This window comes from Talpa europaea (assembly GCF_964194135.1).
Source record: "Talpa europaea genome assembly, chromosome: 3".
Classification (NCBI taxonomy): Eukaryota; Metazoa; Chordata; class Mammalia; order Eulipotyphla; family Talpidae; genus Talpa; species Talpa europaea.
The window spans coordinates 107,545,764-107,689,942 of NC_140069.1; positions in this window are offsets into that span (position 1 = coordinate 107,545,764).

Consider the following 144,179-nt stretch of genomic DNA (forward strand, 5'->3'; position numbering starts at 1 on the left):
TTGAACAAAGTACACTGCTGAGGGGAGCAGCGGGCAAATCAGGAGAGGTCTGCTGCACCATGTGGGTTGCTCCCTTGGCCAGCCAGGGGATCAAACTCCATAGGTTGCATCCCAACCCCTTGCACCACCAGGGAGGCCCCTGAATAAAGTCCTTAATTGGCAAATTTTAATTATTCCTATCTGCTATTAACTTAGTTTTGTAGGCTTGTGTTGAAATTAACAAAAAAGTGATTTGATTAACAGAAGCCTTCTTCTGTATATGTGTTACAAGAGTAAGTATAAATGTTCTTTGGTCAGTTGATTCTTCCTATATTTTAAGTGGTTTTGAAAAAATTGGTATAGTGTGTTCAAAACCTTAAGTCATATTTGTGTATGCATTATTAAAATTAGCAGAAAGTAATTTCTCTGGTCTCCTTCACAGCAAAATTCACAACTCCATCATCTCTTTTTCCCTCTACTCTTTTATAATACATTCCAACCTGATTTTTGGTCCCACCACCCCACTTAATTACTTTTGACAAGACCAACAACCACTCCAGATTTACAATTCAGAAGGACATCTTCTGTTCTCAATTATTCACTCTCCCAACAGCATTCCACACAATGATTGCTCCTTCTGAAATGCTCTCCTTTTGTTTTCCTTCAAATCACACTAGCCCACTTTATAGACCCCTCCCTATGGGCTCCCTTATTATTTTCCCTCTTCTATCTGACTTCCAAATGTTTGGTTACCTTAGGTCTTGTCCTAAGTCCTATTTCATTCCATTTCATTCCTTCAAAATGATCTGTTCTTATCCCATTGCCTTAAATATCACATATATGTGAATATCTCCCAAATTAAATCTCTGAGTCAGACATTTCTCATAATCTGCAAACTCATATAGCCACCTGCATACTTGATTCTTCCCTATTCAAACATACTATGTCTAAATCCCAATCTTTTCTAAACCCCACTCTGCACCTTCTTCCCCATCTCAGTAAATGACAACATTGTCCACCCAAAATATGTCTAATGTCAATCCATTTCCACATTCATTTTTCAAAAAAATGAAAATGAGGGAATGTCACTTCTCTGTTCAAAACCCTTGAATGGGAACTCACAGTGAATGGAATTAAATCAAAATTCCCCAATGACTGCAGGGCCAACATTATCTGGGTTTTTCTGCTCAGCTGATTTCAACTCATGCCACTCATATCCCTTGTGGTTGATTCTTACCCTTTGCTCCAGACATATTGGACTTTTTCTTTTCATGAATAGAACAAGGCTTGTGACTTCGTTGGGTTCTTTGCTTGTGCTCTACTGTCTGCTTATTTAGCTCTTGAGTGACTAACTCCTTGTTGGACTTCAGACTTGACCTTAGTCACCCCTGAACTGGGGCACTTTGGGGCATGGTAATAAGCCTAACATGACATCTAATTAAAGTAGACCTTCCCACACTCTACATATATTTTCCATTTATTTTGGTCATATAGCTGTTAAAACTAATGATTATCTTATTAGATAAGCTTGGAAGATCCATGAGAAGAGTTCCATATCATTGTTCATTAATTATTCAATACTATGTCCTGGGAGTCTGGTATAAGCCTGTCCTCAATAAATATAGGTCTGCATTTATCTCATGTGTGTGCATAGTGCTCTAAAAATGGGGTTGAATCTGAAGGAGTCCCAAGCCTTGTCCTGTTGGTTAAGCTGTATAATAATCACTGCACCATGTGCAATAGAAACTCATAGGTAAAGCAGAAGCTTAATCAAGGGGGTGATATCAGAATTCAGGTGGGTATAAATGGGGTGAGGGGTAAGATAGGGAAAGGATGCTTGTGCCAAGTGAGCAGCATGTACAAAGACCTAGCAGTATGAAAAAGCATGCCATGTTTAAATTGTTAGTGCAGACTAGTTTTCTGAAGAATGTAGAATTAATGCAGATCCATAGAACTTGGGGGAAGAAAAGTCAAGACCTTATATATATAAATAAAATGATGAAGGGAGAAGTTTTAAATTTAAGCAGAAAATTCAATTTTACAACTTTGGCTTATTTAAGCTACTGGCAATTAAAAGCAGATATAGTAACAAACACCACCTGGTTTCTGCAGGTGTAAGTAAACTTGAAAAAAAAATACATGGAGGAATATTTTGAAATGGCTGAAGACACAACTGATAAAATTTGAAGCTGTGAGTTCTATGCCTTTGACCAATAATGGAAATGAACATGATGATGATGACACGCATTTGGCAGAAAAGTCTCATTTATATCATTTCATTATGACAAACATAATTCCAGACTCCAAATAAAGCAATAAACACAGGAAAAAATAATAATCTTGGGCCTCAAAGACACTACAGTCTAACCAAAGACAAAGACACATGACTAATTGCCATTCTAGAATTTGAAAAGATGTATAACCACAGAAATTGTGCAAATAGTTGTTTAAAACAATGCAAATTGTTATTTTTTCAAAAACACCAGCTGACAGTTTGAGTTAAGTCCATTTTCTCATGGGGTATTTAATTGAATCAGCACATAAGGATGGTTCCAATAGTGAATTGCCTAAAGCAATTAGATGCCAGTCATGGGAAATGGCTGGACAATGCCAATGGATTTCTTTTTATTTATTTATGAGACATTTCTTTAAAAAAAAATAATATATGCTCATTTTAGAAAACATTGAAAATTGGAAAGAAAATAAAGGCATAAAGGCATCCCATTATGTTTTACATAGATTTTAACAGGAATTTCAAAAACTAACACCAAATCATATGATATTGGCCTTTATCATCACTGATATAAAAATTGTATATTTTGCATTTTATGTTGGTCATCTTTAAGGTTTTTTTAGAAAAACAGAAAAAAGTAGTCTTCTTACACAAAAGTCAAATGAAAAGTATTTGCAATTAAATTTTCAACTGTTACTTTAACTGAGTATTGTCTGTCATGATTGGTTTATTTTATAACACTATGAAATCTACAATTTTGAGTTATTTATTTAAATTTCACTTTTATTTAGAGGGAATCAAATTTTTAAAATGGTAAAGAGCTAACAGTATATTTTCAAAACAACTGCAAACCTGGGAATATTTTTATGCTGACTTCACAATGAAAGAAGACAAGAAGAATGAAAGAAGAATACAATAAAATTCTTATGTTGTATTTTTCTTCCTTAAAACACTAACAATATTTTATTTTTAGCATTTAGTGTCACAGAAGAAAAACTAAGACCAGTTTTATTTTATTCTTTGAACATAATATACTTTTAGACTTAAAGGCTTATTTCTTTCCTGTAGTTCTTCGAATTGAGTATAGTAAGTCCTCCATTAGTGTCTTTGAAAGGATTTTGGAAATTGCAACTTTAAGCTATAGGACATATAGGACTTAGAGCAAAAGCAGGTCATTGGATACGGTTGTTTCCATTAAACATCAGTTAGGATTGGTTTTGTTTGTTTGCTTATTTGTTTTTCTCATCAAACTTATAAAGAAATGGTATTGACAGAAATGAAGTGTTTTATCAGGATGTAGCTAAGTTTTCTAGCAATGTGGTGAAACCTATTGAATTCCCCAGTATTTTTGGTCTGGGGAAAGTATTATTATACATTCATGTCTGATTCTTGCTCTTGTTTCATTATTGTTTTTTTCCTTCTTTCCCACCTAATTACTCAGTAAACTCCCTATTTTTTGTCCTTTGACACCTTCTTATCATTTTTTATTTCTCTATTTTCTTTCTCTGTATTTCTGAAGTTTCTTCATTTTCCCTTTGTATTGCTAATTTGATTTTCTCAATTCCAGATTTTGCATTTTTCTCATAATTGTAATTTTGAGTTCTGCTACTTTAATTTAGTTTTCTTGAATACCTTCCTTACTCATTTCCATCTTAAACTCTCCTACTTGTATTTTTCTAATTATTTCCCACAAGGAATGTGTCTTTCTCTACTCTGTTGAGTTTGACAGTTTTAAACAATTTTCTTTAGTTTCTGAAATAAAGCCATTTCAGAGGCTTGTTATTCCTCTGCAGTTTCTTCATATTTGGCATTCTTTATACTTTCTTAATATTTTTTTGGTCCATGGACATATTTTGTTTCTGTTTCATTGAATAAATCATTGATTGTATATTTTTATTCAGTTCTATTAGCTTTAGCACTAGAAAGAATTCTTTGCAAACTCCAATAATAATTGGTAGAAAATCCTATTTTTTGGTGTATGTTGAGTGCCTTTCTTCCCCTGACATCTTCTGCATTTTGTTTTTGGAAGTTAGGAAGAGTCACTTGGGATCAATAACCCAGTGTCATTTTTTTCTCTTCCGTGCAAGTGCTTTCCTGCAGACCCATTTCTCCAAGGATCTGAACTTCTATTGATCGGAGCTCCTGCTATAATGCACTAGGTAGGATTTCCATCTTGTGATGAGAGGAAATCTCGCTGTTCTTAGCAGCAGTCCTAAACAATTCTTTTCCTTCACATTGTGACAAGTTAATGGTCAATAATAAGGCACAAAACTTCCTTCTCTTAAAATATTTTTCTTACTTTTAAGAGAGGACAAATCCCACAGCAAGCAATAGAAGCAGTTTGCTCACATTCAATTTGGGACCCTGTTTTAATGTTTTGGAATTTATGGGTCGCTTGATCTAATAAGTGAAGCTCCACATTGTAATGGAAGTCATCAAATTAAATGCTTGGTTTACTAATCTGATAAATTGAATTTATAAGTATCTTTTTCATTGACCATCTTTTGTTTTCTCTATTTTTAAAAAAGATTGATTGATTTATGCATGCAAGAACTGGGGTACAGGCCAGAGGTATGGGAGGGGTGAGAGGATTCACCAGAGACAGAGTGGGGAACAGAACAGGCAGACTGACTGAAATACACTGCTGAAGGGAGCAGCGGGCTCAAGAGAGGTCTGCTGCACCATGTGGGTATCTCCCCGACTGGGGATTGAACTCATACTGCAGCGGCAAATTGCTTCATAGGTTGTGTCTCAACCCTTGTCCCAGGACTCCCCTGTGTTCTGTATTTTAATGCTTTGATATCTAATGCCATGGGCCATATAGGGAATCCCCTAACCCTCCCCACCCCCAGAATTAGTCAATTCCTAGAAATACTGATAATAAACAACTGGCCATTGAACACAACTTTCAAATGTAAATCAAGCAATCCAGAGCTCTTGTCCCATTCTACCCCTTTATCTGACTTTCACAAGCTGGGCCACTATCAATTTGCTATAGTCACCCCAGAGCCAGGTATCAGACACCCAAAAACAGAGCCCTTCCTGCAAAACCCACTAAAATTATTTAAATTTACCAATCCTAAGTCTGTGTACTCTTCCTGGCTGCTTCCTTCTCACAGAAATCACAATCAAATCTCTTGCTCACAGTTTTCTGCTCTCCCTCTGCCTCTTGTCTGGCCTAGGGCATTCCCCAGAGTCACCCCACTACCCGGCATTGAGTGCCTCTTCCCCTTGGGATATGTAGGTGTAACTATTTTTTTAGTGGGGAGTTGTTTCCTGAACTTTTGGATTTGCCATACTTAAATAATAATAAAACCTATGTTTTAAAGCACCCTTAAATGACCAAATTAAAAATATCTTAGTCTACTACCTCATGCTTCCCTTTCAGACTGAGGACAAAAAAGAAGAAAGTAATTTAGGTCCTGCAATCGCAGAAGTTGAATGAAGGGAGAAAAGGGACAGATAGAGAAACTTTCAGAGCTACCTTTAACTCCATGTACACTGAAATCTCCACTCAATCTGTTAGCAGGCAATATAAGAAGCATCCCAGGACCCCCAAACCTGCTTGCTCTAAATGGCTCCTGCCATCTGCTACATAAAGGTAAAGCATATGCTTAGTGTGTAAGACCTGCAAAAGAAAGGAACTTTAATACAATTAGTGTACAATAAGAAAAGGGAAGGGAAGGGAAATAGTTAAAATAGTTTTCAATGAAATACCCTAAGTTATCAATCTCCTGGTGGATAAATGCTCAGCCAAACAGGGTTGGCCCAAAGCAGGGCCACTGAGGCCTGAAAGATTGCCACAAGTCTAAGGCACCTTCTGGCAGGGAACCACAGAAAAGGGCAGAAAGGGCCAGGCAAATTTGGAAGGAAAAGAGCAAAATCAAAATCCAAGTCAAGATGAAGGCTGCCATTTTCAGCCACCCGTCAGGTTTCCTATCTATATTTCTTTCAAGTATCTCCATCCATGACCCACAAGTCCAGGTTGAGAAGCAAATGCAGCTTCTTCTTGACATCTCTCTGTTCCACGTGTCTCCACAAGTCTTCTCTAAGTCTTTTTTGTCTTCCTTCCTACTCAGTTCCACCCTTCGTTGGTTGAAGCAGGGAAACTGGAACCTCCCGTTTCGATGGCTATCACATTCTTACAATTACTCATCATTTTATAATACCCCTTCCTAAAATGTAGGAGTTTGGTGAGCATTCTCCACTTTGTCTGGATAGAAAGTAGTAGGCAGTAGCAAACTTGCTGAGTGCAAAGCCCCATTCACAGGTGGAGGGTGCATACTCACCATGCCTCAATGTGGGCTTCCACTTCCTAATTTGTTTCAGCTCCAGTGTTTCCACACACTTCATTTTGTTCACAAATTTTTAGTCTCTAACCTTTCTTGTCTGACATTAAACACCGAATTTCTTTTGTTCCCATTTAATTCTTTATTTTTTACAAATTGAATTTTCTCAAGTGCTTTAAATTAATGCATGGCTTTAAGAATTAATTATGTCTTCTTTCTTGGAGCATCAATGATATTGACAAGGAACCCAGTTATGCTTTGGTAAATGAGCCAGCTGGTTAGCACTTGCTCATATTAGGCCAGAAGAATATGTGGGGCTGGTTCCTTGGAGGTCACGATTAACAAAGACTATTTGATTTTCTTTGCTCTGAAAATGATTTTTCCTTCTTCCAAAAAGTTTCTGCTGTTGTTTCTTGAAGCTCTTGTTGAATTTCATGATAAAATTCTAATGATATTATTTAACAATTACCAAAGAATTCTGTCTCAAAATTCTCTGCAAAAATTAAACTGTATGATCAGAAGCCAACTAATGGCTGTGGTCCTATTGATTTTTAAAAACTAACTATATACATTCAAGCGAACTTTTAGTTGCATGTTTACTTGTCTGCTCTATGCCAGGCACTCTTTTGGGTACTGAACATGTACCCAAATGATAGAATTCTTCCTATCATTAACTTAAATGCAAGATAATTTTCATCACAGTATTGGTCAAAAGGGTTCAGGAAGCAAAGTTTCCAAAAATATAAATATAGGTATAAAATACTAAATTTCCAATCTTTTCAACTTAGGTTGATCTGAAAAGGTTAGTTTACTCTAAGACAATGGCTCTCCCAAAATGGGTAAGGCAGAGGAATACTTGCCAAAGTTATGCCCTGGGGAAACTCAGGTCCTGGAGCCAGGATAGGAAAGATGTAGTTTTGATTTGGCCAAATCTGGTGTAAAGTCTACAAATATAGAACCCCTTTAATAAGATAGTGCACCTGCCATACATGTTATGGTAACAGATGGGCTGTCTGTCTAAGGGTTCATTGTTCTCGGAGTCTTGATGGATATTTCACTGGGTAGTTGGTGAGGTGAAGTCAGAAACTACTAGTTAGATGCCACATGAAACCAGCAATGGCTCATTTTGACAGATTTTCAAAAGCCTGTTTATTCCACAAACAGGTAAAATTCATTCCATTAATCTCTGAAACCCTACAATCTAAAGCTACATGATGAAATATCTAACTTTATCTCTGACCTATACCAGTACAGATTTTTTTAAAGCTGTCTGAAAATCTTTTTTTTTTAAAGGATTTATTTATTTATGCACACAAGAACAGGGGTACAAGACAGAGGTGCGGGTGGTGAGAGGATTCACCAGAGACAGAGCAGGAACAGAACAGGCAGACTGCCGAAATACACTGCTGAGGGGAGCAGCAGGCGAATCAGGAGAGGTCTGCTGCGCCATGTGGGTCAGCTCCCTGGCCGGGGATCAAACTCGTGCTGCAGTGGCTGAGGTTAGCTTCATAGGTTGCGTCTTGACCCCCTACGCAGCAATGGGGTCTGAAAATCTTAATATATGTTTGTGTGGGAATGATTAGTGAGAATCATTTCCTCCAACAAGGTGTTAAGGTGGTTTTTGTTTCTTTTCTTTTCTTTTCTTTTCTTTTTTTAATCAGCAGCTGGTCAAAGGCGACAGGAAAGGTATTCTCTTCCAGAGAGGTGAAAACAGAAGTGTTTGACCAAAAGAAAAAAGGCACAGAGTTGGTGCTAATTGAAAGAAAAAAATGATTTGTTCTTGAACATATGCAACATGTCTCCAAAAGCCTCAGAAATATTGGGATAGGAGGAACCTATGAAGAAACAGATCTTCTGTGAGCTATTGCAGTGTCTTATGTTGGTGAAATTGGAACCTTAATGCAACTCATTTTTTTGTTTGTTTGCCAAAACTGTGAGGCTAGGAAAAGTCGACATATTTCTGTATATTAAAATGGTCTTGATCCATAGGTTTAATATTTGTTTTAGCCATAAGAGCTGTTGTTTAAGCAGAAACTTCATATTTAAGACAGATGAGGTGGAGCTTCTTTGGTTGAAGGAGTAACAGAGAACCTGAACATATAGCCAAGACCCCTCCACAAGGCACCCTCCAAACAGCAAAGTTTGAAAACGCTGGCTGAGATACACATTTTGGGTTAATTATCTAGATACTGTGAACAGCCTGAAGTATATTTAATCTTTGCCTTTTTTTTTTTAAAGATTTATTTCTTTATTTATACAAGCACTGGGTACAGTCAGAAGCACGGGAGGATGAGAGAATTCACCAGAGCAGAGCGGGGAGCAGAGCAGGCAGACTGACGAAGTACACTGCTGAGGGGAGCAGCGGGCATGGCAGGAGAGGTCTGCATGCCTTGTGGGACCCTCACTGGCAGCCGGGGATCAAACTGGTGGTGCAGAGGCTGCGGGCAGCTTCGCAGCCCAGCACTCAACCGCTGCGCCACTGGGGAGGCCCATCTTTGCCTTTTTATACCTGATGTGAAATTTAAAATTTGGTCCTTTGATCTCAACCGCAAGGTTCCCTGATTTCCTAATCAAATTCCAGAAGATTACTCAACCTTCATGGAGAAAAAAAAAATTATCAATTTTAAACTCCAGAGATTGAACACTGTGACAAATGCTGTCTTCTAGCCTACCACTTAACACCCACTTCACTTTGAGGCTTCCAATTTTCAAGGAAGTATATGGAAGATCAAAATTCTGGTTTTTTCCCCTCAAAGTCCTGCTTGAGAAAATAAAATCTCATTTATATAAGGCCCAGTCATTAAAATGTCCCATCTTGGTTCATGAGACTTTGAGATTGGATTAGTGGTTGAGGTGGAATTTTATTTGATCATTTTCACTTCATTTTCATATCCTTAAGTTTATTCTAATTTCATAGAGTTTCATTTGAAAAATAGCTTGGGTTTTCTAATAGTAAGTTCATGACAGTTGCTTCTTTTCCCCTTTTCCTTCTTTCTTCTTTTGCAGCAGTTTTATTGAGATATAATTCACATACCATAAAATTCACTAATTGAAAGCCTGGGTGACAGTACCTGCAGTGGTCAAGTCCAGTTACTCCTGGTAAGTATTATGGTGTCACTAAAGAAGTTATGGCTCAGCCAGATACCAAAGTTCTTCACTCAAAGGGGGATTTCTTGAACACCTGCCCATGGTAGACAATTTCCCGCAATAGACTTCATCTTCTTCAATTGAGACACAAAGTACAAAAAGTGGAATTTAATGACATGAGTAGAGGGGTGCTGTGTGGCATTTGAAGGTGGGCAGGCAGCACCCCACCACCTTGTTCTCTTGCAGTGTTCCTGAGGTCTTCCTGATACCTTTTCCATCCCTGGCCTCCACTCCCCACCAGCCATATACTAAAAGGTAACTTTGTGATTATTAACCATTCCAGTAGGTATCAAACAGTATTTGACTGTGGTTTTAATTTCATTTCCCTGATGACTAATAACTTTAAGCATTTTTTTCATGTGTTTATTGGTCTTTTGTATATCTTCCTTGGAGAAATGTATATTGCCTTCAGATACTTGGCTCTTTCTTTTAATTGTATTTTTTTTTGTTGTCAATGTTAGTTTTCAAAAATGTATGTGATTTTGGGGTATAGGTTCATTCCTTTTCAGATGTATGCTACTATATTATGTCCACAACCAAAGTACCAATAATCCTCCACCAGAATCCATTCAGTACCCTTTCCCTCATTGCTCCTCATCTCTCAGTTATCCTCTGGTAACCTCAATTCTACAGTTATATTTCTAGGTTTGTTTTTAGTTTTGTCTGTTCCTTTGTTTCTTTATATTTCACATATGAGTGAGATCGTCCAGTATTTTTCTTTCTCCTTCTGACTGATTTCATTTACCATAATCCCCTCCAGTTCTGTTCATCTTGTTGCAAATTTATAGCTTAGTAATAGTCCATTGTGTATCCATACCACATCTTAATCCACTCATCTGTTATTGGGCACTTAGGTTGTTTCCATACTTTAGCTATAGTAAATAGTGTCACAATGAATATAGGAATGCATATATCCTTCTAATCAGTATATTCTTTTTTTGTATTCTTCAGATAGCTATCTAAGAGTAGAATTGCTGGATCATATATCTTTTTAATATTTTGAAAATCTCCATTCTGTTTTCTATAGAGGTTGGCTCAGTCTACCTTCCTACCAACAGCATATGAGGGTTCCTTTTTCTTCATAACTTCACCATCAGTTACTGTTTCTGGTTTTTTGATATGGGTCATTCTGACAGGAGTGATGTGGTATTTCATTATGTTTTTGATTTGCTTTTCCCTGATAAGTGATTGTGAGCATTTCTTCATGTATTGGTCATCCCTATGTTTTTTGTTTTTGTTTTTGGTGAAGTGTCTGTTTAGTTCTTCTGCCCATTTTTTGATTGGGTTATTTGTTTCATTGTTAAGCTGATGAGTTCCTTATATAGTTTAAATAGTACCTGCTTGTCGGATGTCTGATGTACAAATACTTTCAACTATTCAATATAGTTTCTTTTCATTTTAATAATAGTTTCTTTCATTGTGAAGAAGCATTTTAGTTTGATATGGTCCTTTTGTTTATTTTTGCTTTGGTTTCCCTTGCTGTTGTAGTTGAAACCCCAAGCCACTGAAATCAATGTTGTGGAGTGCTTTGCTTATGTTTTCTTCTGCATATTTTATGGTTTCAAGTCTTATATCCAAGTGTTTCACCTGTTTTGAGTTAATTTTGTATATGGTATGAGATAATGGTCTAGTTTCATTTTGGGGGATGTGGCTATTTGCAGAAAAAGTAAAAGTAGTTCAATTCTCTAAGTTACTGCCACAGATATTGAAAAAATAATGAAATTTGCTCATTGTTAAATTAGGCTATGTTTTTATTATTGAGTTGCAATGATTCTTTATATTATTCTAGATACAGAGCCTTATCAAATATATATGCAAATATTGTCTCCTATTCTGCAGGCTGTCTTGACAATGCTTTTCAAAAATAGTTTTCATTTTTAAGGGAAACTATTGTTTTCTTAACTTGCTTATGCTTTTGATGTCATATCTAAGTGCTCATTGACCAATCCTAGATCACAAAGATTTACCCTTATGTTTTCTTGTATGAATTTTATAGATTTACTCTTACTGTAAGTCTTTTACCTATTTGAAGTAATTTTTAGTCTTTATTTTATGGTATTTTTTCATCTTTCAGCTTCATTTTTTTAAAGATTACTTATTTATGTGTACAAGAACTGGGGTACAGGCCAGAGATGCAGGGATGGGTAGGGGGGTGAGAGGATCCACCAGAGACAGAGCAGGGAACAGAACAGGCAGACTGACTGAAATACACTGCTGAGGGGAGCAGCGGGCAAGACAGGAGAGGTCTGCTACACCATGTGGGTTGCTCCCTGGCTGGCTGGGGATCAAACTCATGCTGCAGAGGCTGAGGATTTCTTGATTTCTTCATAGTGCAGCTTAACCCCTTGCACCACCTGGGAGGCCCTCTTTCACATTTAGGCCTTCAGAAATGCGAGAAAAATTGGCTGACTAATATATAGAAATATGAATAAACTGTTAGTGTGTTGAAAAGAGGAAAATTTAGAAAATGGGGTTAGTTGATTTTGTGATATATATTATTATCTATACATTGAAAGCTTCCTGGATAAAATTGTGATCAAACAATATTCAGAATTTTATCTCTGCTTCCTCACTGCAAATGAATTCTGCTTCTCTTTTACTTATGAATATTCATACCTTGTTTCCATTCTTGCTACACTAACCATTTCAAACATTCCTGCTTACATAACCCAGCTTTTGTTCCTTAATAATTTTTTTTCTTTCTCCACAAGCATACAGTTAGTCTCTCTCTCTCTTTCACACACACACACACACACACACACACACACACTGACTGACTGCTACCACTTCTCAGTGTTCATGTGTTTGCTGGCACAGATGTCCCTGCAATTCACCTCAGCTTGTCACTTACCTTTCAAATCATATTCACATGTCAGTTTTCTCAGTTATTATTACAGGCATATTTCAGCATGGGGACAATATGGATAAGAAAAAAATCACAATGGAAAAGAAAGCAAGATAATACACTGGAGCATTAGTCATTCCTTTGTGTTTTGGTACAGAAATGTAAGATTTGGCCATGGAGTAAGCATAATGCATAATTATCACATTGGGATGCTAAACACAGACGCTGCATTCACTCTGTGCATAGAGTGAGATCTGGTTCATGGAAAAAATGCAGGTTTTGCATTTTTCCAACAAAATAAGTGAGTGTGGGAAGAAGGAGACTGGCATTCTGATGAGTATTTCAAAATACTAATGCCCACCAGAGGCAGTGGCAATGTTGGCTGGTCTCTACTACATTATGTCCACAGAAAGTGAGGATTTCCTCACCCTCTTTAGATATCTTTTATAACATTTGGCCACCCAACAGATACTTTTCCTTAGCCAGTGAGTAATTCTTTGGCATCTCCATGAATGACAACAGTGTCTCATCCAGGTGCTCATGGAGAACCCTGTCAGGAAAACTAAAGCAATATTCATGAAGTAATTGAGGACAATTGAGTTTCAGATTATATGATCTTGAATATAAGGGTTGAAGGTGTACAGAGAAGGGAGGTCAGTGAACCTTGGTGGTGGGGGTGGAGGTGAGGTTGAAAAACTTTCATGGACAATGTGGGTTGAGACTGGGTTGTAGAAAATGAAAGCAAGTTTTTATTAGATCCTTAGAAGTAAAGGGCATTAAAAAAAAGGTAGTACACCACGTTTGAGGAAGGAGAGACAGAAACTAAAATGATGAAGGTCTTGTTATGATCTCACATAGAACATCAAACAACTCTGAAATTGGGTGTAATTATTCCTTTGGGGAGTTTAATGACTTGCTCAAGATCACATAGCTTTTAAGCAACAGCATATTGTTTGAATAAAAAGTTATGAGTCTATTTCATTGCAATACACCCTACGACGCCTGCTGTGCTTCATGAATAGAAACTGGAGTTATGATCAATGTTCCCTATATCAAGTTTAATTCCTTCCTGATGTTCCCTCTCTTACCTAGGAGATCACAAAGCCTTTGGGAGTCACTGATTCAGATCAGTGGATTCCCAACTTGCTTAACCTTAGAATCATCTCGGGATTAAGGAATTTTCTTCTTTTTTCTAGACCCTACTCGAGACCCATTGAAAGAGAAAATCCAAAAGATAAGTTGATTAGATCATTCTCATTGTCCTTTATCACCTCACATTTTACACTGGATAATATAAGCATCAACAAATGTGTCAAAAATGAATTAACAATTAGTACATTAGCTAAATCCCTGTTTTATCTACTGATTTGATGACTGAATTTCTTCTTGCCTTGGTTTATTTCCTTTGGCCATCCTTTTGTAAAAATATCTGTTTCTGAGAGAGGAAAATAAGGTCTGATACACACTCTACCCATCCCAATGTCCATTGTGAACCCAAACAGCCTCTGGTCAGGACTTGCCAATAGGCAGACTCATTTTTCCTGGCACTGAGGGAAGGAAGACACAAACTAGCTTTTCTCTCCCTCCAATCCTAGTTCTCTTTCATCCTAACACCCTGTGTTTACAACAACCTTGGCTATTCATCTTTTCCTAGAGTGAAAGAACAATATTTTTAACCCTCTTTATAATTGTTGTCCAGTGGAATAGAAGGTTGGTTTATAGGCTCTTGTTGATTTCCTAAACTGACACAAATCAGCTCTTTTGGTTGAGTTGTGCATGGGGTGGAAGATGAAGATTACAAGTAAACTGACTTGAGGTTTATTCATTTCGTTTGTAAACTTACCTAATGTCAAGTTGTATATGGGTTTTGGGTTGGATTGTGTTCATCTGGATGATGACTTGGTTCCAAATTGAAGAGCTTCATAAAGCAGTCTTCTGATTTTTTCCATCACTTTCTGTATCTATTTACTTTAGAATGCCACTGAGGCTTCCACACTACATAGTATGGATCTCTTAACAGACAAGTGATTGGAGATATATGACAATATGACTAGAAAAACTGAAGTTCTCAAAGTGTAAGAGTGCTTCAATCATAGGCATAATTATTAGCATAATAAAAACAGGAAAAGACTAATTGGGATTCACCTTCCTTTGGTATTCAACAGATTTGAGATGCTATTTCAGGCTTAGTTCATTTTCCTTTTACATTTATTATTCCATTATTATAAAATGTCACTTTGCCTATAAAATATTTTGTTTTACTGTCAAGTTTTATTTGGTTTAGCTTTTAAGTCAGGAGCATTTGTGTCTGAATACTCAAATCTGTGCCAAAGGAATTTTCCAAGCTACAGTGGCTGTTAGTTTTGTAAATATACACATTATTTTTAAGGTAGTTTGGGAACAAACATTCACTTAAAAATATGTGCTTAAGCAAAAGACACATATTTGCAAACTGACTCAGGTCGATGGAAATATTCTTTATCCTATAATCTGAACTTTAAAAAATGCTTTAAGAGTTGATTTGGGCGCAAGAAAAAAGGCAAGTAGTCTATACCATTCATGGGACAGTTAGTCACCAGGGAGAATAGCAAACTTTGATGCAAAAAGAAAAGTTCCTTAAAAGCTTTAACACGCATGAGATGATTCAGTTTTGCCACATTATCCTGGTCTGCTCTACTTTCCCACCCACCATTTCAATTTTAGTGACCTTTTCCGTATCATCCATCTTTCAAAACTGTCATCTAAATTTCCAGCTGCTTCTCTAGCTTGTAAAACACCAGCCAGTGTGGTAGAAGTTCCAATTGTTGCTCTGTCCTCCTACTGCTTCTTCCTAAATAGAAACTCTTCATTAAATTAATTCTCTCCATATAGTCTGATAAGCAGCAGCCTGTTACCAGAGGCATATCCTTTCCCTGAGTCACTGAAAGAGGAACAAACTAAAATACTAACTATTGAGATAAGAAACAGTAGGAGAAATACAATAGGCACTCTGGTTAATTGATGCATTCAAAATGTTTTAGTTCATGCTTAAAAGATTTGTATGACCAGACAAATGTAGTGCTCTTTCTCTAATCCGCCAAATTCCATAAAATAAGTCTTTTATTGTTAGTGCTTGTAGTGCATCTCTTTGAGGCATGTGAAAAGACATGAACTATTTTTTAAGAAAACTAATGATTCTCATATAAATCCAATTTTCAAGTGTTTTGTCAATAGACAAGATAGCTTACAGTTACCTCCAAGGATATAAGCACTTGTGATAAGAGTGTAACAAGATAACAGACTTAATTCCAGGGAAGGGGTTTTATTTTGGTGTGCTTGTTTTTGGCAAATCCATTGTGGGTGGAATTCTTACCTTTATCACAGTTCTGGACATGCTGTTTAGTCTATCCTTTACAAAGTCTTACAATGAACATTGTCAGCTTTCAGCAAAGACGACAGATGAGAACAAATGATTTATGGCAAGTTCTACACTGGTCTGTATGGAGTTTTGCATGGTCATTATTTCAGACTTCCTGACTGTCAACCAGTTTACATGAGATTATTCTTTATGTTTGAATAATTATATTTTAAGTTACAACATTACTGTATGAACAAAGAAAAGAACCAATGAGAAGGAAAAAAAATTAGTTGTACTAACAAGAGTCTACACTTTTGGTTAATTTACAGAGAAATTGGATTCCTTTTGCTGCAACATCAGTCAATTTCTCACTGGAAAGTGAACATTTGGGCTTAGAAAGTATTACATTGGTCATTACCAATGCTCCAGAGAGAGAACTGACATATGAGAAGGAAGAAATATAGGAAGATAATGCCAAATGAAGGATGGCAGAGAAGCTGAGAAGCATTTAATGTCACAAAAATTAGGTCACCTGCAAAATAATGGGTCTAGTGTTTGATTGCTCAATGATCCTGCTATTGTATTTAATTCATTCCTTAACAGATCTTTAGAGACAAGAATGGAAGGTGAAGGAGAGGAGACAACAAGTTTTTCAGGTGATCCCAGCCAGAAGAAAATATGGTAACTTTACAGTTGAGAGCAAATGCTAGGAGGCAGACATCGCTGACTCAGTCACATAGACAGCCCTGTAATGGCAATTTGCAAAGTTGGGTTTTTGCACTAGGTCCAATTGTCTTGATAAATAGTGGAGCTGATGAAAACCTCCTGGCATGGAACTTGCAGTAATTGAATAGATCCTCAAGCTGGCTGCTGTCCGGGAATATAGTCCTGGATGCCTGCTTGGCAGGGCCACTGGACAGGTCATTAGGTCAGGGGGGCCTCCCTGCTCTCAGAGAGGGAGGCTACATCCTCACTTTAAAGAAGTCTCATTTCTCTCTTTTATGAAAACAATTGCATTCAACTTTCAGAATGTCTGGAAATCCACTGAGCTTGGCTCGCTCTAATTCTCTGAGCATAGAATAATAGACTGTGATTTAATGTGAATTTTCACTTCTGCCTCAACAAAATGGGTTTCCTGCATGAATCACCTTTATTGTGGTTTTATCCAGGGTCACTTAGCCACATTATAAATGATCTTTAGAGGCATGAGATAAATCTTTTGCCCCTTTGATTCACCAATTCTATGAACCAAAAAGCTTAAACTTAGTTAGCAATTTATTTCCAGAGATGCCAACAGGGCTTTCATAATTTGATGGCAGAAGATGAACGGTCAGTTTTGGGGTCATCTGTGAAATGTTTCATTTCATATTCGAGAGTTCCTTGTATTCCCTGCCCCGCCATTTGTCTTCCCAAATTCTGTTAGCAGATCTTCTTCCATCTCTGATTTCATGCTGAGTGTATGGCTCTACCTTTTCAAAGTGGCAAACTTTTTCTTAATCTCATGTTGAATAGGTTTCTTCTGAATATCAACGGGGACAAACCTCATTTATTTAGTACTGCATTTCTGGTCAGTATGGGCCAAAATGAGTTGCAGAAACTTCCAGGATTAGCCTCATTAACTAAGTGAAGTGATTAACGCTTTGTTTTCCTCATCTTTAGAAAAACAAAGACAAACAAAGCCACAAAGATTGCATTTCAGGCAGGTGCCTTCAGAACCAGTCATTAAAATTTTTCCTTTAAACTCTACCTGTCCTTCAAATCAGTGTCATATTTTGGGGACTATTTCTAGTTGCTCAAGGCTATTTGCAAAGAGTACATTTCCTGGATGATCACATGTGTAGTCCCCCTGATGATAAGGGACATACAAGTTCTTGGAGTCTGCTCTGGAATGGTTTTGCTCATTTGTACAAGCTTTTTTTTTTTTTTCTCTCTATTGCACATTCTTTCCTGGAACCAAGCATTCATCTGTCCTTGTCAGGATTTGTCATTGATATGTATCAGTAAATATGCAGAGGCAGCAGCCAGACAAGGAGCATGGCTAATTCCATCACTCCTACTGAAGGACTTTGTCTCAGGCTCATAATGTCACCTGGTGAGTTAATCTTATACAGGAAGATTAGTGCCACTAGAGGTAGTTGGGATTTTTTTCTCAATAAACTGATTTATTTCTAATAAAGCTTTTCAGAGGCAGCCTGGTCCTAGCTAGATTCCTGGAGGAGTGGATGTGGTGGACAACCAACGCAGGTTTATGGGCATGGTCCTTTGTTCTTTGTCTGATAATAAATTTTGCCCATCTCACACATCAGTGCTTCTTCAAAAGGATGGCCAATTCCCTGAGAGGAACCTGGGCTGGAGAAAAGCTATTAGCTGCAAAAAAATCAAATGTTCATTTCCCTGGAAAGGTGGAAATTTGACAATAGTTTAAAACTTTTTAATTTTGAAATAGTTATAGAATCATGAGAGGTGCAAAAATAGTGCAGAGGGCCTCCCCGTGGCGCAGCGGTTGAGCGCCGCACTGTGAAGCTGTCTGCAGCCTCTGCAGCACCGGTTGGATTCCCCGCCGGCCTGGGAGAATCCCACATGGCATGGCAGACCTCTCCTGCCTCTCCCACTGCTCCCCTCAGCAGTGTCTTTGGTCCATCTGCCTGTTCTGCTCCCCGCTCTGGCTCTGGTGAATTCTCTCACCCTCCCGCACTTCTGACCTGTACCCCAGTTCTTGTATAAAATAAATAAAATCTTTAAAAAAAAAATAGTGCAGAGAAATTCCATGTCCCCAATGAGCCTTCCTAAAGGCTACCAACTTATATAATAGAGTATATTAGCACAGTGAGGAAATTGGTAACATTTTCATTGCAAGGGAGAAATAAGCATCAAAAAGCCTCTGATGTACACTAAGTAATTGGAATTCTAGTTCACTGTTTACTTAAAGAATGGCTATAAATTTGTCAGATGTTGACACTCCCTAGATCATGAAAAAGAAAATCCTATTAAAAGCCACTCCAGGCCACCTTGAACTCTATTCCCACACAGAAAAGATCTATGCAAAAAGTGGTAACTTATTCAGGAAGAGAAACATTCAAAAATAAGGGACCTTCAAATAATCTTAGTTATCTAAAATAGGTATTCTTGGCTAATTGGGTCACTGCTGAAATCTTTTTGTGGGATCCAATTCCCCAGGTGCTTTGAACACTATGCTGGCTAAATAAAGCTTAGGAAGAATAGACAAAACAGACTTATTAATAGTCTGGTACCTAGGATGGGTTGAAGTGTATTTATCACAAAGAAGTCATGAGCTTGGGTCCTGAACTCAGAAAGATTAGGTTAAGTCTCAGTATTGCCTTTTTCTCTTCAGGCTGACTTTGAGCATGTTACTCAATAGCTAAATCTCAGTTTTCTTATGCATAAAATCAGGATAACAATATACCTGAGAAGTCAATGCCAATTGATTGAAAACTCTCAGGCATATAATGGTACTCAATAAATTTTATTACAGGAAATAATTTTTATTCAATTCAGTTTCTTTTTTTTTCTAAAGATTTATTTATTTATTTATACATATAAGAACTGGGGTATAGGCCAGCAGTACAGGGGGTTAGAGGATTCACCAGAGACAGACTGGGGAGCAGAACAGGTGGATCTATTGAAATACACTGCTGAGGGGAGCAGCAGGCGGGCGAGACAGGAGAGGTCTGTTGCACCATGTGGGTTAGCTTCTTGGCCAGGGATCAAACTCATGCTGCAGTGGCTGGTGATAGCTTAATAGCGCTGAGACTTAACCCCTGTGCCACTAGTGATGCCCTCAATTTAGTTTCTTATTATCAAAACTGGTCTAGAGAATATGTGAAATATCTCCTAGCCTTGTTGTATGAAAAGCAGCTAGAAGAGTGTCAGTTCACTATATTTGGAAAACCTTGTTGATTTCCATTGCAGTTATTTTAAAGTAGTAATTGTTCAACATCCCATAACGTGCCAAAAATCATCATGTAACTTCTGGATTATTAACTATTTGTTGATAAGTTACTTGCATCATAAACCAGCTTAAAATTGGATCAAAAAGAGTTGCAGCATAAAGAAAATAAAAGTTAATGTAACCTAGGTCAATATAGCTAAAGTTAAGGTTTCCAGAACCATAGTTACTGTTGCATCGGACACCACACTGACAAATGGGAGTCGTGGAGCAGGCTGCACAATGCAGGATGCTGCTGACGAGCAAGATCTTGGCCCTTTTATTTACACACGTAATTGGTGGTAAGGAGATTAAGGAGATTAAAGAAAGGGGAAGGGTGTAGAAGATTAGGGATTGTGAGTCTGCCCTCCAGGCACTTCTAATCTACTTGATGATACACCCTAATCCCCAGCCATGGTTCTAATCTTATCAACAAGACGCTCCACTGATCAGCTTCTGGGGTCCCTTGTCATACATTGGTCCTCAGCCCCCCAGGCATTCCCGGTCATACCTCGTGATGCATGAAGTTGGGAGTATGTGTTATGCATCGTTCCTCAGCTCCCTGGGCTTTCAGGACATACCTCCTGATGCACATGTTATGCATCAGTCCTCAGCCCCCTGGGCATTCTGGACATACCTTGTGATGCATAACCTTCCCAGTGTGATCCAGCTTTGTGCTCTTGTTTGATTTGAAGGGCTTAAGGGTTGGGCTCCTGTTCCTAAATGGCCGGGCCACCTTGACCTTGTTTAGGTGACAAAATGGCGGCCAAATAGGCTGCCTTGCAGACCTACAGTTACTTGGACATTTATTCAAAATGTAATGAAATTGCTTGCAACAATTAGTCAAACATTAAAGAACATTGGTTGTTTTTGAGAAACTTTTATTTGTTGTGAAAAGTATATCTATCGGTTACCATGGTTTCCTGTGTCTTATTTATAGTAGGTTTTCTTTTCCTGACAGTTAAAAACCAGTTGGGTAACCAATAACAAATCTACCCTTTTCAACATCAGAGCTTCTTTAATTGATAATTAATTAATAAATCACAGAAAATTACATGTAAATAATGTTAGGCTTAGATTTTAGAGTGGATGGAAAAGCTCTGAACTATCTTCCCAAAATATGTTTATACTTCTTTTAAAATAGAATATTACACTCCCAATTATGTTGATGCAAATTAGTAGAATGAGAAAAAGTGGTTTATCGCAAAGCTTTTGTGAGAAGAATTACCAGCAAATAGCATTGGCAAAATGAAAGGAGCCTTAATTTTGGCATCAAGAGGCTTTGTTGCCAGATTTTGCAATATTTGTAAACAGACTAGTCTATAGTGATTTAACACAGAAGGCAGATGTATTTGATTGGAAATACTTTGTTTGAGGGTTTAAATTTCAAAAGTAAGACTTCAAAAGTAATTTTTGTCTTTGAATTCTTATTCTGAGAAACAGCTAAAATTAATTACAGTGTCAAGAAGAGGGTATGTGTGTTGATGACACCAAATCAAATTTCCCAGGACCAAAACCCATGTGCATCTATGCTTTCTTTGTTCCCTCTTTTTTGGGGAAGAGTTTTCTATGATGCATGCTTTCAGAGTGCCAGAAATATTAAAAAATATGTGTTCCCACTTTGATTCTAACAACCCATTCAGACAAATAAAAGAAACTCCTTAATCTATCCTCAGGACTTTCTGGTGAAGCAGGTTGGTTGATCACAGGGAAAGGAGAGAGTTTTAAAGAACGTAAATGAGTAATAATCTAATCTATATAACTACTTTCTATGGAGGAATCACAAGTATCAGTACACTTAACTGCCTGCAAATTAAGAACTCTCATGTCCAAAAACATCGTGAATATTGTTAACTGCCAAATAAGAATATTTAACCAATTACAGACACAAAAAAGCAATTACATATGTAATTTTTTTAATTGAGGTAAATATTGGTTTATAATATTATATAACTTTCAGGTATGCTGCATATAATTTAACATCATAATCACCACCACAAGTAGTTCCTATTAACTATCATGCAGTTAACCTCTTTTTCAACTCTGTTACCATCAGTTTTTTCTCTTTATCTAAGAATTTGTTTGTGTCCTTTGCTTTGCTTTATATTCCACATATGAGTGAAATCATGTATTAGCTGTCTTTCTCCTTCTGATTTATTTAACCTAGCATAATGCCTTCACTCCCATTCATGTTGTTGCAAATGGCAATATTTCATTTTTTTTAAATAGCTAAATAGCATTATTTTGTGTATATATGGCATATCTTTATACATTCACCCTGTGATAGGCACTTAGGTTGTTTCTGTATCTTGGCTATTGTAAACGTTATACAATTAATATATGAGTACATATGTCTTTTTCAGTTAGTTGTATTCTTCAGATAAATACTCAGAAGCAGAATAGCTAGATCATACGTTATTTTTAATTTTTTGAACTGGCTACCCCAGTTTACATATCCACCGATAAATGAGGGCTGTAGTTTCTTCACATCTTCACCAATACCTATTTCTTGTCTTTTTGGTAATAGTCATTCTTACAGGTGTGAGATAAGATTTCATATGATTTCACTAATAATGAGATGATGAACATCTTTTTATGTGCTTGTTGGCCATCTGTGTGTCTTCTTTAGGGAAAAATCTATTTAGATCTTCTGCCCATTTTTTTAATTGAATTGTTTGCATGAAAGGATATTTTTAGTATTTGACAAGTTTATATTAAAAAGGTTTATATTAAAAAAGAAGAGTCACTAAGTAGTAATGATAGTAATTGATACTTCATACTGAAAGAAATTCAATTGGCAAACATCTATGTCAGGAAAGAACATTAAGTTGTTAATAATAAATAGTGTAAATTAACAACAACATTGATATGTCAAATTTTTCTTATGAAATTAGCAAAGAATTAAAATTAAAATACTGGATACACTACCTACCTTTCAATGGTGGCAAAGATATTCCTGCAATATTGTAAGGCCCAGGGCTCTGGCATTTGCTCCATGGTTCCAAAATGTGTATGAACTTGTATGATCTTGGGAAAGTTATATAACCTCATTTCTCATCTGTAAGATGTATACAATAATACCTATTTCATACTATTATGTACAAAATTAAATGAGTTAACACATATAAAGATTTTAGAATATGTCTGGAACATAAAAGGCAATAGCTACTATCAGCTACTATTGCGCTCACTTCTGGGAGAAGCTTAATCTATAAACTAGAATAAAACCAGAAGGCAATATGGCAATACTTAATCAAAAGTCTTAAAAATAGTTAAATCTATTTTTAGAAAACTGTTTTACAAAAGTAATCTGCTATGTAAAAACATTATATGTAAATATGGTCATAAAGATTAAATTATTCTAAATGATCTAAATGCTCAATAATAAGGAAATGAATTTTACTTGACTATGAGGCATCTACTCCTAGCCAGATTCCTGGAGGAGTGGATGTGGTGGACACCCAATCACAACATCGCTATTAAAATTATATTTTTTTAAAGAGGTTTTACTGACATGGCATATACTTAAGAGATAACATTTAATTTAAAAAGCAGAATATGAAATTATAGGTACAACATCACAATTATACAAGCATAGATATAAATTAAAAAATTAAATATAGAAAAATACGAAGGAAACCACAAACATTTTGGTAACTGTTATTTCTGTGCCGTGGGATTGTGGGAAATCTTTAAAACTATCTTTTGGTGTTTACTATTTTCCACCATAAGTATGTATCACTTTTCTATAATCAATATGACTCTGATACAGAAAAGATTTGAGATGACATAGTGGGACATGTCATTATTTCATGAAATTTAATTTTTTTTAAAAGATTTTTTTTTTATTTATACAAGCACTGGGTACAGTCAGAAGCACGGGAGGGTGAGAGAATTCACCAGAGCCAGAGTGGGGAACAGAACAGGCAGACCGATGAAATACACTGCTGAGGAGAGCAGTGGGCGCGGCAGGAGAGGCCTGTGCAATGTGGGACCCCCGCCGGTTGCCTGGGATCCAGCCGGCGCTGCAGAGGCTGCGGGCAGCTTTGCAGCCCAGCGCTCAACCGCTGCGCCACCAGGGGAAGCCCCTATTTCATAAAATTTAAAACATATTTTCAAAGCTCCAAGGAGGGGGGGGCCGGTAAAGGAGAGATAAACCTGCAAGAGACACAAACAAAAACACATCTATGCTTTGTCTAACTGGTCCTTGTATGTGTTAAGCTTAATCCATCCATAGCTGCATTTCTGTTTGTAGCCTGAACAATAGTTGATCGACAGTACTTGTTGTGCACCTACCATGTGCCAGTAGGGAGACCATGTTGAGCACAGAAAACTCCATTTACCCTTATGAAGCACAGAGACATGTGTTTAGTAGTTTCAAATTAAGGATTCAGCAAACTCAGACCCTACTGGGTTTAGAGATTTGTAAATTCCTGAGATATTCTTTAAGGAAAAAGTATAAAATACTATTTTTGGTCAGTGGAGGGAATGTTTTTATAAAACCAAATAGAAAAAAAGCAAGACTTCCAAAGTGCTTCAGATGCTAGCATTTTAAATGTGGCTGGAGGAAATGGCTAGCATGAGTCTGAGTGAGGGAGTTGGTGTTTGAGGGTCCAGTGTTTCTAGCTGTGCTCCAGGTCACAGAGAATGCCATTGTTTGTTCTTAGAAACTGTTGCTTTTGTTCACCAACTCCCTCACCCTGCCAGGGAGAGCACAAACAGACACAGTCCTGTATACTGTTCCTTTGTAAAGTACCCTTATTCCTACTTTTGTTAACATTTCTATCATTTAGTGACCTTAATAAAAATAATTAAGCAATGAAAATAACCCTGAGAAAGCAGATTCATATGAAATCTTTTCTCAAAGTGGAAGAATAAGCTCCTTTTTCGCTCTGCCTCATATTAAATGCACACCAGCATACATGCATTTATATGTGTATATGCACACATGTATAAATCCATATATCATAAGGCAGATGTGCTTTTTTATAAATGGAAACTCAAGCATATTTAGACATTTTTGTTAAAATTACATTATACTGTTAGCACATTAAAAATAAGAATATTTTTATAACTTGAGATCTAGAAATGTTATGATTATAAGCATAAATGAAAATAAATTTGAAAGATTTGTTTGAAATAATGGTACAATACCCATGATTCAACTATCTGCTGGTTCACCTTTTGGGAAAACAATCAAGAGTGAGAAAATAATTTTAAAGTATTAATTTCATTGCCTTCTGTAAAATAAATTTCCTCCATTCTACAAAGCTCAGAGTAGATATTGCATAGTATCTGCCACTTTATTAATTCAATATCCCCTACTCCTCTGGTCTCCCCTACTTTCTTTATTCTATACACATTTTTAACAAACTAAACATGGCTATCAATCCTCCAAGTCCTCTGCAGATTAGAAGAGTCCTCCCTACTGCTTTGGTGTTCTGATAGCACCAAATAACAACTGAAAGTAAGGGAAAAGATAAGAAAACCATAAAATGTACTGTAAAAAAAATCAAAGAGCAAAGTTGCCTGGCTTCATGTGCTATAGGGGCGAATAGCCTTCAATGGGCCCTAAAGAAACCAGTATATAGAAATGCTGCACAAGCTCACATTTTCACACTGATTGTGGTAAGTCTTAATGAAAAGGTTAAATTCTGCTCTGAATATTCAGTTGAAGTTAGAGTAGTGGGAAAACACTTGGTATGTTGTCCTTTTAAAATCAGTGAGTTTAAAGCTCAAGCTTTTTTTTTTTCTAAGTAAGCTTTTATTGCGGTAACACTGGCTTATAACATTATATAAGTCTCAGATATGCTGCATTAAATTTACCATCTCTAACACTACATCATGATTACCACTAAAAGTCTAATTTCCATCCATTACCATATAATTAATCCCTTTCACCTATTTCACCCACCCCATTACCTCTTTCCCCTCTGATAAATAATAATCTTTCTCTGTATCTAAGAGTTATTTTTGTTTTTTGTTTTTTCTTTTGCTTTGCTTCTTAAATTCCTCATATGACTGAAATCATCAGCATTTGTCTTTTTTCCTCTGATATATTTTACTTTGTGTAGACTGAATGTTCATCCATGTTGTGGCCAATGGCAAGATCTCACCCTTTTTTATAGTTTTGTATTATTCCATTATGTATATATACCACATCTTCTTTATTCATTCATCCCTCAAGAGACATTTAATTTGTTGCCATACCTTGTTTCTATATTTATATCTTGTAAGTAACATTGCAATGAACATAGGGGTGTATATGTCTTTTAAAATTAATGTTTTGTATTCTTCAAATAAATACCCAGAAGTGAAATAGCTGGGTGATAGGATTTTTCTATTCTTAATATTTTGAGGAATCAAGGAACAAACTTTTGATACACAGGTGAATTGGTGGTGGGAACTCCACAGGAACTATACCTGAGATGATAAAGCATACATTGTATAAAAATGAAGAATGATGTAAAAAAATATATAAAATAACAATTAAAAAAAGAAAAAAAATAAAACCCAGAAAGTCCTGTTAGTTGATTCTAGAGGACATACATAAACATACATACATACATAAATACATACAAACACACACATCCCAACATCCACAAACTTATCTTCACATATGATAATTAATTGTACTATACAAAAATGCTATCCTTTATTACTCAAACTACAGAGGAAATAAAAAACCTACTTTGGCTTTAAAAAAGGTTTTTGAAAGTATCCACAAGGAATAAGCAATACATTTCTTTAAACTCCAGAGATCAATGTAATAACTTCAAAAGACAGATCAATGTGGATGACTTTTGAATACCTAATGTAAAACTAACCCATTCTTCCCAGAAGAGATTCATTTTCATTGAATTCTGTAAAATACATTTCCTCCATTCTACAAAGCTCAAACTGCTTTTCACATATTCTATTACATACAAGGTTGAAACTGCACTCTGAATTTTCTTGGAGTAAAAGTAACTTAGCAAAAATTAATCTGGGGATTTTACAGTGAAACCCATAATGCTTGATCTTCAAGAAACAAGCTAGAAGAAGCTGAAAAAGTTTCTGAACATCAAGAACTTGTCAACCCACTGGGGTTTCTTACTACTAGCCAGATTTTTGCATAAAAATCAACTCAAGTTTATGTTAGGAAAACAGATTCAGATCTTTGCTTTATCCTCAACATTTAGATGCAGTATTCTGGAGTGTAGTAGTGTGGCCCAGGAATGTGTCCTAACTGGCAATCTTGGTGATGGGTGACTTATTCTGAGAGAAGCTCTGTTTAGCAGTATGCCCAGGACTATTTGAATAGACTTTTCCTTTCCTCTTTTACTGTTTCTTATTCTCCTTTCTTTATGAAACACATTTTAATTCTAAATAAAACAGTTACCTCTTTCCAGGTTTCAAATTATCCTCTGTTTTGCCTTTGGCCTTGCTCAATCAAATGTATTCATCTATTTGATAGTTTTTTAAAGATACTTCCTAGAGTGAAGAGGCTACTGCATGTGATTTTGAAAATGCAAAACGATTTGAATTCTTCTACAATTCTAGAAAAAGATTTGGCAGCCAAACTTTCTTGTCCAGTTCTTCAAAGAAATATGGTTTCCCTGTAAATTTCCTGAGGCATATTTAAATCCTAAGCACTTAGCAAAAATATATTGATTCACGTGTTTAAAATGTATTGTTGCTAGAATATCTTGTCTAGGGTAAAATTTCTTAAATATTAGGCTGCATTTCATCATTTTGTATATGAACACATTTATATTTTATGGTATACTGGGTACCTTGGTATAGTTTGTGTGTTTAAAACATGTACAATTTTGTATTCAATAGTTTTGCTCATTTTTTTGAGACTTAGGACAGAATCTTAACCTGAATTATTGCCAAAGATGGCAGTTAAGTCTGCATTTCTGACAAGACATTGGTGATAGAGAGGGTTAATACTGCACTTGGCCAGCACAATAACTCGCATATTGTTCCTTCTCCTTAGTGGCAACTTGGGTGATTGTTACAACAGGCTGCTTTTATAAGGGACCTGAGGAAATGACTACTTTAAATGCTTACTTGACAAATGCGACTAGGCAGAAAATGTAATGTTGTGTTGAATATGAAACCACAAACAAATTGATAGTGTGTTGTTTCCTGGGCTAAGATTTCATGAATAAAATAGAAGCTAAATTCTGTCCTTGTTTCACCCAAAATTGTGAATTAAGAGTTTATTTTAGTGTTATTGCCAAATTGTATCTTAATTTAAAAGATTTAATAGAATATATAAGTATAATAATATAAAAATACATATGATAGAAATAAATATGATACTATTACAAAAGGGAAACCCCCTTTATTCGTTCCTCCTTTTTGTGAGGCATCATCATCACCCATGTTGCCTTGATTAACTGCCACTCATGAGCATGACTATTGGGTGTTTTTCAAACACAGTTAGCAATCCATTTACACACACCCCTAGGAGAAAACAGCATTCATTAGATTAAAAGAACTGCTTGTGAAAACAGAGTGGAACTCTTAATAATGGAAAAGATAAGATGGCTAGGCCCCCAATAGAGTACCCTTTGGAATGTGTTTGTTGCTCCTGCTTGTCTTATAGGAAATGCATAAACTACTCCAAGAAAATTCATCCCATACCATGCCTTGACATCTAGTGTGAGCCATATGCCACCTTAACAAAAGGACTGGTCGTTATAAGTCACACAGCACTTCTCAAAACTTACGTCCATGAGAATTCTGTTTAATTTGAATGTTCATAAGTATATTTGACAAAACGGCATCATAGTCAAATAACTCCTGGAATTATGCTGGCAACACTCTTGGGTGGGTGATGTCAGGGCCTGGGAGAGGTGACGATGGGGCCAGTCTCTCTTCTTTCCTGCACAAACTGTGTAATGATTGAGAGGAATTTTAAAAAATTTGCAACATAGGAGGGAAAGAATTGAGAACTTCACCTTTAGTAACACTTTTCCCTGAGTCACTTACAGAAACATTTCTATCGACTCCAACAAGGCCTTTAGACACAACCCTTCCATCCATCCATGTCCACTATTCTCTGCTCTTCCCAACAATATCATTTTCTCCAAGTCTTTACTTTGTGACTTTCCACTGTTTGTTGACGTAATTCCACAGAAGTCCCCAGGTTCAATCTCACCCCAGACATTCCCTTCCCCCAGTGATGTATTTCTCCATTTTTCATCTGGCCTTTTACTGGATGTGCACTGATGTTCCCCTGTCAAATATTGTGGCTAGAGTTATGCTTTCATTTGTAGATCATGATTCTGTTAATATTAGTAAATGGGTAAATGCTTTCTGGGTTTTTGTCTTTGTATTCTTCAGCACAACATAAAGACATCTAAGGTAACACAGGATAGTTGGTGAAAAACCAAAATAGATCTTCATAACACTTAGCCATTGTTAAGTGTTTAGAGCTCCACTGTGACTAGTATGTAAGGTGTGCTGAATTCCATTTGATGGTTAAAGAGGTTATTGCCAACTATTTTCTATTCAAGACACTGTTGAGTACACATTCTTCCTGGACATGGGTTATTAATACTTTTAGGATTATTTAAAAGTGGAACAATTTTATCAAAAAATGTTCACCTTGAATATTTTGTTAGATTTTGGCTAATCAACCTCCATAAATTTTTCAGTTTACCTTTCTACCCTTTAATCAGTTCTTGTTATTTAAGATATTTGTTAGAGGAAAATATAAATAGTTGCTCAACTTAAATTTTGATGTCATTTATTTAGAAAAAAAACTGGCATTTATCCTCAGACGCTTATTGTTATTCATTATTTTCATCTTGATATAATGATGTGATTTAATAAAGATTTCATCTCAAGATGAGACAACTATGCAGGCTATTTATATACTCACAAGCATATATATACACATACATACGTATATATATATATATATATACACACACACACATATATACATACATAGTCTCACAGATGTGTCTGCCAAATTCTGGATTTTCCTAAACATCTATGTTTTAGAAATAATATAATTTATTTAATCAATCCACTCTTTAACAACTTAGATAACTTTTATTTTATGTATTTTTTTAATTTTATTTTTTTAATTGTTTATATTTTTTATTTTTTTACATCATTGTTCATTTTTAAACAATATTTGCTTCTCCCACCTCCTCAGGTGTAGTCTCCATAGAGTTTCCTTCACCAATGCACCTGTGTACCATCACCTCAGTCCCCTGTGCTCCTTTTTAGCATTTTCATCATATGTGTTTTTCTGTCACTTAATTTTTTAACTATTTGTTTCTTTATGTTTATTTCATTTTGTATATTATTTTAATTAAGGAAACTGGTTTACAACACTGTATGTGATTTAGAGGTATAGATTCATATCCTTCAGATGTATGTTCCCACACCATACCCTCAACCAAGACACCCATAGTCTTGGTGGGCCCCTCTCTGCTCTGCTCCAAACCCTTTCCTTCCACCTATGGGAGTCTCAATTCTAAGTCAAAATTCAATGGTTTGTTTTCATTTAGTTTTGTGTTTCTTTGCCTCCTTTTTCTATATTCCATTTTGCCTCCTTTGCCTCCTTTTTCTATATTTCTATATTCATCTGGGTTTGTATTTCTCTTTTTGACTTATTTTGCTTAGCATTATCCCGTCATTCTATTATCCTTGTTATCACAAATAGCAAATTTTTTTTCTTTTCTTTTCTTTCTTTCTTTTTTTTTTTTTTTTGCAGCCAGTGATATGCCATTGTGTATATGTACCATATCTTCTTTATCCACTCATTTGTCAATGGAGACTTAGGTTGTTGGAAGTCCAACTCTCACTTATTTGTGGTGTTAACAGTAATTGAACAAGCATTCTGAAGGGAATTTAGAAACTCATAGTCTATTTACTCAAGTTTATTTTTTAGCACAGGAACTTTCTATAAAACTGTGTCTTTTTTGATTCATTCATTCCACTGGAAATACTGTCACTATCACCATTACTTCCACCCTTTTATTACAGCTATCCTCTTCCATTTTCGTAGCATTGTACCAAGCATTTAATTTTTATCAACAAGATAATTCTTAATTCAACTCTGTAAAAATTCATCATGCGGTATTTTTGTCTATCAGTTGACTTTGGAGTTAGAAGAAACTTCTCCCAGATTCTAGCAACTCCATTTCTTTTTAAACTTTATTATGATAGTCATTACAGAAAAAAACAAAACAAAAAACTCTTCATGTATTTTATTGGAAAGAGGCTGAGTCAGGAGCTGCTAACCAATTACGATTTTTAACCAATTCTTTTGAAAATTCATAACAATTAATGAAATCCTGGAGGTATCTCTCTCCTTGGAAATGAGCAGAGCTATTTATTTAACAATTTTCACATGAAAAGTTTAATTTTTAGAAGCATATTATAAGAAAATAACTGCATAAGATAATTTATTCCAATGTTTATATTCATTTGGACCTTGTTATAATTTGAAGTTAGTTTTAATAAGTACATTGATGGATTGCTGAGCCTTTTTACCCAGGTTAAATTGTAATGTTGAGGAAACTCTTTATAAAAAGGTAGTATGTATGTTTGGGGTAGGGGAGGGGTGGCTATCTTAAGAAATCTTGATAAATTAAAAGATAAATTTTATATCTCACTGAAGATGGCCTGACAAAAAATGAACTCACTGTCAGCTTGTTTCCATGCCAGAGGCTCCAGGATAGATAAGGAGGTTGTCATTTCTAGTCCAAGCTATGAAGATAACAGGGTTAAAGAATGGAGCACAAGATGTTCTCTAACAGCATTTGCATTTTTCAAGGCTGCTGTGCTCAAGGATATCCTCAAGTAGTAGCTATTGTTTATTTCAGTAACATCTCTGGCCTGTTACTTGACTGCAGTTTTTAGAAATAAGTTTGTCTTTAAACAACATTGATACAAGCTGTAGCCACTAGAGCATTTAAGGGTGAATGTTAGCTTGACATTCCCTGTCTTTTTCTCTTAATTAAAGTAAATAAATGTCATAGCGATGGGTTTTGTTTGTTTGTTTTGAGTTTTGAGCTCATAGTGTTTTAAAATGTTTTAGTCGAACACAAAAGAGCCTTTATAAACCAAATGGTTTTTCAACCAACATAGATTTTATCCAGCTCTTTTTAAGAAAACTGCAAATTAGACATTAATATTATTATCCTCATATTAAAGGTGAAGAAACTGAGGACCTGGGATTCAGTTTTAGGTGGCAGAACACAGTAGGTGAAGCTGTTCCTGTGAGGAGACCAGAGGTCTTTGATATTAGTCCCAGGCTCTTTTCACCACTGCAGCTGTCTCGGAATCTAGAGACTGTGCTAGACTGTCTAGACTGCGCTAAAGATTTTTTCTCCAGGAATAAAAAGGCTTCTTTTGTCTCAGTTTACACAGTCACAGCTGAGAAAAACTTTTAAGTTTAAAAAAAAAACTTTATAAAATATGCCTAACACTATTACAGTAAGTTTGCTTTATAGGGAGAAAAATGTTTTAATGCTAACGGGCAACACATTTGTGTAGCCAGAATTGATAGATTACTTTTAAAATAAAGACATTTGAGAATTAATAGATTCATAAAGAAGACTTCCTTCACCACTAACAACAGATATTTCTGGCAGAGAGGTAGCCAAGAAGACACTCACCAGGGGATTTTCTGGCCATGAAGGGAAAGACTAAGACCACTGCCACTTTTATAACCATACATTGTCATATATTCTTATCTCCCATTTATTCCCCTAGAAATCCATCCATTCCTCCCACACAAGTCTTCTCCCCAGTCCTCCTACTCTTCTACATGAAGATAAGAATATCAACTGCCAATTTTAACTGTTTAGAGAGCCACTTCTTTGTACATCCCCAGATGCATATAAATAAGTTTTGTCTTTTCCCTTTAAGCTATAAACTTATGTTTAATATGTAGGACCTCATAACTGAACATACAAAGGTTGAGGAAAGTTGTTTCCTTCCTAAACCGTTACCCCAATCATATCTTATTATATTATAGTAAAAAAAATAACTTAAATTCATATCTTTTCATGCATTTTAATCCAGTCTTTTATTGACATATATTGTCGTAACTCCAATACATTGATACCTTTTCTATACTCATTCCATTAGCCACAATTGATTGAGCAATACCTGGTACTAGTAAGTAGGGTAAGTTTTTTCATATTTTAGCCCATTCAGTTTTCTTAAATCTTTAAGGCAGATGTCAGTATTTTGCAAATGAAAAATTGAAATTCAGAATGGTTAAGTAGCTTGCCAAATTTAACACAGCTAATTAGCAAAGTGAGGATTGGAGTCTTGCTCTTCTTTGAAATTACTAATTTAATGATAATACAAGATCCAATTGAGGAGCCCTTTTATTGCTGATCTAACATATTTGTTGGCCCATTAGTTTGCTTCCAGATTTTACTAAAACACATAACATAACTAGGAAGTGTTTCAAATGTACCTTTCTCCACCATTTGGGATACTTCCATAGGATAGATTTCCAGAATGCAGTTCTGAGTCAAACATTATGAATAGTTTTGAGATTCTTAATATATATGACTAAATTGCTTGCAAAGTGGTTTTTTTCCCCATTTAAAAAGCAATCACTATTGAACCTAATTTATACTTTTCTTTTTTTCCTTACCTTTCTCCAAACGCCTTTTTTTGAGAGTTATGGCTATGAAACAAATTGTAAGTCTTCATGGTGAGGTTTTAAAAACCACTTCACAGGTAGCTCCCTAATGGCATAGGACCAGGGGTATATGGGATACATGGTTGATCCTCAGGAAGGGAGCTGTGTATTTAAAGACAGATATCCTTATTACATGTCCATGTGATAAGATAGTATAATTCTCCCATTTTAGTCTTTCCCAGTCAGGATCATGCTTGGGTTTACAAACCAAAAAGGACAAAAATATGTAAAAAATAAAAATGGCTCAGAAGAGAGCTGCCATTTAAAGACTCAGTCAACATTTGGATTCTGTTGGGAAAAAGAGTTGACATGAGGACATGAGGAAGTGGTCCTCAAGTGGTCCTCACAGGTATTGTATAAGAATGATTTGGCTTTGAACCTCTGTTCCCTGTGTGATCCTGAGCAAATACTGATCTCCTTGGCTCTCAGTTTCCTCATCTGTAATATGTGGATAATATCTTTTTCAAAGAGTTGTTGGAAGGGCCAAATGAGATAATGTGGAACTTAATCTGCATGAAATGAAACTTGCTAGATTCAGGGTGGCTGCTTTGCTGCCCTGGGAGGGAGGGGGGACAGGGTTCAAAAAAGAATAAAGGGAGCTTTCTTTGTAATTGGGATCCTTTGCACTTTTTCTACATATTCCAAAAAGACCTGAACCAAGTAGAAGAAATTGGCATTTGGTGATCTGGAGACTACTTGTTAAATTATTTTCTGTACCTCTTTTGTTTTTTTAATTAAAGTAGTGTCTTGCATATAGGGAACACCCATATTGGTTCAGATCTTTTTTTCCACATCCCTGTCAGAAAGCTCTTTTGTGGTGAATTTAGGTGGGACCCAGGGAAAGAAAACCTGGCCATGAGCCTGAGCACAAGTAGAATGTGCCTTTGTGGTGCTGACTACTGGTTTCCTATAATGGAGTTCAATGCACAGGCTCATTCTTCAGGTGGGAGAACCACTGCATCCCTACACCATCTCGTTGAACTTCACTCCTCAGGCCAGATACCTGGTGTTCCATGGGATCTCTATTCTACAGATGGATTTCATTTTCCATATGTGATTTTCTATCAAGAAAGGCTGTTTACATTTTATTTTGCCATTGCAAATAACTCCTGCCAATATATTTGTCCCCTTGATTTCCATATTGGATCCCTACCTTCCCACAATGATGTTTATTTTCTACAGTTTGCTTAGGTTCTTCTAATGGAAATTCTAAATTTGGGGTTATGAAAACTCTTAGAGAGGTCTGAAATGTGGTGAACTCCACATGAAAGTTGGCTTTCCTAAAGTTTATTATAAACAGATCACTATGCACAGAGGGCAACTAAGTTTAGAGATGACATCGCCCTATCTTTATATGGCAACAAATAGTTACATAATACATAACACATGGCTCAACCACTCAGAGCATTTTCAGTTTCTGAAACAACACAGTGTGGTTCAGTGGGTTTGTTGTTCTTTTTTGATCTACTAGTCTCTATTGTCTGTTGCCTCCCCCTACCCCCTTACCTTGTCTCTGTGCAGGAAAAGGGAGCATTCTGGAGACAGTAATTAAATGATAAGTCCATTCCAGTGTGCATTGTGATCAGCTGTCCCATTATTTCTATTCTATAGAGAAAGGTCCATTGTTCACATTTGCTGGGCTTTGAGAACAGTATTCTTCCTCTACCAAAGAAAGAAAAAAATAGTTCATTTTACCCCCTTTCTTTTCTTTTTTCTTTTGGAAGAATGGATGCAGAGGACACATGGTTGTCAACTTACCCAGGGTATGCACAGAGGAATCTCAGAATGTTTTCAATGTTATAAAATTGCAAGTTAACAGCCAACAGAGGTATTTGCAGAAATTAGACCGTCTTTCAAATCATTTATCAGAGAGCTTACAATTCCCATTCCAAGGCAGGTGAAAATAATAACAGATATTTGGGATTTGAATCACACTCAATCCATGAGCAAGAAAGGCAATCTGCATCCAAATTATTTGAATAAATGGGAGAACCAGAATTGACTGGGCACATACTGCTGCCACCACCGTTTTCAACCTGAAGCCGAGCTCAGCCAAGGGAGAAGGAAAAGACAGCTAATGTTCATTGCCATTAAGCAAAACCTTTCCCTCAACCCATCTGCCATCCATGGGACTCCCATGCTGTTTGAACCCAGCAGTCGAAAAAGCAGCCCACAACCTCAAATGAGCCATCAGAGGGTTTGACTTCCTTCAAGAAAGAAGAGAGAAAACCCCTGTCATAAAATGCTACTTTTCTTTTTGATAATGATTCCCTTGGTGTTTTAAAATAATAAAATGGCAATATCCTTTTAAACCAAAAAGCAGTCTCCTCAAAATAATTATAGTGCATCAAGGGTAACTGGAAAATATGTTCTAGGAAATCAAGGGGAGGAGAAAATGAAAGGAAGGAAAGCTATTTCATCAAAGTTAATGTGAATGGCAGCTCTTTTTATGGCATTTAGCTATAGCAAAGTAGCTCAGCTGGGAGGAAGGATGCACCTAAAAACCTGATTCCCATTAAGTTTGCAACAGTATTTTAAGAGTGTGTCCACAGGGACTTAGCGTGGTTCCTAGTTTCCTTTTATAGGAATGTCAATACATTTATTTGTAGCATAGTTTGCAAAATAATCTGGGTAAATTATATGTAATCAACATAAAATAAAGACGATTAGTAAAGACAAACCCTCTTAATACCTGAAAACCCAGTTGCAATGACCAATTACTTTCTTGCGATAATTTAAATAAGGTAATAATTTATACTCAGCAGGAGTCATTTATCCACTGTTTTCTAATGTAGTGGTCTTGGAAAAACTTTCACTTTTAAGGACAGCATTTAATTAAAACAGCAAAAAGAAGGAACACAATCAAAATGCCACCGTGACTCTCTTCTGCCCTCTTCTGGGTATTGAACATATTCTTTGTCTAGGAGAAAAAAAAAGGTGTTTTTCCCGTATGTTCTTCTTAGAAGGCAGGATTAAAGTGGGTTTAGACTTGACAGATACCTTATTCTGGTGAATTTTGTGGGTAAATATAGTGAGAATGAGTCAGGTGTTTATTTCTTTCCTTTTATTTTTAATATTATGGTGAATATATATAAAACATAAATTTTTACCATTTTAACTATATTTAAGTGTACAGTTCAAGTGGCAATAAACCCATTTGCATTGTTTTGCAGCCATCATCACCACGTTACCAGACATTTTTTCATGTTGCAAAACTGTAATTTTCTATCCATTAAACAACTTTATGCCCCCTTCCCAGAATCCCTGGCAGCCACCATTCTACCCTTGGTTCCTCATAGAGTAATCATCAATTATTTGTCTTTTTGTGATGAGATATTAATTTTTAAACTCATAATGAAATACTAAAATATATACATAGCAAGTATACATAATGGTATTTGGCAGGCATATAAAGGAAGCAGGAAATCACATGAATAAAATGTCAAATAGACAGGAATAAATGGATAGCAGCTCCTGACAAGTGTTTTGCTGTTACAACTCTGGTTCCAAATGGCAAAAATGAAGTAAATTGTGCAAAGGCACGCAAGTACTGAAAGAGCTTGGTTTAAATCTAGTGTTTTTCTGACTCCAAAGTTTCACTGTATTGGTATTGTTTTATTAACCAAGTGTGTCTAGTACAGTTACTTATCTTTTATAGCACTCACAAATTCTCCAGAGGTAAAGAATATGTCTCATGGGCCTCCCCCGTGGCGCAGGCGGTTGAGCGCAGGGCTATGAAGCTGTCCGCAGCCTCTGCAGTGCGGGTTCAATTCCCAACCTGCCACATGGTGCAGCAGGCCTCTCCTCTCTCACCCGCTGCTCCCCTTAGCAGTGTATTTCGGTCCATCTGTCTGTTCTGCTCCCTGCTCTGTCTCTGGTGAACGCTCTCACCCTCCTGTGCCTCTAGTCTATACCCCAGCTCTTGTATAAAAATAAATAAATCTTTAAAAAAAAATCATATGCCTCTTTCTCACTGTTCTCTCATCCATACAGTGGTCACTTATCAGTTAATTTTAGTGTTTGACCTTGAACCCCAATTTCTCCCACTGTCTCACATTCTGAAACACTGGAACTAAAGAGCGACTGCTACCTATGACTTGAGCCCACTTGAGGCTCCAGGATCATGATAGTCCTTGTCACATGGGTCTATCCTATTTGGGTAACATTTTTAAAAAGTGCTTGAGGGTCTTGTAAACTGGATTTATAGAATCAAAAAGGATTAGTTGAGACAGACTGAAATTACAATAGCTTTTCTTAGGTGCTGAGTTAACCAATGACTAAGCAACAAAGAAAGCAAATATATTTTGGTGTGCTTCCAGGGTTGATGAGCAGCATACATTCTTGCCAGCAAACTGGAGCAGTAGAAATATCTCCTGGATTACGCTGCCTCCACCACTGCCTCTCTCAGCAACAATGTTTTCAACATGGAACTAGATCATGTGTTTGGGTTCCCTTGCTGCAAGAACTCTGATTTCCCACCTCACCATGCTGAGTCTTTGTTGTCTGCTGGATTGCAGCACTCCACTGTCCATGTTCCTGTTTGTTCTTCAGTTTGCAGCAGTTGCTGGAGAACAGATAACTCCCCCCTGTTCACCTGTTTAAAAGCAACAAGTGTGTGGACTGCCCTTCTCCTTGATGGTGCTGGCAGTACTGAGAGGATTTCACAGAAATTTAGAGGAAAAAGTTATGGTTTGGAAGAGTAACTTCCTCAACCCCACTCTTGGAGGGCCCTTAGGCTGCCATGGCTTCTCCAGAACTGTCAAAGTCATTCTCCCACATCGCAGCTACATTCGAACCTGTCCTTTGCTGCTCCTGCTGGATATTTTGGCGTTTATTTAAGAATGTTATTCCCATTTACTATTATGTTATCTTACCATGACATAAACTCTTGCATTATAGTTTATGTAGTAAGTGCTTAGTGCCTGAATGAACCGTTAGAGACAAGGACTATAGTTAAAGTAGTTAAGGCAATTTCTCTCAGAATACGATCAAGTCTCCTATTGCATAATAATTACATGGCTCATAGGAATCCAAGACAAATATATTTTTATATTTTATAGAAACTATTTTTATTTAAAATTATATTTGTAGAATAAAATTTTTCTTTCCACTCTACTTTAGTAAAGCCAGAGGCATTATAATTCATACATAATAGTAAGCTACTACCTCTTTATATAAACTGAGAAGTGTTTTTATTGATTTTCATAAGATTCCTGGAGTGGTCTTTCTGGGATGGAGATAAATTTGCAGTGGTTCTTACAGAGCTGGCCAAATGACCCTCGTCTATCTCTGCTCTGCTAAAGGAGCAGCCCATCTTGGGCACAGAGCCTGTATCTTCAACTGCTCAGTATGGCCCTTATTAATCAGAAGCCACCAACTTTTTGTCTTATATTTCTGAAATGCATAGTAAGTGTTTCTGAGATCCATTTCTGGCCTCCCACACAAAAAATGTTCAGATTTTAGCTTGCCCTCTCATTGGTTAAAAGACCTCTGGCAAATGACTTCCCTTTCAGAGCTATTGGGAGCATCCAGAGTCATGATTCTCTAAAACCCTTGCTCAGTTCCACCAAGAAATCACTTCATACATGTCTCCTTACACAGTTCAAAGGGGATCTGGACTTCTAGGTTGGGGTTATGGCTTTTGCTTCCATCACTACTTCTTGCTTTCACTTTTCTATTTAAAACCATGCTCACATTGTGCCTCCCCTGGTGGCGCAGGCAATTGAGTGCCATGCTGTGAAGCTGCCCGCAGCCTCTGCAGCGCTGATTTGATCCCGGCCTGCCGGCTGGAGAGGATCCCACATGACACAGCAGATCTCTCCTGTCTCACCAGCTGCTCCCCTCAGCAGAGTATTTTGTCAGTCTGCCTGTTTTGTTCCCCTCTCTGTCTCTGGTGAATCCTCTCACCCTTCCGCGCATCTGACCTGTGCCCCAGATTTTGTGTAAATGAATAAATAAATCTTAAAAAAAAAACAAAAAACCATGCTCACTGTGAGGGGGGACCTGTCACATTTTTCCCTTGGCAATTTGGTTCTAGTCTGAACAGCAACTAGATTTACTAGAGACGTATTTGCCTACTACCAAATTTTTAGCCATCATCTTAGATGCTTGGGATTTTCCAGAATAAAATGATCTTTTAACATAGCTGAAACAATCTCTACAGTCATAGCTTTAGATAGCCCACATTCCCATGCCAACTCTGCCTTTCAATGTCTGGGTGAACTGAAGTGAGTTCCTCCTCTCTCGTGAATTTTGTGTTCTTATTTGTAAAATGGGGTAATAGTAGCACTTCATAAGCACCTGTTAGGACTTAACAACTAACTAAATATATACAAATCCTAAACCAGTCATTTACAATAGTGTCCGCCTCCATTGGACATTACTACTATTAATATTTTATTTTTTACCTAAAACTACCATTATATTGGAAAATCATAGTATTTCAGGATTTACAGATCAGGATGATAAAACTTGTATTTGTTTTGTTTTTATATATTTTTTACATCATTTTTCATTTTTGCATAACGTTTGCATTTTCATCTTGGTTATATTCCCCATACAATTCCCATCCTCCTTATATTGACCCTAATCCCTTCTCTCCTTTTCTCCCCACCCCACAGTGTGTCCCTGGGTTTATAGTTGCTTGTTGATTTTGATTTTCACTTTATTATAACTGAAAAAGACTAATTAAAACTTGTATTTGATTAACAAAGTTACTGAGTTTAATCATTCTCTATAAAACCTTTACAGATAAAAATTATATTCTTGTCACAGTTCTATGGATTACTTACCAAAAATTATCAAGAACTTGGATGCAGATAAAACATTTAAAAATTTAGAGATAGAAGTAGTGCCATATTCTCTAGCCATGGGGTAATAAAACAAAGCTTTAAACTGTTAGGGATTCAATTGTGAATACTACTATTATTGTTAATGCCTTTTCTTAAGAGAAAGTTACAATATGGGATTTGGGGAGCTGTGTAGAAAGTACCTAGGGGAGTAGGGTAACAGAAAGAACTGAAGTATCTCAGGCCTGAAGGTGGGGCCTCACAGAGTATGACGTACCAGGGCAGGACACGCAATGTTTTTTACCTTGGTGGTCCCCAGCCTGGGTCTGTTATATTCATAAACCACAGCCTAGTTTTCTTCCTCCCAGAAGCTGAATAGGGTGTAAATGGTCTTTTCAGAGCAATCTGTTTAGGACCCTTCTGTGTCCATGATGATGAGGGGACAAGGTCTTAGGATATTTCTGTGACTTTTTTTAGTATTTTATGTATTTATTTATTTTTGTAGAGAAGAACTTGAGTGTAGGCCAGAGGTGGGGGAGTGGTGACAGGATTTACCAGAGACAGAATGTGGAGCAGATGAGGCCGATCTACTGAAATATACACTGTTAAGGGGAACAGAAGGGGAGATGGAAGAGGTCTGCTGTGCCACATGGGTTAACTCCCTGACTGGGGATCAAACTCAGGCCCTTTCTTTGGGGTTGGGCCTTGCAACTGGTAGTGCTGAGACTTAACTCCGAGGCCACCAGGGAGGGCCTGTTTCTGTGATTTAAGAGTTTAGGGACTTGGTTAAGGGACCTCTGGTAAACATTTAGCTTTCCAAAGAGCACTTCTCCATACTCTCTTTCTTCTAACTCCTTGAGGGACATAATTTTACCAAGAAAGTTATTTGACATAGCATTCCAAATACTGGATTCTAGTAAGCAATATGCCTAATTCAATTTAGATGTCTTATTTATGTACTAAATTCCTAACATCCTCTTCTGTAAAATGGAGATAATAATAACTATCCCACAGGGTTGTTAAAAGATTATATAGAATTATATAATAAGCATAGAGATTTGATATAACATAAAATTTCAACAAATATTTCATGCTGCTGCTGCTGGTGATGATAATGGTTATAACTGGGAGTCACACCCAGTGAGGACATGGAAGCAGGAGTGTGGACAGATTTATCTGGGCCTTGATACAATATGTGCTGATGATAGTGCTTTGCTAGAAGCTTAGAGTTCACATAGCAATTTTACATACATTATCTTACTGGAGTCTCATAACAGCAAGACAAGGGAGAAATGGGACAAGATAATATTCCACCAGCCACCGAGATGGATGGAGAGGTTGGTAAGGAGATGTAGAATCTGGGAATTATGTTGCACCTGTGCCTGGAGTCTTCTGACAGCTTAATAAATCACCAAGTCATCATTTTTTAAATTTCTTTAGTGTTTCGTGCCATTTGCAGCAACATGGGTAGAGATGGAAGGGACAATGCTCAGTGAAATAAGTCAGAAGCAAAAAGAAAAAAATATAGGATAGTTTCACTTATAGGAGGAATATAGGGAAACCAAAGAAAGATTCAAGGGGGAAAAAAAGACGAGAGTAGCTGGCAAATTGTAGGTCTGAGACATACAGCTGGGGAGGGGTAGTGGGAGGGAGAAGGGCCTGAACAGGGGAGGGAAGAGTGTAAGGGGCTATGGCGATGATTTATGGGTGATGTGGTGTTGGGATATTTATGGGGGTTATACCTGAGGGGAGAAATCAAATATTGTACAAAAATGGCAATGATGTAAGAAAATAAAAGTTTAAAAAAAAGTTCCTTAGAGTTTAGCCACAGGGTTTGTGGGGTTTGTCTTTTTTTTTTTTTTTTTGGATATCCCTGTCCTCCCACCTGCCCTGCACTTCATGCCCTCTTCAGGAACTGTGCTTTCAACATAGGCTCTCAGTGCATGCTGGTGCCAGAGCTGCCTTGACTTTGCAATGGTCAAGCTCAGTCAAGGGGCCTTCCCAGGACACAGAGAAATTTATTCCTCTCTGAGAATTAGGGAAAAGCCAAAGCTTTTTTTCTTTCAGAGGCAATTGGATATCAATTCAGAGGGGCTCAGCTCTTCCCTTTTTCAGTTACATGGTTTTGAGCAACCTCCTCACCTGTATAGGACTAGAGATGATGGCTTGCCTATATGAGGATTGTAATAAAATGGCAGCTGTTTTAATTACAATTGCATCTCCAAGGTGGAAGGTGTAGGGTTAGAGAGGGAAAGAAAAAGAATTTTGTTACAATGTTATCAACTACTGCAGATTATTTATGCTTATTTAGGGTCTATCTATTCTCTGAAAACAGTTTCCTATTTTACAACCTAATCTAGGTCACAGAGGAAAGATAAAACAAAATAAAATATGTTGCTTCCATCCAAAAATCCCCAAGGGGGGAGGGGAACAAAAATAAAACACCCTAGGAAATATACACCTTCCCCAGGCCCACTGTTAAAGTGATGTGAGTATTTATTGCTACACAAGTTGAACCCCTCTCTTGAATACACCTCTCAATTTCTGTTTTCTAAGGACACCTCCCTACCTCTGTAGTGTAGATCATTCCCTAGGAAACCCAGCAGAGCTCTGCGGGCTTCGCCGTTGCTCCTGTCCCCTCCATTTATAGCTGACCTAATTTTTTCTTTAGATGAAAGAAGCACACACACCATGCCCCTCTGTATGAAAGTGGGTCCAGATGCCTGGAAGCTGTTGTTCCTCCCATACTGAGGTGAAGTCCTTGGTTCCTGCACTGGTAGCACACACCTGTCCAGGCAGGAGTAACAAGCTGGAAAGCATTTCATTCTCTTAGTCGTTTTAGAATTTCTCTTAGGAAGATCTACCTTTGTGGAGAAATGCTGTTAAGACTTCCACTAAGTGTAAAAATCATTTTCAGGGCTGGAGAAAGGAAGAGCACAGGCATGCATAATAGAGGGAGGATTGTCTTGGTTGGGGGAAAGAGAATGAGGGGGTGATGGTGCAAGGGAGAGAGCAGAATGGTTGGGCTGGGTGAAGTCACCTTTCCCTCATGTACCTGCAACTTGACGTATATAATAACCACAAACTTCTTTTTGTGGTTAGTCTCTTGCAGAAAACTGTGATAGATTAATTCTTGGTCATTGCCAGGTGAAAACATAGCAAAGAAGGACAAAGGAGCTGGTATAGCAGGATGTGGTGTTACCTTGAGAGGAATTTGTTGTATGTGGGGGAGAGCTTTACATTTTTCCAGGCTTGGATGGTTTTGGTCTCGAGAAGATGTTTTCATTTAAGGGGTGAATAACTTATCTCTCACAGCTCTTTTCTTGCATACTACACTCCCCAACCCTAACCTGCTACTACTCGTGAACATTGCACAGAGCCTTTGCACATGCTTCTCCCTTCCAGAAATGTATTTCCTCTCATTTGTTTGCTCAGATCTCTGAATGAAGCCTTTTCCATTGCCTACTTAAGATTGTACCAGCTTTTATTAATTATCAATGGACCCACATTCAAATGATTTTATACCTCATCACTCTGAGGTACCTATAATGTATCATTTTATTTGTTTATCATCAGTCCCCTCAATAGTAGATTGCCTTTCTGTTCACTTCCCTATCCAGCTCAAGAGTACTCCATAAAAATTGGTTGACAGGTGACATCTGGGGACACAGTATTGAAACCAGATCCTTACCCAGGACAGCTCATATTCATCCTGGTTAGATTGACACCAAGCACATTTCTCAAAGGCTGCCTGCTGGCCTTGAAGATTGTGTGTGTGTGTGTGTGTGTATGTGTTTTAATCTCTTTTCTCACTCTCAATCCCCTGAAAATATTTTTGCTCTTAGAGCTTTCAGAACCCTATTAACTCTTTTTTTAAAAAAAAAAAAAGATTTATTTATTTATTCATATAAGAACTGGGGTGTAGGCCAATACACAGGAGGGTGAGAGGATTCACCAGAGACAGAGCGGGGAACAGAACAGGCAGACTGACAAAATACACTGCTGAGGGGAGCAGCAGGCGAGACAGGAGAGGTCTGCCACGCCATGTGGGATTCTCACCAGCCAGCCGGGATCAAACTGGCGCTGCAGAGGCTGTGGACAGCTTCACAGTGCTGAGCTCAACTGCCTGCACCACCAGGGGAGGCCCTAACCCTTTTCTTTCCTGTTCTTATACCTATCCCTGCTCTACACAAAGATGGTTTCATTTCTCCTTTTCACATCATAGAGCCCAGGTCACCCAGAATATACTTGCCTGGGCATGTACACATATCAAGGTAAGCTTGCTTCCTACTTAGGGGATTAGGGCTAAGGGGTATGGATTTGAATCCTGGCTCTTAGCTGGTTGGTGGTGAGACTATGGAATCACATATTATTTTGAATAAATTTCCAAGTCTGTGAAAATGGAGAGGATTTTATTTCCCTTGAGGAAAGGATGAGTGGAAATCTGCCCAGTGTTTCTCCCTGCTTCGGACACAAGGTGAGGGCTCAGTAAGCCATAATCCTTGTTTTCATTCAATCCCTGGAGCCCCCTGGAGTGTTCCTGTACAGGAAATTGGAGCAACAGTAACCTGTAAGTCTATCTTCTCTGAATACATTTCATGATAAAGTATGTTGATCTTAGCTAGGCAATGTGAAGCTGATCAGTCAGTGTCCTCAGCTCTCAGGCTGTTATCCTCTGACACTCATTGTGACTCATGCCTTCCAGGAAGCACACCCTCAGCTCTTCCCCTAAGAAGATGATTTTTCAGCACAGTTAAGAAAGAGAAAGAAAAGTAAGAACATCTTCCTTTCATTTAGATCACCCCGATACAGACTTTGAGGCAAAAATTTGAATGTTGGTGGTTTACTAGGAGGTGATTCCAGGAAGCAAAAGCAGTGAGTGGAGAAGTGAGACAGAGAAGGAGATAATCAGCAAAGGGTATATGAATGAGTGGGGTTGCAAGGCACAGCTGAGATTCAGTCCATCTAGGGACTCTGACAAATGGTTCAATAAGCCTCAGAACCATTGCAGCAGGAGGAAGCTAAACACTTACTGAGGGTCCCCCCCCAGGATGTGAATTCCCTTACTCCTTGGTTATACCTAAGTGCATCCTGCACTATTGAGAACATCCCAGACAGAGGTGCCTGAGAAAAGAGGGCACTTTTGATTGAAAGCTGACAGTGTGCCAGAGCTACTACCACAGCTATAAGTGGGATGAGAGAATACAGGTGGGGCTTGTCACAGGCTGGGTTCCAGGAAGCAGACTCTGGGATGGAGATGAGTATGCAGGAGGTATTCTTAGGATCAATGACTATGGGGGAGGGGAATAAGGAAAAAAGCAAGTGTACATAGAGGGAGAAGTTCTTTTGTCTGCAATGCAGTTTTAAGGAAGAACTCAGACTACACTTCAGAGAGCATTGAAGCAAGAATATCCTTCTTGTTAGAAAGATACAAGGATCTTTGTATCCCCATGTGGACCAGTCTTTGGATTAAGGCTGCCCTGGTGAGGGAGCACCCTTCAATCAAGGAAACTCCTCAAATGGGTTGATTGCTGAGGGACACTGGCCAGTAGCCCACTGAGCAGGGAGAGAAAGGACCCTTCCTTCTCAGCAGAACTGGAAAGTATATCATGGTACTTAACACAACATTAACAGAGTCTGTGTCTAACAGTTTACAGAGAAGAATGGAGGTAGAAGGGGTGCAAGGCCACAAAGCCCTGGTCTTTGACCAGGAATCTGGGCTGGAGCCCAGCAATTGAGAGTTTGGTCTTACTTATGATAAAAGAATAAGAACCCTATTATCATCCTGACTCGCAAATATGAATACTCATTCTTATAGAACTCTCAAAATGATTTGATTTCACTATTTGGTGAGGCAGTAACAGATCTGGTTTTTCTTAATCCATTGTAAATGGTGGTAGCAGTGATAATGACAATAAAAATTCATAAAAGGGATAGCCACACTGGACTGAAGCCAGGATCCCGAAATCCACTCCAAACTTCCTAGTGTTGAGGTGGCTTGCAATAAATGGATTCTCTAGTGGCCTTCGGGGAAGGCACAGGAGTGAAGCTCTGAAGTTGATGAGTGAGGATGGATGTATATGATGTCTTCCTGGCTGGATTGAAAACACCAGGCCAGACAGGCACACTCTGGAAAGGCTATTTAAGAGAACTGTGCATTTATTAAATTGCTTAAAGGTAGTAAAAATCTATCTTTCTCTGGAATTCTTTCCCAAATCCCCTACACTTTGGAGTAGATTAATAGAATTTGGAGATAATATCTAAGCACTTTTTTGTTGTTCAATATCAAATTTATTCTGAAGATACAAATACTTGTAATGACAATAAAAGTATTTCTGGCTTCTGGGTATCTTTAGAGCATCTGGAAATACCTGTGAATCATTCTATCAGCATTGCATACTTGACTGTCAGCTCAGGACACACAAACAATGTGGCATTAATGGTTTCTTGGCTAATTTCTCTTGAGCTTTATGCTATTCTGCAAAGGTTGCCATGATTTCTGAGACAGAAAAAGCAGTTGACAAATCCACTAAGGTAAGGTACCACCCACACTGAAAACTATTTGTGAAGTGGAAACTCTCACACCATTTGTGATTCATTCAATGACGCTTTGTCCAAAATCCTGTTGCAGGTTAGAGAAGGATACAGTGGGAAAAGGAGGGCAGAGAACATGATTTTTTGCACACTCCTGAGTTTGGGCAGGTGGAATGTAGGTATCCAAAGGGAGCAATGCTATGTGCTAACTTAAGCACCTCAGGGTGACCTTTGTAAAATGATGGCAATTTGTGCCTTTGGGGATGGCCTTGAGACACCAAGATTAAAGTTCTTAGTCCTAGATAGAGGGAAAAGGTCATTAAAACACCCTGGAATTGAGAAGGTAGAAGAGAAAGAGAGCCAACAATTCATTTTTCTGTGATCTTAGTTTTGGGAAAAGCACAGTAGGGTATCTAGTCACAGTTTGGGCCGTGACTGTGGTGTACTCAGAGGTATTCAAGCCAGTTTTATAATTTATTGTTGATTTTAGCAGTAACACAAATCCATTCTGGAAGTGAAAACTTGAGGTTGGCCAAGACATAGTGTTTAGAACATAAAAGTGTGAAGATACAGATACTCTCTTGCTCATCCTTGGGTCCTCAACCCTAGTCCCTGAGATGGGTGCTTCAAAGAAACCCCATATCCCAGAATCCTTAAGAGAATGTAACTTTACTCTCCTCAGGCAGCACAAGCAATTTTGGAAATCATGGATCAGTATTGGAAATGGCAGATACATGAGGCATTTTCTCTATATCTTCTTGATCTTTTATTGCCTTGACTGTTCTTTTAGAGCATGTCATCCACATTCAAATATTTCATACCATGGGCATGACAGGAGGTAGTATTCCCTACCACAGAGAAGGAAATGAACCTGGAAACAGTTCCAGTTACTTCTTGGGTGAAAAAGTTGCATTAGAGCAGGACATAGAACCAAGTTTTAGACCCTATGACTGCCAGGCAGTGATGACTTTATCATTCTGGTGTGTTTCAACCTTGCCTTCCACACAGAGGTCTTTGTTTTCTCAGATTACAGACCAGTGCTCCCAACAGATATATTCTGCTCATCACTCTGAGACTCCTTCCAGCTTGTGATGCTAGGAACTCAGAGACAACATTGTCAATATATCCCCAGGGTCACTATGGAAAGTGAGGAAAGGAAGGAGTCAATATGAGCTTCTGTGGGGCCAGGCTCTCCCCTTGCTCCATCCATCCATCCATTTATTTATCTATCTGTCCATCTTTCTCTCCCTTCTTCCCTCTCTCCTTCCCTCCCTCCTTCTCTTCTTCTATAAATCCATTTATGTAAGAAAGGACCCACCATGCAAGTTAATCTTTTAAACTAGGGATGAAATTGACTGTTGGACAATAACCAAATAGTTTTTGATAGTGAACCAGTGCTATATAATTCAAGGTTTGTTAATAATTCAACCAAAGCATAATATAAGCTATCTGTAAAGAGGAAATTATTAGTGAGAATTCAATAAAAGAAGACAGTTTTAATTTATTTTAAAAACCTAAATCATTTAAGAACTTCAGGCATTAATGAATTCATGCAACTCATGTTTCTTGCTGTACATAAGCAATTAATATACTAAAAGTTATTTTCATTAAAGCCAGTTTAACAGGGTCTCAATTTGGAAACATTTTGTTGATTATTCATTTGAGTAACTCTATATACCAGAGTAGAATATGCTGCTATTAAGTGAAAATGAACTTGAGAAGATTAGTTATTGGTAGAAATTGTTATTCTATTGTAGAATTAAACCAAACTCAAGCTTTTATTATATAAGTGGGGGGGGGGGGAGAGAGGAGAGAGAGAGAGAATTGTAGGATGTCAGAAAATAACATCACGTGGCATAAGACACCTCTGTATTAACCCACCCATCCCAGATCAGAGGGATTCTAATGTGTATGCCTCTGAGTACAAGGATATTTGATGACTTGGAGGTGGAGAACTCTGAGAAACAAGGAAAGAGGTTTTGATTCCAGGTCAGAATGGAAAATTTTCCTTTTTCCTCTTCACGCTCTGCAAATTTCCTTTGTAGGACTCCTTCTCCAATGGGGTAAGGAGCTGCCCTCTCTTATAAGCTGCTTTCACTTCTCCCTTCTATCTTCAGAGACCTGAATCTGTTTGTCAGATTCAGATTCTTTTTCTTGGTATTTTTCCCCTTTGGCATGGCCTTACCTGGTCACTTAAATGACAATAATCAGAGGGTTAGATTATGAGTCTGGACCTAAGACACATAGAGAGAAATTCATTCTGCCAGCTTGGCCTCTAAGCCTCACAGCCTCCATTAAAGGCTCCTTACTGAGTCTTAGCCCAAAGTTCCTCTCAGTGATAAAGTGAGAATTTAGCTAGATAAATGCTGTATGTCTTTACATATGCTGTATTAATTACCTATTGGTACATAACAAATTGTCCCCAAATTTAGTGATCTAAGACAGTAAACATTATCTCAGTTTTCATGGGTCAGAGTCAAGAGCAACTTGGCTGGGTATTTCTGTCTTAGTTCTCTCATGGAGTTGCCATGGTGATGCTGCCTGGGGCTATACTCATCTGAAGGCTGCACCAGTGCTAGAGGATGCATTCCAAGATGGTCTTTCAATTGGTTGTGAGGAGGTAGTCTGTCACAGTTTGCTGCTGGCTAGTGACAGGGGTTCTCAAATTCCATATCATCCTAACCTCTCCTAAGGGCTATTTGTGTGTCTTTATAACTTAGCAGATGGTCCCTCAATGTAAGTGATTCAAAGGAGAAGAAGGAGCCTGTCTAGAAGAAGCTGCAACACTTTCTATGGCCTAGTTATAGAAGTTGTGCACCATCCTATTTATTTTTCAGTACTGAGTCATATTAGAACTTTAGCTTATGGTCAAGGACAGGCAATTAGACTTCCTTTTGAAGGAATGAGCATCAATGAATTGTGGGCATATTTAAAAATTATCATACATCCCAGAGACTACAGTTGTTTATCCATCTTTGTGCATTTCCTGTTATTTTGAGCACAGAGATAAATTTTATATCCTCAGCTCTTTTCAATTAGGTGGGACCCAATGACTGAAATTGAGTCAATGGAATGTGAGCAGAAGTGATGCACAACTCTCTAGGACTGGCCCCACAGAAGCTCATGTCAGCACCATCCTTTCTTCTCTTTCTGTAGTGACCCTGGGGGTATGTTGACAATGTTGTATCTGAGTTCCTAGCATCACAAGCTGGAAGGAGTCACGGAGTGATGAGTAGAATATCTCTGTTGGCAGCAGTGGTCTGTAATCTGAGAAAGTGAAACATTTTATCATTGAAGATGAAGATTTCTGGGTTTATATCAGAAATCTAGATTCATTTAGTAGAATATCTTCAGCAAGGACTTAAAGAAAGGATGTAGTGTTTGTGTATGAGTATGTGATAAGTATATTGTTTTTACCTGTTAGTACAGGAAATTTGGGGGGAAATATAAATGACAATGTTAGTGGTAATTTGGGAATCGTGTTTGCTTCTTTTAAATACTTTTTTATGGATATTTTATGATGCTTGTCATACAAGTATAACTTATCTATTTAAAAGCAAAAGACATATATTATAAAGGTGATGGATGCTTGCATCTATTCTTATTATTACTATTTTATCATTTTTCTTTTTTATTATTTATTATAATTTTTATCAGATATTATATTTCTGATTTATATTTCTATTACTTCTCTCATTTTGATGACTTATTTTCTTCAGTTTTTTGATATCAAGACCCAACAGATTACCTACCCATGTAGACTAATTACATATCCTTCTTGTGACCCACCACCTCAGCTGAGATTTATTCAGGAAGTGTAGATTGATACATTACCTGGAACAAGGGGTAGGTAAGCCAGTACATCTATTGGGAATTCCATAGCATAGACTGGGCTGGAGGAAGAAGCCAGGACCTGGTGGGTCAGGTAGGGGAAAGTAGATGAGCTATGATAGAATTTTATCTCACCCTAATTTAGTCTTGATTTTACATTTGCATTTTGTAATTCCTTATTTTTCTGGTTTTTTTTTTTCCTTTCAATTCCAAACAAACTCCCATTACAACTCCTCTTTCCTCTTAATGTCTTCTGTACTTGTGGTTCCCTGAAACTGCTTCCTCAAGGTCATGCTGTCCATATTGTTGTGAAGTTACCAAGGCAGTATCTTCTAAAGTATTCTTCCTTTCTCCCCCTTCCTCCCTTCTTCTTTCATTGAAATCCATTTTAAAATATATGATCCTCTAAGTTTTCAGGAAACATTGCCTTTTACATTTGCTTCAGAATATTTAATGAATCAGGTCATGTTTTTTATTTGTTTGTTTGTTTGTTTCTATATATTTTAAATGAAAAAGATCTATCCAGGTGAACAGATGATATGTTTAGCATAAAGGGTATCAAAGAGATTAAAGAGCGATAGGAAAGGTACTTGCATCTTGCGTCTACCAGCTCAACAAGCATGAAGACATTATAACAAATAGTTACAACAATGAATACTAGCCTATCAGAAGGAAGCATGTATTCTGGGAGTATTCTGGGGTGTAGAGGAGGGAGTGAGTAATGCTGCCTAGACATACCAGGGAAACCTGAAAAGAGGGGCAAATTTATCCCACATTTGAAAGACAAGATCATGATTCATTCAGTAGACAAGTAAAACTGCAAATTCACAGAGATGAGAAAGTTCAAGAGTGAGTAATTTGGAATAGCAAGAGCATGGAGTGATGTGTGTTGGCAAGAAATGACAGCAGAGCAATAAGCAGGAGGCCATCATGAAGGGACTCATGGATCACACTGTGCTTTAAGGCAAAAAAGTAGATACTGTCAGGTTTTAAGTAAGGGAAGAATATGGAGTTCTGCATTTTAAAACGTGATGGCATGGTGACAGTGTAGAAAATGGATCCATGAGACGGCCACAGAGACAGGGTGATCTTTCATATTCCCTTAGGGATTCCTGGGGACTCAAATATCCATGGGCAAGATTCTACCCATTATTTTGAAAGTATGCTATAACTGTCTTTTAATTGAAAGGATACAGTTAACCATTTATCTTCCTTCTTTTTTAATGTAAACATTGCCATTGTGTAAAAGTTCTGGATTGCTCTTTGCAGTTAAAAGCATACTTTATGTGTTTTCCCTCTTTAATAGGTTGGTTTTGAATAATCTGATTATCTCCTCTGTGGCTGAAGTGGTGAGAAATGTTTCACTTTAAAATGCTCTCATTCCAATTCTCCTCTTCTGTCTGTCATGTTCTGTTGTCTGCACTTTGGAGACATTAACATGCAGCTCAGTTTGTGTCTGTCTCCTTTTCTATGCCTGCTGGGACCTGGGTCGGTGTGTAAGCCTGCCAGTCCACTTTCCAGGATCTCATATTGTCAGTTCCATTCTGGCACCTGCTGGACTGTGCTTTTCACTGAAGCTTTTGGCATCTCCAGTTGCTTGTGAAAATAACATGATTTGTGCAAGACAAACAAGTATGCTAATATGTTTGGGTGTTGTGTCAGGTGGCTATGGCACTCTGCAAGGCCAGCAGCAGCCACCAGAAACTTATGAACAATTGTTATGGAGATTCTGTTAGGTGAGGTAAATCATTTTTCAATCAACTATTCTTTGCATAGGAAGAGAGAGGCCAAGAGAATGAAATTCTCTGCCTGCAATACTGGATTCCTTGGAGAGTCTTTCTGTGGGTGAGATTAGGTGATGCCTTTCTTGTTGATGATCTTTAATCTATAGAATACTCAAAGTCAGCAGGAAGAGAAGCTTCTTTATGAAATATGGAAGTCAGTGAGTGAGGAATAATCAGTGGGGCAAAAGTATTTCAGAAATGTGACTTAAATTCAGAAATAACTTTTTATCACTGTTGCAGAGATATAAATTCAAGATCAAAATGCTTTTGGGGTTGGTTTGTGGTGATCCCTCTTTTATTCACTTCCAAATGATCACTTTCTTGCTGTGTCCTTACATGGCTTTTCCACTTTGCATGTACGAAGAAAGAGGGATCTTGCTGATGTCCGTCTCTTCCTCTCCCACTTATACCAGTTCTATAGGATGAATGACACCATTAAACGTTAATGTCCTACCCTCAGTCCCATAAAGGCCCTCTTTCTAAATACAATCATAAAAGGAATTACAGTCAGAATATTTGAAGTTTTTCTGGAGGGGTATACAATTCAGTCCTAAAATGACCTGACAGTAAATGAATACAGAGCCTAGAGTCTATGAAAGCCAGGACTGGGAATTTGAGTTAGTGACTCAGGGAATTCTGCTGCAGCAAACCAATGGATAGTCTGTCACCTCTTCAAAAGAATTTGCCAAGGAGAGGTTTCCCCAGTGGTCTTTGGGAGGGCCAAAAGGAAGTGTTGCTTAGGATAGAGGAGCGTCCTGGAAGATCTGGGTAAAAAGGCCACATTTAAAAAATTAGGAATTTTGAAAACAGGACACCCTGGATAAAACCCATCACTCTATTACATCTCAAGAGCCCGTGCTTCATATTGCTTTCTGCCCTTTTTCAGATCTCTGGTGTTCTCAATGAACTATCAGCGATCCTCTGGGAACTCCATGGCTTACTCAATCTTGTCTCCATCTTCCCTTGCCTTATAGGATGAAAAGACTTCACATTTTGTTAACCAATGTAATTTCCAAAGAAAATATTGAACCATTCCCATTACAAGAGATCATAGTTGATAAGGGTCTTCATTTGCCTTTCTTTTTTTTGGGGGGGGGGGCAAACATGTTCCATCCATCCCCTGCATCACTGGCACAGGCAGAATCAGAACTTCAACCCAGAGAGTCTAGTTTCAGTGCACATGCTCCTGACCTATAATTATAGGTTCCAGACAGAGTCAGTGGATCCCAGCTGAGCTCACTGTAACTGTCCTTCCTTCTCCATCCTCACTTATCTTACTAACCCAGGGAAAATAACAGCTCAGGTGAAATCACTACTTTATAGATATCAAGGGATATTTTGTAGATCAAAATAAGTCACAGAAGTACCGTCAAGGGGTTGTACTGACAAAGCATCTGTGCGTGCACGTGTGTGTGTGTGTGCATGTGTGTTTGTATCTATGATTCAATGATTTTCCATTGCAATAGGACTGACGGGGTTTAAATACATAAAAGTGTTTCTGGCTTTTTTTTTTTTTTTACCACATTGTTGTTTTTATTAGCCTCCTCCCTATGTTACTGCCCAATGTGTCAGTATAGTCTCTGGGGTGGAGAGGGGCAATTTTCTTCCCTCATCTTACACTGGGAATTGTCAACCCAAGGCTGGTTCGGAAGCGAGCAAATCACAATTATGTGAGTGGAGTGTGGGGTGGAGAAGATGTCAGTCAGGCCTCAGCCTGGACTGAGTATACATGTCTGGGAAATGAGGCCAGGGCTTAGCTTGGCTTGGGAAATGCAGAATCTAAAAAAATGCTTCAACTACAATGCATCCATAAATCACCTGGGAATCTTGAAAATATGCAGGTGAGGGCCTCCCCTGGTGGCGCAGCGGCGGCGAAGCTGCCCGCAGCCTCTGCAGCGCCGCTGGTTCGATCCCTGGCCACCAGTGAGTGTCCCACATGGCACGCAGACCTCTCCTGCCGCACGTGCTGCTCCCTTAGGCTGTGTATTTCTTCATCAGTCTGCCTGTTCTGTTCCCCGCTCTGGCTCTGGTGAATTCTCTCACCCTCCCGTACTTCTGACTGCACCCAGTGCTTGTATAAATTAATTAATCAATCAATCAATCAATCTTAAAAGAAAATATGCAGGTGATGCCTATTCCACTGCTCTGGAATCCACATCTAGAGAAGAAAGGGTATTTTTTTTAACTGAAGAAATATTGTTTTACAGCACTGTGTGTGATTCAGAGGTGTAGAATCATATCTCCTCAGATGCTTCTCACCACACCACACCTACCAACCACCAAGGCACTCATACTTCCACCACAGTCCATCAGGCTTCCTCCACCCTTTGCTCTCCCCCCTCTCACTCTCCCTATGGTAACCTTAAATATACAGATTTCTAAGGTTTGTAATTACACTGGTTATGATTGACACTTTGCTTTATTTCTTTTATTATTTTTTATTTTACTTTATTTTATTTTTAAGAATTTATTTATTTATGTATACAAGAACCGGGGTACAGGCTAATGTGCGGGAGGGTGAGTGGATTCACCAGAGACAGAGCAGGGAACAGAACAGGCAGACTGACGAAATACACTACTGAGAGGAGCAGCAGGCGAGGCAGGAGAGGTCTGCCATGCCACGGGGGACCCTCGCCGGCAGGCCGGGATCGAGCCTGCGCAGCAGGTGTGGACAGCTTCACAGCACTGCGCTCAACCGCCTGCGCCACCAGGGGAGCCCCTGCTTTATTTCTTTGCATATAAACCATATCATATAATATGTCTTTCCCTTTCTGACTTGTTTTGCTTAGCATAACACCCTCCAGTTCTATCCATGTTATCATTAATGGCAAGAGTTCATTGTTTTTTAATCACTGAATAGTTTCCTCTCTCTGTGTGTGTGTGTGTGTGTGCGTGTACATCTTCTTAATCCACTCCTCTGTCCTTGGACACTGAGGTTGTTTCCATAATGTGGCTATTGAGAACAGTGCTGCAGTGAACACAGGCATGCATATTTCACTTCAATTTAGTGTTTTTGTATTCTTCGGGGAGTTACTTTGGGAATTGCTGCATCATATAGTAGATCCATTTTCAATCTTTTGAAAAAACCTCCAAATTGAATTTCATTGAGGCTGTGTCTGTTTCCATTCCCACTAAAGGTATACAAGAGGACTCTTTTACCCACATCCTCACCTACATGTTGCTTCTGGTCATTTTGAGATGGGCCATTCTCACATGTGTAAGGTGTTATCTCATGTGGTTTTGATTTGAATTTCCTGAGATAAGTGATATTGGACATTTTTTCATGTGCCTGTTGGTCATCAGTATATCTTCTTCAGAGAAGTGTCTATTTAGCTCTTGTGTCCTTTGATAGGGGGTATTTGTTTTCTTTTGTGTTGAGTTGTATGAGTTTTTTGTAGACCTTGGCTATCAGCCCCTTGTTGGATATATATATATATATTGCATGCAAATACTTTCTCCCATTCATTAGTAGTCCCATTTGTTTAAAGTCTCTTTTGAGAGACAGTATGTTAAAATAGGTAAGGTGATAGGCACTAATGACAAACAGGTTTGCAGATGAGAAAGAAAACGATGAAAGAGAGAAGATGGAGAAAGGAAGAGCAGGTGATGGAGGATTTAGTTAAAGTCAAGTCTCCTGCCCATTTCTCTAACTCATGGCAATCCCCAGAGCTATTGAATAGCATGGGATAAAAATTGATGTTCTTGATAAGGTTGGCTTCTTTTGAAAATGGTGTCATTTTTTTCTTGATTTTTATATTGAATAAATTTAGAAGGTGTAAACTATATGGTAAAAATATTTCCACCAAGAATTATTAACTTAAAAACAAAATTGGAAGTTGCAGATAGTGAACATCTGTCAGAAAGGGAAGAAAAATTCTACAGATTTCCCAGAGGATTAGATAAATAAAGCATTGTCTAAACTCATAAAGCCATTTCCTAAGTTCTTGTAGTGCCATGGGTACTGGTGTGGTAAGATAAAATTCTAAGAAAACAGCAGACGTTTCTCTTATCCACATTTTGCTTGATGTCCTCAGCTCTCTTCCCAGAGTCATCTTTTGCTCTGGTTGATGGGGGATTCAGTCATTTGAGTTCCTGAATGGAGACAGCTCTTTTGAAAACCTCGGGTAAATGAGGCAGAGCCAAGATTTTTGAGAGGGAAAAATATTTTAGAAAATGAGGAAAGATTAAAGATGACAGAGAACTTATTTTTCTATTTGGGGGGTATATAACCAAGCATGATTTCATGGTAGAGAAGGATGCTCAGGGCAGACGTGAAGTTTAGATCTTAGTAGGTACTTGGTCCAAGTATCCTGAAAGAAACATGCAGGCTGAGCCTGAGGTGGAAAAGGAAAATGCCTGATGATTTGGAGACATTCAGATCAGCTTCCTTCTGTGAACAATATGAAGCTTGAGTAGGCAGCAGATGTTTTACAAGAATTTGGTTTCTGGTTACTCACCACTCATGAGCCAAAACTCAGGAGACAAGAATTGGTGGAAGGAAACCAGGTTTAATCAGAAGCCAGCATCCTGAGGAAATGGTAGACTACTGTCTCAAAAGCAATCTCCCCAAGTTGGGGAGAATTAGGGAATTGTATGGGAGAATATTAAGGAGGAAAAGCTAAAGATTGAACCTCAGCAGGATATCAGAGAAATAGGCAGAGGTTTCCAGGAATTGTATTCATGCCCTTTTTTCTTCCAAGTTTTGTCTTGACCTAGCTCTGGTGCTGCTGGGTGTCATTTTTACCATATGAGGCTGTGGCTTAACACTTGTCTTCTAACTCTGTCCTGGGTTTCTGTAGTTTTGCCTGCAAGAAAGGATAAACAGGAGCAGAGCAAGGATAAACAGGACAAGCATGAGGAACTTATGGTTATCAGGCCAGTGACAGATTCATAGATCAGCATAGAGGAGGTACAATACAAATGAAATTTGTGTGAGGTATTGTGTCCGGAGATAATCTTTGCATCATTCCCTTTCCTGAATCCCTGGCAATTCTAGGTACAGGAAATCATCTGAAAATTCCCTAAAGCCCCACCACAGGTGGTGAATTTGCTTTGCAGAAAGAAGAAAAATAATTGGTGATGTGGGTGACTTCAGTGAGCAGAGGGTGGAGGGGGAACTCGAGTGTTGCAGCAGTTACTGCTATGGGGACAGAAAAACTGTGAAAAAAGATTCGACAGACAAGTAACATTATCACAGACATCAATATGCAATAGGGTTATAAGGAGGAAGAGATAGGACCCCATCTACAACACTGTACATAACCCATTCCCCAGGGAAACTCAACCCTTCTCCAAGGAGAGGGGAGAAATGGGCGAAGTGGTGAATGGGATAAAATGTTATATTGACCCAACAGAGAACCTGATAAAAAAAAAAATCAGAAAAGCTTTGTTTCTTTTTTTGAAGTGGATATTTGCAGATATTCTCAAGCGCTGAGTAAAAGTTGGAGTTAGAGAACAAAATAAAATGTAATTATAGCAAAATAAAGCTTTACTAACTCAAGTTGGTGACTTCAAATGTGGTACCTACACTAGAATTCAGTGGATTGGGATAAAGCAAGTGCTAAATAAATGCCCATTGGGTCCAGGAGATTTCTACTGAACTTCTAGTATGTGCCAGCCACTGTTTCAAATGCTGGAGAGATCAGTAGTGAACAAAACAATTTCCTGTCTTCTTGGGTAGGAGGGCCACACAACAACAAAAATAAATCTACATGTGAGGTGTTGGATTCTATGAAGAAAAATGCAATAAAGTGAGTAAAGGTTATGTGTATGGCATGTATCTCTGTGTGGTGTCTGCACATGAATGTTTATTTGGATCTGGGGGTATGTGTATATGTGCATGTATGTATCATGCATGTTCTCCTATATGATCTCAGCTGGCCTAGGAAGATTTCACAGAAAACATAGTGTTTGAATTGAGACCTAATTGTAGTAAAGGAGAAGTCAAAACCTACCCTCTGGGCAAACAGTATTCCAGGCAGGAAAAAAGAAAATACAGCAAGACTTGAATGAGTGACTGACTCCATTTTCCCTTAAAATTACAACTAATTCTCTCCAGCTTCGATCTAGTGCTTATTTTTGCCTTTTTTTTTTCTGTGATTATGTTCTCCCTTAATATAAACCTTTTTATAGTTTCTGATGTTGACATGATGTTACAGTTCATTGATTTCCTCTGCTGTATCCTATCTCATTGAGAGCACAACACTATTTATCCATTCTATTGTCAATGGACTTTTTAGGTGATTTCCTGTTTGTTTCACTACTATGTATAATGCAGCTGTAAATGGGCATATGTTTCAAGCAAAAGTCTCTTTTAAGGCCATGGTTCCAGATCTATCATGGCATATATAGAAAAAGATGATATTTGTTCAGCACATGGAGGGAAGCTGGAGGAAATTTAGGGCACCTTTGCAAATATTGGTAAAAGGAATTATTTTTTATATCTAATTATATTAAAAAAATGTGTACAGGGCCTCCCTGGTGGCGCAGCGGTTGAGCGCTGGGTTGCGAAGCTGCCCGCAGCCTCTGCAGCCTCGGTTCGATCCCCTGCTGCTCCCCGGCCACCAGAGGAGGGTCCCACATGGCGAGCAGACCTTTCCTGCTGCCCGCTGCTCCCCTCAGCAGTGTACTTCAGTCCTTCTGCCTGCTCTGCTCCCTGCTCTGGCTCTGGTGATTTCTCTCACCCTCCCGCACTTCTGTCTGTACCCAGTGCTTGTATAAATAAATAATAAATAAATAAATAAATAATTCTTTAAAAAAATACATTAAAAAAAAGAAAATGTGTACAATTTCTACACAGACTTTTTTTCCATTTTCAAAAAAGAGAAAACTTGAGACTTACTCTTTGAACAAATGTTTCTAAAAATTCAGAGTTTATGCAAGAAATGGTTGTGTCAATTTCTGGTCAAGATTTCAAAAGATGATCTCTTTGACAGAAACCATTGCTCTGAAGATCAGTGACAAAAATTTAAAACTATTTAATAATTCCAAAATGACACAAAGAATCAAACAGCTCCTCCTTTTCTTTCATTGACTCATGATGAAAATACCTTGATAGTGTAACTGGATTTAACATTCAATTGAAATTTTTTATATCAGCCATTATGAAACAATGAAGAAGCACTTATTTGCCCAATAAGCCTGCATGTCAGAGCAGTCACTGTGCAACTATATGGACATCGCAAAGAGGAATATAAGCTACAAACTGCTGAAAGCACCAATTTAAAGACTTCCGACTGAATCTACACTTCCCAGGTCCTGCCAAAACTCCCAACCACTCCTTAGTTTGCATACTTTGAACACTGCTACTCAACTAGTGGGTGGAAAGGTCATGGTAATGCTGTGGACCCATGGGCAGCTGCAGGACTTTGTAGTTTATGTGACACAAGAGCTACACATCCAAGGTAGAGACATGCATGCCCTTTCCTGCATGCAGTGACCGTGAGAGGGAAGCTTGTGTGGGTTTTGCACACCATGCCCTCAACCTGCCAAGTGTCCCATTAGATCCAGGCTTCCACAAATTTCAGCATCCTCTGAGGAGGTTCAAGTCCAAAGGCAAAGGGTGCTGCTGGCCTGCACATTGGAATCATCTGGATCCTTAAAAAATACAAATGCCAGGGACTCCCTGGTGGTGCAGCGGTTGATAGCTGGGCCGCGAGGCCTCCTTATTAATTTATTCATTCTCCCCCCCTGGTATAGAGTAATCTGTCTCTATAGTCAGGTCACAGAATATTGAATGTCAGTCTCATAACTTACATGCATGCACGTCTCAAAGCATACAAATTCAAATTTGTGCTTTAGAAAAATTTATAAGTGCCATCATTTCTGACCTATATAGCTCAGTTCTAGTCCTCACAACAATCACATGAAGAAGTATATTTCTCATGCCCTTTTGACAGATGGAGATATAGGCTCAGGGAGGTTAATTCATTTAACCAAGTTCACAAATCTAGGCACATACTGGATCCAGAGTCAGTGCTACTATCTCTCCAACTGACTACACATTCTGAATCTTTATGGTTCCTCACTACTATTATCAACCATCAATACCTGTGCTGTATTGAAAAACTACATCAAAATTTGAATATACAAATTAGGAAACATGATAGTTAGATAATACCTAAATACTGCCCTCTAAAAAAAACCACTTTATTTTTAAGCCTTCAAAAAAAAAAAAAAAATCAGAAAATCCACAGAGGTTTTCAATTCTCAGAGTCTCCTAATGACTGTAAATAGCCTGTCACTCAAGCTGGCAGGTCACAGAGTGTGCAAGTGCACTTCACTTGGCCAAGTTCACCTTGAGAGTTAGTGCTGCAGCTCTTGGTTGTTTTCAAACCAGCAAGATATCATTTCTCTGTTTTTAAAAAACAAAACAACTTAGAAGACACCTGGTTTCTCTGAAGCATTGACTGGGCCAGCAATGCTGGGGGGAGACCCAAATGCCAGAAGGGAGGTAGCACTTTGAATCAAAGACACCTATTTTTATTGAGATTATATCAAATTTCTGCTGCCTGAGTGGTTGGTTGGGAGACCACTGAAGTCAGAGTTGAGGAACATCTGCTTCTTTCTCTTTCTGAAAGCCAGCAGCTAAATAAACTTATCTAAGACAAGAGGATTTTGTTTATGATAATTGGTTTCTCCTGCAAACAAGTTTGCATGCTCTTAGATTGTTGTCAATTCTAACAACCTTTTAATTGATTCCAAAAAAATCACCAATGAATCTAAAATAACTGTGTATTCCGACCTTTTCATCACCTTCTTCTGAGCCCTGTTTTCAGGGAAAAAAAAGAAATAGAATGATATTCATATCTATGAGCCCTTTTTATTTCCTCAAAAAATTATTCACCCTCACTGCACCTTGCAAAGGAAAGACCCTACATACCTGACTTCAACTTACTATCTCTAGCATTCATATCTGCTCTGAGGGAGACTTAGTTCACAGATGTTGGATTCCCTGCTCATTTCCCACTATCTTTTGATAACAACTGCTGCCATTTCTGGTGACACAGGCAAGAGTGGAGTATATAATGCCATTCTCCCTCCACTCCCATTCTCACTAGATGAGAAGCAATCAAACATGAACAAAGCCACCCGATGTTGAAGATGAAACCAAAAGGTAAAATTCCAAACTTTTTGTGGGAATTCCAATCCCAGAAGTTGGGGTGAAAATAAAAATCCTTTTCTCTATAAATGGAATGTACTTTTACATTGACATTCCTAAAGATTGGGAAAAGATTTATTCTTTCTTTTGTTTATTTTTCTATGAGACTGAAAATTTATTTCTTCCTTTATTTAGAGTAGACAGAATTTTAGAAAGAAGATATGGGGTTGGCCCATAGAATTAGCAATAGAAAATGGTAGGGGAAGGAGAGTGAGAAGGTTCAGATTGCTCACTCTAGATAAATCAAATGTAATTTTGTTCCTTGTTGATTAAGGCAGTTGATTAGAGGCTTCACTAAATAGGACTTGATTTTTGTATTTTTCATATTATTTTATTTTAAGTTCTCAAAAGTCTCTTGTGGGACAAATCATGTTTTGGTTCAGAAAACATGGACAGTGTCCACAGAGCCCTTCTATCCAGAAACCCAAGGATGGGCCTATCCAGATCTGCCAGGCAGTCAAAATCAAGGTCAATTTAACTTACCATAAGAGCCTATTCTTCTGGTTTGGGTGAAGATTCAGACTAAAGCTGGTGAAGGGCAGGAGGGTGAGGCCATTCAAAATGAGCCCATTGGCAAACCTGGTGGGAGCAACCCAGGAGTCTCTCCTTAGAACAAGTGTTCTCAGTCCCACCTGGGGAGCCAGGAGAACCATGGATTTAGTGGGTACAAAGGAGGGGTCATGATGACAGGCCTACTTTGGTGGCTAGGGACTGGGGAATGACAGAAGAATATATAATCAAGGCAATATTTATTTTGTTGATAGCCTTTAGAAGTAGGCAGAGAGAATCAGGGAATGTGTGATTTAAAGAACAAGGAAAAGAGACATATCTAAAATCCATTTATACCTAATCTATACAAGGCTGACCTCTATAGTAAGACAGCTAGCTACCATCTAGTAGTTTTGCTTTATGATTCTTCCTACTGATGGAAGAATCCAGTGGCACTTAAGGCAAATTTGAATTTGAATTAGTGTGAATTTGAAATAGTGGGACCTGAAAATACTAACAAATTGATTGCCCAAATTTGAAAAAACAACAACAACAACAACAAAAAAAACAACACAAAAGTTCCCTAAATAACCCACCACCCCTATTTCACAGTAGGGGCATGTATTAATTGTATACTGTGTTCATACTGTTGAGAGAAGACAATGTTGTTTTTACCTGCTTGAGACATTCTCGTTAACTTACTTGTCCAAGGTCATGCAGCCAGGATTCAAAGGCAGGTTGCTTCACTTCTCAGTGAGCTGTGGATCCCCTCTGTTTCCATATACAAGATCGCTGCAAGGGCTTTTGGTCACTTTTGTGCTATTATTTTAATATTCATTGCTACTTAAAAATTTAAAACTTTTTGTATCATATAATATAGTCCAAGATGTCATTAAGTCACACTGCTTATGCGAGTGTTGAAAATTAGGTCTGGAAATCGGAAACTTTGCAGTGAAACTTACATAAAATGCCATTACATGAGCTAAACAACTTTGAAAATAGGCCGAGCAATAAATTTTTAGTGAGTCCCTAAAGAGAAATAGTAAAGAAAATGCTGAGAAAAGAAAAAAAAAAAAAGAAATATTCAAGTGTAATCATGTTACATGTCTGTGGACAGATACATTTGAGATAATAGTACCCCCACCTTGCCCTCAATTACTGCTTTTCCTTAGAAAAATTAATTTCATATTATGAATGCTTTAAATTATATGAGGGCTTAAGGAATGCATCCTTAAAAAAAAGAATATGTTGTATCTATATGTCATGTGTTAAATTGTGTTCCCTCAAAAGATGTTGGAGTGCTAGACCCCAGATCTTTCAATGTGCTTGTATCTGGAAATAGGGTCTTCGTGAAGATCAAGTGAAGAGGAGGTGATTAGGGTGCATGCTACAGCCCAAGATGACTGGTGTCCTTATAAAATGGGGAAGTTTGGAGTCACAGTCAGAAATGTACTGAGAGAAGATGACCTTTTAAATCCAGAATAAATGAATCCTGCTTGAGGCAAAAATACAAGCATCTATTTGGGGTTTTGTTAGGACAACAGTCTGGGAGACACAGAATCTAGAAGTCCTTGAATTGCATTCCCAGGTTCAGAAAACAAAGGCTAATAGAGGCCTAAACCAAGTTAGTTCTCATTCTTGTCTGCTTTGCAAATCAGGCAAAAACTTGCTCATATAATAGTAGCTAAGTTAAGTGAAAAGTGGACATGTATTATGATGGTGCAGGTAGGATGTAGTGATGTTTAAAATTCAACTCTCTGGGAAGTCTCAGATGAAGGGTCTGAGTGGTTGGTTTGCCTTTGTGTATGGATGCTGATCCAGGAAGCTGTTGGTTCCTTCCCAGAGGAGGATGTGCCTGAATTTACCTGGATGTACTGAGGGGGCCTGATTCTCAGTAGCATACTGACTCCATTTTAGTTTTCCTGATTCAAGGGACTTGATCTTGTTTCCATTTCTTGTTAATGTGAAGACACAGTGAGAGTGTCACCTACAGGTCAAGGAATGCCTGAGGTTACCTAAAGCTTGCATAGAGGCCTGGAATATGTTCTCCCACATAGTCTTCATGAGGAACCAACTCTACTAACACCTTGATTTCAGACTTCTTGCTTCTGAACTGTGAGACAATAAATTTCTATTGGTGATACTAACAAACTGATACACAGAATGACCTTTGTCAAAAGAACTCCTTTCTTAGATGGTACAAAGCTTCCCAATGTTAGGCTAGCAGAAGACCCTGAGGAATGTCCTTTGTCCTTTGGTGGGAGAGAATGACCAGCTCTTTTAGTTTACTCTTGGGGATAAAGGGTGGGGTGGTGGAGGGGGAAAACTTTGCTCATCATTAGTCATTTATGTGGCAGTGGGATGATTAGTTCATCGGATGCAAGTTTGAGAGAGTCTGGCTGACTTTATGGTGGAAGGTGAAGTCTTTAGGGCCATTGGACTTCCAAGGGGAATTTGGAGCATGTTCCAGATGTCCAGGCACATTTCATAGGATCTGCTTTCCATTTATAATATATGATAGGTCAGGGATAAATTGATGGAAATAATCAAGAGGATTGAAGTTTATTTAAGGTCAGAGGTAGTATTGAAACCCTGCTTTTTCCCCACCAACAGCCAAGTGTGTACCGGTACAGAAGAGGATGGCTAGAGAGGAGAGGGCAGAGGCAGCTGCCTGAGGAGAGGAGTCAGAGCTGAAGTGGTGAAGAGGGTACAGTGGGAGGCACCACAGTTTAAAGTGCCACGTGGAGCCAGCATCCCATAGAGGACGAGGCTGGGGCTTTCAGTGACTAAATGTCAGCCCTTTCAGAGCTCTGTGCTTGACCAAAGGAGAGCACAGTGCCATCCCAGTTAGAGGGATGCATGAGGGCAGCATGGGTTGTCTGCCTCAGGACATTTTGGAGTCACAAGTCTGGTCATTCACAAAGCAAGATGGTTTCTTGGGGTGATGCATATTTCACATGCAGTTTGGTGGTTTTGGAGATAAAACCAAGTGCTAATTAGGCTGTGATTTCTGAAGCCAAGGTGTCTAACCGGGACTCTATGTACAGGATATGAAACAGAGTTAGCCAAAGGGGTAGACAGATACATTTTTTAGTCCTACAATGACTCAGGCTCTTTTAATCCAACAGGCACCGAGTTTTTGCTTACATTTCTTCGAAGGTTTTTATTCCTTCCTCAGTTACTATGTGAGCAAAAGGTGGTGGCAAGCAGAGATAAATGGTGGAGGGAGAGGGAGAGGATTATGTATCTTTGGGAGAGGGTGGTAATAACAATTATCACAATAAAAGCAATGGGAATCCCAGGAATTAGTATTTTCTTTTTTTTAAAAATTATTTATTTATTTATTTATTTTTAAAGAGGCATGTATTATTTATTTGTTTGTTTGTTTGTTTGTTTGTTTGTTTGTTTATACATGCACTGGGTACAGTCAGAAGCGCGGGAGGGTGAGAGAATTCACCAGAGCCAGAGCGGGGAGCAGAGCAGGCAGAAGGACCGAAGTACACTGCTGAGGGGAGCAGCGGGCGGCAGGAGAGGTCTGCACGCCATGTGGGACCCTCCTCCAGTGGCCGGGGAGCAGCCGGGGATCGAACCGGCGCCGCAGAGGCCGCGGGCAGCTTCGCAACCCAGTGCTCAACCGCTGCGCCACCGGGGAGGCCCAGGAATTAGTATTTTCTGAAAACTTTTGATATGCTAGGCTCTGGGTTATTTTCATTCTCATTGTAATCACGCAAGGAAGCTAATATCATTCCATTCTCATAGATGAGAAGCTGGTGTCTTCCAGATTTTGAGCAAGTGCTTTACATCATGCAGATGGTGAATAATAAACTATAATATTATCAAGTATTATAGAGTCATATATAGTAAATGGAATCTGTGACCTGGGATTTCTTCACATCTTTTATAAAATGAGAGATTTGAGTCAGATCTGTCTTATCCTTCCAAACTGTTATGGGATGGGGAAGGAAGAGACATCCACACCGAGGCAGAACTCACAGGATAGCTTGTTCTGTTCTTCCTAGGGAGTCCTTAATGTAAATAAGTGGCAGTGGAATGAAATTAGAATTGAGGGTAAAATGTGCAATGTTCAGTGTCTCAGAAGGGCTTGCCAGATTTATGGTGAAATTCATATCTCCTCAGTATGTTCAGTGAATACACTTCATTAGCAGAAGGTAGAACAGGGATATTTTTTAAATTTTTTATTTTATTAATTTTGTTTTATTTTTTTACATCATTGTTCATTTTTAAAAAATATTTGCTTCCCCCCATCCCCTCAGGTGTAGTCCCCATAGATTTTTTCCTTCACCAATGCACCCGTGCACCATCACCTCAGTCCCCTGTGCTCCTCCCTCCCTCCCTCTGATCCCTCTCCCTCCTCCTCCCCTGCAGGATGTCTCTGATTTATAATTGTCCATTTTTGCTTTGCTGTGCTTTGTACTGTTATTATTTTTTTACACTGATGTCTTATTTGGTTTTCCTATATTCCTGTTATAAGTGAAACCATCCAATATTTTTCTTTTTCCTTCTGGCTTATTTCATTGGGCTTAATTCCTTCTAGTTCCATCCAGGTTGCTGTGAATGGCATGAGTTTATCTTTTTTGATTGCTGAATAATATTCCATTGTGTATATACACCACATCTTCTTGATCCAGTCATCTATTTTGGGGCATTTGGGTTGTTTCCAGGTTTTATCTATTGTAAATACTGCTGCAATAAACATAGCGGTATGGGTGTTCTTTTGAATCAATGTGTTTGTGTTCTTTGGGTAGATCTCCAGTTGTGGAATTTCTGGGTCATATGGTAGCTCCATTTTTAGTAGACTGAGAAACCTCCAGACAGCTTTCCATAGTGGTTGGACCAGTTTGCACTCCCACCAGCAATGCAGGAGTGTTCCTTTTTCACCACATCCTCGCCAACATTTGTTGTTGCTTGTTCTTTTTTGTTTTGTTTTGTTTTTGATATGTGCCATGCTTACTGGAGTAAGGTGGCATCTCAATGTGGTTTTGATTTGCATTTCCCTGATTAGAAGGGCTGCTGAACATTTTTTCATATGACTGTTGGCCATTTGCATTTCCTCTTTGGAGAAATGTCTTTTAAATTCTTCTGCCCATTTCTTGACTGGATTGTTTATTTTGTTTTTTGTTGAGTCGTGTGTGTTCTTTGTATATTTTTGTGATCAGTCCCTTTGCACTGGAGTGCAAAGATTTTTTCCCAATCAGTTAGGCATCTCTCTGTTTTGGTTAATGTCCTTTTGCTGTGCAAAAGCTTTTCAGTTTGATGTAATCCCAGGTGTTTATCTTTTCCTTGACTTTCTTTGCTTTGGGTGATGAGTCTTTAAAGATGTTATTGTGATGTATGCCTTTTAAATATTTTCTTTTACCTATATTTTCTTTTAAATATTCTATGGTTTCAGGTCTTATGTCCAGTTCTTTCATCCATTTTGAGTTGATTTTTATGCATGGTGAAAGGTAGTGGTCTAGTTTCATTTTTTTTTGCCTGTGGTGGTCCAGTTTTCCCAGCACCATTTATTGAACAAACTCTCCATGTTCCATTGCATAGTCTTTGCTCCTTTGTCAAAGATCAGTTGTCCATATATGTGTGGTTTTATTTCTGGGCTCTCTATTTGGTTCTATTGGTCTGTGTATCTGTTTTTGTTCCAATACCAAACTGTTTTAATTATTATGGCTTTGTAGTATAGCTTAAAGTTTGGAGGTGTGATACCTCCTTTCTTCTTTGTTTTCATCAGTCGGGCTTTGGCTATTCATGGTTTTTTGTGGTTCCATATGAATTTCATCAGTATTTGTTCTATTTCTTTGAAGAATGTCATTGAGATTTTTATTTGGAATAGCTTTGAATCTCTATATTGCTTTTGGTAGGATGGACATTTTAATGATGTTAATTCTCCCATTCCATGAGCAGGGGATGTTTTTCCATTCCTTTGTGTCTTCTTCTATTTCTTTTAACAGTGTTTTATAATTTTCTTTGTATAGGTCTTTTACCTCTTTTGTTTGGTTTATTCCCAAGTATTTGATCTTTTTGTTTCAATTATAAAAGGGATAGTTTTCTTGATTTCTTCTTCAGATTGATTGTTTGTGTATAGGAAGGCTACTGATTTTTGCATGCTGATTTTGTATCCTGCTACTTTACTGAACTGGTTGATTATTTTGAGTAGTTTTTCTGTGGAGTTTTTAGGGGTCTCTATGTATATTATCATATCATCTGCAAATAGTGATAGTTTTACTTCTTTCCCTATCTGGATTCTTCGTATGTCTTCCTCTTGTCTTATTGCTCTGGCTAGGACATCCATTATTATATTGAAAAGCAGTGGTAAGAGAGGACATCCTTGTCTTGTTCCTGATCTTGAAGGAAAGGCCTTCAGCTTTTTGCCATTGAGAATAATATTGACGGGGGTTTGTTGTATATGGCTTTTAACATGTTAAGATATGTTCCTTCTATCCCAAGAATTTCAAGGGCCTTCATCATAAATGGATATTGGACTTTGTCAAATGTTTTCTCAGCATCTATTGATATGAGTATATGGTTTTTATTTTTCTTTTTATTGATGTGTTGGATTACACTGATCAATTTTTGGAACAGGGGTATTAATATCAAGAAATTCACAGTTTGGGGCCTCCCCGGTGCTGCAGCGGTTGAGCGTTGGGTTGCGAAGCTGCCCGCAGCCTCTGCAGCGCAGGCTCGATCCCCGGCTGCTCCCCGGCCACTGGAGGAGGGTCCCACATGGCGCACAGACCTCTCCTGCCGCCCGCTGCCCCCCTCAGCAGTGTACTTCGGTCCTTCTGCCTGCTCTGCTCCCTGCTCTGGCTCTGGTGAATTCTCTCACCCTCCCGCGCTTCTGACTGTACCCAGTGCTTGTATAAATAAATACATGAATGAATGAATAAATAAATAAAAATAAAAAATCTTAAAAAAAATATATTTAAAAAAAAAAAGAAATTCACAGTTTGGTCCATTGTTCCCACTGTGAATTGTTCCTGCAGATTGAAATTCTGATGCCTTAAAGATGACCCCTTTTTCCATTACTTATCGCCAATTGGAGAGGAAAGTTCCTTGTCAGGTACTATCACAGTGATCTCACCCATTTTTGACTTCCTCTTTTGGCAGAGTTTTGGTACCTGCAGCAGTAAATTATTGTTTGGTAAATAATGGGGAGGGAGTCTATTGTCAATATGCCCAGGAGCATTCTGTGCAAATAGAACTGTGATTAAGGATTAGGCTGATAGCTGAGTTAGATCACAGAACTTGGCAGAAGTCAGAAGTGAAAGGGGGCTTCAAGGGTTACTTGGTTGAGGTCATCTGAAGGTCAAGGTGGTATAGATAAGAGGTGGGGCCCAGATGAATGCAGGCAGAGCTTCTTGCTTCTGGACTATGTACAGAAAGCCTGAATGTTAGGGTGGCAGCAGAATGGTGGGATCTGGGCTAGTGTCCTCTGCACAGACACACAGCCCTGCCACTTCCTTTGGCCAGCCAGAGTCACTCTATGGCCACCACTAATCCTGTAGGTTGCTGTGTTAATTGCTTATTGTTGCTATAAAAATGATCTCAAACTTGGTAGTTTATAGCAACTGAAATTTATTCTTTCACAATTCTGCGGGTCAGGGTGTTGTAGAGCAACCCCGATACAAAGCGGGGTGCCTGACTGTGGGTCCTCACCCGCGCGCTTAAAAAGGACTTATCAATGCTCTACTGCAGGCACACGTGAAAGGTTAATAAAAGGTTTATTGACAAGGGAAGGGGAAATGAGGAAATGTACAGCTCTGGGAGAAAAGTGGGAGACAAAGTTTTAAATGAGTCCTACCCGATTCGCCGATCAGGAATCCCAAAATGGCGCTCTCAGAGTTGGCCGCCAGCCAGGAGCAGTGAAGCCAGGAGGCGAGCGATCGCGAGCCAGAGAGCGAGCAAGGCCCACGTGTTTGGTTTTTATATCCAACCTGGCTGCCCAACTCCACCCTCAGGTCCCAGCCACCCTCCCCTTGGTGGTGATGGGATTTGTCTTTCCCAATGTCCTGATGGCTTTAGTCTGGAGTGGGGGTGGAGTCCACAAAGCCTGTATGAGATTATCTCAGGACATTCTTTCCCCCTAACAACGGGATGAGCCTTCCTTGCTTCATCCTGCTGCCGGTGGCTGTCAACACTCTTTGGCCTCCTTGACTGTGGTACTCCAATCTCTGCCTCTGAGGTCACACCCTCTCCTGTCTCATATAAGGATGCTTGCCTCTGTATGTAGTGTCCATCTGGGTAATATAAGGTGATTTCACCTTGAGATCCATAACTTAATTACTTTAGGAAGACACCTTTTTTTTTAAATGAGGTAAGATTCATTGGTTTTGGACTTTAGGAAATAGACAAATATTTGGGGGGATTGCCGTTTAACCCAATACAGATGCCAAAAGAATCAGAGAACTATGAAGGCCTATACTTTTACTGTTTAAGTTTTCTGTTTTCCTTTTAATTTTGCCTGCAAGTTTTGACACTTAAATTGTATAATTGTATGTTGTTAAACCTTCTCTTTTATGCTTAAAAAGTCCTTTGCATCCCAAGATTAAATATTCATCTCATTGATTATAAAAAAAAATTTTTTTGGTCTCTGATAACAGATTGCCTGGACTTGAATTGTGGCTAGCAGTTAGTGGTAGGTGAGTTGAACTTCAGGATGTTTTTCAGCTAAAGCCAAACTCCTGAGTGTGATTTTGAGGTGACTCTCCTTCTCCTTTCTCTTGGGTCTCCCAACCTAATTTCTCTGATTCTATGGCTCTTCCTCTCCCTGTGTCCTTCATCCTGTGATGGGTCAATTAGACTCAATGACTATTAAGAATGCAAGGGCCTTATTTCACTGAGCATGATCTCTTCCAGCTCCATCGTGTTGCTGCAAATTACATGAGTTTATCTTTTTTGATTGCTGAGTAATATTCCATTATGTATAGGTACCACATCTTCTTGATCCAGTCATCTATTTTTGGGCATTTGGGTTATTTCCATAGCTTAGCTGTTGTAAATAGTGCTGCTATAAACATAGGGGTGCAATAATCCAGAAAGAAAAAGAAAAATACCAGATGGTCTTACTCATAGCAGGAATTTAGACAACCTAAATAAGGGACCAGGAAAAAGACTAATCATAATAAAGTAAAAATCAAAAAGCAACAAGCGACTATAAACCAGAGATACTCTATGGGGGGGCTGGGGAGGGAGTAGGATCAAAACAAGGGGGTGGGAATTGTATGGGGCCTACAACCAAGACGGAAATGCATACATTGTACAAAAATGAAAAATGATGTAAAAAATAATAAATAAAAGAATGCAAGGGGCTTCAGAGACCATATAGTCACATTGTTCAGAAATGTTTAGCGCAATTAGAACTGAATATACCCTAGACTTGTGTCAGATAATATCTCTTGTGATGTCAGTCCACCCAAAGCCTAAAACTTCTGGGGGTAGTTCTCATACCAGCCACTGCCATGGCTTAGAGTAAGCATGTGAAATGAAATTTTTTTGCCATCTTTGACCACAAATTGGCTTCACTTTATGGATGAAGAACCCAAGTCCCAGAGAGGATAAGATAAAAGTAGTGCTCTATATAAGGGAGGATAAAGGTGTCTCTATCCTAGATACCAGTGAGTTATCTCAACACCTCATTTTTCATTTCAAAAGAAAAAAAATCTGATGAACAAACCCTAGATTTCCAAATTATGATTATTTTAACCTTCAAAACACCTAGGTATTGGGCTGATTTTCTTTTTAATGACTACCTACTCATCACAGACACATGGAGCATGACCCCTGATGAAAATGATTACAACATGCTGTACAACCATTCTGTTCTGAAGCTTTCAGGCCCCATCTGCTAGCCCATACAACACAAAATTTATATTAAATAGGATTTTAGGAAAATCATCATGGCCTAAATTGAACATCATTTGTATGGAAAAAAAACATGTTGATCATTTTGTTTCTGGTTTTTAACTCAAGACCATTTGAATTGCAGGGACAGCGAAGCTTGGGGCTGAAAAGTTTCACCTTTCCAGACCTCTTGTGCTCCTACTAGAGCATTGTCCTAACACTTTAGTTTCTTTTGAGCAGTTCCCATCCTGGAATTGAGTGGCCCTGACATGCTGACCTCCTTAGAAATTTGAATTATCCCTGTTTACAGCTATGCTAGAAAAGAACAGCCCTAAAATTTCACATTCAATTCAGCTTCTCCAGTAGTTTTTGAACTGCTATTATTTGGGGGAAAATTGTCAGTATCAGCTTGGGCAACAGGTAAAGAGGGTGGGATGAACATTTCAAGCTTAAAAAAAAAGAAGAAAATAGAATCAATTTTTAGGCTTAGTCATAAGGGACTTGTCCATTTGACATAATGGGGTAAAGAGGCACTGATAAAGGTTTGGAGGCTGAAAGAGATTGCAATTTTCAGTTACTGAGGGACCATGTACAATAGTCCATTTAATGTTTATAACAACCCCTGGAGATAGCTATTCTTGCTCCTACTTTACAGGGTAGGAAACCAAGGGCAAGAAAGTTATTAATTTACCCAAAATCAGCTAGTAAAGGGCACGTGAGGAAGTAGATTTTTAGGGTTGTTCTCTAATTAAGTAAGGTTTGCCAAGAAGCATGCATGATGTCAGTTGAGGCTGTTTTTCTTCTTGAATATGACATTTCCCAAGGGGAAAACTTGGTACGTAAATTAATCAGGACCAAACATGGAAGGAAGGAGTGGAGGAGACATCATTCCAGACTGAGTACTGGCGTGAAATACAAGATATGAGAGGACAGGGGCCTCCCCGGTGGCACAGTGGTTGAGCGCTGGGTTGCGAAGCTGCCTGCAGCCTCTGCAGCGCCGGTTCCATCCCTGGCCACCGGGTGAGGGCCCACATGGCGTGCAGACCTCTCCTGCCACCCGCTGCTCCCCTCAGCAGTGTACTTCGTCAATATGCCTGCTCTGCTCTCCGCTCTGACTCTGGTGAATTCTCTCACCCTCCCGCGCTTCTGACTGTACCCAGTGCTTGTATAAATAAATAAATAAATAATCTTTGGGGGGAAAAAAAAGATATGAGAGGACAAATAGTGTATAAACTGTATTTACTTCACCCCCAAATTGGAGCTCATTGAACTCTTAAAGTTCCTTTTGAATCCTTCTGAAAGTCTGAACTTTGTTAGTTTCCCTTTCACTGGGAAGGACTATGACATCAATGAGTCCCTTTCTTTCTTCCCTTAGGCCTTCGTCTCTTTAGTATACATGGCCCTGATTCATTCCATTTGGTTTGGATTTCAACAGAATGAAATCTAATCCCTGGTACTGTTAGCTAGAGAACATCAAATATTAATCCTCCAGGGAATTTTTTGTTAAAGGAGCCTCTGAAGGGCCACAGGCTCTAAGACCCAGCTGATTGTCTCTGCAACAGTGTGAACTGAAGCAGGTTGATGGGGAAAATGGTTTTGAGATCAGATCTCAGAGCTTCAGGATAGAGAAAAGGCATGTTTCATGGACCTGTAGCATCAGGGTCACTTGGGAGCTTGGCAGAAATGCAGAATGTGGGGTCTATAACTCCACAAGATCCCCTGGTGATTTGGGGGTAACTTACAGTTTGAGAACCACCATTCTAATCCATCCTCCAAACTTTTTGTCTGAAATCAGACAATGAGCAGGAATAGAAAGGTAAACATGGACTTCTTTTCCCAGGTAGTCAGGTGAGAGGGTAAAAGGGAACTTCCAGCAAGAGCAGCAGAAATCAGATCTGGGCCTACAAAACTGGAAGTTTTTTGGGAAACATAACCAAATAAATGGGCCAACCTCAAAGTGTGGTTACCGAGTTAGGAAAAATCTACCAGGTTGAATTCATTTCAAAGTGTTGTAGCTTTTAGATAAACAATATCTAGTTGCTCCCCCATGAGAGCAAATGTAAACTAGTCTAAAGCTTTTATTAGCAGTGGGAGAGTTGGCCAGATCCTTTTCCCTCTGGGAACCAGTGCATTCATTTCTCTCACAGTTCAGTTCATGAATTAACTATTTCCCCTGGATCTGAAATTGGAAGAGTTTCCCTCAGCAAAAAGCAATTTTGGTCCTCTCTGGTTTTTTTTTTTCTTAATGGAGGTTAGCTGAAACTCAGCGTTGCCCTGCTCTGCAGAAAGCTCCATGCTGACCTGTTTCTCTCCACAATGTCATCTTGCAGCTAAATCAGAGCCAAGAACCAGAGCAAAAGGCAGCAGCAGAACTTGGTGATATCCTAGTTTATTGTACTGAGTTTTTGGCACGTCTTTCAAATTTTAAGTGTTTAAAATGTTCCCTAATATAATATAATTTACCTTGCCATCTCCTCCAGGGGTGCCAAGTGAAGGTTAATGAGATGATGCAGATGTTTTCATCTCCTGAGGAGAAAAAGAAGCCTATAAATATATCAAACACAAAGAGGAAATATAGGCAAGATTTTAAAAAGCAAAAGGATAAATCATGAACACAAGCACCAATCCTCAAGAACTATGCTGCTACTGGGCTGGTGCGGTTCCAGGGTGGCGTGGATGTCTTTCTGGCACGTGAGGGCTGATGAGGCCTGTCTCTGATGCAACTGGCCTTTCATTCTCCTGCTGTACACCTCATAAAGAGTCCCCAGTGTCTTCAGAATCATAACTCCAATCTTTAATTTTTGTGTTTTGATCTTTGCTTTCCTCTCCAAGCTCAATTTTTATCCCTTCCTTGGTCTCCTTTGCTTTCAGGCCATTTTCTGTTCTCCCACACACGAAACTTTCTCTCTTTTCAGGGCATGTTGTTGTTGTTGTTGTTGTTGTTTGTCCTTTTGTTAGCAGACAGAGTGAAGGGCACCCCAGGACCCCCAACACCCCCTGCTCTTAATGGGTTCTGCCATCTGTTTCATAAACACAAACATTCTCTTAGTGTGTAAGACCTTCATTGGAAAACAACTTAAATTGATTGGAAAAGAGAAGAGAAAGGAAAGCAATAGTTAAAATAGTTTCCCTGTGAAACACCCAAAGTTACCTACCCCCTTGCAGGTAAATGCCCAGGCACACAGGATTGACACAAGGCAGGGCCACTAAGGCCTGAAAGCTTGCCACAAGTCTAAGGCACCTTCCAGTGAGGAAACACAGGAAAGGGGCAGAAGAGGCCAGACAAGTCTGGAAGGAAAAGAGTAAAATCAAAACCCAAATCAAGATAAAGGCTGCCATTTTCAGTTACTCCGTGGGGCTCTCACCGACATCTTTGTCTCTCAAGTGATACTTGAGTGATATCCCTGGTACCCTGGTACAGGATATCCCTGGTACAGGTCCCCCAAGTCTCTGGTACAAGTCCAAGACCAAGAAATGTGGCTTCTTCACACGTCTCTCTGTTCCACGTGCCTCCCCTGGTCTTATTTCTCCATCTCCTTCTTCTTCTTCTTCTTCTTCTTCTTCTTCTTCTTCCTCTTCCTCCACCTCCTCCTCCGCCTCTTCCTCTCTCTCTTCCTCTTCCTCTTCTCTCTGTTTCTTTTTCTTCCTCAATTTTTTCTCCCAGTCTTTTCTTACTTCACTTCCCTGCCCAGCTCTACCCTTCCTTAGGATGGGGCTGGGAAGTAGAACCCTACCCTTTCCCAGTGATTACCCTATTACAATTTATTCATCAAATATTTATTGTGAACTACTATTTGTAGACCTTAACATAAATAAGTGCAGCACAAGTGTTTTTATACATTTTAAGCATACTCATAGATATTTGCTTCAATTATGGTATGATAATTGTTATTTTTGTTTTTTTGTATTTTTTAATTGAAAAGCATTTCATGATACTTTCTTATGACTTATAACTGGTTTACTCTACTTTTTGCCCAGAGCACTCTTCTCCAATTTTCATGATATCATTACCTGGCCAGTCCTCATGATCTGTCATGTCTCAACAGAGGTGCACCGCCTCAGTGTCTCCTAAGCCTGGGCCAGGAAGACTTTGCATTATCCTATTGTATCATATATTTAAACCCTATCTAATAATTCAATTCATCTTCTTCTTTCTCTCCCACACACCATTGGTTCTCAGCCTGAGTTACACAGTTAGAATCACCTGGGGACATTTGAAAAGTCCAGATATTCTGATCATTCACAAAACTAATGAAAATTGCAACCTCTGAGGATGAGATCCAGGTACCAGTATATAAAGCTCTCCTGGTGATCCCAGGGTACATTTAAGAATCATTCTCTTAGACTGTAACTCCTGAGAGTTGGTTTAACCCCTGTTGTCTAACCACAGTGGCCATAATACTTGGCACATAACTGACATGCATTAGCACTTGTTGTGTACAGGAGTGTATGAGGTGCTGGGGCCTCCTCTTTGCAGATCCCAAGCTTTGATTGTCAGGCCATTAGGTAAATGAGGCTTTGAGATTTATTGTCAGCAAAAACCAATTGTTTTTACTTTTAGGAAACACAGCCAAGTTAACCAGATACTTTTATTTAACCTCCTCTTCCCCCAGTTATTAGCTCATTCTTCCCAGTAAGATTACTTAGAAAGCCAAATTCAGATTAGATAAGAAAGGGGAAGGAAGTTGACAGTCTTACAGGATGTTTTTATTTGACTTTGATGCCTGATAAACATCATTTTCCTACTTTAAAGATCCTGTGGATTGGATATTCTTGGCATTTGAGATAATTTATCTGAAAATGCTTTGAAAACCATACAGCAGTATTAAACTATTATAACTATTGTATTTCACTTATTCCCATGACAAGCTTTCAGAGGGGCTTTATGTTATTATTACAAAAATGTAATGCCCTTGATGGGAGAGAAGGCTAGAGTATCCTGAGAACAGGTCATTGACACACAAAGTGGTAAATCCAGGAATTCAGAAATAGGAGTGGCATCCAGCAGAGACTGTGAATGCCATAAGAGCAGAGGCCATCTTCCTTGTCTGCATTTCCTCAAAGCCTCACAATTTCTGGTACATAATAATGAGATCAATTATCAAGACAAATAAATTATGGGTCATCTTAAAATTCTTTGAGTTCCAGGTATTCAAAAACCAGTTTGGATCATATAAGCTTAAAAAGATTTATTGGAAGCATCAAGGTAGTTCAGAAAGTCAATACCAGGGCCTTGGGAAGGCTCTACCCAGAGTCTTTTCAGGATTTCTGACACAAGAACTTCTGCCTCGGGCCTCCCCTGGTGGCGCAGCGGTTGAGTGCTGGGTTGCGAAGCTGCCCGCAGCCTCTGCAGCGCCGGTTCGATCCCCGGCTGCTCCCAGGCCACCGGAGGAGGGTCCCACATGGCGCGCAGACCTCTCCTGCCACCCGCTGCTCCCCTCAGCAGTGTACTTCGGTCCTTCTGCCTGCTCTGCTCCCCGCTCTGGCTCTGGTGAATTCTCTCACCCACCCGTGCTTCTGACTGTACCCAGTGCATGTATAAATAAATAAATAAAATAAAAAATTAAAAAAAAAATTAAAAAAAAAAAAAAAGAACTTCTGCCTCATCCCCAACACCCCCCCACCACCACCACCTTACTTCTGTTTTGCTTGTGTTGTGCTCCTCCTCTCCACCTGCAGGTGAACTTGGGAACTTCAGTGGACTCTGACAGCTGGTGGCTCTGAACTCATTTTTTCTCTATGTTACCTCCAGAGAGGAAAGGGCCTTCTCTCTCGAGCTTAGGTTAGACAATTGCATGGTATATGGTAAATGAGGCTGATCAGGTGTTTATGCCATTTGCCTCTGGCTATCACCTGTGGCCTTGATCTTGTTAACATAGAGGTGTGGGGTACAAGCGCCTGACTATGGACACCTGAACATGGGTGTGCGTGAATGTGCAAGTGTGTATACCCGAGCCGAATAGTCAGGGCTATAAGGGAAGTGTTACTTAGAGATGGCAAGGGTTATAGAAAGAGGGACGGCTATGAGATGGTGAGACCAGAAGAGAAAGCCCAGAGAAGAGTGTATAGTGATTCAGAGGGCTCAAGTTGCTATATGCCTGCTGGCTTGCTTCCCCTGCTTACCATTGAAACATGCCAAAGGCTCAAAAATTTTCTTTCAAATCACTAAAACTGAGGTGAACCTACTTGGCCTGGCCTGTCATGGTTGCAAAACACATGGGAAGGACTCTGGCTGCCCAGGATGATGAAGTTGCCAATACTGGACCAGTGACTGGGGCAGGATACAGGGATGGACCTGTAAGGAGATGGAGAAATCTCTTAAAGAAGACAGATGTTTCCAGAGTGCTTTTTGCATTCATGTGGTCATCACAGGAGACCCCGACTCCATTTTTTGTGGGAAGCTGAGTGGATTAACAGATCAGGTTATGATTATTTATTACAGAATTTTTCACAAAAAGTACAAGAGGGTCTAAATATCCATCTGCTGAGACATACTAAGTTACAGTGAAGGAGGATATGTAACTTTTGCAAATCCTAGGCTGAAAGTTCATTTTTCCAGAAATCATGCTTTCTTGCTTTTATATTCTACTAGAATTAGGATGACATTTATTCTATAACATCCTTAGTCTGATAAGATAAAGTTATTATCATACTTTTTGGACTGAATGAACTAAGAAGGTGGAGATGGCTGCTTTCCCCAAAAGGATCATGCAGACTGTTCAGAGTGTGGACTGCTTTGAGAGTCTTTGTCCACTAATTTGGGGATCCCTGCAAGACTGCGCTGCTGCTTTTTGGTTGAAGAAGCCCTCCTTTATCCAGGTACGATTTAAATTTTACCTGATATTTCAAATGGCAGAAGTGGAAGAGTGAGACTCTTGAACAAGTTTCTATTTTTTATTGTTCTAAAGTTTCCATTCTATTGCAAGCAAAAGATTCAAGGTGGTCTAGTACAGAATGAGAAAGTCTTTGGTTGGTCTTAGATCAATAATGTTTCCAAGCTTATTTCTGAGGGTCCAAAATTCCAGAAGCAAGGCAGAGTTTGTACTGCTTCCCTCAAGTGACACCCGCATCAGGTGTTTCTGATGAGAAACACCTGGTGGTGGTTGGGAACGTGGAGGAAGAAATAACAGGGAAGATGTTATTCCTTGGGGTTTTCATGTTGTCTGTGAAAGTTGAGCTGCCAAAAATGATACGAAGGACAGAAGCCATTGAGGCCTGTTCATGTGAGGACAACTCATAGATTTTCCAGAAATAGCATAAATGCAAAATAGGTCCTGAATAACAAAGTAAAGCCCCAAAGAAGGTTGAGATTTATTTCTGTCAAAAGTAGCTAAAGGGACTGAATAGAGCTGTCAATAGTCAAAAATACGAAAGATAGTGGGCAGCTCACGAGGCCTATAAAGTGGGGTGGGGTAGATTTCTTCACCTTGCCTCCATTGCCTCTGTTGTCCTTTCCTGGGCTAGGGAACCAGGAAAATACAATGATGATAGTATTCTTATAGCTTTTTTTTTTATATTGATGTAACATTGCACTATAACATGTATAACTCATTTTAAGTAACTCATTCCACTGCAGACTTCACAGACAAAATACCCATACAAATTGCTACTGAGTGTTTATCACATTTTAAATAAGGTTCTTTAGTGAAGCCACAGTTCAGGGTAGCAAAAATTGATAAAATTGCTATTTTAAACAAACACTGAATGGGTTCTTCTGCCCTCTGCTAGTGTAATTGCTCTCAGGGGGCAAATGATTTTTCACTTAGCCAAATGAATTAATGGGTCTATGGCTTCATAGAGTGCACTTCCCCTGCTGTCACATGGGCAGGCACAGGGGTTGGAAATTGGACAGAATATAGAGAGCCAAATAGTTCTGCATATAACATTGAGTTGAATTCAGAGTTTGTGTGGAAGGAGAGCAGCAGGGGTGGAGGAATAAAGAGAAATGACTGAACAAAAATTGTAGGCTAGGTCTTGAGGAGAAGTGATGACCAGCAAAAAATGGTCAGCCACTGTCCTGTGGTTGGAATAGCCAAGTGACTTCTACAAACATCAATGGTTACCCTCACTTTAGTGAAATATTACTACAGGCAGTCTTTGACTGACAAAGACTTGACTTAAGATTTTTTGGTTTTACCATAGTTTGAAAGCAACATGCATGCAACAGAAACTGTATTTTAAAAGTTTTGATCTTTTCCCAGGCTAACGGTATGTGCTACCATACTGGGTTGTAAGGCTGGGCAGTGGCAGGAATCATAGCTCCCAGTCAGTCACGCTATAGTGTATTCTACCAGTTATTCTTGAACCTCCAGGAGAGAAATTGATGATCCTGTTGTTGCAACGCCCCCATCATTTAGCTGTTTATTTCACTTCAGTGCTTCTTCAGACTGAGTATATTTTCAGTTGTGTCCTCTAATGGCGAGAACCCAACCAGCCATTCTGCTTCTCACTTTCAGATCAGTATTCAATAAACTTCACGAGATATGCAATATTTTATTACAGAATGGTTTTGTGGTATATGAGTTGCCCAACTATCAGCTAATCAAAGTGTTCTGAGCATGTTTAAAGTGGACTTGGCTGAGCTATGATGTTCAGTGGGTTAGAGGTATTAAATGCATTTCAACTTACAATAGTCTCGATTTTGTGATAGGTTTATTAGAACATCACCCCATCCTAAGTCAAAAAATATCTGTACTAGAATATGATGTTAAAGAATATTATTCATTTTACAACTAAAAAGGCAGTGTTTGTAAATTTTAATTTGAAGATATTTTATTTTCATTTATGTCTTTTGATGCTCTGTAAACACCTCCACCTCCAACCATTGCCCCAGACTCTTTCGTCAACATGATTGCACACAGCCACCTTATAAGTGGAGTTTTTGAGAATTAAGGAAGAGGGGATTGTGTTCCATGTGTGGGTCCATGTGTGGTGGAGCAATAGCAAATGCCAGGAGAAAGTGACAAGAGCATCTGGCAGCACAGGAAATCAGAACAAGAGACAAGAGACATGAGGGGGAGATGATTTCCCACCTACTGGGAAAAGGGACTTGACACATTCTTTTCTTGCTTTTTGTTACTTAAAAAATATTCCAATCTATTATAAATGAAAAGTTTAAACATCTTGAAATGTTGACAGAATAGGACTCACTTCTTATATGCCCATTACCTAGAGTCAAGAACTACTAACATCTGACCATATTTGCTTTATTGCTCTTTCTCTTGGTATGTTTTTAATTTTGCTATTGATTGATGGTAGAACCATTGACTTATAAATTCCAGGTCATATAGTGCTTGGATGTCACCTCTTGAGGTGGCAGTTTTAGAAGCAGTGCAGGATGAGGAAAGATTACTCAAAGTCATGTGGAGCAATGAGAAGCCTAGAGGGACTACACTGGAAATAATGTGAAGCACTGATCCAGTCTCATATTCATTGAATTGGGTACAAAGGTGGCCAAGTACATAGGGAGTGTGCTTTCATGGGTGATAGGATTAGGGATATAAGCTAAGGTGGAGCAACCAGGGGCTATGACTGGGTAGCTCCATTATTCCTGCTGGCCTAAGTATATTATCTCTATTCTAATATCTGCCTGCTATTTTCTGCAGATACTGGTTTCCCAGTATGTTCCTCATACCACGACTTTTGTCCTTGCTGAGAGGCCCCCTGCATGACCCTACACCTAGCTAACAAGTAGGAACTCTTGACACCAAGACAATATCCCTGAGAATAAAGGGACCTGGGGATCCCACACTTGAAGTTCATTGCCTTATGCATATATAATATGTCCTAAATATAGGCCATTATCACTTAACTATGAAAAGGAAGCCCCTTAAATATAAAAAAGGTCATCCCTGAAAGTTGGGGAACTCAGAGATGACTGCAACCTGAGTTACAGAGGGGAGCAGGGTAACACCCCATCCCTCCTCCTGGGAAGTCTAGCCCAGGGAATGTGAACCAACCCGCTCAGGCCCTCCTTAAGCTAACTCCCATCAGGTTTTCATTTCCTGGTCTTCCTCTCCCTATGCCCTATTTTCTTCTCTCAGTGATCATTTTCCCATGTTCTTTTCTTGAGTCTATTTCTTACTCTGTTACTCTATGAAAAATCTCCTTTTCACTGCCATCCTGCACTGTGTCCCACTTGGGGACACTGAGGCTTTAGAGGGCTGATATATTTGGGGAAGGGGGACATGTTGGGGGGGAAAAGATGGGGAAACACATAGGATGAAGAAAAGCTCTTGGATGCCAGTCAGCCCCGATAACCCATGGTTGGCTTGGTAGGAGGCTATCTTGGATTTGTCTTGGTTGTTTGTCTGCCAGGCTCTGTGTATCCATTTGTACCTCAGTCTGTCTATTTATGCCTGTGATTATGTCTGTCTCTCTCTCTTTCTCTGCCTGTATTTCTGGCTCTATATGACTTTTATTACTGTCTGTCTGCTCTCCAACCTATTTCCTCTCTTTAAAATTTTTCTCATATTGTCATAGTCAAATGACACTGAACTTGGAGAAGCCTGTTGATACATGGACTGGACAGACCAGTCAGCAATATCTGACCTTTGTTTAGGGAGTGTTTATGTCCAAACATCTGGGAAGTGCTTTGGGGCCTTTTAAAAGAAGGTAATATGTGACTGTGAAGAATAATGTTGGCAATAAGGAATAAGGAAAAAGACATAAACTGCTTCATAATTTTATTGTTTCCATTTGGGTGTAACTGCTCATGGAATAAATGGGCATCATTTCAATAGCTGGGACACTTTATTTACAACACGACCTTCAGTCTCCTTGTGTCTTCTCTGGAGTATGGAATCTGTGCCAATTAAGAACTTAAGGAAGACTCAGGTGCTACATTTCTAGAGTCCTGAAGAGCTAGTGTGCTAGTCGTGAGCCTGCACACAATTAGACAGCCCCCCAGGTAGGTTGGAGCTGTGCCTTTGCCAAGAAACTGGAAATTCCTATGACATTTCAATGGTGCATCTCCCAGAGTAAACTCTGAGTCCCCTGGCATATGCCCATCCACGTCCATGACTGGCTTCCGAAAACTCAGGTGTCTGCTTATGGTGACATTGGCCACGCCAGACACACGGCACAGCTGATGAGCTAAGGTTCAGAAAACAAAATCAATGGCATTTTTTTTTGTTCAGCATCATTTCATTCTCCTGAATAATTCAAATGCAAATCTCATCGGGCAGACGATTTCTTAATACAGCACCAAGGTAACTTCTAAGAAAACCATGCTGGGATGACTTTGAATTACATGTGTTAGAAAACATGATTGTACTGTCTTCCAGGAGAAACCTCTAGGGGGAACACTGTTAGGCCAATTATTTGGATTTGTTGCAAGTAAAGGGACAGAAACAACATCTTTAAATTCAATTCAATCAATATTTACTTGAAACAGTTTATGCCCACACTCTGCTGGGTCTGTGGGGGGATGCACAGATAGTTAAAGACAACATAGGATGTGAGACAAATGACAGAAATGTGAAACATTGAGGACGACTGGGAAGTGAATTGAGAAAAAGCCTTCAGGAAGAGGGTGGGACAATTTGAGCAGGGTTGTGAAGAGCACTAAGGATTTTGAAGAGTAAAAAAAGGAGGCAAAGGGAAGTCCAGAGAGAGGCAACTGACACCCTAAAATGCTTCTCACTAGGGCTGTTTCTGGCAGTGTGTTTGTGGGGTGGGGAGTTGCAAAGTGAATTTATTTGTGAGCAATGATGCAACATGACAGAGCTGTCCAGGAAACACTGAGCATTGCTGCTAAGACCCCTGCACACTCCCACATTGCCTAACCACCACCAAACATCCCTGGGTTTTACCCTGCTGCTTGTCCCTCGTCCTCATTTGCTGTCAATACTAAAATACCTTGGAACAGGCATTCGAAATGAATCATCTATCTTCAGTGTGGGCTTCCATATTCAAGATGAAACTTCATATTTAAAATCTGAACATCTGATGTACCATGGTGTCAACAGCAGAAACAGAAGACATTCTAATTAAATTTTAAAATTCATGCCCCATCAAGTCAAGCAAGTTTTTCACATCAAGCACTTAGCAGGGAAAACATTTCCATATAACCACAGACAGGACAAGAATCCCACAGACTTTCAGCAGACCACAGTTGAAAGGTCTGGAATATATGCCACTTGATTGCCCCGTCTAAAATAAGCTGCTGTGTTCATAGCAGGAATCTAGAAAACTTAAATAAGGGACCAGGAAAATGAATATAAGAAAGTGAAAATCAAAATCAACAAAAAACTATGAACCAGAGACACTTTGTGGGGGGTGGGGGGCGGGAGGGGAAGGATTGGGGTCAGAATGGGGCGTTTGCAATTGTATGGGGGAATATAAAAATAAAATTTAATATTAAAAAAAAAGAATGCATTTTCAGAGACAATTGCTTTATGTAACTGATCACCTCACTTCAAAAGCTTAGGAAAAATAAATTAAATTAAAAAAAAAAGCTTATGAGTGAAAAAAAATAAATAAATAAAATAAGCTGCTGTGACCCTCCCTGCTCCTTGTCTCTAGGGCACCAATATCATCAGTGTGATTTCATTTATTTTCCTCTTAGACCGTGAGCTCCAAAAACTAGACTGAGTCTAGCACAATACCTGTCATACAAGAGTTATTCATCATAGAAAGGAAGAAAATGACATTTGCACCATATGTGTTTATACTGGGTGATTCGTAGACAACAAAAAAATCATTATTAAATGTAGCTTGGGAAGAACAATACTATTCATGTCACTTAGGTTTTAAATTTTAAATCAAGCACTAATTAAAGTTCCTCCTCTTTTATTGGCATTCTAAATAAAATCCCTTTATTTGCATCTTGAATTTTTTGTCCTGGTCCTACAACAACAGTCTTGCAAGTGATTAGGATTTGCATATGCAGTAAGAGAACAGGACTGTGGATTTTAATTTTTAAGACATTAATTAGAGATTTCCCTTTAAATATTTTAATTATTTGCAAATATCTATTTTCTCAACTGTACCACAGTTAAAGTTTTTATTGTTTTTTTTGTAAAAAGAAATGAAATATGAAGGTAAGCTTGACATCAGTTGAAATAATTTGAAAATCAAAGAAAAATAAATATTAGGAACAAAGGGTGTGATTGGAGAGAGAAAAAAATCTCGAAATCAGGCTGAACTAGAAATGGAATAATGACATGAATAAAGCCTTATTGACAAAATATGAGAGCTATTGAAATAGATGGAAGAGGCAGAGTATGGATTCAAATACAATTCACTTGTGCTGAAAAACAACCGTTAGTGACAATGTTTGAGACCACAGTTAATGTAAAATAAATCGCTATTTGAAAAGACAAAAAACTCACCTTATTATAACACATCAATAATACATTTTCTAGAAGCTCACCATGTATTTTTTTTCTATAAAGTGAAAAAATGCAGAAAAATCATCTTTTATGTTTGCTTCTGCCTTCCTGCCTAGGAGGATACATTTCATTATCCTGTATTGGTTCAACCTATAAAAATTCTCAAGGGTTTTCAATGCAGATGAATTCAGGCACTCTATGTAGCCATCTAAAATAAGTCAGGACAAAAGGAAAATAACCAATCTGTTATTGTTATTACAAACACTGCATATTAAGTTATATATATAAAAATATAAAAATGATTAAAAACTCAAACTAAAATAACACCAAAAGTCCCTTTACATTTAACAGCTTAGTTTATATCTCTGAATCTTCTCTGAATGTCATTCTCTATCTTGCTTTTAGTCTGTCAGTCTTTCATGTTTCCCATCCTTATGCTTCTTTTAATATATCTTCACAAATACCTAAAATTTTCCATAGACTAAAACATTAGCAGTGGGAAACATTCTGTCATAATACCCACTGGAAACTAGTTCTAATGTTTGCCGTAGTAATCATCTATGTTTGTGCCCTGCAGCACCTCAATCACTGAGTATCATCAGGTTTTTTTTTAACACTTGACAGTTTAAAGGTAAAATATGGTAACACATGTTGTCAATTTGCATTCCTTTGCTTAATATTGAAGTTAAATTTATTTCCTATATCAGTTGGTTAATTTTCTCTTTTTTTCCAAATTGTGTTAATGGCTTTTGCCATTAATTGTATTAATTATTTTCTTATCAAATCTTATATTTAGTACTTACCCATTTTAGTATATGTTGAATATTTTTTAGAATGTAACAACTCATGGCAGCTGTCTGAGACCTGACAAATGAACCAGGTTCAACTGAGAGTTGGGATTGAGAGGGGTCCCCAGCAGTGTTGTGGGGTGAGTATAAGTTAAGACAGAGGGGACAGCATGTTTAAGCACTTTGAGGTAGAGAACACGGGGACTAGCATTCAGTGATATCACTTCAAGGATTGTAAGAGGCAAGTTATAGAGTGTAGGAAAATACATTCTGACTCTAACAAGAATAACCAAGAGAGCTTGGCTATTAAGTATCCACATAGATGAAGAGATATTGTAAGCTAATGAGCAAGTGGGGTTGAAGGAGAAAAAGATATCCTAGTAAGAGAGCAGCACACATTCAGGGGAATGCCTTTTTACTCGTCTCTTTTCTCTTGAATTCCAACTGTTTACCATCTCAAGGAGAAGCCAGTTGCTTAGAGTTAACATAAACATCTAAGTAATCATTCTTCTCATAGAAGGCATGAGATGATTTTTTTAAAACTGCCAAAATACATTTTTAATCATATAATTTTTTTTTTAAGATTTATGTATTTATACAAGCACTGGGTATAGTCAGAAGCGTGGGAGGGTGAGCAAATTCACGAGAGCCGGAGTGGGGAACAGAACAGGCAGACTGACGAAATACACTGCTGAGGGGAGCAGTGGTTGCAGCAGGAGAGGTCTGCCGCGCCATGTGGGACCCTCGCCGGTGGCCGGAGATCAAACCCGCACTACAGAGGCTGCAGGCAGCTTCACAGCCCAGTGCTCAACCATTGGGCCACCAGTGGAGGCCCAATCCATATAAAAATTTTTAAAAGAATTTCAGAACTAAAACAAGCATTTGGACAAAATCAGGTTCAGATAAGGAAGTAGGGCAGAACAAAAAAATTTAGGAAAGCAGTAATTACAGGTTTAATTGTGTGTATGTGTGTGTGTGTGTGTGTGTTCATTTACTTGATAAAAATTTGTCTTCTCCACACAGCACTATGAACTAAAGAACAGTAAATTCTGTTTTCTTCACCACTGTATCATTGTGCTGTGTATACTACCTGGCAATGACAGGCATACATGTATTTGTGGAATGAATTAACTACAGGTAATGATCCATCAAAAAGAATTAGTCCCTTAAATATTCCTAAGTTGAAGCTCCACTTATGATCTTGAAATATCAACATAGAAGAGGTATTCTCTGGAAGAGTCAATAGAACCGCCAGTATCTCGGGAAAAATCAAGAATGTATTTCAGGTACATCACCACCAAGAACTCCATTTTATTTATTTATTTGTTTGTTTATTTATTTATCTATTTATTACAACACTGGGTACAGTCAGAAGCTCGGGAGGGTGAGAGAATTCACCAGAGCCAGAGGGGAGAGCAGGGCAGGCAGACTGACAAAGTACACTGCTGAGGTCTGCGCATCTGTGCGCCATGTGGGCCCCTCGCCCAGTGGCCGGGGATCGAACTGGCGCTGCAGAGGCTGCGGGCAGCTTCGCAACCCAGTGCTCAACTGGTGCGCCACCAGGAAGACCCAAGAACTCCATTTTTTAAAACCTATTTTACATGCTATTTGTGGTGGCAGCACAGGTCCACATCTTGCATTAATAGATACATACCTTTTTTTTTTTATTAAAGAGTTATTTATTTTTTCAAGAACTGGGGTACAGGTCAGAGGTAGGGGAAGGTGAGAGAATATGGACCGGAAACACTGCTGAGGAGAGCAACGGGCAAGGCAGGAGAGGTCTGCGGCGCCATGTGGGCATCTCCCTGGCGGCCAGGAATCGAAAACACAGTGCAGAGGCTGCAGCCAGGCCCACAGTGCTGCGCTCAATCCGCTGCACCAGAGGGGAAACCCGATGGTTATACCTTAAGTCTCTTTTAATCAATAGTTGCCCTGTTCTTTGTATTTTTACTTGCAATTTATCTTTTTTTAAGTGGATAATTTTCCCCTGGATTCTTCCATAGACTGGATTTAATATGACACCAGGATGTTGTACACATGTTCTTGTGTTTCCTGTACAGTTATAGTTAGAAGGTTGATAGGCTCAGTACAATGCTTGTCAAGACTATATTAGAGGGGCCTACCTAGTGGCAGAGGGGTTAAAGTCCCAGTACTATAAAGCTATCACCAGCCACTGTAGCGAGTTCTTCCATCCACATGGCGCAGCAGACCTCTCCTGTCTTGCTAGCTGCTCCCATCAGCAGTGTATTTCAGAGATCTATCTATTCTGCTTCCCACTCTGTCTGTGGTAAATCCTCTCACCCCCTGTACCGTCTAACCTATACCCCTGTTCTTGTATACATAAATAAAAAAAAAAAATCTTAAAAAAACAAACCATCAGAACTGGTATTTTATGCTCCTGTGCATCACATTAGGATATAGCATCTGATTGTCTCTCTTTTTTGTTGTATTAAAATTGATGGGTAAATTCAAGCATTTTCAAAATAAGCTGCCCATTATGGATTATTTTTTATTAGTTTTTCATCAAATGATTTCAGTAGTCTGATGCTTTTTGCATTGGTTTTTAACTACGTATTTAAAATGATTTTTGGTTAGGAGCAGTGAAATGTTGATATTTTTTCATGTTCTGCATTTCACACTTAGAATTATTTCATAAAGAATATTAAAGAATATTCTCTTATTGCAATATAAATGTGTGAATGTGCATATTCTTTATTAAGGTTTGTACACAGATTGAAAGTAAAAGCTTTCCTTTTATTTACCCGTTTTCATAATGAATTGTTCATGGATATTTTGTTGCATAGAAGTTATAGCAAAAGAAAAAGGTAACTAATTCAAAATATCAGTTAAATGTGCTATTTTGACTAACTAAACCTCATAGGAACAAAGATCATATTACTTTCCTTAGTTCTTTTGTCCTTCTTGTCCATGCTGGCCATTCAGCTTAGTGCAGGGGTAGGTCCCTTCTTTGCTCTCTGTAACAACTCATAGTCCGTATTACCCAGTGTTATGGTAATAAAAATGAGTGTTCTCTGCTAAAGCCACCCAGGAATCAGCTCTTTATGTTCTCAAAGAATATACATTTTGTGTGCAGGAGAAGGCTGAATTTTCTGTAGCTCCTGCTTTGCAAAGCACTTTGGCTTTTCCCTGAGGGCCTCATATGTATGTACAGAACAAACTCTGCTTATGAGTTTTTTCATGGATTTTTATCAGATTTTTCATATTTTTGGAAAGTCATTTAGATTACACACTGAAAAATTGACTTATTTTTTAAACCAAAATTAAACTACCATATTATCCCCCAAAGTATCTTGTATTAAAAACAACACACACATAACCCACACACAGAAAAATCCACACTGCTGACAGCCCCATCATGGTCTCATATATTACAGGAGAGGCACTATTTCTACCAAGCAGCATCCTCTTGGTCTCCTTGGAGACCACCAAGAACAGAAAAGCAACATAAAACCCTCAGAAACTTCATGAGCAGCAACATAACAAAGGGTGATTATAGCCTCTTCAGATGAGGGGCATTCCAGAGAAACAGTATGATTGAGACCTGGAACCTATAATTTTGACTTTAACACTAACTGGCTTAAGAAGACCTAACAGGTCATGAAATTCTTTGTGATCCAGTTGCCTCATGTAAAAGTTGTTTTTTATTTTTTTTTTAAAAAAAGGTGTGCCTGTTGCTTTCTGTGTATTGATTATTAAAAATTTTAAGAGTAAAGGCATCATGTTTTAAAGTGACTGTATCTGAAAGATCAGTAAAGGACCCCCAAGGATTTGGCAGTCATAAAACTAGTATTTGGCTTTCTGAGCTTCATTGGCAAAGTAATACCTAGCACTGATGAGATCATGTATTTGAAACACATAACATATAATCCAAGAATAAACAGGTTGGCATTCAGTAAACATTTCCTGTATAATTGCTAATATTATAAGACAGAGCATGATGTAATGATTTCTAAGAAGCACATGATTCAGACAGGCAAGACTAGATTAGGTTCTAATCTGCCCCATTTTACCTTGCTACAATAATAAATAGCACTTAAAAATGCTTAACCATCTTGTTCTATAGTTCTTGTAATTCTGCAAAAAAAAAAAAGAAAAGTACAATGTCTAATGCATAGAAAGTATTCAAGAAATGGTGGCTTCTATCTACCTAAATATCTATTCACCCTTCTTTTGTCTATAACTAATGTGTGGCTTAATTTGGTAGTCAAGGAAAGATACGTAGTGAGGTTTAAGTCAAAGAATGATTATCTGAATAGAAGGTGTCCTGACACTGACACACTGACAGTATAGCAACTGTCACATTTGCTTGGAGATAGATAGATAGTTATAATAGATAGTAATTATAATAGTAATATAATAGTAATTATAATATATAGTAATTAATATATATATATTACTTCATTTAAAAATATTTCCACATAGTTTCCTCTCTAGACTCACTCTTAACTTTCTTCTTTCCTTAACCTTATTAATCAACCTTCCCATGATTTTTACTTACCTAGAATTTAATTTACTCTGCTACATTATATTTTTGCAAGCCACATTAAATTTTTATTAAAATGAAAGTTATTTGTCTTGAAAGTATCAGATTTTCAGATCCTAAAATTCCTGTGAACACTTTGCAGAGCTCATCACATTTAAAGACAGTTAAGTATTTTTAAGGAGCTTCACTGAAAAGCAAAAACTAAGGAATTTATCAACACAAAGCCACACATGAAAGAAATCCCAAAAGGGTTATTGTAAAGCAACAGAACAACAAATATCAAGGCAACAGACATGTAATCACTGCACAAGAAAAAGGAAGAGAAAAGAAACAATATGCCATCAGCACCAGCCAGAAACTAGCCTTACAATGATCACACAAATAGCCTGTTCTCTGGCTATTTCTGGTGGATCACATTGTTATTTTCCTCTTCTCCTGTGAGTGAATTAGGTGTCTGTTACCCTGAATTCTCCTTCTATCTAGCTCCCCAACGCTGCTGGGTCAGGACTCCTAGCAGGTTTTGGTGGTTTTTTTTCCCCCACCCTAGCATTTATGATGTGTTTTTCTATGTTCTCATGTTAAATATTTTATGGGTTTTAATAGAGATAGATTTTCAAAAGCCTTTATACCTATTGGAGTAATTAGGGACTGCTACTGGCCAGGATAGTAGGTATGAAGAAAGACTGGGACAAAGGGTCACATCTAGTGGACTCAGAAATTTGAACTTCCTATTGAGATAAGGTTGCCAGAGCTGTGTAGTGGGGTCCAGAGTGATCCCCTCCTTCAAGTCAGGAGTTGTTCTCTTTCCCTCTCTAGCCGAGTCTTACCCTAGGGTGGTCGCTCAGCTGTTGGAAGGAGCTCAAGCACTGGTTTATTCCAGTGTATCTTTGTGGGGTGTATCAGTTGTTTCCAATAACTCAGCCTAGGGTAGAGGTTGGTAGGTGTTTGGATATCTCAGCCTGGGGAGGGGAGAGTGGCAGCCGTTTCAAATATCTCAGCCTAAGCTTCAAGAAGTAGCTTCTTCTATAGGGAAGTCCAGGTGCTCTGACCCAATCCAGGCTATAGCTGTCTCAGATTCAAACAAGTAATCAAATTAATAATTTTTAATATTAGGAAAATATTTAATATTTAAATTTTTAATATAACAAAAAATAATTAATAACCATTCTATTTCTTTGTGTCTTTTGTTTCTTTTAGAATGTCTTATGGCTTTCATCATGCAGGTCTTTGACCTCCTTTGTTATATTAATCTCTAGGTATTTAATTAATTTTCATGAAGTTATAATGGAATTGTTTTTGATTTTGAAACCTGCCACTTCACTGTATTGATTGATTGTTTCTAATTTTTTTAGAGGAGTCTTTAGGGTTTTCTATGTATATCGTCATATTAGCTACAAAAAGTTTTACTTCTTTTCCAGTTTAGATTTATGCTATTATCTTTCTCTTGCCTAATTGCTCTAACTAGGACTTCCAATACTATGTTGAACTGGAGTAATGCTGGAAGTAGACATCTTTGTCTCGTAAATGATCTTAGAGAAAAGGTTTTCCATTTTTCACCGTTTAGAATGATGTTGGCTGTATGTTTGTGGACTTATGGTGAGGTATGTTTTTGAAAGTTTCATCATAAATGGATTTTGAATTTTGTCCAATGCTTTCTCTGCATCTATTCATATATCAGATGATTTTTATATTTCTTTCTACTATATTATAACATAATTTTCAGGTGTGCCTCTTTGAAAATCAATATGTATTTACATTGCATTAAATTCACTGCTGAAAGTCCCATTCTGTCCTTCACCATACAATAGCCTCTTTTGTCCCCATTTACGTAAGCTGTGTTTGGATCCATTATTTCATTTCATACAACAATATTTTGAAAGAGTTGCTATTTTGCAAATGTATATAATGGCACAGAAAAGTTAAGAAGTAAATGCAGGGCAACAACTCAACTAGAAAATGACAAAATTTTGAGTCCAAGAAGGGCATTTAGGCTTCAGAGTCTATTTTAATTAAGCTATATTGCTATGCCTAAATATACATGATACTAGGAATGAAGAAAATAAGAAGGAAAATTAAATCAGAATCTTCATAGACCCCAACAGCTATGAGTAAAAATGAGATGGCATTAATATTCATTCTCAAATCATTTTTGCTCATTGCATTATCTCTTGGAGTATCACTTCATTTCTCTTTGAAGTCAGATTTCTGGAGCCTGCCTTAAAAGTTCATCTCATTTTTTAGATGACTGGATCAAGAAGATGTGGTACATATATACCATGGAATATTGCTCAGCATTCAAAAAAGATAAACACATGCAATTTGCAGCAACATGGATGGCACTGGAAGGGATCATGCTCAGTGAAATAAGCCAAAAAGAAAAAGAAAAATACCGGATGGTCTCACTCATAGCAGGAATCTAGAAAACTTAAATAAGGGACCAGGAAAATGAATAACTATAAGAAAGTGAAAATCAAAATCAACAAAAAACTATGAACCAGAGACACTTTTTGGGGGGTGGGGGGTGGGAGGGGAGGGATTGGGGTCAGAATGGGGGGGTTGCAATTGTATGGGGAATATAAAAATAAAATTTATTATAAAAAAAAAAGTTCATCTCATTTTTCTTGCCATAACTACAGTTGCTGCCCAGGTACTGCTGATTTGTTGACACAAGTACCTACTGAGCTTCCACTACCTCCTGCTAGATATCCTGATCTCCATAGGGGTCCTGTTGCTTCTCTCTGGCACCCTAATCAGTGTACTAATTCACAGTGCTAGAATAATGATGTGTGATGGGTTTGGAGCAGAAAAAAAGACCATGTTCAGGGCCCTTATTCTGTGTTATACTTTATCTATAAATTCTATAAAGTCAAGCAACCCTACTCAGCCCAAGTCCAGGAGTGTTCCATATAAAAAGAGATTTTTTTTTTAAATCCCTTGTAGGATTTAGATTGGGCCCATTTTAAAGTGAATGCCCCTTTTTTCTCCAAAACTGCTGCTCCTGGTGTCACATTCTCAGACTGGAGGAAAGAATTGCATGTGAGTATAGTTTCTGATTGTTACACTTCCTCTGAATTCAGTAAAGATACATTGAATGTCCATTATATCTACTGTTAAGCACCAATGAGAGAAGAGCAAATTATTATCCTTAAATGACAATTCAAAGTCTAGTTGGGGTCAAATGACTTAAAAACATAAAAATAGATAAATTGGATGTATTAGGTCAGGTGTAGTACAAAGTTTCCTACTTGTATGAAACAGAATTTATGCCTTGGTTGAATTTCTTCTATAAAATTAAAGATAATAATACTTTAAAAAGGTCATTTTTAAGCTTTGGAAAAAATATATAACTACATCTAAGGAGACACAGAGAGAGAAGGAAAGAAGAGACAGAGAACAAATGATAACTTAAACCCATATACCTTCACCATGTTTTTCTTTTTGTTAACAAGGCAATGAGGTTAAATAACCTCTTGAAACTTTTGCTTTAAGTTGAAAGATACAACAAATGCATATTTCACTTTTCTGCCCCAAGTCTTATTGACAGAGCTAAAAAATGTAGTTTAAAAGAAATAAATTCTAACAGTAATGGAAAATATGAAATTCAGCTATCAGAGGAGCAGGATTCTTGAAGCATTAAAATTATGAAAGAAACAGAGCTTTTTTTAAAAAAAGCAATCCAAAATACAGGTAAGAGAAAAATATCTCTTGGGATACTTTCCTTCTCAAAGAGATCCAGAAAAAATTTAAACTCAGAGTAACATGTGTGAGCAAGGCAACCACTGGGTTAATTAACTAAAACCTTCCTTCAAAATATCTGGACTAGTTGGAACCCTCTCCTCCCCACTTACACTGCCCACCAGGAGAGTCCTGTGGAGGTTGGGGCTGAGCAGAGGTAGAGATAAGGTACACTTTTCAGTGGCAGCCAGAAATTAAAAATGATGGTAAAAGAGCAGTAAATGGTAGCATTTATGCCTAGATTGAAACCAAGTCATGAGTTTTTCCAGAGAAAGTTCTAGCATAGAGACATCCAGAGAAGTCTTTGGGTACCAGAGAAAGAATGGAGTACTCTATTCACCTGACACCCTGCCTACCCTACTGTGCTGCTCCCTGGATCCTTCTCTCAACAAACACTGCCAGTGCATGTCTGGCCTTCTAGTCAGAGCAGAGGAATGAAAGCTCTCCTTGGACGGACAAAATTAATCCAAAATGAACTGAGACCACCAGGGGGGAGGGTGGAAGATGGGGAGCAAAGGGAGCAGGGGTCCACTGCCCACTGGTGGAGGATTATGGGTGTTTTGGTAGTGGGAATGGTGTGCTAACAATCACCTGTAAAGCTATAAACCTAAATCATATAAGCCATTGTAAACCAATATTATCTCAATAAAAAATAATGCAACAGAAAAGAAAGAATTCCCTTTGGGTAATGAAAATATACTCAAGACCAACAATGATGCAGGTCTGAATCCCTAACTCAAAATAGGAACAAAGGCTTCTAAATCTTTAAAAATTCCAAGAAAACTAATAGTGTGAAACACAGGAACCAATTTCATGAAAACAAGAAATATATAAGTTAGCAGAGTTAATGGGGAAAACATTAACAAAATAGAATTCATAACTTCTATAAATCAAGACAGAGTTCTCAGAAAATAAAAAAGAAATGGTAGATGAAGTATGTGATAAAGTTGACATGAGTAAGAAATGAAAGTGGTTCAAGAGGTAAGAAGAAGAAAGTCTAGAGTTCACTGCAAAGAGAATAGTAGGCTGAAGCAGTTTGCAGAGGTTGGTCCTAATGCTATGAAAAATGTTATTATCTGGGGCCTTGCTGCCATCAGTGAAGGTAGTGTTAGCTTTGTATTTGGGAAGCTGTAGACCAAACAAGGATTTGAAATCCTGGTTGAGGTAGGCTTTAGAATTAATATGGCTGGCTTTGTGCTTCATAGGAATTTATTTTATTTCATGTTATTTCCTTCTCTATGCTAAGATTTTATGTCTGACCAAGGGAATTTGAACAGACCATCAGCTTCTACAGTTTGCTACTCACAATACTTTTCCAAGATCTGCCAGATAGTTTATGAGTTGGAAGTGAAAGGCCTGCTGGGGTAGGTTATTTTGGTCATTTGGTGGATGACTATATCATCTATATAATCTAAGACTAAGAATAGCTTTCCTGTTTGGCACCTAGTGAGAGGAATGCACACTTAAAATCCTTGCTCTGCAGGGTCTGGTAACCAGTGGCAGGTCCTAAAAGCAGATGTTGTGTTTTATTAGGGAAGCTGTCAACTTGTGGTAGCAACTTTGGACTGTTTATAAGAGGAAAATTCATATAACAGTTTGCTACAATTTCACACCCCAGTATGATAACCATATGGATGGATGCTATGGGAAGATTCTGCATGATCCTTAAAGCAGAGCTGGGTGGGAGTTTACTTCCCCAGGAGCCACCTGTCAAAACAGCTGAGTGGGACTTGTCTGAACTTATGTCTCCAAGATAGTCTTATAGGATCTCTCACTGCTTTGCTAAATATGTGCTTTCCTAGACTTTGCCTATGTAAACAAAGGTGATCCCCCCCCACCCCCACCCCGACAAAGTTGTTTAAAACATTTGGCACAGACACTTTTTATTCACTGTTTTGGGGATCATGGAGAGTGGTCAAAACTGTAGTTGCTTTTATCTTGGGACATTTTGAGGAAAGGGATGAGAAATTGATCAAGAAATGGCTTAAAATTCTCCAAAAGTGTGAGTTTATACACACCTCTATATAAGAAAACCATTTTATTTGTAATGTTTCACTTAAGTTGGGGATTGTTGACTGGTTTAATTAGAAATTTAAAAGCTGGGCCTCCCTTGTGGCGTAGGCGGTAGAGCACAACGCTGTGAAGCTGTCTGCAGCCTCTGCAGTGCCGGTTCAATCCCCACCTCCCCTTCGGCCATGGAGCAACTCACATGGCAAGGACAGACCTCTCCTGTCTCACCCACTGCTCCCCTCAGCAGTGTATTTCGGTCGGTCTGCCTGTTCTGTTCCCTGCTCTCTCTCTGGTGAATCCTCTCACCCTCCCGCACATCTGGCCTTTACCCTGGTTCTTGTATAAAAATAAATAAATCTTTTAAAAAAAATTAAAAGCTGATAGTTTAAAACTCATTTCAGAACCAAATATCCACCAAGATTATAATAATTACAGGCACTCATACTTCAGGCAAACCACAATCAGGCCTTTTTGAGACGCCTGGGACATTCAAGGTGGGTACTTAGTTTGTTTCCATACTTTAGCTATTGAAAATAATGCTGAAATAAATATAAGAATGAATATAGCTCTTGAAATTATTGTTTTCATAATCTTTGAATAGATATCCTGAAGTTAAATAGCTGAAGTTAGATATAATATTTGCATTCTTAATTTTTTGAGAAATCTCTATACTATTTTCCATAATTGTCACACCAATTTATATTCCTAACAGTCCACAAGAATTCTTTTCTGTCTGCCCTCACCAACTCTTTTTATTTCTTGTTTTATAAATATAAGCCATTCTCACAAGTGTGAAATGGTCATTTCATTGTGATTTTGACGTACATTTCCCTAATAAGTGAAATGGACATTTTCTCATATGCCTAATGGCCATCTGTATGACTTCTTTGGAGCAGCATCTATTTAAATACTCTGCTCATGTTTTTAATTGATTGTTTCTTTTTGATCTCAAGTTGGATGAGTTCTTTATACATTTTGGATGCAAATGGTGTTTTCAAACTTTTAAAATAAATCATGTCAGGGTTTTTTCTTCATAATTTCTAGTTTTGACATTTCTGTATCATATGTATTTTTCATTTCTCCAGTGTGACTGTATTAGGGTTTGCAGATAAGAAAAAAGTTGTCTAGTGACTTAAGTTTTGTCTGTTCCAAATGATAATTCTGAGTGTATTTCCTCAAGATACCAGACAGAAAGTTTTAATAGGACATTTCAAATATACCCCAGTCTTTAGGCTACTTAGTTGTGTTCAACTATTTGACAAATGCTGACTAATTGTCCACTGTTAGGATTAGGAGCTTGATGCCCCTATATAGGAACATTCCCCTTCCTGACCACATAGTAACTCTATACCTGCTTCACCATGTTCCAGAACAGTTCTATATCTATATCTATGGCTAATTCATATAGGAATAGGTAAATGCTGATTGTCTTCATAGTTAAAAAAAATGTTAATGTCTAAATGGTTTTTTTTTTTTCTTGCTTCCTCTGGTGTGAATTTTGTTTAAAGTGCACTCTTGTGATTTTGTATCTTTCTTAAAAAGCTTACTTTTTTAAAAAACTCTGAGCATCTAACTTTTCTCCCATGCTCATATCTCTGTGATGCAGACAGTGGTGGTAGCCACATTTTCTTCAGCAGGCAGATTCACTTTTTGCTTCAGTACAATTTCTTTACTCACGTCATCACTGATGTCAAAAGTTGGAAGCTGATGGGGCTGAAACTCTGCAGGGATCTGAGAAAACTTTCTCATATCAATAGGAAACTTCTGATTTTAAGGGTTTCTTTTATCACCCAAATCTTTGATCATTGCTATCTTTGTTTCAAAATCTGGATTGGTTATGAAGCTTGGTAAAGGTTTTCCTTTAGAGCATCCAAAGCAATAGCAGAGGTTGCAAAAACTAGATCACCAGATACACTTAATGCTATGATTTTACTCTGTCTTGGAATGTTTGCAGGAGTAATTTTAGAAAGTTCAGTCTACTCATTATATAAGACATGATTTCTGCCACTTAGGTTCAGGAGGAATCATGCAAGGATTTTAGAAACAAAAGTTTGGTTTGTGGACATCTGTTGATCAATGCAGACTGTATTTATCCCCAAGGTTTTCTGAAAAAGAGCCATGACTTTTCTTCCTCCTTGTTGGAGAAAACTTCATTTTGAACAGAATAAAAGGCTGAGATTCAGGGATGAAACACCTGGTAAGATTCTTTTTTTGAGGTTTTTGTCATGGTTGACCATTCATAATCACAATGTTCACATAAATGCAAGCAAAAGCTCATTATTGAAAGTTTGGCAAGATCTTGAGTAAAGTCTATATGTGGGGACAAATGAGGCAACTGTATTTCTATAGAAGGTCTAAGCAGCTACTAGATAATTTTATGAGGTGTAAAGAGATAATTTTCTCTGAATCCTGAATAATATCACATTTCTCTATCTTCCAAGAGATTTTTATAAAATAGATTCCATTACCTACAGAAGTAGAGGACCTGTCTACTTTTATGCCAAGTGCTGTTATGGATCATCAACAACTCAGTAGTTAGAGGAAGAAAAATGTTTTAAACAATCAAATCATATTTGTTGTTGATGACTCACTGATTTTTTCACACTGAAATCACAGTGGTTATAGTGGCCCTTTCCTCTTTCTTCTTATCTTGCAAGAACAGTGGGGCTTTTGAGAATGAAGGAGTGAGTCAAAAGTACCCTAACATAACTTAATTGGGGTGGAAATGGATTTTTCATAAGTTGACAAGTTGTGTTTCAGAGTGCAGCTCCAGAAAAACAGTCACTGCCCTTACTGCCCAGAACAGAAAATGACATAGGAATAAGAACTAAGATATTTAGTTAGTGGTTTAACAGAGGTGTCCCCCAGTGCCAGCGTGCCCTCCAGTGGCAGACAAACCATTACTGGATGTCAGTCTGGAATGGTCTCCCTTTCCCATACCCAGCAAGGTACCCAATACAACACTTCTGTGACTCTACCACGGAAAGGGTAATTTTTGTTGAGGCAAGTCCCAGCAGGATTCAATGATCTGGGTCAGCATCAAGATTTTGTATATGTACATTCTCTCTTTTCTGCCTCAGGTTTATATAACTGGAAATATAGCATGCCCTCCTATTAAGATAATCCTATGAAAATGGAAAGTCTGTTCACCTCTATTTTTGCAACCCATGGCCTTAACTGGGCTAATATTCAAGCCCTTATGGCTACTCACCTTAAGCTGGAGGAATGTAGTATTGTATTAGAAAAAATCTTATCAAGACACTGAGAGTCTCTATGAATTGCAGCTTAATAACCAAATTAGGTCCAAGTCATTCCAGTGGTCAAGACTGGATGGAAATCTAATGACACTGAAGGAAGAACAGGACTGAACCATTACAATGACTATGTAATAACATGACTGCTAAAGAGACTCCCTGGATCAATAAACCTCATGAAGTTCCAGGACATATAGTAGGACCAAATGAGTACCTCTCTACTTCCCTAGAAAGAATTTTGGAAGCCTGCAAGTGACACAGACTAGATATCTGGCAATTTGGAGGACAATGCCTGCTAAGTCACTTTATCACCCCTCTTTCCATTTATAAACAAGTAAAACCTTTTAAATGTAAAAGAAGTGTACTAGCAAGCTCTCAAGATAACTTAAATTGGACTGCTATTTGAATGCTTTGCTCTCACTGTGGAGTTTATGTGAATAGAGACATGATAAGAAACCTGTCTGCCACTCTTTGTCACACTGTAGAAAAAATTAGGCAACAAGCTACTTAGCTTCAAAAAATAACTCTTCAGGATGCTCTGACAACCCTAGGATATCCAAGAGGTCAGATAAATTTTCTACAGCATTTAAATAATTGATTTCCTAGCCCTGTTTCTAGAATTTATTGATCTCCTGTCTAAGTTCTGTATGTACTGCATTTCTGGATTTTCCAAGACCACACTCCAATATCATGTGATGATGGCTAAGCAGGTTGGACCCACATGTACCTCCAAATGAATGCAAAGCCATTTTATTCCTTGCCTGCAGGCCAACATCACTATTCAGTCAGAATTTATTGATCTAGAATTTCTAGAATTTATTGATCTCCTGTCTAAGTTCTGTATGTACTGCATTTCTGGATTTTCCAAGACCACACTCCAATATCATGTGATGATGGCTAAGCAGGTTGGACCCACATGTACCTCCAAATGAATGCAAAGCCATTTTATTCCTTGCCTGCAGGCCAACATCACTATTCAGTCAGAAATGAGGAACACAGAAATTCAAGGAAGAGCTGAAATCATGGTGGTTGTAGTGGACCTTACCTTTTTCTGCTTGTCTTGAAAGAATAGCAGGGCTTTGAAAGTGAATGAGTGGGTCAAAAATGCCCTAACCTAACTTAAATGGAATGAAAAATGGGTTTTTCATAAATCTACAAATTGTATTTCAGAGTGCAGGCCCAGGAGAACAATCACTGTCCTCAGGTGAACTCTCATTGCTAAGAACAGAAAATGCCATTAAAAAAATTAATAATAATAATAAGCTATCTAGCTTATGGGTTAACAACAACATTTAGAAGTGAGGTGTGCTCAGTTTTCTTGCAGTTCTTGATCAAAAATTGATTTGTATCTTGATTCAGCAGAAAGCAACTGATCAGATTCTACCACTTGTATTTCTTATACTTTCTTTGTTCCCCAAACACACAGCTTCATCCTTAGGGAGACAGCCTTGCATTCAGTCTCCTTGCCAGGTTAATATTGCAATAAAGTATTCTTTGCTCCAAAGCTGGTGGTATGGTTATTGGCTTCTGGGCAACTGGCTTCTGGTCACTGGGCAATGTGTTCACTTCTGGCATCAATATGGTTTGTATTATTCTGTCATAGCTTTTTTATCACAAACAGTGACCTGTTCTTTTTAAAAATGACTTCACATTAACCTATTATTTTGGGAAAGTAAGCCAGTATGAATTCTTTGAGACATCAGCGTTGACTTGAGTGCTTTCCTCAGCATTTTGTGTCTAGCTTCTAAGCTTGGGTGAGTATTATCCTGGATGTATTGTTACCTGTGATGGGTGGACCCCAAACTAATCTTTCCAGGGACTAGTGGAAATAATCCACTAGTTAGTTCACCCAGGTAATTAGCTCTGAAATGGTCTCAGTCTCCTTTCTTTGCTGTTAAAATGAATGGAATCCTTTACTATTTATTAAGCAGATTAATATAAGCAATTATTCAAATTGCATACATACTTGTGGATGAATGCTGAGTTAAAGTAGGCAATGCTAGTTGTAGCACTCTTGTATTATTTAATTAAAATATCACACTTCTAATAAATCATAACAGTATAGGCATTTCTGAATTGGCAGCAAGACAAAGCATAAGAAATAGAAAACAGGAAGTGGTCAAGTTGTGCAGACCCCATCTCTAAGGTGATATTGGGAAAATTTAACATTTGGGTAAATTTACAACACAGTGAAATGAAAAATAACTTGGCACTCTGCTTCTTGGTGGTGTTCTGATATGTATGTTGGGGATTCAAAAGAAATCTCCTCTAGGGTTATAATCCTTAGGACATTGTGCTTTTTATCTTAGAGCCTCATACATCTGGGAAAACTAGCAGCCTCTGGTTTATGGCTATTTGTGGTCACAAAGATCACAAAAGAGTTCTGTGGAAGTTTCTCTTAAGTTCTTAAGTTTCAAAGTACATACATGTCATCACCACATTCAGTTTCACTCTGCCTCAGGTTCCTGTTGAACAGCACTGTTTGTGTGGTTACCCTGGATCTGCTAGCAATAGGTACTACAAAATGTAAAACAGTTTTCCATTTACCATGGATAAAAATAATAACCTGGATGTAGTTTCCTTTTCAATAGTCCCAAATGGAATTTCTGAAGATCCTCACAATTACAGCATTTTTTTTTTGTACATAGCTTACAAAGTATTTCTTGGACTTATTAACAAATATAAACAGGTTTGTAAGGGCATAATAGTGTTCTTTATTTTCAGGTAGACCTAACCTTAACCTGGAATACTGAGAATAGTGTCAATGAATAGGTGTTACAACAATTTCAGACATTACATACATTAAACTTAAAAATCACCAAAATTATTCTTAAAATAAAATTTGATGGGCCAGTCTACCCAAGGGAGGCATGTGGATATCCCATTGCTTCACCATGGAGTCAGTATCACTGGGAGGTGGAAAAGCAAATGTGTTTGGCTGTCTGTTAATTGTTTTGAAGAATGAATGTGGCCTCAGACACCAAAGCATATGCCTACATGCTGTAGGAGAGGCAGCAATATCCTATGTATATACTTGAAACTTTATGTTCAGGTCATTCTCTTTTAAATTCTTTCAAGTCTGAACATTTACTTTACAGTAAAGTCACAACTATTTTTCCTGAAGATCAAGCACCTGCTACTTAATTTTTTGTACCACCTCACAAGCTCTTCTCTCTTCACAGTGTAATATGTGAGAACCAATGTAGGAATCACATAATTATGTTTCTGAGCTCTGTTTTAAAAATAGGGAATGTTCCCTTAACCCCTAGAAATTGCAAAGCTTGTGGAAGCTTACTTTGTTTCAAAAGCAGAAAATACAAAGACATATAAAATACAGAGTGACATTTACTTTTTTGACCTCTCTATTCACATAATTCTCATTTGAAAGTCATATGATATAAGGGTATTTTCTCAAATTATCACATATCTGTTACTAAATAATGAATAATAAATGTATGTGCCCCTAAAATTATCAGTCATATATTTCCTTGTAACTGCTAAGCAAAACCTGTAGCAGAATATTCCTGCTCTCTCTCAGTTTCTTTTACATGTGCATTATATATATTTATGTAATACCAAAAATCTATTTGTTGTACAGATTAAATTTCACTCTTAATTTCCCCCAAAATTTTTACTGCTGCCAATGTTAACATCAACAATTCAGCACAAATAATTTCCATCTTGTTCTACTCCATTTTTTAATAATTCCAACTTGTTAGAAATTCCAAAGCATCTAGCTCACCAGCTTTTGGCCTATAGAAAAGGAGAGTTGTTTAAAACTTTCTTAATGGCATAGCTGTTAAAGTCTTCTCCATAAAACTCATAAATGAATCTTTGCAAATTGCATTTAATTACTTCTGTTGCTTCTGGAAGTGATGGTTAAATTCTGGATAAATTTACAAAACAAAAATCAATATTATAATTTCAAAATTGTGGAAATGTTTATTATAATTTGCCACTCTTTCAAAGTATATTCCATTCCCACTTTCAGTGAATTCAAAGTCCCTTTGTCTGGTTTTGAAGATCAGCAGGGAACTATTGAGGAGGTGGTGAGGATTGGGACCCTTAAGAGGCTGTGCTTAAGGTGCACTGTGGCTGTGTGTTGTCCTGACTCTAATGTGAGGTTTCATGGGGTAAAGGTGGTGAAGAGGTAGCCAGCAGCTATAACTTTACTGGTATAAGTTGCACATATAACATACATAGAATTTTTAAAAATTATTCCTCTCACCTTTTAATGATACAATCTGTATTGTTTGGATTTTGTTAATATTTCTGTATTTTACGAGAAAAAAAGATTTTAATAAAAAATTATTTGGAAATGCTGGCCATATTTTCTAAGTATGTAAGCTTCTATTACAATTATTATTGATTGTATTGGTCTAATGGAAGTAAAACATATATAGAAAAGTCATATATTTAAATTACTTAGTATGTTCATGCTATGCTGTAAATTCAAGATTAAACATTAAGAACTTCACTAAGGAGAGCTCATTTCTCATTTATTTTTGTAAACTAAGCATGTAGCCCAATTAAACTGTTCTTAGTAATACAACTGAAGAAGGATTAAATGAAAGATTTATTTTGTGATTATTTATGATCATTTTCCTTTAAGAGAAAGAGAAAAGCAAGATAATAACTTTGTGTATATTATAAAATCTTAAGGTTTAAGCCTAACTATATTTCTTGTACAATACATAAAATATTTCTAGCATTAAAACATTTTAAAACAAAAACTGCTTTAATAAAATATAAATTTTCAGAAATTGTACATGTTAAGCATGTAAGAATAGTTAGAGATTTGGGAGCAGTGATAATTAAATGTCAACTGATAAAGTGACAACATTCTAATAGAAGAAAAGAATGTTATGACTGTCAGAGACTTAAGTTGTAGATTATTTATCTGAAAATTTTGCAGAAAATACTTGATTGTCAGTAAGTTACCTCAGATATTTGATAATTAAAAAACTTGTTAGTAACAATTTTTAGCAAGTAACAAATTTCAGCAAGTAATTTTCTAAAGTAACAAGTAGATGGCATTATATCACTTTTCTTAACACATAATGGTAATGTTCTAGAAACAAATTTTGCTTAGTATTTTTCCATTTAATATGCCATATATTAAATGGAATTATTTATAAATGGATTTATTTATTTATTTATATTTATAAATGGAATTATTTATAAATGGATTAATTCTAATTAAGTAGGGTTTAAAATGATTGTCCTTCAAAGATATATGACCTGTGATTTCCTCAAAACAATTATTGTGTCACAGCAATAAAATAAAATACTTAGAAAGAAAAATAAATATGAAAATAAATTCCCTGAACTATTTTGCATTTAACATTATGGTAAAATCTTTTGTTGTTCAAAAACCTGAGAAAAGATAATAATTATGATAGTTATTCAGTAAGTACAATGTCATAAAAGTGATGGCAGTAAAGATAATAAATGCTCCTTAAATTTACATGCCACTTAATAATTTTTCACCCATTATGTATTATCTCATTACAAAAATGTGCTTTCATGTATTGAATGCACTGAAATCTTTTGAAAAAAGAATAAGTAAATTCTGTCTATAATAATCTCTACTTGTTGAGTAAGTTTATTACCAAAAGAGTTAAACAAGAGATAGCCATTAGTTTGTTATGTGCTTAAATGTGTCTTTCCCCCATAATTCATATGTTGAACTTCTAACTCCTAGTACCACACAACTGTATTTTGGAGATAAGGTATTTATAGGAATAATTAATTTAAAATGAGGTCATTAGGGTGGCCTTAATCCAATATGACCAACTGATGTCCTTATAAAGAGAGGAGATGACATAGAGAAGTAGAGAGAAAAGACAATGTAAAGACACTGGGAGAAGACAGCCAGACATCTACAAGCCAAGGAGAAAGGCCTCAGCAGACAATAATCATGCCAACATTTTGATTTTTGACTACTACTCTCCAATACTACCAGAAAATAAAATTCAGTTTAAGCCACCCAATTTGTGGTATTTGTTATGGTGGCCCTAGCAAACTAACACATAGTTGTATAAATATTGAAAAGGAATAGATAAAATTATATATCAGACAATGATTGTATGCCCCATGGATCCACTGAAAAATGATTGTAAGTGATGTGAGAAATCTATAAATTTAATGTATGGAGAAACAATGCAACATGAAGGTATACAACTAGGATAAACACATACACATAGGAAAGCAAGGAAAAATGAATGATTACCTAATTCTATACCTTTTCCACATTCCAGATACCAGTTTGTATTATATAAGTTTTCTTACTTGTGTTTTCCATGTTCCTTTTATATTGCACACATTTTTATATTATCTGGTAAACTAAACTTTCATTCCTATTGATCTGATTTCTTGGAGGTTTCCTGGAATCCTCTATTAATTTTAACCAGCAAACATGACAGTTTTCATGGTAGATACCTTGAAGGATTTTCTATTTTCCAGAATAATAATCTTGGTATCCATGATGTAGCAGCAAACCTATTACTCCGTCATATATGGTATCAATCATGTCAGCTAAAAAGTCATATTAATTGCTTATTTTCCCTGATTTTCAAATGCCATCAGGAGCAATAATTGGCTAAAAAGTACCCTTAACGTTTCTTTAATGGAACTATTTCCATATTGCCTGGTGGAGGCATTCCTCTCTTAGTTATTAAGACCACTGAACCAACACCATCCAAAGTTATGGTGATGGGAAACAAATTTTTGTAGTTGTACCATTACATGTTATATTAAAAAGGTAACTTCATCAACTTTCATGTCACTGCAGAACTTTAAAATTTTTGAATAAAGTCATCAAGATGTAAAAATCCAAGATTCATTTGGAGACCAGTAAATCGTCAGCTCTGGCAAGTAGGAAAGTTGTGGTCAAGGCTAAGCAGCAATTAGAGATAGACCAGACAAATCTAGAAAGTACAAGTTGATCAAGGGTCTCAGATATCAGGTAAGATGCAATAGATTTTATTTTGTAGGAAAATGTGAAGGTGCACATAAATGTAAATAACAGTCTCTATCTTTTATTTATCGTGAAGCAAGGTTTCTTTGTTGCTAAATTTACTTGACTCTCAAATATACTCAATTGGTAATCAGTACGAATAAGAGCAGAGTTTATCTGGATTGGCAATCCTAAGTGGGACACATCTAGAATATGAGTAAAGAGCTAACATTTGAGTCTATTAAGAGAGGGTGATCTTAGTATAAATTATGCCACACTGTGGTATCTTTCTATACTAATTCTAACTTTTTGTTCATGAAATATGATCTGGACAGTAATTGTCAAAGTCTTCCATGGAGTATGAACAGATCCATTTCATGTCTCACTCACAGCATTGGTGGGATCTTCCAAGGAGCAGAAATATCAACCCTGTTTCTCTTATTCTAATTTTAATGGAACTATCACAAGAATTTCATCTTTAAGTGTGATGCTGTCAGTTTATTATGTTCCTTTTTCATGATGAGGAAGTATAAGTTAGAAGTAAGACCAAACAGAAATTGGGACAACATTTGTCATGCATTGTGACCTGCCAAATACAAAGAATCACAAGCTAAGAGAAATTCCAAAATAAGGGAACTCATAACTAAGTTGAAGGTAAAATTCTGATATTAGGGAACTATAAACCAAAGAAAGAAAGCAATATTGATACCAAAAGCATATTTAAGGGAAACATTTTAAATTAAATGAGACAATTCTATTATTTCACAGTGGTAAAAGGAAGATTACATAAGAAAGATAACCTCATGCGGCCTCCCCTGATGAGCGTAGCACTGTGAAGCTGTCCGCAGCCTCTGCAGCACAGGTTCGAATCCTGGAAGGCCAGGGAGATGCCCGCTGCTCCCCTCAGCAGTGTTTTTCAGTTGGCTGCCTGTTCTACTCCCCGCTCTGTCTCTCACCCTCGCACGCCTCTGGCCTGTACCCCAGCTCTTGTATAAAAATAAATAAATCTTTAAAAAAATACTCAATTCAGGAGAGGGGCGGAGCAACATGGCGGCGAGGAGACGCTGCGAGTAAGATCTCCCATTAAAAAAAGTTAATAGGGAGGAAAAGCGGCAGGTCCCAGTGAGAACTGGGACACGGAAGATAAACGGACGACTCCAGCAAACTGCCCAAAGAAGAAAGTTGCCGTAAAAGAGGACCAGAAGGGAGGGAAGCGCAGAACCCTGCTCCCCTCCCCCGCCCACAAAGTCGGCACTCTCCGACCGGCAGAGAGGAGGGAAACAACAAATCAAAATGGCCAACAAGAAAAACGGACGCAGCAAGTGGGACTGTGAGTGGAAAGGAACTATTTCAGCCACCACACCCCGTGAACGGGAGCTGCGGAGAACCCTGCAGGATCCGCCGCGGAGGTGAGCTCCAGGGGCCATTAAAGAGAGCCCCGCCCCCCAGGAGGAGACCAGCACCAGCACACAGCCCCCGCCGCCCCGGTAAGCTTGCACGGAAAGCAGCGCGCTGATCCGGATCGGATGGCAGCTGCCCAGGTCCCCGCGCCTGCAACCTAGGCTTGCAGGGAGACCGCGGAGGCCCTCCCTGAGTGAGCAGGAACCAGGCGCCCAGGCAGGGGAGCGGGATTCAAAAGGCGCCATTCCCGTGCCACTGATCTGGGCTACAGCCCGCGTCCTGGAACTGAGGGCTTTGGAACTGAGACCCGGGGCACGAAATTAGGGGCGTGGGTTCCCCACGACGGTGGGGCACAAGGCAGACACAGCACCCCAAAGCCGTTGAGGTGTACCCTACCATCCCCGCTCTGCTCCCTGTCCCACGGGGTGGAAAATCAGCTCCCCAAGGGCTCTAGGAGAGATCTCTGGCGCCACCTAGCGACTTGAAGCCAGCAGAGGCTCCTGAAGGAGCTAGTGGCCAGCTGGGGAGTTAGCCCTTCCAAACAAGTTGTCTGAGCCCACAGGGAGAGCGAGCACCCACAGCCGGGGCAGACCAGGCGCGCAGAAGAGTGTGCCTGAGACCAGACGCGCAGGGAGTGTGTCCCACATCACCATTTTAGAACAGGGACACTTCTTCAGTAAAGACTACCTGCAGAAGGCTTCCTCAGGAGCCAGAGGTGAGCGGGGGAAGTTCGCCCACGCCAGACGCCCTCTGGCCTGCAGTCCAAGCCCAGAGGGGAGCAGGAACCCACCGCCGGGGCAGACCAGGCGCACAGGGGAGTGTGTCCCCACATTGGCATTTTAGAACAGGGACCTTTCTCCAGTAAAGACTGCTTGAAACTGACAGATGACTCCTGGAGGAACCAGAGGGGTACAGAGAAGCCCACCCAAGATGCCGGCCAGTCCCATCAACACAGTGTCCCAACGCATACGGCAAATTAGAAAACAGACAGTAGGGAGGAGAAGAACCACACGCAACCTAGCAACTCTCCAGAGAAAAAGCACACCACAAAAAGAAAACCAGCCCCCAGATTGCAACGACAATAACTTGGAAGAATTTCTGAGCCTTCCAGAAAGAGAATTTAAAATTGCCGTGATTAAAAAACTGACAGAAGTCATAAAGGAAAACAATGATAAGGGAAAAATAATCAACGATCAGAAGAATGCAACTGAGTCCCTAGAGAGGGAAAACAATGGTCAGAAGAAAGAAATTGAGTCCCTAAAGAGGGAAGTAAAAGAAATGCAGGAGATCAAAGAATTAATGGAAGAACTAAAGAATTCTGGGAAAAGCAATGAAAGCAGAATAGATGAAATGGAAGAACGAATAAGTAATCTTGAAGACACAGAAATAAAAAGAACCAAAACAGAAAAGGAAAGAGAAGTACGAAGGAAAAAGAACGAAGAAAGACTTCGGGAACTATCTGACTCCATGAGGAAAGGAAATATAAGAGTTATAGGAATACCAGAAGGAGAGGAGAGAGATGTAGGAACAGAGAAAATATTCAAAGACATAATTGAAGAGAACTTCCCAAATGTGAAGAAGGAGCTGAAAATTGATATACAAGAAGCAAGAAGAACACCAAACTTCCAGGACGAAAGGAAAAATACAGCAAGACACATAATAGTAAAGCTCCCAAGAATCCAGGACAAGGAAAAAATAATGAAGCTGGCAAGAGGGAAGAAACAGATAACATTCAAAGGAAAACCAATCAGGCTGACATCAGACTTCTCCGAAGAAACACTACGGGCAAGGAGAGAGTGGAGGGACATAGTCAACAGACTCCAAGAAAACAGATGCCAACCAAGAATACTCTATCCCGCAAAGCTCTCCTTCCTCTTTGAAGAAAGAATATGGACCTTCCCAGACAAACAGAAACTCCGGAATTTCATTGCAACTAAACCCCCACTCCAAAAAATACTACAAGGAGTCCTAAAGCCAGAACCTCAGAGGGATGAATAACAATGAAAGAAGGCCAAAAAAAAAAAAGTTATTAAAAGATTAAATAAATAAAATCAAAGGAAAGACAAACACAATGGCAAATACAGATGTTAACATATCAATATTAACTCTAAATGTAAATGGACTAAACTCTTCAATAAAAAGACACAGAGTTGCAGCCTGGATTAAGAAATAAAACCCAACCTTTTGCTGTCTCCAGGAAACACATTTAGCTACAAAAGATAAAAATAGGCTCAAAGTTAAAGGATGGAAAACAATCCTACAAGCAAATGGACCAAAAAATAAAGCAGGAACAGCTATACTTATATCAGATAAAACAGATTTCAAACTCAAAAAGATAAAAAGAGACCCCAATGGTCACTACATTATGATCAAGGGGACAATACTTCAAGAAGAAATAACACTCATTAACATATACTCACCAAACGAAGGAGCACCAAAATATATTAGACAACTGTTGTCCTCTCTGAAAACAGACATCAGAGAAAACACATACGTAGTGGGAGACTTCAACACACCACTATCAACAATGGATAGATCAACAAGACAAAAAATAAGTAAAGAAACCAAAGCTCTAAATAAGGACCTAGAGCAATTGGGCTTAACAGACATCTATAGAACACTAAACCCCAAAAAAACGGAGTACACATTTTTCTCAAGCGCACACGGATCATTCTCCAGGATCGATCACATACTGGGGCACAAGACAAACATCAACAGATACACCAAGAATGAAATCATATCAACCATCTTTTCTGACCATGAAGGCATCAAACTAGAAATAAACCATAAAAAGAAGGCAAGGAACTTTCCTACCTCATGGAGATTAAAAACCACACTACTGGAAGACCATTGGACTAATGAGGAGATCAAAGAAGAAATTAAAAAATTTTTTGAATTGAACGACAAGGAGGACACCAATATCCTAAATGTATGGGATGCAGCAAAAGCAGTAATAAGAAGAAAATATATAGCAATAGAAGCTCATATCAAGAAACAAGAAAGAACGCAAAGAAACAACCTAATCTCGAAGCTCAAAGATCTAGAAAAAGAACAACAAAAAAACCCCAAAACCAGTAGAAGAAAAGAAATAATAAAAACCAAAGCAGAAATAAATGAAATTGAAACTAAAAAAACAATCCAAAAGATCAATGAAACCAAGAGCTGGTTCTTTGAAAAAATCAATAAAATAGACAAACCCCTAGCCAGGCTCACAAAGGAAAAAAGGGAGAAAGCACAAATAAACAGGATCATCAATGAAAGAGGAGAAATCACAACGGACACAGCAGAAATCAAAAGAATAATCAGTAACTACTATGAACAGTTATATGGAAACAAGTTTAACAATCTAGAGGAGATGGACAAATTCCTACAATTCTACAATCACCCAAAGCTAGATAAAGAAGAAATAGAACACCTAAACAGACCAATTACAATTAGCGAAATTGAAATGGTAATCAAAAACCTCCCCAAAAACAAAAGCCCAGGTCCTGATGGATTTACAAATGAATTCTACCAAACATTCAGAGACGAATTAGTGCCTATCCTTCACAAACTCTTCCAAAAAATTGAGAAGGAAGGGACAATACCAAACACGTTTTATGAAGCCAACATTACACTAATACCAAAACCGAACAAGGACAACACAAAAAAGGAAAACTACAGGCCAATCTCCCTAATGAACACTGATGCAAAAATCCTCAATAAAATTTTAGCTATCAGAATCCAACAATGTATCCATAAGATAATTCACCATGACCAAGTAGGATTCATTCCAGGGGCACAAGGATGGTTTAACATCCGAAAATCAATCAACGTTATCCAACACATCAACAAAAAGAAATATAAAAACCATATGATAATATCAATAGATGCTGAGAAAGCTTTCGACAAAGTGCAACACCCATTCATGATAAAAGCCCTTGAAATTCTTGGGATACAAGGAACATACCTCAACATCATAAAGGCCATCTATGACAAGCCAACAGCCAGTATCATTCTCAATGGTGAAAAGCTGAAAGCAATTCCATTAAGATCTGGAACAAGACAAGGATGTCCACTCTCACCACTGCTTTTCAATATAATACTGGAAGTCCTAGCCAGGGCAATAAGACAAGAGAAAGACATCCAAGGAATCCAAATAGGAAAAGAAGAAGTCAAACTATCACTATTTGCAGACGATATGATATTATACATAGAGAACCCCAAAAACTCCACAGAAAAGCTAATTCAACTCATCAATCAGTTCAGTAAAGTGGCAGGATACAAAATCAACACGCAAAAGTCAGTAGCCTTCCTATACACAAACAATAAATCTGAAGAAGAAGAAATCAAAAAAACCATCCCTTTTGTTATTGAAACAAAAAAAATCAAATATTTGGGAATAAATCTAACAAAAGAGGTAAAGGACCTATACAAAGAAAACTATAAAACACTGTTAAAAGAAATAGAAGAAGACACAAAGAAATGGAGAGACATCCCCTGCTCATGGATTGGACGAATAAACATTATTAAAATGGCCATCCTTCCAAAAGCAATATACAGATTCAATGCTATTCCAATCAAAATTTCAATGTCATTCTTCAAAGAAATAGAACAATTATTGATGAAATTCATATGGAATCACAAAAAACCCCGAATAGCCAAAGCTCTCCTGAAAAAAAAAGAAGGGAATGGAGGCATCACACTCCCAGACTTCAAACTATACTACAAAGCCATAATCATCAAAACTGCATGGTATTGGAACAAGAACAGACATACAGACCAATGGAATCGAATAGAAAATCCAGAAATAAACCCACAGATTTATGGTCAACTAATCTTTGACAAAGGAGCAAAGAATATGCATTGGAGCAAAGAAAGTTTGTTCAATAAATGGTGCTGGGAAAACTGGGTCGCTACATGCAAAAGAATGAAGCTTGACCACTACCTCACACCATACACAAAAATCAACTCAAAATGGATTAAAGAACTAGACATAAGACCTGAAACCATAAAATATATAGAAGGAAATATAGGCGAAACACTACATGATTTGCACATCAAAGACATCTTTACAGACACATCACCCAAAGCAGTGATAGTGAAGGCAAAGATAAACAGCTGGGACTACATCAAATTAAAGAGCTTTTGCACAGCAAAAGAGACAATAACAAAAACAAAGAGAAACCCCACCAACTGGGAGAACATTTTTGCACCCAACACTAATGATAAAGGACTGATCACAAAAATCTGCAAAGAGCTGATGAGACTCAACAACAACAAAGAAAATAATCCAGTCAAAAAATGGGCAGAAGAGCTAAAAAGAAACTTCTCTGAAGAGGAAATGCAAATGGCCAACAGGCATATGAAAAAATGTTCAACATCACTTGTCATCAGGGAAATGCAAATCAAAACTACCATGAGATACCATCTTACACCAGTGAGAATGGCACATATTAAAAAAACTAGCAACAACAAATGTTGGCGAGGGTGTGGAGAAAAAGGAACTCTTCTGCACTGTTGGTGGGAGTGCAAACTGGTCCAACCACTGTGGAAAGCTGTGTGGAGATTTCTGGACCTACTAAACATAGAGCTTCCATATGATCCAGCAATTCCACTCCTAGGTATTTACCCAAAGGACACAGAAACATCAATTCCAAAGAGCACCTGCACCCCTATGTTTATAGCAGCACTGTTTACAATAGCTAAGCTTTGGAAACAACCCAAATGCCCAAAAATAGATGACTGGATCAAGAAGATGTGGTACATATATACCATGGAATATTACTCAGCATTCAAAAAAGATAAACACATGCAATTTGCAGCAACATGGATGGCGCTGGAAGGGATCATGCTCAGCGAAATAAGCCAAAAAGAAAAAGAAAAATACCGGATGGTCTCACTCATAGCAGGAATCTAGAAAACTTAAATAAGGGACCAGGAAAATGAATAACTATAAGAAAGTGAAAATCAAAATCAACAAAAAACTATGAACCAGAGACACTTTTAGGGGGGCGGGGGTGGGAGGGGAGGGATTGGGGTCAGAATGGGGGGGCTGCAATTGTATGGGGAATATAACAATAAAATTTATTAAAAAAAATACTCAATTCAAAGTTGACCTTATAAAAAATAAAATAAAGATAACCTCATGAAATTTTAGCTTCTAAATTATTAAGCATTGAAATACAGAATGTGTAACTAAATAGAAATATTGGCCATAATATTTCTTTTTTTTTTAAAGATTTTATTTATTTATTTATTTATTTATTTATACAAGCACTGGGTACAGTCAGAAGCGCGGGAGGGTGAGAGAATTCACCAGAGCCAGAGCGGGGAGCAGAGCAGGCAGAAGGACCGAAGTACACTGCTGAGGGGAGCACCGGGCGGCAGGAGAGGTCTACGCGCCATGTGGGACCCTCCTCCAGTGGCCCGGGAGCAGCCGTGGATCGAACAGGCACTGCAGAGGCTGCGGGCAGCTTCGCAACCCAGCGCTCAACCGCTGCGCCACCGGGGAGGCCCGGCCATAATATTTCTTAAGCTGAGAAACACAAAACTCTTAATTTCCAACTTACCTATTCCACCTCATAAAAATTTTGAAAACCATCCATATGTATGTATATCAATGCCTTACTGTACTTCTGGGTGGTGGCATTATTTTCTTTACCAGGGTTTTCTGAATTTTTCAAAGTGTCCAATATGAATATTATTTTTAGGAAAAAATCATTAGTTAAAAAAATCTAGATTTAACCTTACATTGTGGCAAATTGACAACTACAGAAACTAGCCACTGATGCCACATGCAATCAACAACACAGTGGGTTATGGGACAGAGGGAAGGCTAAGATAAGAGAAGATAATAGGTAAGGTGGTTGGGACAGTGTGGGTGGGTGGTTAATATTTTGCAATATCACTTTTTTTGTTAGGTTTCTCTTTCCTTTTCACACATTAATGTGAGCACAGAGGAAGTTTTTCACAGAATTAAAAAATATACATAAAATATATACAAAAATATGTATAAATATATATTATATATAATATATATTTAAATATATATATATGTTTTTAGTTTATATATCCTCATGCCCTCAGGGAGGTTATCTGTTCACAGAAAAGTGACTTGGAAAAAAACCTAGAGAACAAAGATTTCCTAGACTTGACATTTACCTGGACTTGAAGCAGAATGGAAGAGACGGGAGTTTATAAGATGTGTCGTAAGAAGGATCCTCTGGTGTCCTAGTGGCAGCACCATTATATAAGCAGCAAAATTAAACAGAGTGGCTGCTGGTATTTCTGTGCAGATGGGGTTAAAACTACCTGACAAACATTGCCTGTGTCCCAGGTTTGACTGTAGTGGCAGAGATCTGAATACCCTATTAAAGCTTCTTGATGTATGATAAAGGGATATAGGTGTTCTGGTGGTGGATGGACATCTGCAGAGGTGTGAATCTATTCCCCTGAATCATATACAGTGCTGTAAATCAATATTAACTAAAAAAAAAAAAAACCCATAGTTTTACTTTGGGATTGGAGCAGGGATAACAAAGGAATTGGGTTAAGGCCACTTTAGCCAAACAATTGAAAACATAATATCTGCTTCCTCTTGCCCTGCTGAGTCTTGTTAGTATTTAAGAACCTGGATGCATTGCTTAGAGCAGAAAGGGAATCTCCAGGAAGGACTGAACTATATTTTGCTTACTTGTTAGTTGCAAAGGGAATTTCATCTTAGAAAGTCATTTGATGAGAACATAGATAGGGACAGGAACATTTTTTTCTGCTATAGTTTGTGAGCTGAAAGTCAAACCCCTAACACTCTAGTTTTCCTTTTGAGTTTCTTTTTTTTTTTTTTTCATCTGAAAGATCCTCAGTTGTATTGTTCATTGGTTTGTCAGTCCTATGAAGAATTACCTATGTGTACACATGAGTGGTTCTGTTTAAAGGTATCACTGTTGGGCAATACATATTATTATTCTGAAATGGAATTATAAGGCCAAACATAACAAGATTGCTTAGAAAATGCCAATTAAAATAACAGTAAAGCCCCAACTTCATGTGAGGAACTCCTTTTATGGCAACAAGAATTCCCTGCCTTCTTTGCCTCCCTTCAATTCCTGTCTTCTTTCCTCATCTCTCCTCTCTTCCACCCTTCCATCAGTATCTCTGCTCAGACTCAGAATATTGCAACTTTCTTGGGAATAAAAGGCAACAACACAAAACAACATGTACCTCATGAAACTGTATGGAGAAGGAACTTAGGGTGTATTAATCTCAAGAATCCCGGGAAGAGTATTCTGTTGATAAAGATTCCAAGTAGGAAGCAATGATTTCGAATCATCTACTTTGTGTTCTCAAGGACAAACAAGAAATCATGGGCACTGAAATGAATGGAAAGGAGACATCAGAAAGATGATATACAGAGAAAGAAAACAGATTGGCTAACATTCAGGAGCTAAGATTTGAAGGAGTCCTTTCTTTGCATGATGACTGAACCATTTCAGATATAAGACAAAGAATCAAAAGAAATGAAATAATGATTTTCATTAATATAAAGTTAATATTTACAGTGGTTAGAGGCAAATAGGGGTGTAACTTCATACCCATAAGGTACAACCTTCAATAAGGAAATTTTGAGTCACTAACTTCCCTAGTCCTAGGGTAGGAGAGGAAAGAGAAGAAACCACATTTCTCATGTGTCAATGATTTTTTGATAGATTAGCTTACCCCAAGATAAAAATGTAGACAACTTGCTATTGCCCATCAACAAAGAGAATGTCCTCCCCTCTAGATGAGGATGATTACAAGGTGGGTAAGAGAACATAGGTGAAACTCTACTGGAAAACTTCTAACATTCTTCAGCTTCATTTCTTAACCCAGTGGGCTTAACCATTAAATTAATGTTACACAAGAGGTTGGTTGCCTGCATTTGGAATATGTCTCTTCCATGAAGAGTTATCAAAGGATGTAATTTAGTGTAAAGTTTAAATCCCCTTGCAAGTTAAAACCAGACATATTGAAGCGCAAAAGTATTAAGTTCTGAGATCCAGTTTATTTTGCTCTAAAACTTAAAAGTTGAAAGAAACCAAACTCCCAAATTTTTTTTACTCAAGACTCACAGCACCATGTCAATTATTGGGGCTCTTGATACCAGCTGGAGTTATTTATTTTATAATCTTTCACTTGCAGGAATATAGTTCCTGCACAACTATTAGTTCAACACCAAATGACTGAGTGCCTCATATTTTTGAAGTTTATCACAGCACTGGCTCGGCACATATGATGTTTAGGCAAATAAACAATCCTTAGCCCCTTAAGTGTCTTCCAGGCAAAATATGTTCCTACATAGTGGTACTTATTGCTGCCCGCCCCCCCCCCCGCCCCGCAAAAAAAAAAAAAAAAAGAAAGAAAAACAAGCATGCAAGCAAACAATCAACCACAGTGGTATTCAAGTGAAGGAGGCAGGCAGAGAAAACACTTAATTTTAACTACATCAGGATATTATCAGTAAAGACTAGCAGTCATGAGTGTAATACTGGTGAAGACAAGCTCAATCAGGAAAATCCCCATACCAGAAACTTCATGGTGACAATCTATGTTCATTATCTCTAGGACAGGGAAAATCCATATATGCCTATGGTCTTCTCCTGTCTCAAAAAGTGAAATTTGAGTCACAGGTATTTTTTTGTGTGTCAAGCACTTTGCTTTCCAACAATTTATCTTTTCATATACTCTATGAGGTAGAAGATCTTAATTATTCCCATTTTTCAGATGAAGAAATTGGACAGGAATAGCTCTCATATGGGAAACTATGTCTAGAGTCAAAAAAAACCCTGGGAATTGGGAATGTTTGGTTATAAATCTACAGGGTATGTACCACCACAAAAATGGATGTGTTGTATGCTTACATATATTGACTACTGCACAGCCTTAAAAGCACAGAGAAGGATAGATTGGAATAAATTGGCCTTGGTCTCTGAAATTCTGATTTTCTGAAAAGAAATGATGAAAGAAGGAAAGATGATAACATGGAAATTTCACCAACACCTACCTTACATGTCTGATGGTTTACTTTATAGTTTTCCAGTGAAACTAACCTGATGACAGAAATTCTGAAAATTGTTTGTGGTGTTTTCTTCACCACAAAGGAAGGATGTTGTCCATAAATTAAGACAGTACGGCCTCCCCTGGTGGCGCAGGTGGTTGAGCACAGTGCTGTGAAGTTGTCCGCAGCCTCTGCAGCGCCGGTTCCACCCTGGCCGGCCAGCAAGAAACCCACATGGCGAAGCAGACCTCTCCTGTCTCTCTGGCTGCTCCCCTCCGCAGTGTGTTACATCAGTCTGCCTGTTCTGTTCCCTGCACTGTCTCTGGTGAATCCTCTCACCCTCCCACGCATCTGGCCTGTACCTCGGTTCTTGCATAAATAAATAAATAAATAAATAAATAAACAAATAAATAAATAATTCTTTAAAAAAAAAGACAGTAAAAGTTGAAATAGGGAATGGAATCGATGAAAAGTCACAGTCATATCTCATGAAAAAAATCCTTTGGAGGATTCCTGGAAAAAGAGTCATGGTTTTCTAAGATATCTGCTTGCTTTTTTTTTAATAGCCTTTATCACACAACAAAAATTCAGTTAAATGGGATGAATAAAATTCTTCATTGGATGAAACCCAGCTTTCATTGAATGTGGGAAATCATTCTAATGAAATAAGGAGATTATCATTTATCAGTTAGTTGACACTAGTTATTCATCAGGTGTGTGTTAAATACATTTCTTTTTCACAATAATTATTTCTGGCTTTTAGGTGAAGAGATTGTGGCTTAGGGAGATTTAGTAATTTGCCAAAATGGGTAGATATAAGCTGTAGATGGCAGTTCTGATGGGATCCTTGTTCTGTCTGCCTCTAGCACATAGGGTGTCTAATAACTTAAGGTAACATAACATAAGGATACAAAGCTTGCCTTCTCTTCAGTTTCCATCTAGTAAAATAACTATCAAATAAGTTGGGCTGTTTCAGACTTAAAGAAATAGAAAGTGTAACTAAATGTGACTTAAATGGTGCAGACATGTAATCATCTCAGGATAGAAATATTCTTGAGGTAGACATCATGTGTTTTGACTCAACTGAGGTCATGAAAAAGCGAACTCTTTAAATATCTAATATTCCAACCTCAACAGGTTGACTATTCTTAGACTCATTCCTTCATTGTCAATGCCAGGACCACTTATTTTCACTCAACTGAGCTTGCAAGATCCAAGAACATTTCTCTCCACTGCCTTTCTTGTAATACATGCACCAAGTTTCAAGAAGCTCCAGTGGGGATGATTGGTTGATATTCACATCTTTAGGCCAAGCCATCCTGGTAAAAAGAACAATAAAGATCAATTTTGGGTCAGAATTTATCCATCAGAGTTGGACACTTTGCCAACAACAAAAATTGACTTATCCTGTGAAAAGATGTGGGGAAAATTCCTAGAGAGGAGACTAGCAGTGTCTGCCATGTGTATTAATATCCAGGAAATTTCAATCTTATGCCAACTTTAGCTCCATAGCATTTTTGTGCATATATCAGTTTTTGCAAATGAATAATAGGAAATTAGAGGGTAAGGAACTTTCAATATCTGAAATCCATTGATAATATATTGATCTGAATGGTAGGGTACATTTAAAATTAGGAATGATGCCATTACATGAACACAAGTCATAGGTGTGTTACCTTATTATAAAATTATCACTTTTTTTCTTTTTTTTCATATTTACTTATTTTACGTCAGATATATTTTACATCACTGTTCATTTTTGTACAATGTGTGCTTATATGCGTTGTCCTTTCAGGTGTATGCCCCATAAAATTCCTACCACCAATTCATCAACCATCACCATAGTTCCTTGTGCTCTTTCCTCCCCTGTTTTTAACCCTCTGCCTCCCCCTCCCTTGCAGAATGCCTCTGATTTATAGTTGCCTGCTCATTTTGTTTATTTATTATTATTGTTATTTTTTTCTGATCCCTTATTTTATTCCCCTATAGTCCTCCTATAAGTGAAACCATTTGATATTGTTCTTTTTTCCTTCTGGCTTGTTTCAATGAGCATAATCCCTTCCAGCTCCATCCATGTTGCTGTGAATGACATGAGTTTACCTTTTTTGATTGCTGAATAGTATTCCATTGTATTTATATACCACAGCTTCTTGATCCAGTCAACAATTTTTGGTCATTTGGGTTGTTTCCATATCTTACCTATTGTAAATAATGATGCAGTAAGCATAGGGGTGCAATATCCTTTTGAATTAATATTCTTGTGTCCTTTGGGTATATTCCTAGGAGTGTAATTGCAGGGTCATATGGTAGCTCCATTTTTAGTAGTTTGAGGAAACTCCACACAGCTTTCCATGGTGGTTGGACCAGTTTGCATTCTCATCAGCAGTGTAGGAGAGTTCCTTTTACTCCAAATCCTTGCCAACATTTGTTATTGCCTGTTTTTTTAATATGTGCCGTTCTCACTGGTGTAAGGTAATATCTCTTTGAAAAACACCACTATTTAACTAGGCTATTTAATAGTTAGAAATGATGTATAAGAGAAAACAAATACATATTTTTAAAATACTATGATTCCTATACTATGATTCCTAGTGATGAGTGTCCTGAGACTCATCACTAATGGCAAATACATTCAAATTAATGATAACAATTTAATGGTCAAGATGACTATCTAATAATGAGGAACTGAGGATATCTACAGATTTTATTTGTTTTGGGTAACACTGTTTCCAGGAAAGCAGAAGCAAGAGTTTTTTTGTATGCACTACTTCTTGAGTTGACCATGGGGACAGATATGTGATTAAATGAAGATAGCATTTCACATCTCCCACTTAGCTTGTCATGTAGGACACTTTGGGCATGACAATAAAGAATATATATCATAAACATAGTAACAGCACTATCTTACAGGGTTACCCAAGGAGTATGAAGAATAATGTAAAGAACATACTCACTGAAGGAATAAGTAAATATTCAAAGGATGCCAACAATAGGAATATAAATATAATAGAGCTCTGACTAAACATAATACCAAACAGTAACAGTATTTGCTAACAACAGTCTTTAGATTTCTGAGTTTGCTTTGTCATCTATAAACTGAGATAAGTGATTCTTGCTCCCTAGAAATGTTGTGGGAATTATATAAAATTTATAATTTTTACCAAGTATTCATCATCCATCCATCCATCCATCCTTCCATCCACCCATTCATCCATCTATCCATTCACCTACTAAGCAAACATAGAGCATAAAAAATGTGTTTTGTATTATTATTCTGAGTATAGGAAGTCAAAATTTGTGTATCAGAACATTATCATTATCGTTATTGTTGTCATTATCACCATCCCTTCTAATGACATTTTTTAATTAAATTAATTTTTTAAATAAGTTGATGTGTTTATTTTTATTAAGTTATTTTTATTGAGGCAGTTTGATTTATATCACAGTGTATGTCTTAGGGGTATAGGTTTACACCTCTGTGATGACTGTTATTTCCGCACACCCACCACCAAAGCACCAGTGGTACTCCATTAGAACCCTTTCTCCCCTATGCCTCCACCCCACCACCTTCCCCTTCTGGTAGCCTTAGTCCAATACACTCTTCCCCTCCTGTTTTCATCCCTGTTTCTTCCCCTCTGGATGGTGCAGATCTATGGTTAACTTTCAAGATTTGTCTTTGTCTAATGACATTTCTTTTAAGACAAAAATGTTTTTGAAATATATACATAAGTAAATATATGTGTCTTTATGCATTAAATGATAAAAACCTTGAACCTCTGAACTGGTGAGGATATTTGATGATCTCTGTTCCAAACAACTCTATTTATGGTGTATGAAATTAATTGGAATACCTTAAAAGGAAAGTGCTGCTTTAGATAAAATTCGCACAAAATCATAAAAAAGTAGTACAGCCATAGACCATTAACCCACTGTCTTAATTAGAAAAATGAGACTGTGTCTACATGGTTTTTCGAAGTATACCCAGTTTATCAGAGGAGATAGAGATCTTGAATGCAGAACGTCTTTCAAATCCTTGTGTTCTACTGTGAGTGCAGAGTCCACATCTTAATTCATGAGACTGAAAAGTTAATTTGTGACAAGGCTATTTTGGACAGGTTACTATAATGAAGATGAACAATATCTTTTAGATATGGAATTGTGTGATTTTCACTCAGGCCCTTGCAAGGCCACTGCTGGCCATATTGAAAGGGAAACATAGGGTGTAGATATTTGGAGAATAATTGTAGTTGAAAGACACACATGAATAGACTGGTGCTGGTAGAGTCCTCAAACTTCAATTTTGTTGTTGAATATGTTGAGTGAAGATGCAGTGATAAGATTTAGGATCCAGAAAGTTTTGAAAGAGCTGAATCTGAAAGCAAAGGATGGTGAAAGATGTGCTTGCAGGCACCTCTTAAAGGAAGCACCATATAACAGAGAGACTGTTCTGCATTTCAGAGAACATTGAAGACTTGGTAACCTTGTGGAGGAAGGTTACCCTTGTTACACTTAAGAGGGAGAAAGTTAGTAAATTGAGGGTTAGTAAAGGTAAATGGCCAGATGGGTGGGGGAACTAGAATCTACAACAGATGAGGATTATTTGACTAGATCACAACTCCAGGTATAGAGAAGAAAAGATGCAGATCCAACAAGAAAAACTCATCTCATACTTCCAGGGCTGTGGTGTAGAAAAGAAATTAACCTTTTGGCTTAATCTTTGTGGCTGTTGTGCTGGGGAGTAGTATGAGGGTGAGCGTTGAAAATATAGATACATGTTATAGAGAAAAAGTGCAGTTTGTAAATAATAAATAACCTAAAGTGTCAGCTGTCAAAAGATGAGCAAGTAGAGACTGAACGTTTCCTTGGAAGGATGTTTCCAGTACCACTGTATATCTTACTTCAACACAGACCAGACCTTCCCTCTTGTTCTTTAAATATTTGACAAGCCAGACCTCCCTGGTGGCAAAAGGGGTTAAGCCCAGCACTATGAAGTTATCGCAGCCTCTGCAGCGCAAGTTCAAGCCCCAGCCAGCCAGGGAGATACCCACATGGAGCAACAGACCTCTCCCGTCTTGCCTGCTGCTCCTCTCAGCAGTGTGTTCAATCTGCCTATTCAACTCCCCTGTCTCTGGTGAATCCTCTTACCCTCCACACCTCTGGCCTGTACCCCATCCTTATATACATAAATAAATAAATCTCTAAATAAATAAATAAATAGTTGACAAGCCATCATGACCACCATCTTTTTAATAGAGGATCCCAATATCATAAATCATTACTTTTTTATGATTAAGATAATTTTGAAAATCTGCAGTTTACTTTGCACATTGATTTAGTAGGTAAGAGCTGGAAGCTCACAAATGCCATATGCAAATTTGTTCCAAATGAGCTCTAAATATGGATTTGGAGCTAATTGTTCTGGCACTTATTTCAGTGGGGATGAAGCACTGGCCAAACATATTTCAAAGTGAAGAAGAGGATAGGTTAGCATCAGGCCCAGGGAAATGAGTAGTAGTATATATAAGTAATTTGGGAAAGGAGGACATTCTGTCTGAAACTGCAGGGAGAAAAGGAATGTTGACTGAACCACATTTTGAAATAACAAAACTGTGAAAATAATTAGTGCTCAGTAACAGAGAACACTGAATTTCCAGGGTTAGTCATGTCTAAGAACAAATTTTTTTTTCCAGTATAATGTGTAGACAGAAAAGTGCACAAATTCTAAGAGTACAATTAAATGAGTTATCACTAAGTGAATACGTCTGAGAAATCACCATCCAGGTTAAAAAAAAAAATAGTGCAGAAGTCCTCATGTTATCATAAATGAGTTTTGCCAGTATTTAATATTTGTATAAATGTAACCACACATTACCTTTTTTGTGTCTGGCTTTTTTCCCCCCAATTAATTTGATGCTTGTGAAATTCAACCATGCTTTGTGTGTAACATAATTGCTTCATTCATTTGCATTGTAAGAGCAACCTAAACATGCCACATTTTTTTATAATACACTTTATTTTTTATTAACATCTAGGATGTTTCCAGATGTGGGTTACTGTGAGCATTCTTATAACTGTTTTGGTACACATACATATGCATTTTTTTGCTGTGTATATACATAGGAATGCAATTGCTGGTTCATGAGATATGTGTATGTTCAGCTTTAGAAGTTAAATATTTAATTGTCTTACTTTTCCATCCCACATCCTCTGCAATACTTAGTATTTTGAATCTTTCTAATTTCAGCTGTCTGGTGTACAGTTAGTACTATCCCATTTTAGTTTTTATTTGCATTCCCCACATCACTCCTGGTATGGATGATTAGCATTTCATGTGTTTATTGTGAACTTTTTGCTCATGTATTTTTGTGTATGCTAACATTATTTTATTACTGTCTTTTTATTATTGTTACATATTTAATACAACTACTTTTTCAATTAGATGAAGTACAAATATTGGCTCTCAATCCATGATTTGACCCTTTACACTCTTATGATGTCTCTGTCTCTTATGATGTCTCTGCCATAAAGTCTTATTTTAATGTAGTTCAACTGGTCAGTATCTTCTTTCATGGTTACTGGGTTTTGTATCCTAAAAAATTTTCTGTGCTCCAGGCACTTTAAGCCATTTCCTATTATCTGGTAGAAGGCTTAATTATATTTTGCATTTAGATAAACACACTATGCGGAACTTATTTTTATGGATAGTGTGAGAGTTTAACATAGAGTCAAGATTCATTTTTCCTGCCATTTGAATGTTTAATTGATCCAGCCCCATTTATTGAAAAGATCATTATTTCCCACTGTTCTGTACTGCTACAATTTTGTAAATAAGTTGTTTCTTTTTAAAGATTTATTTATTTATTTATACAAGCACTGGGTACAGTCAGAAGCGCGGGAGGATGAGAGAATCCACCAGAGTCAGGAACGAAACAGGCAGACTGACAAAACACATTGCTGAGGGGAGCAGCAGTCGTGGCAGGAAAGGTCTGCCTCGCCATGTGAGACTCTCGCTGGTGGCCGGGGATCGAACCGGCGCTGCAGAGGCTGCAGACAGCTTCGCAGCCCAGCGCTCAACTGCTGCGCCACCAGGGAGGCCCAATTTTGTATATAAGTTTTCATAAATGTGTGAGTTAGTTTGTGTACTCTGTAGTATTTATTTGATCTACTTGTCTACAGTTTTGCCAATACCATATTGTCTAAATTATTTTAGATTTAAAATACTTAGTAGTACTGATAATTTAAATCTTTCAAATCTGTTTTTAACTGCCTTTGACGTTTTAGGTCCTTTACATTACCATATAAAATTTCAAATTTATTTGCCAATATCCCCAAAAACAATTGTTCAGGTTTTGATTAGAAATGCATTGAATATAGGTAGTTTGTATTTTTTCTTTTTTGTGGGGGAGGGGAAACTATATCTTCACAATACAGAACCTCCCCATCTGAAAGCAATGCAGATTCCTATTCAGTAAGGTAACCCTTAATTGTTCTCAATGCTTTATGTTGCTCTAGATCAAAGACTTGCTGGATTTCTATTAGGTTTATTTTAATGTTCTTTGATGCTAATTTAAATGGTCTGTTTTTAGACCACATGGGCTTAAGATATTTGTAGGCAATTGTACTTCTAAAAATCTGAGCACACATTCTTCTCCAGTGCGCATGGAACATTCTCCAGTATGGATCACATGTTGGGCCACAAAACAAGTGTCAATAAATTCATAAAGATAAAATCATACCCAGTATCTTCTCTAATCCCAAAGATCTAAAATTGGAAATCAACCACAAAAAGAAGGCAGGAAAAACATCTAATATAGAGAGATTCAACAACAGATAGCGATTGAACAACAGAGTACTGAGTGACAATTGAATTGATAAGGATATCAAAGAAGTTAAAAATACTTGGAGATGATTAAAAATGAAGACACAGCCTATCAGAACCTATGTGACACAACAAAAGCACTACTAACTGGGAAGTATATAGCAATACAGGCCCACATCAAGAAACAAGAAATAACTTTACCCCTAGCCTTATGGAACTAGAAAAAGAAGAACAAGCAAAACCAAAAGCCAATAGAATGAAGGAAATAATAAAAATTAGTACAAAAGTAAACAAAGTGGAAACAAAACAGGCATCCAAAGGATCAGTGAGACCAAATTTGGTTCTTTGAAAAAATTAACAAAATAGACAAATATCTATGTAGGTTCACTAAGAAAATAAGGAAGAAAATTCCAATAAATAAAATCAGAAATGAAATATTTGAAAATTTTATTTTTTTTTAAATTTTAGCTTTTTAATAATTTTTTTAGGTTGTACCTAGGTGTGGTTTTCTTTATTTCTACCCTATTAGGGCTTATGGTGCTTCTTGAGTCTTTTTAAAATTATGTAATTTAAAGTGTTATTTTTCTTTAAATATGGATATTGCGCAATTCCTTCTCTGTTCTCTTTCTAAGACATCAATTATGAGCATGCTAGACTCTCCTGTAACCTTCATGTCTTCTGTGTGACTTTATGTAATTTTTGGCCCCCCTCTGTTCTTCATTGTGATATTTTCTACTCATGTATCCCAGTTCTTATCTTCTGTATATAATCTGATATTAGCTCTATCAATTAAGTATTTAATTTTAATTATTTTATTTTTCACCTTCAGAATCTCCATTTAACTTTTAGAAGATAGATTTAAATAAAATTTTAAATTCTCTATATTTCATCTTATTTATTCCAACTACTAATTAATCACAGTTCTTTCAAGTCTCTTAATTCTGCATCTGCTTGTGTATTTGCCTTTATTTTCTGTTTAGTTTCATGGTTTTGATTACTTGGTCTTATTTTTTTTTGAGATGCCTGTTAATATTTGTTGAAATTTGTACATTGTATATAACAAATTTGTGTTCATTTGCTGATTTTGATAGTGTTATCATCCTACAAAGATCACTTTTTATTGGGGTGAGGAAAGGCTGTTATGGGAATTAATCTCCTCATCTATTCAATGATTATCTAATTGCCTAACTAATTGAATTGCTCTGAAATTGGGCTTCTACCCTGTGAAGGTATGGTATTTATAGCTTATGCCTTTTTCTAAGATGCAACTCTGCAGGGCTTTACTTGAAAGCTTAAGGTGAGTGTAAGGGTACCACCTCCTGGTTGACCCTAGACTCTAAAGTAGGTGTCCTTCACTTCTGAGCTTCCTAGCCTCTGCTTTCTGCTCAATTTCTCAGCCTCCAAGTGACCATTGCAAGTGAGAAATATTGTGAGTAAAACAGAGTTGAAAAATCAGGTTCATCTTTTGTACTTCCCTTTTGGGAATTTTGCTTCTTTAGGTTCTATCTGGACAACTTTATTTATTTTTTTTAAATAGAGGAATTTTTTTTTTAGATTTATTTATTTATTTATACAAGAACCGGGGTACAGGCCAGATGTGTGGGAGGGTGAGAGGATTCACCAGAGAGAGAGCAGGGATCAGAACAAGCAGACCGACTGAAATACACTGCTGGGGGGAGCAGCGGGCGAGACAGGAGAGGTCTACTGCGTCATGTGGGACCCTCGCCTAGCTGCTGGGGATCGAACCGGTGCTGCAGAGGCTGCAGACAGCCTCATAGCGCAGTGCTCAACCACCTGCGGCACCAGGGGAGGCCCTAGACAACTTTCTAAAGCCTTCAAATTAATAGGTTTCATAGTCTTATTAAACCACTTTTAGTTGCACTCAGAAGGTGGGTTTTCCTGTAAAAATTTTCTCTACCATTACTAACATTTGAAATTCCTCTAGCATGAGTTATTTTGAAGTACATAACATTTTTACTCGTATAACATAATTATAATATCTGCTGAAACTGAATAATTTCTAGATATAGAGTTGTTCCTTTAGAGCAGAAAAATCTAATTCAGATGTGTTGCAAATTATGTGTTGGAATGAGAAAAGTAAACAATACCAAAACAAGTAGAGAGAACTCAGGGAAAATGCCAGTTTGATATTTTCATATTTTTTTAAATGCAGAAATGTCAAAATAGGAATTGAAAGTTGGAGTATATTAAAAATATGGATATTAAGTTAGCATTTTTAACTCAAATTTCTGTTTATTACTGTGTGAATTGTAGTACTTTAGTGTGGCATAAAGAGGAGATGAGTTGGAGTTGCCTGAGGAACTTTTTATTTTGATACTTGCAGTATATCTCTACAGCTGTGTATAGCTTTTTTTGAAGGTAATGTCAAGTCTAAAAAGTGAGAAGTAGACAAATAAATTCCCCTCCCCTGCAACTCTAATACAGACTCTGATTTTAAAGATTTATTCATTTATGCATACAAGAACTGGGGTACAGGCCAGGGTTGTGGGGCGTGAGAGGATTCACCAGAGACAGAGTGGGGAACAGAACAGGCAGATTGACAGAAATACACTGCTGAGGGGAGCGCATCGGGGATCGAACTCATGCTGCAGTGGCTGTGGACAGCTTCATAGGTTGCATCCCAACCCCTTGCACTACCAGGGAGGCCCCAGACTCTGATTTTAAATTCCTTACTCTTAACTCTAATTAGCAACTTACAGGTTCATATCTTAGTGAATGTTAGATATAAATAACAGAGCTAAGTACCAAAATGCATGATAAAAGTCATAGCCTTAAGTCCTTAAATCAGCACAGAACAACTATAAATTTTCATACTGAAAAGTAGCATTATGTTTATAGCCTGTTGCCCCAAACACAATACAGCTTATCTCCCTTTTTTATTTTTGTTAATATCACCTTGCACCCCCTTCTCTGTAATGTACTTATTCCCCCATTATTTTTAATACTCACACTGTCTTTCCCTTTCATTCTCTACAAAATTCATCTTGAATGATTTCTTTTTCTTAAGTGAACTACTATAGACTCATAGCAGTCATAAAATCTTAATATCTATTTGTTGACAGTGGTCTTCCTGGAATTTTGCCATGTGGACTGTTCATCTTTAAGAGGTTGGTTTTTCAATGCTAATGTTTTTGAAATGGTTTTGAGGTTTTGTGGTTGCTGTTGACGTCCTGAGGAACTTAGAACATTTTAGCTTCCTTTGCTTGGTGAACCAGTCAGGCCTTGTAAATGCACGCAGGCCATGGAAGTACAAAAGCAACTTGCTATTAGAAAAATCCTGTTTGGACATCAGACAGCTGGCTCATCTTTGTACCTCCTCCTGAGAAATCTGGCTTTTCAAGGTAAGTGCAGAAAACTTGGGGTTGAGGAGACATGAATGAAAGAAAAGCTAAAAGATAGCTTGATGAAGTTTCTAGTATAGTTCTAATATCTTTAAACAGTCTTGCGAAGAGACAAACTTATTTACTCTGACCACAACGCTGTTATAGAAAGAATTATTTAATTCTTCCTGTGTAGGACACACTACTCTGATGGCAAAGCCTAGTTTTTATTGGTGGCTAACTATAGACAAAAATATTTTTAGAATGTGTCAAAAGGGGAAAAAATCTAGCTAAGAACATGGAAGGTGTCTCTTTGGGCTCGGTGTTGCATTTATGTATTATCCAAATGCTTATCTTTTAAATGATGTTTTACTTGTTTATTTCCCATTATGAAAATATTTATTTATTTATTTATTTATTTTAGAGGCATGAATTTTTATTTATTTATTTATTTGTTTGTTTGTTTATACATGCACTGGGTACAGTCAGAAGCACGGGAGGGTGAGAGAATTCACCAGAGCCAGAGCGGGGAGCAGAGCAGGCAGAAGGACCGAAGTACACTGCTGAGGGGAGCAGCGGGCGGCAGGAGAGGTCTGCGCGCCATGTGGGACCCTCCTGCGGTGGCTGGGGAGCAGCCGGGGATCGAACCGGCGCCGCAGAGGCCGCAGAGGCTTCGCAACCCAGCGCTCAACCGCTGCCCATTATGAAAATCTTTAAACTTGGTTAGTAAGATTGTCATATATAGTTTGGAACCATTCTCATAGCATTAATCAAAGAAGACATCAGTCAATAGAAATTAGGTACTTTGAAATTTCTAAGAGAAGTACAATATATTCAAAATAACGTGTTGTAATGGTTATTGTAATTCCTCTCATTCCGTTTTTACAATATGGCAGGAAGTGTCTGAAAACAACTTTAAAAAATCATGCAACTATTAAGAACATCCGTTCAAATAATTTTACATTAAGTAAGTTCCTTCTATACCATTATTTCTTTTTTTTACAAGAATATTGCATTTTAAATATGTGGAGTGAAAATAATACAAAATAAAGAAAATATAAGTCATAAATGCACAACAAGAGTGGGAGTTTAATCCTACTTCTTCTTTTTTCTTTTTTTTTTTTTTTGTGGAACCCTCCCTGGCGGCCTGGAACAAACCGGTGCTGCAGAGGCTGCGGGCAGCCTTGCAGCCCAGCTCTCCACTGCTGCGCCACTGGGGGAGGCCCAATCCTACTTCTTTAAAAGATTCATAATACGATTTTGAATGACTCACTTAGTTCTCTGGCTTTCAACTTCCTACCCAAAATTGATTTGTTAAGTACTCCAGACTTACAACTCTTTATTTTGTGTTTTAGTACTTTTATATCAATCAAGTGTTCAGTATTTTAATTGGTCAATAAAAGTAATAGGAAGACCAATGGGTAAGGAATCGAGCGGCATGAATTAGAGTCCCCTATGTTCTGGTAATTCACTAGAATCAGACTGAGTCTGATCACTTTTGACTGAGTGATTTGGAAAATATTTTCTAACCACATTATACCAAGAACTAATAAACTTTTTCTATAAAGGATGAGACAGCTAATAGAAAAGATTTTGAAGGACAAAAGGGAAAATTCATAGTTACTTACCATTTAGAAATCATTAAAACCATTTGTAGTACACAGGTTGCATGAAAAGAAGTGGGCCTGAATTGACTTAGGGAACTTCTTTGCCAACTTCTCTTCTAGGCAATTATTTTCAGCAATTATAAAATATAATATATAGACTCCATCAGACATGTTATATGTGGTGCTCAGGGACTTCACAATCATGTGACCCTCAAGGAGTTCATGGATGATACTTAAGATGATTCATTAATCACCTAAAATTGTACACACACACACAAAAAAAAAAACTGAATGCATGGAAATGCATGCTTTTTTAATGAAGACAAAGGTCTACAGTTTTTATTTTTTTTCAGATTTTCAATGTGATGTAAAACCCAGACTAGGTGATTTCTAAAAATCTTTCCAAATCTAAAATTCAATAAACATATGAGTTTTTATTGGATGTCTACTATGTCTAAGTTTCTGTGCAAGCATTATAAGAAATATAAGTATGTTATGACTAAAATATGTCAAAATATTTTAAAGAAATCACAATAGGACCTCCCCAGTGTCGCAGCAGTTGAGTGCTGGGTTGTGAAGCTGCCCGCAGCCGCTGCAGCGCCAGTTTGATCCCCGGCCACCGGTGAGGGTCCCACATGGCGTGCAGACCTGTCCTGCCACCTGCTGCTCCCTTCAGCAGTGTAATCGGTCCTTCTGCCTGTTCTGTTCCCTGCTCTGGCTCTGGTGAATTCTCTCACCCGCCCACACTTCTGACTGTACCCAGTGCTTGTATAAATAAATAAATCTTTAAAAAAAAAAAAAAAGAAGAAATCACAACGTGCAAAAAATCATTCAAAGTAATAAACTTAAAATTTTTATCAATCAACAAATATTTCTGAGATATCACTTTGCAAACTCTCTTCAAAGCTAGTCTATGTGTTTTATCAGATTATTTATCAAATGTTCTTTTTGTTCCATTTTGTATATGACAATAGTAGTATTCATGATGCTCAAATCAAATTTCATATAAGCAGTCTCATTCCTAAAAGTCCCGGAAGGACAGAACTATGCCTTCTCTATATTTGTGTTCTGGCATAGTATTTGGAACATATTCAGTACTCAACTTCTTTAGAACTGGTACTTGAAGGAACAAATGAATGAATGAGCAACTGAATGAATGAATGAAGATAAAATGTCATCACTGACATTATGGGCCATAGTTAGTGAAGGCTTAAATCCAAAATAATCTAAAAACAAGTGTTTTAAGTCTAAGGATTGCTTCCCTTTTCAAGTTTGGACATTTCAAAATACTGTAATTTCAAAATACTTGGTGAAGTAAAGATTGCATTTACTGGGGAGTAAGTCAGTTTTTAAAGAAGTGAAAATTGTTGAATTTAATTTACATGGGAGAGAGAAATACTGGTCACAGAGGTGGCAGTAATTCTCTCAAATGAGGTAGGTGGAGAGATATGTTATGTTGATGAGCAGCATCTTTAGCGTCTAAGCCCTTTCTGCTCTGACACAAAGTAGGAAGTTGTACCAACTGGAGCACTGTGCAAAAGTGTACGTTTTCTCAGACATTGCAAAAGGCAGACCTAATGGAATTTAGAACACCACTTTGCTCCCTGATAAAGAAGCTCACCCGGAGCTCCATGGCCTGGTCAATTGATTTTGCCGAAATCTTAGTATCATTTGTTGGGGATTCCCCATAGCCATGTGGGACAGGGAATGACTTGTGATTCAAATGTACTTCCCTTCTCTCTTGAGGAATAACTTCATATCATGAAAGAGAAATTGAGTCTACAATAGCTGGACTATGGTTAGGGCCTTTTCTAAGGAAATTTAAATCTTAAGATTTAAAATTTTAAGAACTATTAATGAAAAGCCAGCATGGTTCTGTGTATATCTTTTGTTATGCCTGAAACATCCTTATCCACAAGAGTGATACCTCCTCCTCTTCCTCCCTTCATGACTCAGAAGCTGTTAAGGTGATAGTGAGTGCTATTGACTTTGGATGTAAGTGCAGAGTGGGCCTGTGCAGTCTCACTCTGCATTAAATAGCACCATTGAGTCAACCCTGCAGCAAGTACACTGAGGACATATTCCTGGAATCTCCTTAGGGGTTGGTATTAGTCCTAGATAACTTCAAAAATGAAATCTCAAATATATAACCCAGTTATGTTCCATGATCTAAGGTCTTAATGATGATAAAAAGCTCAGTCCCCTCCCCAAGGATTTTGGAGACTCCTTTGGCTAAGCTCATATATTCTACATATATAAGACAGCAGGTGGCCCTCACTATGACTACTGACCTCTGTACCTCTGGTCGATTTTACTGCAAAAGTTGGATGAGATTAATCCTCTCACCACCCCAACCCCAACACAACTAATTTGAATGTCTGACAAACTTTTATTAAAGGACCAGATAGTATTTTGTGGATTGTACAATCTGATTTCTGTCACAATTACCTCTCCAATTGCAGTATAAAGGTAGCTATAGATAATACGTAAACGAATAGGTGTGGCATCTCTGTGGTCAGATAAATACTTTCAAATTAATTTCATATCACAATCTCCTCTGAAGGTCAAGGCCAATTGACCTCCTCTGAAATGTGGTCCAACTAGGTTGGGAACCTCTTCAATACTCATAGTGGCAATCACCTTGCAGTCATTCTACCAAATGTACTAAACATGAAATTATCCCTTTTTGACTCAGGAAGTGTTGAGCTAAAGACAAATTCTCTTTCAAGTTCTTTTTCTTTTTCTTTTTTTTTACTGTAGCAAAATATGTTTAACAATAGTTTACCGTTTTAAGTGTCTTTAGGTATACTTTTCAGTGGCTGTAAGTATATTTGTATTATTATGCAACCATTGACACCATCCATCCCCAGAGCTTATTCATTATCCCAAACTGAAACTCTATACACCTAAACGGTAACTCCTCATTCCTTCCTCCTACCAGCCCCGGATAACAGCTGGTAGACATTATTGTCTCTATAAATTTAACCATGTAGGACCTTCATGTAAGAGGAATCCTTTGGTGTAAAGAATGTTTATTAGTTATTTTGCAGTATTTTGGAGTAACATGAAAAAAATAACTGCCATTAATTCTGGCTTCTGGGCAGAATTGAGGTATGACTATACCTTTCATGAGTATCTCCCACTATTCTCTTATTGCCTCTGCATCAATTATAAAACACATTTCATTTTTTTTTCTCCAAATGCCCATTCCACATTCTTTTCTTTGAAATATTGTGATGTATGTCTAGAATATCATCTCCTCATTTCTTTCTGTGGGACTCTTGCCCAAGTGACCTAGTGCAATGAACGCAACCTACGACCTCACTACATTGACTGATGGACTTGCTTTCCTCTCTCTGCTGCTTGATAAAATGACACTTATGTGATTCATCAGACATGCTTTATGCCTAAGATGATTTTAGTTCAAGTGTTATCATTTCACAAGTTTGCAGTCTCTTTGCAGTGCAGTGACCATTTCTAGCACAGAATTTATTCTATTGTATTAAAAGATCTAACTTAGAGAAGCTTTAGTTGTATTTTGGAAATAAAATTAAAAAAATAAAATAAAATAGCTGTCACATTCGTAGATTGTTGCTGTGTCTCTGTTTTCCCATACTCCATTTATATAAAATCTAACCTACAATATCTCTACCACTGTTATGATTAAGCTGACCTTAATATGAATACAAGATTCCAAAATAGAATTGTCAAAGTAGCTTGTTTCAGAACTTTTCCCATGAAACTAATTTGACATAAAACTTTTTTAAGTCTCATAATTGAGTTTTTTTTTTAAAGATTTATTTTATTTATACAAGAACCAGGGTACAGGCCAGATGCGAGGGAGGGTGAGAGACTCACCAGAGATAGAGCAGGGAACAGAACAGGCAGACTGATGAAATACACTGCTGAGGGGAGCAGCAGGTGAGACAAGAAAGGTCTGCTCGCCCTGTGGGTTGCTCCAAGGCCGGCGGGGATGGAACCGGCACTGCAGAGGCTGCGGGCAGTTTCACAGCGCTGCACTCAACCATCTGCACCACCAGGGAGGCCCATAATTGAGTTTTCAGGAAAAAAAAAATTAATATAAAAAAAGTATTATAATATCTCTTTCTCTCTTTCTGATATTATAGATAGATATGAAGAAATATTTTTTAAAAGATTTATTTATTTATTTATACAAGCACTGAGTACAGTCAGAAGCGCGGGAGGGTGAGAGAATTCACCAGAGCCAGAGCAGGGAGCAGAACAGGCAGACTGACGAAGAAGTACACTGCTGAGGGGAGCAGCGGGCAGCAGGAGAGTTCTGCAGCGCCATGTGGTATCCTCGCCCGGTGGCCGGGGATCGAACTGGTGCTGCAGAGGCTGCGGGCAGATTCACAACCCAGCGATCAACCGCTGCGCCACCAGGGGAGGCCCAATATGAAGAAATATTAAAAGATATTTATGATCCCTTCTTTTCAGGTCATAGTAATATAGTTGGAAAGACAATTTATCCATGCAAAACAAATGCAAGTCGTTATAAGAATTGGTATTTGTCAAATGTTTCATGAAGAATAGGTGTAATAACCCTCATTTTATTACTAAGAGAACACAAAAGTTTAGCGTCAAACTTTCTTCATAAGAAAGATCTGAAACAGACCGATTAAAAGACTTTGCTCTTGACAAGGAGATTTTTGTGGCATTTTATTTTTCAGGCACTCATTTATTTGCAATTCAACTGTCAGTTTTTGAGTATAAAAGAGAATCAGGATGGCCCTCATCTCATTGATTCTCTGGTCCCATACAGTGGGAACTGGAGTTTGAGAGGTCCAAAGGCCTATCTAACAGTCATTCTTTCTTCCATTCATCATTCCTTAAAGGATAACTCATTAGCTAGAATGAAACTCAGAGAGGTGGAATAACTTGTCTTCACTTGTCCATATTGTATTAGAGATGGTGCTTAGCCTCACATTCTTCTCACTGTAATCTCTAGCTCAATTTTTTTTTTAAAGATCCATTCTATCGGGCCTCCCCTGATGGCACAGGCGATTGAGCACAGCGCTGTGAAACTGTCTGCAGCTTCTGCAGCGCCGGTTCCATCGCCCTGGCTGGTGAGGGTCCCACATAGCGCGACAAACCTCTTCTGTCTTGCCTACTCCTCTCCTCAGCAGTGTATTTCGTCAGTCTGCCTGTTCTGTTCCCCGCTCTGTTTCTGGTGAATTCTCTCACCACACCGCGGATCTGGCCTGTACCCTAGTTCTTGTATAAATAAATAAATCTTAAAAAAAAAAATCCATTCTATCCATACAAGAACCAGGGTACAGGCTAGGCGCGCAGGAGTGTGAGAGACTCACCAGAGACAGAGCGGGGAACAGAACAGGCAGACTGACGAAATACACTGCTGAGGGGAGCAGCGGACGTGACAGAGAAGTCCGCTCACCATGTGGGTCACTCTGAGGCCAGCTGTGATGGAACTGGCACTGCAGAGGCTGTGGACAGCCTCACAGCGCTGCGCTCAACCGCCTGCGCCACCAGGGAGGCCCTCTAGCTCAATTTTAATATGTTATTGAAGTAATGGCCTGGAGACATAAGATCTTTGGATTGCTAGTTGAATAATCAAAGAGTTACAGAATTGAGCAAACTTAGTCCATGGTGTATTTTGTTATAGTTTGGATTGTTTAAAATTAAGGTTGGAGTCAGTGTGGAAACGAATTCAGACTACAGCATAGACTTTAGATGTTCAGCCTCAGCACCTAATTTACTTTCTATAGACTCCTCTTTCAACAAGGCATAAATATAATTCCCAAGCTGAAACTAATACCACCCACCACCACCCTGTCAAAATATCCTTAATTGGGTATTATGAGATGCAGTCAGGTGTATGCTGGCAATGTTCTAATTCTAACCTCTCCAAGTACATGCTCTGCCACTGCTCTTGGTTAAAAGGAATTTTCAAGGGCCTCCCTGGTGGCGCAGGCAGTTGAGTGCAGTGCTGTGAAGCTGTCCATAGACTCTGCAGTGTGGGTTCACTCCCTGCTGGCAGGTGAGAATACCACATGGCAGGGCAGACCTTTCCTGTCTCGCCCACTGCTCCCCTCAGCAGTGTATTTCCTCAGTCTGCCTGTTCTGTTCCCCGCTCTCTCTGGTGAATCCTCTCACCCTCCTGCACATCTGGCTTATATAAATAAGCCAGATGTACCCCTGCTCTTATATAAATAAAAATAAATCTTTTTAAAAAAAGAAGGAATTTTCAATTAGAATTTCCAATTGTGCATTCTCCAAATGTACAGAAAAAATGCAAGTGTATATGAGTCTTGATATGGGTATATTTGTACAATTAATATTGAGTATCACACAATGATATTTTTCATGCAAGTTAACTTCAAAAGTCTCAGTCATATAATTGATGTATTCACTAAGACTGGATGCCCCACTTCTACATACTCTATGGATGAAGTTCACTATGCAATATTCTCTCCTTTAAAAGGTTTGAAACTCTCCAGAGAAAATGCAAATAAGTCCTCTAGGTAAGGGCTGGAAATAGGCAGCAGTTCAACAAGCATTGCCAACTGCTTATTTCTTTTCTTCCTTCAACTTCCTTAAACTTTTCTCTTAACCTTTCTGGGAAGAATTAATGTTGTTCCCTTTTCCCTCAAAATAGACTACACCTATTTCTACAACAGCATTTATTATACAATGATTAAAGTCTGTTTTGTAATAATAATGATTGATACACATCAATTCCTTCTTTCCTTGGTTATTTTTTCTATTGAATTATTTCAACTTGTTTTTTTCTTCATCTCCATTTTTTTCCTCTCTACAAATTTCTTCTTTAATATGCCATTTCATTCTTTTTTATTTTTTATTTTTAGTGCTTTCAAAGAAATGAAAACTTCCATATTAATTTTAAATCCCTGGAGTTTTTTTTTTTAAAGACTTTTTTTTTTTTAAAGATTTATTTATTTATTTATACAAGCACTGAGTACAGTCAGAAGCAGGGGAGTGGACAAATTAACCAGAGCCAGAGCAGGGAGCAGAACAGGCAGACGGACGAAGTACACTGCTGAGGGGAGCAGTGGGTGGCAGGAGAGGTCTGCGCGCCATGTGTGACTTTGCCGGTGGCCAGGGATCGAACCGGTGCTGCAGAGACTGCAGGCAGCTTCGCAACCCAGCACTCAACTGCTGTGCCACTGGGGAGGCCCCTCCTGGAGTTTTTTAAATCTTTCTTTCTTCCAAAAAATACACTGATTTTAAAACACATTGGCAGAGAACTTCTTCCAAAGTTATATAATATCATTGCCTAGTATTTTAGTATTGTTTTGCATTTTAGCCACAAAAATTAGATGAGAATTATTGTTTTATACAGTAATCTACTTAGATTTTTGCAACTTCTTTAATTTATTTTTCATTGTAACTTAGATTTTCCTGGACTATTTATGAGGATTACAAAAGAAAATAAATGCAAGCCGCTTAAGAAAGTGTGTTTGCTCTTATTATTTTTCTTTCTATGCTGCATTCTGAGAAGTTTTTTCATATCTATTTTACAGCTCATCAATTTTTATTTTCTTTGGCTAATGTGTCCTTTGAAATTCTGCTCTATTGGTATATTTTTTCATGTTCAAAAGTATGGGTTTAGTTGTTTTCAAAGTCCTGATCCATTTTTTTAATCATCAAATGTTGGCATATCCTTTCATTTCTTTATATATTTACATTTGTATGGTGTTTGCCTCTCCCAAGTATCTTCTGTCAGATATCCAAAAACACTAGGACATTTTGAAAATTGCTTGCACTAGCCTCTCCTCAATGTGTTAAGAAGACAGGTTGAGGGAAGAGATAGAGTGTGTTCTCTGACCTGGTAAATCTGATAGAAATGACTATGAGATGAGGATCTGTCAGAGAAGAAACCGGAGTCTGAGACTGGAAATTCAAATTTGAGATTGAGTCATTTTCATCCCTGGATGTCCATTGGATATATTTGGAGAGCATTTAAAATACATGGACTCCTGGTCCACCTCCAAGAAGTGGTTTTCAAAAGCTTCCCAGGCAATTCTACCTACCACACATGAGGAATTGACATATCAGCTAGATGATCATTGGTCCCAAACAGCAAGGGATTTAATATAGAAGATCAGAATCTGCAACACTGTTGGAAGGACTAAGAGAGTAAAGAGTAGGTAAAAATGCTGTTTGTTTGTTTGTTTGTTTGTTTGTTTGTTTGTTTGTTTGTTTGTTTTCTGGATATCAGGAACTATAGGAATTGTAGGAAACTGCCACTTAAACAGGTGCTGCTGCTGTGTATGGTGATTCAGAGGGAGCCTGACACCCTCTGCTAGAATGGCTGTCTGCTCTCCCCAAACTTGCTTGATGTTGACATAGGAAAAACAATGACTTCTCTTGAGTATTACCTTCAGATTGTCACAGGATGTCCCTTATTTTGGGGGGCATCTAGCTCTAACCCCTATGGCCAGGGGATATAGGAGATGCAAAGAAGGGAGAAAGGTGCAAATCTACCAAAAGATTGAGAACAACTGGCTTGGGATAGGTGAACTTCCAAAATCCATAGCCCAGAGGGCCTCAGGTCACAGTAGCTCTGAACGTAAAATGTTTGTAAATGTATTCATCCAGATTCAAGAAGTCTAATGGGTAAACCTTCCAATCTACCCTCTAGATTTCTGTATCAAGAGGAAGCAAGACTACTTTTTCCCTTACAGTGATTTTAACTTTTCTGGCAGTTCTAAAGAGTTTCAAATGAATGGCAAAAAGAATCTATAAGGAAAATCTCAGTGAACTGAATAAAAGGCTGTCTCTGCTGAGACTCAGCTGAATGTTGTTATTAAGGTGGAGCGAGCATTCTAACTATGGGCACCATGAAAAAGCAGCTATAGATAAAATGAAAACCCATTAGATACCAAAGTTCATGTTCCTTGTTCTCATGCCATTGCTTCTCTGTAAGCAGTGATACTGTGAATTTTGTAGCATTTAAAAAATATAAATTGTATCGATTGACTAAAGACCCTTACAAAAAGACTAGACATGAAGGAGGGAAAATAGAAGGCCCTTCTCCTGTGGGTGGCTCACCCTTCCCCTGCCACTTTTGAGAGTGTTCCTTACTTACCTACCAGTCCCATGACCTCTTCCTGTTGTTCTTCTGCTTTCTTCCCCAGCTTCTTTTCTCTCCTTCACCACCTTCCTGTTCAAGTGTCTGTTAGTAAAACCTCATAGAGATGTGGTCAGAACGATGTGAGATTTCTTATGAGTGAAGTAACCCCAGACTCTGTCTCCAAGGGAAAGTGTCACTCTACAGGCAGACAACTATACCCTGAACCTCGCAGAACTTGTTCTAATATAGTGTCATTAATGTTTCCTTCTTGCCAAGATGATCCTAAGTGCTTTTGAACATAGTGCTTAAGATACAGTTTGCGCTAATTTAGAGACTTAGTTTAGTACCATTACTAAATTTCTCACATCAAACTTACACCACAGATAATGTACTCTCAATTTGTAGATGAGTACTCTGTAGGCTAAGAACAATCAAAATAACTTACTCATTGTCTAATATCTGGATCATTTGGTAAGTAACCTACCTGCTTCCAAATTTTCCTGGTTATAACATGTCTATGGCTTCAGTTCTAGCTTTAGAATTTAAGGAGGACAATATAGAGTCCAATGAGGCCACATGAGGAAGGAACTTGAAACCAGACTAGCTTCATGACCCTCGCCAATGACTAACAACTATGACATGCAATCTGTATACCAAGTCCTATGATGTGTTTTATGTAGATTATCTGCCTTCAAGTAAGACAGTGCAACAATTGCTTGAAATACATAACCTTATAATTATCCAACTTAGAGATGAGGAAAATGAAGTATGGAAGATAGTAGCTTGCCCTGCACAGCCCAGCTAGTAAGTGATAAAGGCAAAACTCTAGCACTGAAGTTTATAATCATGCACTGTGATGGAAACACTCAGATATTTGTCTGAAAGAGGAGGAAGGTGGCAGTTGAGAGGATAGAGACAAATAAAAATATTCAGTGGATAAAGAAATATCACTTAGTAAGGAAAGGCATTTGTATTGTACAGCTCCTCAGAGCAAAAATATAACTATGGTAGGGATGCTGTAGGGAAGCAAACTTCTGTACACACTATAATAAAGAAATTTTGTGCAATTATTTTTGTCTAACAATATGACCAACTGCCTTGCAAAACAAGTGTGTGAAGTTTGTAGTTCTGAAAGTGTCTGAATGTGAAAGAAATCTTCTAAATTGAGAAGAACATTGGAATTTATATGACCTCTTAGGTAATATGAGACCTCTTGGATATAGAAGTTGGCTCATTCACAACATCACAGCAGCCCAGCAGATTTAAAGACAATTTTATAAGTAGCCATATTAAAGAATGATGAGGAAAAAAGGCTGAACCCAGGTAAATAACTAATTCAGTCATTCAGCTGGGCTCCCAAGCTAGTGTCTGTTTCCATCAGTATTTCCTTCAAAATGTCTTCAAACAAATTACTTAACAAAAAGAGACCACAAGCTGTCTATATTCCAGTTGAGCAGGGGATTATTTTTTCTTCCTGAATTAATTATTGTACTAAGCAGACACATTTCTTCCTCCACATTATAATGGGAGTACCAATAGGGTAGTGACAAAGAAAGTGTTATTTGCAGGAAATAATGAAAGTGAAAGTTGACCTGTAAGATCAGGGAAAATAAGTAATAATGTAATGCCCTTGTCTGAGAGGCACCTCTACATGAAGGAAAGGCAGATTACTTCAGGAAATAAGAGAAGGGAGACTGGGAGGCCTGGTCAGTGTATTGACTGGGGCTGTATAGACTGGGGCTCTCCATTGCAAAATCTTTTGTTTCGTTATGCAAGAAGGCTAGAGCAACAGCAAGATGTCAAAGCCCAAATGCCTTGCTTAAGATAGCCATTCAAATAAATAATAATGGCTACTATTTTCATAACATTTCATAGATTACAGAATTGCTCTTCACAATAGAAAATAAAAATGTATCTTTCACCATTGTTTGGGTTTTGGGGAGTGAAATATTATTTCTGTTATTCCTTTTAGATTACTAAATAAAAATGTTTTTATGAAAGATAAGGAATATACTGCCCCACAGAGAGTAAAGAACCCTGTTTACCCATTAGCCAGTCACTCCCAGTCATACCCATCTGGTTTACTTATTCCACCCCTCTAAATTCCACAACTAGGTCATTCTGAAGAAAACCCCAGTTGTGATATCATTTTATCCATAAATATTTAAATAAAATATTTATATTCTAAAGTAAAGGACTCTTTAAATTTAATTTTTCCTCAAATTGTATTAATTTGTTAGTCATTACATAATTGTATCTTTTGGGGGTACATTTTCACAGCACCATATGTGCCAATGTCTCACTCACTCTCCACCAAAATTCCTGTGTAGGTGTCTCAGCCCCTTTCTTTCCCTGAACCCTCCCCCTCCAAACAGTATGTTGAGTTAAAAAATGGGGACAGGAAGTTGTTTTTCTTCTGCTTACACAATTTAAATTATTTACTTATGTGTATAACAGGATAATTTTTTTCTCCTCTCTTTCTGAACTCCAGATCTGCTTAGTCAAATATTCAAAGTGTTTATTATGACTAATGGTTGTCTACATTCTTAAATGTGAGGTAGGGATGGCTCAACACATTATATGACTCAAGATTCTCATGTAGTATCTATGAATCAAAAAGGGAAAAAATAAAAAAACAGACTGATATTACTTGAGTTTCAAGGGTCCATTGGAGTCATCCAAATTAGGCCCTTCATTTTGTAGATACATACACCAAGGACTTGTTTATTTATTTATTTATTTAAAAGATTTATTTGTTTATTCATGTATTTATTTATTTATTTGTTTGTTTTTTTGTTTGTTTATTTTTACAAGCACTGGGTACAGTCAGAAGCGTGGGAGGGTAAGAGAATTCACCTGGGCCAGAGCGGGGAACAGAACAGGCAGACTGACAAAATACACTGCTGAGGGGAGCAGTGGGTGCAGCAGGAGAGGTCTGCGCGACATGTAGGACCCTCGCCAGCAGCCGGAGATCTAACCGATAATGCAGAGGCTGCAGGCAGCTTTGCCCCCCAGCGCTCAACCACTGTGCCACCAGGGAAGGCCCACAAAGGACTTGTTTAAAGTGATCTAAATCAGTGGTGCTCAAACTTTAATACGACTGAGAACAGCCCAGATAGCCTATTCAAACGCTGATCACTGAGTCTCAAAATTCTGATTCAGTTGGTCTGGGTGTGACCTTGATGAAGTCAGTGTTGTGGGTTCACTAACTAACCTTGATTGGCGTTGATCTAAATCTAAATTTTTTCCTGATAAATAACCAAAATGAGCATCTTCCTGGCTACAGTCCCATGGAAGTGTTGATGAGGTACCTGGGAGCATTTGCTAAAAAGAATCAAGCCATGGGGTCAGGAGCAAATTAAAATCTGGTGTCACTTATGGAGAAGATTGAGTGCCTCCATGAATCTAATTGATGCCTTGACTTTGTTATCATAGATTAACTTTTTTTGTTTAACTACTCCTTTTATAAATCAGTTCCTTAATAAAATTTTATCTCTGCTAGAAAATTTGATAGAGATCTGAATTTAAACCTGTTTCAAACAGCACAGGAAGATTTTTTTGTGAGTTGCTAACCTTAGGCAATCTTCTTTCTTTGAAATTTCATAGTGTCTGTGTATATGATTAGATATTCTTGAACAGGGACTGATCTAGATCACAGAGATGCAAATTTTCAACTCCAGTTAAAATAGCACACTAATTTGCCTGAGCAACAACCTGGAGATTTGATTAAATACAGCCCAGAGTGTCAAAGGTTTAAAAACTTTAGTCCTCTATATGGTAAAAATAGATGAATATATGCCAAGGACAAGATACATATCATCACTTCATAACATCTCAGGAATCCCAGTTTCAGGGCCACCACAACAACTTTAAGGTTTTGAAAGACTTTGTAACTCTCCCTTGCGATCTATGTTCTTCATCTCTTCTCCATTACTTCTTAAGCATTAAAACCCTCAAATCTAAATAGCACCTTCCAGCAAAGACTATTTTCTAGAGAGAAATCCCAAGGAAAAGAGTAGTATGGCATTACTGGGGGACTAAGATGCTGGCTGGCCTTTGGGTCATCAGAAGAGTAGAGATTAGGGTCTCCCTTGGTGGCGCAGCAGTTGAGCACTGGGCTACAAAGCTGCCCGCAGCCTCTGCAGCGCCGGTTCGATCCCTGGCCACCGGCAAGTGTCCCACATGGCGCACAGACCTCTCCTGCCGCCCGCTGCTCCCCTCAGCAGTGTACTTCAGTCCTTCTAACTGTTCTGCTCCCCGCTCTGGCTCTGGTGAATTCTCTCACCCTCCCACGCTTCTGACTGTGCCTAGTGCTTGTATAAATAAATAAATCTTTAAAAAAAAAAAAAGAAGAGTAGAGATTAGGTTTTTGTCTATGGCCCTCTTGATAACAATGATTTATTTGTTCCTGGGCTTTTCCTAATAGTTGCATAGGCTCCTGTAGGGAG